Below are 132,569 nucleotides of genomic sequence, written 5' to 3'. Positions count from 1 at the left end.
CACATCACACCTATTACGCACAACTCCATGTATCACAAACACAGCACACACACTACACACACCACACAAACACTACACACATGCACCCCACACACACTACACACACACCACACATACTACATCCATGCACAAACCATATACCGCACACCACACATCACACACACACTTTACTCACATACCACATATACACACACACCACACATACTAACACACCACACAGAAACCATATGCTGCATACCATACACATCACACACACCACACACACACACACACTACACACTACATGCCACACATACACAGCATGCACACTGTACACACCACACACACATCTCACACACCCCACACACTCCACACACACACACAACACACTATACAAATCACACACATCACACACACCACTACACACACACCACACACACACTACACACTTGCCACACTCTACACATATCCCAAACACTGTGCACATACTACACACACACACTACACAAAACCACACACACACACTACACACCACACATACCACACACAAACCATATACTACATACCACACACCACATATATACACACCACACACACAAACAGCATATATCATATCACACACACACACCACACACATTACACACAAACTCCACATCTCACAAATACAGCACACAGACCACAGACACACTACACATATACCACACATACCAAACCCACACACAAACCATACACTACACACCACACACCACATATCACATACACACTTTACATGCATATCACATAGACACACACTAACACACCACACGGAAACCATACACTACATACCATACACATCACACACACCACACACTACACACACCACACATCACACATACCCTACACACACACACACCACACCACACACCACACATCACACCCACCCTACACACACACACACACCACACACGCTACACTCATTGCACACACCACACACACACTATACACATCAGCCACACCCCACACACATATACATCACACACTCAAGTACCACGTGCATCCCTACACTGCTCCTGGCTGAGGATCCAGTGACCATATGTGTGCACACACCTGTGCCCTATGAAACACAGGGCAACTGGTCATGTCACCCCATCCCACTCACCTTGGCTGTGCCAAACCACACTCAGTAAAATGAACACAAAGTGCTGGCCTGGATGCCAAGTTCTTGGAGGGCTGGGATGCAGCTTCTCGTAGCACCCGAGCTGTTTGGTGTGAAGACGGAATATTGCCCTTTAGCAACAACACAGCAAGCTCATTGCCAAAGCAGGATTGGGTTCAGACATGGACTGCGCGCCCAGAGAGCCTGGGCTTGCTAGAGCCTCTCATCAGCAAGTGCAGGCTCCTACTGCTCACTGCAAGACAGGTCAATGAAGGAGAGATGAGGTGTTGGGGCAAAGAAAGTGACTGTCTTCAGAAAGCCATTAGGCTGGGACGATGGTGGACTCATGTTCCAAAGAGCCATCTTGCCTGAGTTAGAATTCGGGCTCCCTTAATATTATTAATGAAAGGGGAGGCAGTCAAGTCAGACGCTGTCTGGTGCCCTCAGCCTCCGCAAGGCACGCGTTCATTTCTTCCTCCCTGCTGTCATTCACAGATGGGCTTGGTCAGGCTGTTTCCTATGAGCTAAACCATGCATTTCAGCTTAATGACCACTCCCTGGGGGCAGGGTTCCCAGAGATGGGTCGGTATGTATAATGTGAGCTTCTAGGCAACATCCCTACAGTGATGAACTTGGAATTTCCTAGACGTCTAGTGGTTGGGACTCGGTGCTTTCACTGCTCGCGCCTGGGGTTCAGTCCCTGCTCTGGGCACTAAAATCGCTGAAGCTTAGTGGTGTGGCCAGAAATAAAAAACCTTGTCATAGAATGCAAAGTTTATTTCCTATCACTCTCTGAGTGTTCCTCGGTAAAATGGGTATGACGGTAACACACTGGAAGCCTGTGAGGTTAAATAAGTTAATGCATAGACAGTACTTGGAAGAGCGCTTAATGAGCTTACAGTATTAAAAATCATACCAGCATTATCATCACAGAAGATCTGAAACATCAAAGTAAGCAACACCAGGGACTTCCCTGGTAGTCCAGGGGTTAAGAATCTGCCTTGCAATGCAAGGGGCACCAATCCGATCTCTGGTCAGGACACTAGGTCCCACATGTCCCAGCTAGGACCTAGCACAGCCAAATTAATGAATTAACTTTTTAAAAAAGTAAGCAATACCACACAAAATATTAAAATCCCCCCTAATCTATATGCAAGCAATAAACATCTTGCAGGAGATAGGAATTTGTTTATAATGCAGAGTTAGAGGTTGCAAAAAAAGCCAATTATCGAACAACGTACATACCATGAATTCTCTATTTTGGCTAGAAAAAATACACAGAGTTACATATACGCACATGAACATATTGGAGAAGGGCATGGCAACCCACTCCAGTATTCTTGCCTGAAGAATCCCATGGACAGAGGAGCCTGGCGGGCTGCAGTCCATGGGGTCACACAGAGATGGACACAACTGAATCGACCTCACAGCACAGCACAGGCCTATATGCATAGAAACACTCCAGAAGACCGTGCAGCCATTGTTAACGGGTTCTCTCTCAGATTATTCACGATGTTAACTTTTCTCTGCTTATTCGAATTTTCTGATTCATCTGAACATTTATTACTACTGTAAGTATTTTTTAAATAAGGAAAGAAAGTGAAATAGCAACTACCAACACCAGAGATGGGAACTCTTAGTATTTGAATGTGTGTCTTTCCAGGCTTCTAAAAACTACAAGTGTACTTTTCATTAAAAAAAGAAAACAAGATTTATTTATTTACTTATTAAAAAAAAATTATGGTCACACCTTGTGGCATGTGGAATCTTAGTTCCCCGATGATGAAATCCACATTGGCTGCTTTGGAAGGTGACGTTTGAACCACTGGGCGGCTGGGGAAGTCCCAGGTGTACCTTTCTTTTAAAAATATATCTAATGCCTTCAAGCTGTTGACAGCCTACTTTCCCTTTAGATATTTGGTTTGAAAATTTTCAAATCTACGGAAAAGCTGAAGAAGAAGAGAATATTCCAGTGAACATTCAGAGATGCCTCATTTGTATTCACCAATTGTTAACATTTTAACCCATGGATTTCTGTATAGATGACAGATAATTAGATAGAGAGAAAGAGATATTAGATACATGGATAATAGATAAACAATGTACACACACACGATGCTGAATCATTTGAAAGTAAATTACCAACATCATGATTTTTTCACCCTTAAATAAATAAGCACAAGGACTTTCTCTGTCGTAACTACAAGACCATTATCACTCCCAAGATGGTTACCATTGGTATGATATAATATGCAGTCCATATTCAAATCTCCTCAATTGTCCCAATAATGTCTTTTATAGCTGATTTTCCTCTCATCCAAGATTCAATCAATAATCATACGGAGTCCTTAATTGTCATGATAACCTACTTCTTTAAACTTAAATGAGCATGAACAACTTTTCATGTTAAAAGAAAAAAAAGCTCATATGATTTAAACACTCACTGAGGAATGAGGCTCTCTGGTTCCTAGCACTTCACTGATAGAGTACTAACATTTGTTTTCCAGTTTGAAAGGCAAAAAGTACAATCTCTTAGTCTGTCTGCATTTTACCAGTATTGGGGTTGACCTTTTTTATGCTTAATAACAAATTGCATTTTGTTGTTGTTTACCCTAGCATACGGGCTTTCCTGGCGGCTCAGTGGATGGTAAAGAATCTGCCTGCCAATGAAAGAGATACAAGTTTGATTCCTGGGTTGGAAAGATCCCCTGGAGAAGGAAATGGCAACTTGCTCCAGTATTCTTGCCTGGAAAATCCCAAGGACAGAGGAGCCTGGCAGGCTACGCTCCATGGGGTCACAAAAGTTGGACACAACTCAGTGACTAAACAGCAACACACTCTTGCACATACTTACTTCACTCACTTTTCTTTGGCGTATTTACCTTTTCCTCAATGGTGTGTAAACTTAGAGGACATTAGCCCTTTACATAGCATGTTTACAGTTTTTTCTCATTGTTTCTTTTCCAATTTTATCATTTACTTAATGTACAGAATTTTAACACTTAGGTCTACAACTCAGTCTTTACTTTTGTGGTTCTTACCCTTAGTGTGATGCATAGGAAATCCTTCCTCACCCCAGTTATGCAAAAGTCAATTTCTCTTGTGGTACAGTTCTATCATATAATAGTATTTTATTACATTTAAGCTTTGCATTCATCTTCCATTTGTAAAAATTTTATCTTTTCCAAATGGCTTGCTAATTGTACCAATTCCATGTATAAAACAATAGGATGGAAGATTTTTTAACATATGACACCTAAATTATGGGATAGCCATATAATAGAATAATAGTAGCCATTAAAAAGAAAAAAGCAGACCTATATTCTGTGACCTGAGACCCTGGTGACTCAGATGGTAAAGAATTTGCCTACAATGCAGGAGAACGGTGTTCAATCCCTGGCTTGGAAAGATCCCCCTGGAGAAGGGAATGGCAACCCACTTCAGTATTCTTCTCTGGAGAATCCCATGGACAGAGAAGCCTGGCAGGCTATAGTTCATCGGGTTGCAAAGAGTCGGACACGACTGAGCAACTGACACTCTCACTTCATATGCAGTGAAGTGAGAAGGTGACTATGATATACTGTTAATAAGAAGTCAAGTTGCAGGACTTCCCTGGTGGCCAGTGGTTAAGAATCCTCATGCCAATGTGGAGAACACAGGTTCAATCCCTGGTCCAGGAAGATTCCAGGACATGCTGCAGGGCCAGTAAGCCCATGTGCCACAACTACCAACGCCCTGGGACCCTAGACCCCAGGCCCCCCAACAAGAGAAGCCACCGCAATGAGAAGCCCATGCTCTGCAACTAGAGAGAGCCCACACCCAGCAATGGAGACCCAAGGTGGCCAAAAATAAATAAAGAAAGTAAAATAAATGTTTAAAAGTCAGATTGCAGAGCAGTCCATAGACACGTAGCACGTGACCCCCAAACCAAAGGTCCTACTCGTACATGTGTGTGTACACACATGCACACACCCCACCACACTCTGTGGCCCTGCCTGGTCTGCTCTGCTGGCTGCTCCACCCCTTTTTAGATTCCCAAATGCCAGATGTCCCAGGACTTGATCTTTGACCTACTGTCTTCTTTATCACAATCTCATCAGGGCCCAGGGTTTTCAATATGTGTCCTTGACTTCCAAATTTATATTTCTTACTTTGTCTCTACCCTGAGTTCTAGATTCTTATATCCATGGCTGAGTAAGTATTTGGATGTTGTACAGTTATGAATGCTTTAGCTTATAGATGATGGAATACTCAAGTAACAGAGGCTTAAGCATGATAGATATTTAACTGTATCACATAACAAAGTATTTAGAAGCAGATAGTCCAGGCCTTGTGCTGTGGCTCAGTGGTATTTTGGTTTGTTTTTTTAATGTAGTTTCTTTCATGCTGTTTCACTAACTTAGCCAGCTACCTCACAGTCAAAAGATGGCTGCCATAGTGCCATACATTGTGTTCATGTCCATGGGAGAAAGTGATGGAACTAGCCACATCTATCTTTTTTTTTAATCAACAAAGCAAAAGCATTCCCAGATTTTCCACCATCCTCCAGCAAATTTTCCCTTTACAACTGTCTCATTGGGCAGGACTTAGTCATATAAAACAAGTATCTCTCCTTTCTGGCCTCTGTTCTGTGGGTGGAAAAGCAGAAAAGGAGGCTGGGGATAGGTGTTTTGGTAGCCAATTAATAATGCCTTTGAAATCTGTCATCCCAAGCACATTGTTTTCAAAGCAGAAATTAACTTTTCCCTCCCCAGTAAGCCCCACGTTAGTAAACATCAGCTTGCCCTTGCCAGATGCTTGTCCAAATGTGCAGGCATTGGCCAGGACTTCTTATCACCTGTCCACTCCAAAAACACCTCCCAGAGCTGACCATGTTTCACTCCCTCCAGCACAGCACCCAGATCCAGGGGCTGGAGGCCTCTGATAGCAGGCTGCCTTCCCTGCTTTCTCTGCTGCTCCTCTTCTTTAATGTCCACCAGGAAGCCAGAGCACTGTAGCTCAGTCACGCCCAACCCTTTGCAACCCCATAGACTGCAGCATGCCAGGCCTCCCTGTCCATCACCAACTGAGATTCCTCAGACTCATGTCCATTGAGTCGGTGATGCCATCCAACCATCTCATCCTCTGTTGTCCCCTTCTCCTCCCACCTTCAGTCTTTTCCAATGAGTCAGTTCTTCACATCAGGTGGCCAAAGTATTGGAGTTTCAGCTTCAGCATCAGTCCTTCCAATGAATATTCAGGACTGATTTCCTCTAAGATTGACTGGTTGGATCTCCTTGCAGTCCAAGGGACTCTCAAGAGTCTTCTCCAGCACCACAGTTCAAAAGCATCAGTTCTTCAGTGCTCAGCTTTCTTCATAGTCCAATTCTCACATCTGCACATGACTACTGGAAAAACCATAGCTTTGACAAGACAGACCTTTGTTGGCAAAGTAATGTCTCTGCTTTTTAATATGCTGTCTAGGTTGATCATAGCTTTTCTTCCAAGGAGAAAGTGTCTTTTAATCTCATGGCTGCAGTCACCATCTGCAGTGATTTTGGAGGCTAGAAATTAAAGTCTGTCACTGTTTCCATTGTATCCCAGTCTATTTGCCATGGAGTGATGGGACCAGATGCCATGATCTTAGTTCTCTGAATATTGACTTTTAAGCCAACTCTTTCACTCTCCTCTTTGCATAGAATAAGTGCTTATAAATGTATTGAGTAAATCCGTTTGACCTCTCCACATTGCTTAGGAAATTCATTCACTGCCTGGAGCTCGCCACATGTAGTTGCCCAGTTGGGCAGTGAGATGGGCCCCCAGTGCCTGACGTCTTAACGGCTGGAGGAGGAATGAATACACTCCATTTTCCCTTTATTTATGTAGCTCACTCATTCCCACTTTTAGCTGTTCACTGGAATTACTAGGAGATTTTAGAGAATACGAACCCTGATCTCATCCCTGAAGATTCCAACTTCATGGTTGGTGGTGGGCCCCGGGCACCACCCACAGTCCCCAACTAGTATAGGATGGCAGCGAGAACCAGGGTGGGGTGGGGAAGCCTTCATGGACACACTGGGTTGGGTAGATTTCAGATGGTGCCAGAAACAGAAAGCCCCAAATCAGCAGTGGTGGTTCCAACAAGACAGAAAGTTTAGAGTCAAGTTCCATCAGGGATCAAGTAAAATTCTCGAGCCCTGCCAAGGAGGGCGGAGTCCTTGGGGACACAGACTCCAGTGAGCTCTGCACTCGACTCTCAGCAGGGTGACCCTCCTTCTTATGGCCCCAGGCAGCGGCTGTGAGCCGGGCTGCACACTGGAGAAGAGACCCAGAGGCGGGAAGGGCACTTTCCCAGAAAGCTTCCAGCTCGGTCTGTCCAGAACCCCGTCACGTGGCCATGTCCCATAGCAAGTGAGGCGGGGGTGTCGTCTCCACTCTGGTTGGCATTGTCCCAGCAGAACGTGTATTATTACTAGGGGCGGTTATAGTCTTGCTCACAGAGATGTCCTTCCGGACAGCCACAATCCAGCGCCCAAGGTCCAGAGCAGAATGTGGGTTGGCCCATCAGTCCATTCAGTGAAAGGTCCATTCAGAACATGGGTTGGCCCATTCATTCAGTGACACACGGAGCCCTCGTGGGGCACCTAGAAAGAAAACCCTAGACCTTCCCTTGCTCCCCGCTGCCTCCCCCCATCTCCCATGCACTGACCTTCCTTCTCTGCACACCAGCTGTGCCTGCACATGAAGTCCTCCTCACGGACCCCAAGCTCTGCTGAAAGCACCCACCGAGCCCCTCCTCCCCTGACTCTCCCACTCAGCAGCCCCAGGCATCGGGTCCTCGGCCTCCTGATGGGGTCTCCTTGCTCTCAAGAATTTATTCCCTGAGGAGCCCCATGGAGCTGGCTCCTGAGATGTGGCCTTGGCTGACACTCTCAGAGCATCTGGGCCTGTGTAGACCGCAGGTCTGCCTTGGTCCCCCAGAGCTGACACAGTCATGTAGGAGCCCTGATGTCAGGCCCGGACCCCACAGGAACAGTGGCAAACCAGCTCAGCCCTGAGGCTGGGGCCTCTGCCACCACCCCAGGCACCTAGTCAGCTCAGTTCAGTTCAGTTCAGTTGCTCAGTCGTGTCCGACTCTTCGCAACCCCATGGACTGCAGCATGCCAGGCTTCCCTGTCCATCACCAACTCCTGGTGTTTACCCAGACTCATGTCCACTGAGTCAGTGACGCCATCCAACCATCTCATCCTCTGTCGTCCCTTTCTCCTCCTGCCTTCAATCTTTCCCAGCATCAGGGTCTTTTCCAATGAGTCAGTTCTTCACTGAGTCCAAACAAAAACCACCGAGAGGCACTGTCTGGGTGGGGTGGGGGTGAAAACGGGAGTGCCCAGCCAGTCTGCACCTGGTCTCCTGGTGAGACCTCAGGAGAGAGCAGCCTGGAGGGGGCACAGATGGGCACTCGAGTCCAGAAGACAGCTGTGCCAGCCACACAAACCCCACAAACGATAAATACTGGAAAGGGTGTGGAGAAAAGGGAACCCTCTTGTACTCTTGGTGGGAATGTAAATTGATACAGCCACTATGCAAAATAGCCTGAAGTTTCCTTGAAGTGAAGTGAAGTGAAAGTTCCTCAGTCGTGTCCGAATCTTCGCGGCCCCATGGACTATAGTCCATGTAATTCTCCAGGCCAGAACACCAAAGTGGGTAGCCTTTCCCTGCTCCAGGGGATCTTCCCAACCCAGGGATCGAACCCAGGTCTCCTGCATTGCAGGCAGATTCTTTACCAGCTGAGCCACAGGGGAAGCCCTGGAGGTTCCTTAAGAAACTGAAAATAAGGACTTCGCTGGTGGCTCAGAGGTTAAGAATCCACCTTTCAACTCAGGGGATGTAGTTTCGACCCCTGGTCGGGAAGATCCCACGTGCTTTGGGGCAGCTAAGTTTGAGTGCTACAGCTAGAGAGACTGTGGGCAACAAAAGACCCCGCATGATGCAGCTAAGACCCGGCGCAGCCAAACAGATAAACACTTAAAAAGAGAGACCTGAAAGCAGGGCTACTGCATGAGCCAGCAATGCCCCTACTGGGCGTGTACCCAGAGGAAACCACAGTTCAAAAGACACAGGCACACCAGCGCCCGCTGCAGCGCTGTTTACAGCAGCCGGGGCATGGCAGAGCCACAAGGCGGCGGCGTAGAAGGACGCGTGCTCACCTTCTCCTGCGAGAACTCCAAAATCACAACTCGCTGCTGAACAGCCAGCGACAGGAGAATGTCGGATCCCTCCCAAAGAAGACACCCTACATCCAAGGGCAAAGGAGAAGCCCCAGCATGATGGCAGGAGGGGCGAAATGCATTTAGGATCAAACCCCATACCCGCCAGAGATACTCAGAGGGCTCAAACAAAACCGTGGGCACACCAGGAGACCCACAGAGACTGAGCCAGACCTGACTGAGTGTTTGAGTGTCTCCTGCGGAGGTACGGGTCAGCAGGGGACTGCCGCAGAGGAAGAGGCTCTGGGTGCAGCAAACCTGGATATGAATAAGCCCTCTTGGAGGAGGTCACCATTAACCCCCCACAGAGCTGCCAGAACTTGCACAGGACTGGGCAAACGGACTCTGGGAGGGCTCAAACAGAACCTCGTGCGCCAGGACCCAGGAGAAAGGAGCAGAGACCCCACAAGAGACTGACCCAGGCTTGCCTGGGAGTGTCTAGGGGTCTCTAGTGGAGGTGGGGTTGGTGGCGGCCTGGTGCAGGGTCAGGGGCACTGACAGACCATGGCAGGCCATGCATAAGACCTTTTGAAGGAGGTCGCCATTATCTTCATCACCTCCACCATAGTTTGGTCTCAGATCAAACAACAGGGAGGAAACACAGCCCCGCCCATCGACAGAAAAGTGGATTAAAGATTTACTGAGCATGATCCTGCCCATCAGAACAAGACCCAGTTTCCCCACAGTCAGTCTCTCCCATCAGGAAGCTTCCATAAGCCTCTTATCATTATCCCTCAGAAGGAAGACAGAATGAAAACCACCATCACAGAAAACTAATCAAGCTGATCACATGGACCACAGCCTTGTCTAACTCAGTGAAACTAAGCCATGCCATGTGGGGCCACCCAAGACGGACGGGTCATGATGGAGAGGTCTGACAAAACGTGGTCCACTGGAGAAGGGAATGGCAAACCACTTCAGTATTCTTGCCTTGAGAACCCAATGAACAGTATGAAAAGGCAAAAAGATTATGACACTGAAAGATGAACTCCCCAGGTCGGTAGGTGCCCAAAATGCTATTGGAGATCAGTGGAGAAATAACTCCAGAAAGAATGAAGAGACGGAACCAAAGCAAAAACAATGCCCAGTTGTGGATGTGACTGGTGATGGAAGTAAAGTCCGATGATGTAAAGAACAATATTGCATAGGAACCTGGAATGTTAGGTCCATGAATCAAGGCAAATTGGAAGTGGTCAAACAGATCGCAAGAGCGAACATCAACATTTTAAGTATCAGTGAACTAAAATGGACTGGGATGGACAAATTTAACTCAGATGACTATTATATCTACGACTGTGGGCAAGAATTTCTTAGAAGAAATGGAGTAGCCCTCATAATAAACAAAAGAGTCCGAAATGCAGTACTTGGATGCAATCTCAAAAACAACAGAATGATCTCTGTTCGTTTCCAAGGCAAACCATTCACTATCACAGTGATCCAAGTCTATGCCTGAAGCAATAATGCTGAAGAACCTGAAGTTGAGCAGTTCTATGAAGACCTACAGTACCTTCTAGAACCAATACCCCCAAAAGATGTCCTTTTCATTATAGGGGAGTAGAATGCAAAAGTAGGAAGTCAAGAGACACCCAGAGTAACAGGCAAATTTGGCCTTAGAGTACAGAACGAAGCAGGGCAAAGGCTAATAGAGTTTTGCCAAGAGAACACACTGGTCATAGCAAACAACTTCTTCCAGCAACACAATAAACGACCCTACACATGGACATCACCAGATGGCCAACACTGAAATAAGATTGATTATGTTCTTTGCAGCTGAAGATGGAAAAGCTTTATACAGTCCGCAAAAAAAAGACCAGGAGCTGACTGTGGCTCAGATGATGAACTCTTTATTGCCAAATTCAGACTTAAACTGAAGAAAGTAGGGAAAACCACAAGACCATATTCAGGTAAGACCTATAATTATAGGTCAAATCCCTTACAATTATACGGTGGAAGTGACAAATAGATTCAAGGGATTAGATCTGATAGACAGAGTGCCTGAAGAACTATAGACTGAGGTTCATGACATTGTACAGGAGGCAAGGATCAAGACCATCCCCAAGAAAAAGAAATGCAAAAAGCCAAAATGGTTGTCTGAGGAGGCATTACAAATAACTGAGAAAAAAAGAGAAGCAAAAGGCAAAGGAGAAAATGAAAGATATACCCATTTGAATGCAGAGTTCTAAAGAATAGCAAGGAGAGATAAGAAAGCCTTCCTCGGTGATCAGTGCAAAGAAATAGAGGGAAACAATAAAATGGGAAAGACTAGAGATCTCTTCAAGAAAATTAAAGATACCAAGGGAACATTTCATGCAAAGATGGGCACAAAAAAAGGACAGAAATGATATGGACCTAACAAGCAGAAGTCATTAAGAAGAGGCGGCAAGAATACACAGAACTATGCAAAAAAGATCTTCATGACCCAGATAACCATGATGGTGTGATCACCCACCTAGCTAGAGCCAGACATCCTGGAATGCAAAGTCAAGTGGACCTTAGGAAGCATCAATATGAACAAAGCTAGTGGAGGTGATGGAATTCCAGTTGACCTATTTCAAATCCTGAAAGATGATGCTGTGAAAGTGCTGCACTCAATATGCCAGCAAATTTAGAAAACTCAGCAGTGGCCACAGGACTGGAAAAGGTCAGTTTTCATTCCAATCCCAAAGAAAGGCAATGCCAAAGAATGCTCAAATTACCGCACAATTGCACTCATCTCACATGCTAGTAAAGTAATGCTCAAAATTCTCCATACCAGGCTTCAATAGTATATAAACTGTGAACTTTCAGATGTTCAAGCTGGATTTAGAAAAGGCAGAGGAACCAGAGATCAAATTGCCAACATCTTCTGGATCATGGAAAAAGCAAGAGAGTTCCAGAAAACCATCTACTCCTGCTTTATTGACTATGCCAAAGCCTTTGATTGTGTGGATCACAACAAACTGTGGAAAATTCTGAAAGAGATGGGAATACCAGACCACCTGACCTGCCTCTTGGGAAATCTGCATACAAGTCAAGAAGCAACAGTTAGAACTGGACAGGGAACAAGACTGGCTGCAAATCGGGAAAGGAGTATATCAAGGCTGTATATTGTCACCTTGCTTGTTTAACTTGTACACAGAGTACATCATGTGAAATGGCAGGCTGGATGAAGCACAAGCTGGCATCAAGATTGCTGGAAGAAACATTAATAACCTCAGATATGCAGATGACACCACCCTTATGGTAAAAACCGAAGAACTAAAGAACTTTTTGATGAAAGTGAAAGAGGAGAGTGAAAAAGTTGGCTTACAATTCAACATTCAGAAAACGAAGATCATGGCATCAGGTCCCATCAGTTCATGGCATATAGATGGGGAAACAATGGATACAGTTATTTTTGTTTGCTCTCCAAAATCTCTGCAGATGGTGACTGCAGCCATGAAATTAAAAGAGGCTTGCTCCTTGGAAGAAAAACCATGACAAACCTAGATGGCATGTTAAAAAGCAAACACATTACTTTGCCAACAAAGGTCCGTCTAGTCAAGGGTATGGTTTTTCCAGTAGTCATGTATGGATGTGAGAGTTGGACCATAAAGAAGTTTGGAGTGCCAAAAATTTGATGCTTTTGAACTGCGGTGTTGGAGAAGACTCTTGAGAGTCCCTTGAATTGCAAGGAGATCCAACCAGTTCATCCTAAAGAAAATCAGTCCTGAATATTCATTGGAAGGACCGATGCTGAAGCTGAAACTCCAATACTTTGGCCTCCTGATGTGAAGAACTGAGTCCTTGGAAAAGACCCTGATGCTGGGAAAGACTGAAGGCAGGAGGAGAAGGGGATGACAGAGGATGGATAGTTGGATGGCCTCACTGACTTGATGGACATGAGTTTGAGCAAGCTCCAGGAGTTGGTGATAGGAAGCCTGGTGTGCTGTGGTCCATGGGGTCACAAAGAGTTGGACATGACTGAGTGACCGAACTGAACTGAGGCTTTTTGATGATGGCCATTCTGACTGGAGTGAGGTAATACTTCATTGTAGTTTTGATTTGCGTTTCTCTAACCATTAGTGATGTTAAGGGTGTTTTCATATGCCTGTTGGCCATCCGTATGTCTTCTTTGAAGCGTGTCTCTTTGGGTCTTCTGCCCATTTTGTATTAGACTGATTGGGTTTTTATATACTGAGCTACATGAGCTGTCTGTATTTTTGGAAATTACTTCTATTGTTGGTTACTTCATTTGCAAGTGTTTTCTCCTGTTCTGTAGGTTGTCTTTTCATTCTGGAACCATGGTGGCTGTTCAACTGCCATTTATTGAATGGATGTACTTCCACAAGCCACGAATGAGTATCCACCTCCCTACACCATATCAGTGTCTGGCTTTACAAATTGTTTTGTATTCTAAATTCTTAGGGGCTTCCCAGGTGGCGCTAGAGGAATAATATAAATTCTTAGGTTATTTTTACATTATAAACTTTGCTGATTTGAAGAATTACCTTTCTACTTCACTTTGGCTTTTAACTGTTATCTCTTTGGACAGTTTTATATATCTATTTGCCATTAAAGGAAAAGTACACACTCTGTTATTCTAACCCCTTCAGTGTCCTCCTGTATCAGTTGAAATAAAATCCAGGTCCTTCACAGAGCCTCTGAAGCTCCCACGGGCGAGTGTCTGGCTACTTGTGTGGCCCCACGCTCCCATTGCCCTCCTCCTTGCCAGTTTGCTCCGGAGGCATCAGCCCCATTGCAGCCCCTCTGCCTGGGATGCTCTGCCCCAGACCCGTGCCCTTCTTGTTCCTTTGCTTCTTTCTGGGAGGTACCCAACTGCCGCCTTATCAGCAAGCTGGTCCCTGACCCTCCATCTAAAATAGCCCCTCCCACTCCCCATCTCCTTACTCTGCCTGTACTGCTTCCTGTCCCATGCCTGTTGTCATGACACCTGGCATTAGGTCACATTCATTTATTGGTGTGGTTCATGTCAGTCTCACCCCACAGAAGGCAAGTTCCTTCTCAAGACCAAAAGAGGGACTTGTAAGGAACATGCGCTCTACAAACGTTTGTGGAATCAATCAGTTTGCTTTTTCCTTTCCACGAATTGTCCTTCTGTGCTCTTCCCCAGTTTCCTTTCCCTTATATTCTAGTTCTTTACATGGAAACGTGTTAATCCATCTTGTCATGTTTCTGACAAGTGTTTTTCCCAGTTGTTCCTTATACTTTTAATTGTTTTATGATCTTTTTAATGAACAAGAGCTCCAGTGTTTTTATGTAGATGGCTTTGCTCTTCTTTCCTGGTGTCCTCCCCACTCGGCAGATAATTATTTACCTAATCCTCTTTTCTAGGTCTTGGAGGTTTCCTTTTTTGCATTGAACTCTTTAATCCATCTGTAATTGACCTGCGGTAAAGGTGGGAGGTGAAGATGTCTCTTCCCCTAATTGGCCAGTTTTTCCAAATACCACGATGCAGCTAATCTTCCTTTTCCACAAACTTGTGAAGCTTTCCTTATCATAGATCACATTTTCATATATTCTAGAGTCTAATTCTGAGTAATCTGTCAGCTACATCTTATCATCTTACGAGCACTAACCCTGAACCCAGCTTGTCTGGGTGTAAATCCTGGATCTACCAGTTGCTAGCTGTGTGACCTAAGCACAGTACTTAACCTCTCTGTGCCCTGGTTTTTTTGATAGGCAAAATGTGGATGACAATAATACAAAATTGCCACTTGCAGATAAAAAAACTCTAGCAAGCACCAGCAGTTTTCTATGGTTAAATGCAACACATAACTCAGAGAGCTGTTGTAAAGATTCAATTAATTGATAAATGTAAGGGCTCAGAAGAGGGTCCATCCTTCACAGCCATTAGATGTGTGCTTTTATCAATGTGCCCTCCTCATTACGCTTCTCTTTAAAAATTCCCCTGCTACAGAGGACCTCCATAGACATTTCTCCAAAGAGGACACACGTGTGCCAAAAGGCACATGAAACGATGCTCAACATTGCTAATTATGAGAGAAATGCAAATCAAAACTACAATGAGGTATCACCTCGCTCTGGTCAGAATGGCTTAACAGTATGGAGGCTCTTTTAAAAGCTAAAAGTAGAGCTGCCATATGATCCGGCAATCCCACTCCTGGGCATACATCCGGAGAAGAGGAAAACTCTAATTTGAAAAGACACATGTATCACAATGTTCATTGCAGCACTATTTACAATAGCCAAGACACAGAAGCGACCTAAACACCTATTGACAAATGAATGCATAGAGAAGATGTGCTGTGTATATACACACATGCACTTGTATGTACATACATATATACATATACATGCACACATATGTATATAAATGTGTATATGTATATAAGTGTATGTGTATATATGTATATAAACGTATGTGTATATATGTATATAAATATATGTGTATATATACACACACATATATACATGCATATATATATACACACATATATATTGGAGAAGGGAATGGCAACCCACTCCAGTATTCCTGCCTGGAGAATTCCATGGACAGAGAAGGCTGGTGGGCTCCAGTCCATGGGGTTGCAAATAGTCAAACACAACTTAGTGACCAAACAACAATGCACAATGGACTATTCAGTTCAGTTCAGTCGCTCAGTTGTGTCTGACTCTTTGCGACCCCATGAATCACAGCACACCAGGCCTCCCTGTCCATTACCAACTCCTGGAGTTCACTCAGACTCACGTCCATGGCTGGTGATGCCATCCAGCCATCTCATCCTCTGACGTCCCCTTCTCCTCCTGCCCACAATCCCTCCCAACATCAGGGTCTTTTTCAATGAGTCAATTCTTCACATGAGGTGGCCAAAGTACTGGAGTTTCAGCTTTAGCATCAGTCCCTCCAATGAATACCCAGGACTGATCTCCTTTAGGATGGACTGATTGGATCTCCTTGCAGTCAAAGGGACTCTCAAGAGTCTTCTCCAACACCACAGTTCAAAAGCATCAATTCTTCGGTGCTCAGCTTTCTTCACAGTCCAACTCTCACATCCATACATGACCACTGGAAAAACCATAGTCTTGACTAGACGGACCTTTGTTGGCAAAGTAATGTCTCTGTTTTTGAATATGCTATCTAGGTTGGTCATAACTTTTCTTCCAAGGAGTAAGCGTCTTTTAATTTCATGGCTGCAATCACCATCTGCAGTGATTTTGGAGCCCCAAAAAATAAAGTCTGAGACTGTTTCCACTGTTTCCCCATCTATTTCCCACAAAGTGATGGGACCAGATGCCATGATCTTCGTTTTCTGAATGTTGAGCTTTAAGCCAACTTTTTCACTCTCCTCTTTCACTTTCATCAAGAGGCTTTTAAAGAAAGCCTTTGAAAAAATTCAATATCCATTTATGATAAAAACTCTCCAGAAAAAAGGAATGGAAGGAACATACCTCAACATAATAAAAGCTATATATGACAAACCCACAGCAAACATTATCCTCAATAGTGAAAAATTGAAAGCATTTCCCCTAAAGTCAGGAACAAGACAAGGGTGCCCACTTTCACCACTACTATTCAACATAGTTCTGGAAGTTTTGGTCACAGCAATTGGAGCAGAAAAAGAAATAAAAGGAATCCAAATTGGAAAAGAAGAAGTAAAACTCTCACTGTTTGCAGATGACATGATCCTCTACATAGAAAACCCTAAAGACGCCACCAGAAAACTACTAGAGCTAATCAATGAATATAGTAAAGTTGCAGGATATAAAATCAACACACAGAAATCCCTTGCGTTCCTATACACTAATGAGAAAGTAGAAAAAGAAATGAAGGAAACAATTCCATTCACCATTGCAATGAAAAGAATAAAATACTTAAGAATATGTCTACCTAAAGAAACTAAAGATCTGTACATAGAAAACAATAAAACATTGGTGAAAGAAATCAAAGAGGACACTAATAGATGGATAAATATACCATGTTCATGGATTGGAAGAATCAATATAGTGAAAATGAGTATACTACCCAAAGCAATCTACAGATTCAATGCAATCCCTATCAAGCTACTAGCAGTATTTTTCACAGAGCTAGAACAAATAATTTCACAATTTGTATGGAAATACAAAAAACCTTGAATAGCCAAAGCAATCTTGAGAAAAAAGAATCTAAATGGAGGAATCAACCTGCCTGACTTCAGGCTCTACTACAAAGCCACAGTCATTAAGACAGTATGGTACTGGCACAAAGACAGAAATATAGATCCATGGAACAAAATAGAAAGCCCAGAGATAAATCCATGCACCTATGGACACCTTTTCTTTGACAAAGGAGGCAAGAATATACAATGGATTAAAGACAATCTGTTTAACAAGTGGTGCTGGGAAAACTGGTCAACCACTTATAAAAGAATGAAACTAGAACACTTTCTAATACCATACACAAAAATAAACTCAAAATGGATTAAAGATCTAAACGTAAGACCAGAAACTATAAAATTCCTAAAGGAGGACATAGGCAAAACACTCTCTGACATAAATCACAGCAGGATCTTCTATGACCCACCTCCAAGAATACTGCAAAAATAAACAAATAAAAGCAAAAATAAACAAATGGGATCTAATTAAAATTAAAATCTTCTACACAACAAAGGAAACTACAAGCAAGGTGAAAAGACAGCCTTCGGAATGAGAGAAAATAATAGCAAATGAAGCAACTGACAAACAACTAATCTCAAAAATATACAAGCAACTCCTGCAGCTCAATTCCAGAAAAATAAACAACCCAATCAAAAAATGGGCCAAAGAACTAAATAGATGTTTCTTCAAAGAAGACATACAGATGGCTAACAAACACATGAAAAGATGCTCAAATCACTCATTATCAGAGAAATGCAAATCAAAACAACAATGAGGTACCATTTCACACCAGTCAGAATGGCTGTGATCCAAAAGTCTACAAGCAATAAATGCTGGAGAGGGTGTGGAGAAAAGGGAACCCTCTTACACTGTTGGTGGGAATGCAAACTAGTACAACCACTATGGAGAACAGTGTGGAGATTCCTTAAAAAACTGGAAACAGAACTGCCTTATGACCCAGCAATCCCACTGCTGGGCATACACACCGAGGAAACCAGAATTAAAAGGGACACATGTACCTCAATGTTCATTGCAGCACTGTTTATAATAGCCAGGACATGGAAGCAACCTAGATGTCCCATCAGCAGATGAATGGATAAGAAAGCTGTGGTACATATACACAATGGAGTATTACTCAGCCATTGAAAAGAATACATTTGAATCAGTTCTAATGAGGTGGATGAAACTGGAGCCTATTATACAGAGTGAAGTAAGCCAGAAAGAAAAACACCAATACGGTATACTAACACATATATATGGAATTTATAAAGATGGTAACGATAACCCTGTATGCAAGACAGCAAAAGAGACACAGATGTATAGAACAGTCTTTTGGACTCTGTGGGAGAGGGAGAGGGTGGGATGATTTGGGAGAATGGCACTGAAACATGTATAATATCACATAAGAAACAAATCGCCAGTCTAGGCTCAATGCAGGATAGAGGATGCTTGGGGCTGGTGCACTGGGTTGACCCAGAGAGATGGCATGGGGAGGGAGGTGGGAAGGGGGTTCAGGATTGGGAGCACGTGTACACCCATGGTGGATTCATGTTGATGTATGGCAAAACCAAAGTAAAACAAAAATAAATAAATAAAATTCACATATTAAAAAAAAAGAGGCCTTTTAGTTCCCCTTCACTTTCTGCCATAAGGGTGGTGTCATCTGCATATCTGAGGTTATTGATATTTCTCCTGGCAATCTTGATTCCAGCTTGTGCTTCTTCCAGCCCAGCATTTCTCATGGTGTACTCTGCATATAAGTTAAATAAGCAGCGTGACAACATACAGCCTTGACGTACTCCTTTTCCTATTTGGAACCAGTCTGTTGTTCCATGTCCAGTTCTAACTGTTGCTTCCTGATAGGCATATAGGTTTCTCAAGAGGCAGGTCAGGTGGTCTGGTATTCCCATCTCTTTCAGAATTTTCCACAGTTTATTGTGATCCACACAGTCAAAGGCTTTGGCATAGTCAATAAAGCAGAAATAGATGTTTTTCTGGAACTCTCTTGTTTTTTCGATGATCTAGCAGATGTTGGCAATTTGATCTGTGGTTCCTCTGCCTTTTCTAAAACCAGCTTGAACATCTGAAAGTTCACAGTTCACGTATTGCTAAAGCCTGGCTTGCAAAATTTTGAGCATTACTTTACTAGCGTGTGAGATGAGTGTAATTGTGCAGTAGTTTGAGCATTCTTTGGCATTGCCTTTCTTTGGGATTGGAATGAAAACTGACCTTTTCCAGTCCTGTGGCCACTGCTGAATTTTCCAAATTTGCTTCCAAATTTTAAAGGGTAGGATCTGCTAAAATCCATATATGACACTGTTGTTTTTCTAAGCTAACCTGATTCTAAATTCTATCTAACTAATCTGCTATGTCTTCATTTCTTCTCACTTTCTATACATACACTAAATGCCGTAGCAACTTTACCTTTAAAAATGCAGCTAATACTGCATTAATAAACATTCAGGCAATAAGTTCTGACAAAGTTGCAGTTTATTTCTATATTTCAATAAATAAATAAAATGACCAAAAGTAACTCCCTAGCCACATCCATCTGTGTATCCATCTTCCAGAGGTACTCTAGAATCATTTGATAAGTTTTCAGATCATCCTTCTGGGATTCTGATTGGGATTGCCTTGATGTCAGCAGTTAATCTGGAAGGCATGGACATCTTTAGCATCCCTGTCCTCTCCCCAGCCACACGCTGGCCTCCCATGGACTCCAGTCCCCTCTGACATCTCTCAGCAGAGTTATAAGGAGAGGGAGGAGCTGAAACTCTCCCCATCTGGGCTGGAGGGTCTGACCCGGGGGCTGGAGGGGACATTAGCTCATCTTACTAAATCATCATTTCAAGACCAAGACGGTCCAGCCAAGAAGAGACAGTGTCGATGAGAACAGTGCTGGAGGATCACTGAATCCCTTCAGCTGAAGCCGTGGCAGCACTGAGGTGCTGGCAGACGGTGGGCTCCAAGGACTGAAAGATAAGGAAATTGTAGTCTCTGGTCTCACCAAGGGCTTCACTAAATATCTCCAATTTCATCTGCAAACCCCTCCATTTCTTTGGTGACTGGGTAGTATCAGGGGAAAAGAATGATTATTAATAATTATTGTTATCATTCATTCATTCATTTTGAGGAAGCATTGGAAAATCCCAAGAGGGGAGTAAGGTCGGCAGAGACCCCTCAAGAGCTCTGGGCTGCCAGAGTGGACCCCCGTGAAGGTCTTGTGCCCCCAAGATACCTAGAGCCCAAGGGATGGGACCCGGCACCACGGAAGTGCCAGGCAACCTCTGCAGCAGGAAGGTGAATTGGGAAGAGAAAACTCCCATGCGTGGAACTGCCCACGTTCACTGTCAGTGCTCAGCCCGGGTGCCTGGAGCACTGAGATCCCGTGTGGCTGTCCCCACCTGCGCTCAGCTGTAACTGCTGCATGCAAGTGACCAGCATCACTCTCACAGCTGCAGAAGCAGACCCTGGAGCCCAGGGCACCCGAGCAGTGGAGGAACCAGGTGAGCCCTCAGGGCACTGAGCTGTAGGCAGTTGGTGATGCAAGCAGCTCTGGGGGCTGGAAGCAGCTCCACTGCAGGCCCTGGTCAATGTCTGCTCATGGGGCAGCCTCCACCCAGGTTCCTCTGCCCCGTGTGCCTTTCTTGCCCACACCAGCTGGGGACGAGGGTCTTGCCAGGGCACACTGGTCTCCCACACTGAAACAAGCTGTCTTCCCCTTCGGCACTGAGTGCCCAAGGGTGGGTGTTTCATCCAGGTGCCTGTCAGGTCCCCTGCCTAGGAGAAGTGTTCCTAACTAGGGACAGCTCCAGTCTCCTGGAGGGCACCTTTGGCTGTCATTTAACTGGGTCGCATCACTGACATTCATGGGACGGTCCATACCACGAAGAACTATCCTATAGCGGTACCAACACCCCCGGATAGAGATGCTCTGGCCTGTAGGTGGCGCTGGGTAAGGAGATGACAGCGTTCAGAGATGCTCTTGGGAACTCAGGGTACCACTCTGGTCCGCTCATGTTGATCCTGGGGGGCCACCACTGGACTGCAGAACTGCCTCCTGGAGGGAAAGCGTAATTAGAGGGAAGAATGAAAACCTCCTGACTTTACAAATGTGACTTTGCAAAATGAGGCAGGAAGACAAATTTGTCTTCACTATTATTCATGAAGGAAAGTCCTTTGTAAATCCCAAATTAACAATTTCTTATTTAAAGATAGGCGATTATCATTCTTTTCTCCCAATTTATAGCTTTCAAAATCCTGAAGTATGAAAATTATTGGGGGAAAAAATTCCAGCCATGGTCATGGAAAATGAAAATCCACTTCAAAACTACTGATAAACATTTTTCAATGATCTGTAGTCTAAAGCCCAAAAGTGATCATCATATATGTGTACATGAAGTGACAGCTTTGGTAACACAAATATTCTAAATGATCACATGAAGGTCTATGATATTTCTGCATGTGGGTGGCCGAGTGCCCCCAAGTTACTAGAAAATCAAATGTTAAGTGAGGCTGGATTTCACCCAACTTGGAGATTCTCTGATTAAAGAGGGCAACAACAATGTGTTTAAAAGCTTATCTTAGCTTTTACAGGGCTGGGGCTCCTGGCAGCTTTCTTAATCATCCTACCAGGCCCCTCTGGAGGGAGATGAGCATCTGTGCCGAGGAGGAATTGTGCAAATATGAGGCACGATGAAGCCCCTTCTGAAACAAGACTTCACATTATTCGTAATCGACACAGCTGCTGAGACCTCCGAGGTCGGGCTTTGTGGACTCCTGCCTCCTCCCCAGGCCCACCCCAGGGACCCCCGACTTCGGGTCTAAGTTGTCACTTAGCTGCCATTGCAGCAGAGCCCATCAGCTAGCACGTGCGGATCACTGAAGCCATCTGGATTCACGGAGGAATTCTGAGTTGAGATGGTCTTCGTGGTTGAAGAGGCACTTCCTGCCTCGGGTGGTCCCCAGCCCAGGCAGCTCTCTCCCACCATGGACTTTGGGCTCCCTGAGGGCAGAAGGTGCCTATGCAGGACCTAAACCTGTTTTGTCAAGTGAGTGAAGACAGAGCTGCTGATTCCAGGCCATCTCCACAAAGGACAGGATTGAACAGTGAATGGCCCTGCCGTGGTGGGACTAGCCCGGGTTGGGCAGGTGAAGGGGGCTCACTGAGGCGCTTGAGGTCACCCAGCAGAGGGGCAGCTGCAGAGGCAGATGTGTCCACGCACGTTCTGGCTGGTTCTGCCTGGCCTTCAGCTGGGGAGCCTGCTTCTGTCCCAATAAAAATGGAAACAGTGGCTCATTGTGGCCAACCAAGTACCCCACGCTGCCCAGAGCCCTGAGCCCGCATCAGGCCCTTGGATCAGCCCTGTTGCTGACGGGAAACCAAGGCTGGAGAGTTAAACCTCCAAGGGTGGGAACCCAGGTGGTCTGAGTTCAACCTGTGCACTGAGGCCCCGGGCGGGCTGCTGCAGTGGCCCTGGTGTTACCATGCACATCATCTGGGCTTTATCATTAACCTCCCCAATCAAGACATCCTGAAGTCTGGAACCTTGTGCGAGGTCATCAGGTGAAGACACAATGGTTCAGATGTAGGGGTAGAGGGGGCGTGGGGGGCGTGGGGAGAGTGGGGGAAGGGGGGAGTAGGGGGTGGGAGGGTAGAGGGCAGGGGGTGGGGCGCACTGTTTTGGTCAGGTTAGCTAGCGAAAGAAAGTGAAAGTCACTCAGTCATGTCTGACTCTTTGTGACCCCATGGACTACACAGTCCATGGGATTCTCCAGGCCAGAATACTGGAGTGGGTAGCCTTTCCCTTCTCCAGGGGATCTTCCCGACCCAGGAGTTGAACCTGTGTGTCCTGCATTGCAGGCGCATTCTTAACCAACTGAGCCATCAGGGACGCCCAGGTTAGCTAAGGGGGTTACCATTAAGATCTGACTCCCCTCCAGTGTTCTCTGTGCTGCTCTGCACCCCCTCTCTGGAAGACCTACCCAACTTCATCCTTGTCAGATGATGGACTCTTTACTTGAAGAAAAAGGGAAACTCAAAAAGGGGGTCAGGCATCTCCAGCCCCACCCCCCAATCACCCCTTGTCCACCAACAAGAGTGCTGGAAGCTTTGCCTCCCGACACTTGCCCATCACCAGCTTTCCCCAAAAGGCCAGTCCTCGCTCCCTGGCCTCTGACCCCTGACCCAGGAGGCTGGCTGTGTGAGCCAGTGGCTTTGGCCTCAGGGTCCAAAGCTTTTGGAGAAAGGGATCAGGTTTTTGAGTGATCCAGGCCCCACTGCAAGTGCCTCCCTGATGGGCCGTTAAGGCTACAGACCGGGAGGGTCCCCTGTGGTCCCCCAGGGCGGTGGGATGAGTGGGTGGGTGAAGCCCTGGGTACAGGGGTGTGTCCTTCTTGTTCCGGGCGGGCGCCCTAGGCCCTAGCTACCCTGCTGGCCCCGTGGGAGAGATGCTCGGGGAAACTTCCATCCAGACTACCAGGCCCTGGTTTCTGACAGCCTGGCTGCACACCCCCACCCTCACTGGGCCGCAGGGAGGCCCCTCCAAGCTGTGCCGGGGCAGCCGCTCTGGGTTTCCTTCCTCAGGGTGGCCGGGCCGCGCTTTGTCATTCAGAGCCAGGCTGCGCTCCCTCCCTGGGGTTAGGCGGCCACTTCCAAACCTCCAAGGCGCTCAGGGGGCTTCAGGGTCCCCGCGGAGCCAGGTGCACGAGGGCGGAAGTCGGGCTTGGAAGAGGGAGAGGGGAACGTGCTGGGGTGAGGCCGCCCGAGCGCGGCCGGGGTGGCGGGGGCAGGCTGCATGGGATCAGGTCGGTGTAATCCCATTTCGGCCTTTGTCATTCAGGCGGCCGCGGAGCCCGAGCCAGGGGGCCGGGCCCTTTAAGAGGGCGCGCGGCCACACCAGAGCCGGACAGCCTGACAAAGGCGCGGGTCCAGAGGCGGGAAGTAGATGAGGGGGCGGGGGCGCCCAGCGTGACATCTGCCTCCCGGGCGGACTCTGCCTCAGCCTTTGGCCAGGGACCCTAGGCTGCTCTCCAGCCGTGGCTGCGCTTTGGGCGGGCGGCAACCCCCCAATTTCGAGCTCGGACCGGGAGCGCGTCCCCGCCAAGGTCGCTCGTGGGCCGGGGGGCGGCATCCTCGACCCCCCGCCCGCCTCCCTGCCTCCTCGGGTCTATCCCGGCCTCCTTCCTCTCTCCCTCGAGGCCCAGGTCCTCCTCGCAGCCCTGGCCCCCGCCTCCGTTTTCCTGTGCCTGGCTCAGGGGGCGGCTGGGCTCCAGGCGGTGGAAGGAGGGTAGGCCAGGCCCCGAATTTGTACTGGGGGGAGCTCCTGGCTGTAGGGGCGATGGGGGTGGACCTGCGGGTAGGGAGGGGAGCAGCCCAGACCCCAGACCCGGGAGGGGGGGGGGCGGGGGGGGGGGCCCCAGAGGTGGAGTGGGGGTGGGGGAAGGGTGACTTGCGGAGACCAGAAAGTGGGGCACAGCACTGGGCAGGTTGGCGGGAGATTGCTGGAAGTGGGGAACCCAGACCAGCTCCAGGGGCCTCCACGGTGGGACAGGAGTCCGGCAGAGCTCCGGGGCGCAGGCCTGGCTTCTCGAGGTGGAAGATGCTATGTGCCAGGTGCCTGGGACCGGCTCCTCCATGGGTGTCTGGCTCTTGGATACCTGAGATCAGGAAAACCAAGAGACCCCGCCAGGCGGAGTTAGACGTGAGAGGGAAACCACACACCTGCACACATATTAACACGCTTCCACGCTCACAGCCGCCTGCACACACACCCTGCCCATCACGCTGCTAACTCCGTGGGGAGGGCAGCCCTCGGCAGGGACCTCTGCATCTGAGTTGGCAGTCTGAGCGGGCAGCACCGTGTGCAGGCTGGAAGGGCGGCATTCCTTGGTCTGGTGGAGCAGCCAGACTGGCCCTTGATCCCTGTGGGCACCGAGCCCCCGAGGGCTTCCAGAGTTTCAGGCCTGTCCTCTCTTGGCAGCGCACAGCTGGTGGTCCGCACCCCCGTCTCCATGGAAGCAGACCGGTCCACAGGGCTGGCAGCAGACCCTGGGCCTAGGTACCCTGGTCGGAAGCCAATCGAGCGACCTGTGCTCCCTGACCTTGCCCCAAAGCCAGAGAGGGCGGAAGTCTGCTCAGGTCTTTCACTTCTAAACTGTTCAAATAGGCAATCAATTTTTATGATGTGATTTATAATTTATGCAGGTTGTCTTCATACATATGGTGTTGCTTTTGTGTGTCGGAGTTTCGAGCGCTTTATTACTCTGACGGTGTGATTTGCATTCACGTTCGGTTACCAAGATCATATTTCTCCTGTTTACACCATAAGGGCCCGAAATGAAGATTAATGCCACCCCCTTTGCCCAGGCACCTCCTTCCTGGTAGACCCCATACCTCAGCTCCCCGCAAGACCCCAGAGCCTGGCATTTAGCTTTGGCAGAACAAGGTCCCGCTGTGCCCTGCCTGTCTGGGAAGGGCTGGCACATCAGAGGGTCCAAGCAGACCGCCTGCTCCAGTCGTGAGTGCCTGGGCAGAGGCCTGGGGTCAGAAATAGGGGTGTGTACACAGGAGCATCCTCTCCAGGGAGGCCACAGCTGTGCCAGCAGGGGTGTCAACAGGCCACTAGGCTGTGTGGGCCACCCAAGATTGACATTGCCACCAAGGCCATGGAATGCACGGTGCTCCAACCACTTAGGACTCCCCCCTACCCGCTTCCCCGCCCCCCCCCGCCCCGTCCTGCTCCGCCCCACTCAGGACTTCCACGAGAAGCTGCGAAGGCCCTGAGGCAAGAATCAGGTGGCGACCAGATTCCAAGGCTGCCAGAGTGTCCCTGATGGCTTCTTACTCACCAAAGTCTTCTGCCACGGGGGGACAGAGAGCATCTCCGCGTGGGACAGGCCTGGGGACAGAGGGAGCAGCCGCAGAAGCCTGTGCTAGGCTTGCCAGACACAGTTGAAATGATTAAGCCAATTAAGCTCGAACAAACAGAGGCAAGAAGGAGCAGGTGCTAACCCCAAGAGAAAGGGCTCCTTGGAATGCAGGTACTTGGGGCAGCTACACGCCTAGTGCGGCCAGGCCAGCACCTGGACAGTCATGGCGTCTGGATGGTCCAGCCAGGCAAACATGGTCTCCAGAGGCCTAGGAGGCCTCTGCACCCCACCCCAGCTCATCCCCTTTAGCTGAAAAGGCCCTGCCAAAGAACCACCCTGGGACTGAGGACTGGAGGGTCAAACTGGGCACGGAAGCCTGTGCTGAGTCTCCAAAATTCCAGCAAGGGCTGGGGTTGGGAAAATCCAAGCACTGGTGGCCCAAGGCGCTGACTCCCCAGGCCCTGCGGGGAGCATGGGGGAGGAGGTTATTTGAGTCCGGAGACCAATCTAAGAGGGCCCTGTGACTTCAGGTTTTCAAAGTACCCTCGGTTCTCCAAAGGCCAGGGGTACCCAGTTCTCTGAGGGACTAGGGCTGGGGTTTATCCCATTTGGTGTCTCTTCCTGCAGCGCCCCCCAACCCTCACTTCAGACCCCTGCCCCGGCTGGTGGACCCAGGGTGCAGACAGCCCCCAGGAGCCTTAGCGCAGGGAGGGGTGGGGTGGGGGGCGCAGGTCCGCGGCGCTCCCAAGCGTAATTATTTGATCTGCAGATGTAAGTGGAATTTATTGTAACAACAAATATAGTGATGTCAAAACCCAACCTTGGATTAAAGCCGGCAGCCAAAGGGGAAGTGTATTAATTTCCAACAGCATCTCAGGCCAGAGCCTATTAGAACAAGCTATTCTTCAGGCCCCCCATCAGAATTAATCATTGGGAGTTAATTTGAAGCTCAGACAAGTTGCTGTTAATTTAGTGCAGGGAGGACGGGATGGAATAAAAAGCGGAGGTGCTGGCCGAGCCTCGTGGGTCTCATTAATCAGCCAGCTGAGACGGCCTGGCTTGATTACAATTTGCAAAAAAATTCATTAGGGCCCGGGCGATTGACAATTTTTCTCTCTGCCTGTGATGTGACTCATTAGGCAGCCAAATGAAAGCATGATGACGGCCATCATGACAGCGGCCATCAAGCCCTGCTTGTTTATCTTCCTCCCACGGCCTGTCTCAGGGGCCTGGGCCTCCTCTGGCTGGGCTCTCAGGGGGTACCCAGCGTCCTGGGGTCGGGGAGGGGGGGCACCCAGCCCAGAGAGGGCAGAGGGCAACCGGGCAGTGGTGCAGCGTCCGCAAAGCTGGGGCACCCCCAGGCCCTCCACTCCTCCAGCTTCCAAAGGCCAAGGACCAGCACAGCTGGGGGTGGGCCTGGGAGCTTGAGCCTCTTTGTTTGTGGGGCTCCCTCAAGGTGCCCCCCTAGTTCCTAGGGAACTTCACTTCCCCCTCAGGTGTGTGAAGCCAAGGCCAGTGGCTCGCTCCCCTCTGCATCTCCCATCCCGACCCTGAGTTTTTGGGAAAGGTAGACAGGAGTGTCACACCTGTTATGGAGGAAAGGAGTATGGAGGGTAGCGCCTTGCTCTCAACACCCAGCGTCTCTTCCCCAGAGTGCCACGGGGAGTATCCCTGCCCGAAGGCCGCAGCTCCCCTGGCCCTCAGGGCCGGGAATCTAGGCCATTGCCACAGTTGGTCCAGGGGCGCCTATGCGCCCCGGAAGGGACCGCCCGGGTGCGCGGGGTGGGGCCGGCGTGTCTCCAGAGGCCTCCGTTGCAGCGGCAGCGGCCTGGGGCCTGGAGGGCCTCTCCAAAGAGGTGACGCCAACGGGCCCCCGGGCGGGCGCGCTCACTGGCGGGCGACCGACCGGCGGGGTCGGTGGGAGCGGCCGGGCTGGCGGACCCCACGCGGGGCGGGGAGCGGCCGGGGCGCTCCCCTCCACCATAGGCCCAGGGTGCGGGCTACGGGCAGCAGGCGCCCCCACGCCTCTGCGAGCCTCGAAGAGCGGACTGAGGCCCTCGGAGAATGGCCACTCCACATCACTGCGCTCAAAATCCATGCCGGGGCCATTTTCTGTCCCTGGAAATCTTGGGGACGCGGAGGGAATCGGGGTCTTGCCCTGCGCCTGAACTTCGGCCTGACACTGGGGTCCCCAGTGCCCCTCCGCCGCGGAAAGGTGATGGGTTGAAGGCCGTAAAAATTAAGTCAATATTCTTATTGATCCACGGCTATAGGTTTCGCCTCTTGGGCTGAGAACCGCGGTGAGCGCGGCGCCCGGCGGCTTCTCAAACCCGCTCCCCGGCCTCCGCTCGGGAGGCTGAGGCTGGCGAAGCCACGGCTTCTCTTCCCCTGGCGGCTCGTTCGGCGGCCGCGAGGGCTCGGTGACCGCGCTCGCCCGCTCCGCGCCCCTGGGTCACCCCTGGCCTGTCCGCGGCCTTCTCCAGAGGGGCCCGGCCGCTCGCATCCGGGCTGGCGCTTCGGGTCGGGAAAGGGGCCGCGCGGTCCGCGGTGCGGCCGTGGGCCCAGGGTTCCCGCCCGCCCCTCCCGCGGCCTGCGGGCCGCATCCCACCCTCGAGGCAGGGAGGTGCCCAGGGCTCACCCCCCACCGCGGACCGCTCCCCCCCCATCTACCCCCGCAACTGGCCGGCGTTCCTCGGGGTGGGGCGGTGGTCGGGTCCCGCCCCCCTCCGACCCCGCCCGGAGAGGGAGGCGCCGGCCCGCGGGTGCCCGCAGCCCGCCTCTGCCTCCCAGCCCGGCGCTGCCCGGAAGCCGGCTCCGCTAGCTGGGTTTCTGCCCCTGTCGGGAAGATCGCGCCCAGAACCCGATCTGTGGACGCTCCGCTTCTTTTCAGGTCGGGGGATGCTTGGAGGGAAACGCGTCCCCTCCCCCGGTGGTCGTCGATTTAGGAAATGAAGACTTTATGCAAAGCCACCCATACCCGCACTCACTGACCCTCCTACGGCGCCCCTCTCCTCCTCTGGCCAAAGTTTGCCAGCTTCCCAGATACTGGTTAGGCTGAAGAGAAGGGAAGAGGTTAGATGTCTAAGGTGGAAATTAGGTTTTCTCGAATTGGTAACCCAATTGGAGCTATTGCTCTGTTTAAAACCTGGTGAGCTGCTGGATGGCTCTGGTCCTTCCAGCTTGAGGAGGCCCTGGAGAGGGAGTGGTGCTGGTCTCAGACCAGCTGCTCGGCCACTGCGGGCAGGAGGGTCCCTCTATAAACAGTCAAATCTGGACATACTTATGAGACCTCAGAATTGGTCTTTTTTCTCTTTTTCTCGCTCCTTCTTTTTATTATTCACAAGACTGAGATTGTTTTAATGTCATAACTTATAGGAAAAATAAACTACATTGAAATAAATTAAACACAACGGAGACGTGCTTCAGACAGGGCTCATAGGATATGCAACCCCAGGAAAGAAAGCCAGGCAAAAACCAAAGCAAAGCAAATTTCCAGGCTGCCCCCCAAAAAACGTCTGCTTCTCAGTCAACTAAAAAAGCCAAAATAGAAACAAAAATAAGTGGTGACCGTGTTTGTTCTTGCACGTGATGTTTACCTTTGGAAAAGTGTGGAAAGGTGGCTGCTGTGCATGGCAAGTTGCAGCGGAGGCTTTGTTTTCTTCGGGGAATGTAGGTGGAGGAGGTTACTGGGCAGTTTGGTCCTATAACTTTCAAAATACGGCAGCTGAGATCCAATCTATATAGATATCTATGTACAAAGTAGGATAGTATAATAAATATTTAGTGTGTCTTCCAGGTGTAGCAGTAGCTCCTTCAAAAGCAGTCTTTCAAGCTCGTTAATGGATATACTCTCAATTTGCTTGGGATGTCCAAAGTTGGGGGGTGACTCTGAGTTTTGCTGCAGACATGGTGGAGCCCACCATGGGTTCCCTCCCCAAAGCTGTGGCTTCTCCACCGTGGTCCAGGCCGCGGCTGGCCCTGGGCCCTCAGGGCCGGGCCTGCTCCAGCTGCTGATGCTGACTTCTGATGGCGAACCTGCTGACATGGACGGGTATGGGGACGACGATCTTGGGATTCCTGGAGGGCTCCCCTGTCTTGGAATTGGCATTGCCGGCCTTCACCCGTTTCCACTTGGCCCGGCGGTTCTGGAACCAGATTTTCACCTGCACCTCGCTGAGTTTGAGGGCGTGCGCGATCTGCGAGCGCTCGGTCAGCGAGAGGTACTTTTTGCAGTGGAACTCCTTCTCCAGCTCCAGGAGCTGCTCGCTGGTGAAGGCAGTCCGCCGCCGCCGGTTCTTGCCCGTGGACGTGGTGCTGCCCGCGGCGCCGCCGCTCGGCGGGGTTTCCTCCAGCGCGTGGCCGGGGTCCTCCTCCTTGTGAGCCGCCTGGCCAGGCAGATTGTCATCCGAGCTGTAGTCCAGATCGCTCTCCAGCGAGAAGCTCTCCTCCTTGCCCTTCGGGTCGTCTTCCACCTTTGACTCGTCTTTCCCTTGCCCTCTGACAGCCCCGACTGAAAGCAAAACCAAACGGCGTTTTATTACATTTCGCACACTGGCCTTCCTTCCCCGTTCCCACCGTCACTCGGGCATTCTCCCCCTGCTCCACAACTCCCCCCTTAGCGGATTGTCTTTCTATGACATTAACACATTGTGATTTCCTGGCCTTTGAGGGGTAGAGAGGGGAGGGGAGGCGTGAGAAAGCTCAGGGGAGAGGAGGCGACAGTACAGGCGACGGCCCTTTGCCCAGAACCATCACTCAAGGGGCCGCCGGGCCTCCTCCGCACCCTCCCAGTCTCCCGCAGCTTAAGGCAGAAGTTAGCAGGCGGCGTGAGGCCCGTGAGAGCGTCCTCTTTGTCCCCGGGGAGGGGGCTGGGTGAGGGCTGAGGGGGAGTTCACCATTTATCCTGCCTCTCCCCTCTCCACCCACTCCTCACCCAGCCTGAAAATTCTGTGAACTTCAATTTCATCGCACCCAGAGCCCGGGGGAGCAGGGAGGTGCAGACCCCAGACAGTGTCGGGTCTGGGGTCAAAGGGAAGTTTCGTAGCCTCAGGAGAAGTTCCCACCAGACACCCCAGCAAACTCACGCCGTTCCCCCAGGCAAGCGACAAGCCCGGTAAAGGGGGTTAATAGGTCTGGGCGCCCTCAGGCACACGCACTGCAGAGATGCGCAGCCCAATTCTCTTGCCCTCGAGGCTGAAACCTACCCGAGACCCCAGGTCACAGCGCCGGGGGCCGTGCAAAACTCCGCCAAACTCGCCGGCGGAGAGATTTGCGGCTCCGCGCAGAAGCTGGCCACGGGGCGCTAAATGCACGCCCCCCTTACCCCCCCAATCTCCCCACTTATTGCGTGGCTCTAAAAGACCATCCCCCGTCCCCGCGGAGACCCCTCTGGCGCAGCTCGGCCGCATCTTCTAGCTCCTCTGGCTGGGGGAGCCGGGGGCGGGGGTCCCACAGGGGCATGGCCCCATCCCCTCGGTCCCCCGAGGGAACCCGGAGCTAGCGCGCCCCCGCGCCCGGGTCGCGCGCGCTGCCGACTCACCGAGCGACGCCTGCACAGCCTCGGCCGCGGAGAAGGCCAGCAGCGAGCCCTCCTTGGCCAAGAAGCCTTTGCCGTCCTCCGAGTCGGCTTGCAGCGCCTCCGCCTTGTCGAAGTTGCCGCCGCCGCCGGGCAGCTGCTGCGGCGCGAACTTCCGGGCGGCGGCCGCCTCCTGGTGCTGGGGGGACGCCGAGAAGCCGCCGGGCAGCGTGGCCATGAGCGTGGAGGTGAGCGCCATGCCCTGGGCCAAGCTGGAGCAGAAGCCGGTGGGCAGGCTGGGGATCTGGTGGTGCGGGTGCGCGGGCGGCAGCGCCGGCTGCAGCGCGGCCTGGGGGAGCGCGGGCGGCGGCGGCGGCGGCGGCGGCAGCACCACCGGCCGGTAGGGCATGAACATTGGGTAGCCGGTGTAGACGAAATGGCCGGGGCTGGGCTGCGGCGGGCTGCCGATCAGCGAGTCTATGCTGAAGGCGGTGCTACTCCCCAGCGGGCGCTGCATCATCATCAGCGACGGCGGGAACGCTGCGCTCATAGACGCGCTCGGGGGAGGCTCGCGAGAGGCGAAATGTCCCCGCGCTGCGCCGCCGCCTGGAAGCCCCCCGGGCGCCGGGAGCGCAGCTTGGAGTCACGGGCAGGGGCCGAGCGGGACCCAGAGAGCAGGTGCCCACCTCCCCCGTCAGTCCTGGGCCCGCTGCATGCCGCTGGCAGGCCCGAGTTGGGGCGGTGAGCGGGGGTGAGGCCGTGCGCCCTGGAGTGGAGCGGGCGCCCGGGCCCTCCCCGCGAGGGCTTTCTCCGGAGCTGCTGCCCGCCGTGGGCCCCGCGTCCGGAGCCCTGGCGCGTAGCTCCTGCGGCCCTCGGCCCGGGCCCGCAGCCGTCGGCGCGTCCGTCTGTCTGGCCGGCTGTCGGTCGCCTCCGGCTAGCCGCTAGGGGAGCGCGCGCGAAGCCGGCGCACTTGTCCTCCGCGGGCGCCGCCAGCACCTTTAAATCGCGCTCTTCTTTCTCATTCACATTTTGCCTGCTGCCGGGCCCGGCTCCGCTCACGTGGGGCCTGGAGCCGCCGCCGATTGGCTGTCACCAGGAGTGGGCGGGGCGAAGACGGGACTCCGCCCCTTCCACCGGGACTGGCCGCGAGCTGGCTGTGGGCGCAGCCAGCGCAGCGCGCGGGCCCGCGAACCAGAGCGTGTGCGCCCGGCCCGCTCCGCGCAAACTTGAAAGGGGCGGTTGGCAGCTCCGAGGCTTGAAACTCGGGTCTCGGCGGCATCATCGGAGGGGGGGTGGGCCTCCGAGGGTAGCATTCGGGGCTAAACCGCGGGTTATTTTCTTTCTTTTATACATGCAAGGGAAGGAAACGCGCTGGGTGCTGCTGCTGCTGCTGTGCCCGGGGTTCCGGCGAGGTTCCCGGAGTTGGGGGCGAGGCCCTTGCCCTTTCAGATCCGCCCCCTAGGGCTCCTGCCCCAGAGTTGGCAACCGTTTGCCCGCTGCGGGGAACCCTCCAGGTTGCTCACGGCGCCCCGGCATCCCCAGCGGCGCGGGGAGGTGGCCGGTTCCCCCATCCCGAGCCGGGCCCGCCCGCGAGCGATCCCTTCTCATTTTTCATGACATTCTTAATCATCGCACCTATTTACACACTTTGCCGGCGCGCACCAAAATAACAGCCACGATAATTATGATAATAAAGCGAGTCCTTTATCTGCTCCATCCTCGGGGAGGAAGGGGGGAGTTGCTGCGCCGCCGGATTGTATAACGTGAGATTATCTTGATGAAAGCTTTATGATGTTTGCCCAAATAAAAGCTGCGTTTTGTAAATAGGCGCTAATTAAGCACGTTGAGAACGGAGGGAGCGCTCACCCCGGCGCCACCGCCCGGTTTCCAGCGCGAGGACTCGAGGGCGCGCGGGTTCCCTCTGCTTACTGCAGATTGGAGCCCGTTCCCTCAGGATGGTCTCCCTGTCTCAACGATGGTAAAAAACAAACAAACCAAAACCCAGAATTTGGGCGTAAGGGAATTGGCGGAGAGGGAGTGGGTGCCAGGAAAGTTCTTATTCCCTTCAGAATGGTAAAAACACAAACTTTCAGCTCTTGTGTTCCGTCTTAAAATGTAATCGTTTCGTGGCAAGGGCAGAAGGTGCAAAGCGCGCCAGCGCGCACGGGGCTTCCACGCGCCTCCAGGGCCTCAGCTCCTACTTCCCGGGTCTAAACGTTTGCCCGAAACGGCCGACAGGCCCCGGACCCCGGGAGGAGAGGAGAGAAGGGCATTGTTACGCCGGTCATTAAAAATCAGCTCACGCCAAGGAGCTAGTGGTTGGGGAGTTGGCCGGTGTTGGACGTGTGTTATGTATCACTTACAAGCACATTTAATTGGGAGATAAAGATAAATCGATCTTTATGAATTTATCGACCCGATTCTTTGACTCTCTCTTTTTCGCTCTTCTTTCTCCGGCTTTAACCTGAAGGCCCCTCAGGGGGACGTCTTAATTCCCGGCCAGCATCTCAGCCGGGAGTCTGGTCGGGGACCCGCTGCCCACCCAAGGGGCCCTGAAGGACCGAGGGGAGGGTGCCTCCTCAGCGCCCCGGAGTGCTGAGAAAACTCGCTGGCCCCTTTGCCTGCCGCCCTCCTCCTCGCCCCCGCCCCCCGCCCCACCACCACCCGGACAAAGACGTCTCCGGCGCGTTTCCCCACTCCAGGCCGCAGTAATAGATGGCTCCGGCAGCAGGCGGCTTGAAAGGAATTCATTAGGACGCTCGCTGCCTGTATTGCCTCCACTCCCTTCACGCCCAGACCCCGAGGTGGCTTAGGCGGAGCGAGGGAAAATGAATTCCCGTTGGGATGGAGGCACGGGGAAGGAGGCGTGTGTAGGCTCTGTAAGCACGTCCTTTCTTCACTCCTGCAAAAAAAGAACCAGAAGAAAAGAAAAAAAGAAAAAATCGAAGCCCAGGGCAAAAGGCTGCTTTCTTTATGAGCATAATAAATACTGCCTCTCATTATGAGATACTTAACAGATACACCGTCTTGGGAACAGTTACCTTGTTTTTTGAATACTAAGGGGAAAAAACGCGCGGACTGCTTGCTTGTTTTAGGTTGATACAGCCGGGTCGCTTCGCTGCTTGACACTGGCATGTCTGTATAAGCTGTTGCTCATTTTAACAAATTTGCCATCCACTTTCCTCTTTTGGCATAAAAACCTTGTTCTATGGACTTCCGTCTTTTGATTACCCTCTGAGAGACAGAGGTGCCTTTGATTATTTTGGTAATCATTCTGCCTTTAAAGTTCAGCAAGAAGATTTAGGTCCGTTGAATTATAAGTCCACTTGAAACAATTTGATGGTATATTATTTGCCTCCATAAATTGCCGTGGAAAGTATTGACTATAGGGGTTATAATACTAATCTCCTTTTATTAGTGAATTCAGAGAAGTCTCATCGATATGAATTTTTATTTACTAGTGTGCTTTTTCTGGAATGCAATGCAGCCATATTTTCTCATCTAATGTTTAACTGCTTAGAAAACGACTGTTGGCGTCATAAAAGGATCCCTGTGTTTCACCGTGATTAACAAGATTCATTCGGGGCACCTCAGCAACCTGCAAAGCGTTCAGAGCGCGGGGACAGTGGATAATAAAAGCCTTTAGAGTTTTTCCTCCGCTCCGTGGAGAGATTTATGGGCAGCGAGAGACAGGTACATGGCTTAGCCATTCTTCGGATTCCGATCTGCCTAGCTGGCGACTGCCTCAAACTGCAGCGCCCTCGGTAATTCAGCGGCCCAGGCTGCGCGGGAAAAACGTCCGGCACACCATCTTTGCAACTTTCCTGTAAGAGTCCTTCCCTTGCCCCTGCCCCACTTTCTCCTAGGAGGAAGACCCAGAGATGCAGCCGTAGGGCGATCCGGGTCCTCCAACTCCAGTGAACTTCGGCGAACTTCTTTTCCCGGGGAACCTCCCGCCCGCCGGGATGAAGCTGGACCAGCCCCTGGACACTTTCCTCGGCCGGTGCCAAGCTGGTGTCAAGACCGTATTAGGCCACTTAAAACATCAGACGTCAGTAAATGTGATGGTAATTAAGCTGTCGCCACGCTTCGGGGCTGGCCCAGTCAGCTTTTGCACGCAGGTGTATGGATGGAGCCTGAGTATAACAAGCTCAGTGCACAAGTAAATGAATATTCATACCGCTGACTTGCGGTGGCCTGCCGAGTCCAGCCCGGAGGAGGAAGCGGCGCGAACCGCCGCGCTGCCACGCTGCCGCCGGGGTCGAGGTCGCGGGTGGTCGTGGAGAGAAGGTAGTGGGAGCCCCGGGTCTCCGAGGGAGCAGAGAAGCCCGCGGGCCTGGCGGGCAGGGCGCTCCCGCCCGGCGCCCAGTCCCAGGCTTCAGGCCAGTTTCTCGGGCAACCACGTTGTTTTTATTTATAGGGACTTTGAGTGGCCTGATCGTTTGGTCATTGCCGCAGCCCTTGCTCCTGGCAATAGTTGGGAAATAGCTTGGGATGGGTTTTATTTATGGAAGGGCAATTGGGATTCACACCCAGCTAACCCAGAACAGTCCCTCCCAAGCCCAAGACGAACTTACAAAGGGGTGCTTGTGTAAAATTCCCCATCAGACACACCAATTTGCAAGTAGCAGAAAGCATTGAAGCCTCATCTTTTTAAACTATTTTATTCAGCCTTTTTTTTTTTTTTTAAATCTGAAAGCCCAAAATAGACTCCATGTGGTTCTAAGTGAAGTCAGCCCTTGGCTGGCTTTGAAATAGCTCCTGCAATTATGTAAAAGAGCCATTCACCAACAGGACGGAATTAAAAGGGATCTCGCCCGCTTCCCTTTCATTGCCAACCTCTCATGTTTGGCTTTTCAAAGCACTTCCAACACGATGTCTTTCTCCAGGACAAAAGGCAGAACAAAAAAAGTCCCCAAACTTGTAAATTGAACGTCAAGGGAACTTTAAACAATTTAAAGCCCATAAATAATGATAAAGGGGACTGGCAAAAAAGGCAAACCCATTCAATTAATAGAGTTTCCCAAGCAAAGATCAAGTGGTTTATAAAATAAAAGTCTTTGGTTTCATTATTCTGCTCCTTGGCCCTGCAGAAAGCAGGACGGATTTTTTTTTTTTCTTCCTAAAGCGCCCTGAAGAAGAAACACTTTACAGGACCGTGTGTGCAGCGGCATTCTTAGGTAGAAAGTTTTGCTTTGTGTCCCCCACCTTCAAAATAGCAGAAACAAAACCACCAACCAGAAACGTGAAGACTTTTTTTTTTTTGCATATCCTTGGAAGAGTTGGAAATTGTTCTCCGTGGCCCTGCAGGCGGGGAAACCTGACCCTCACACCTGCGCCGCCCTCCCCACCCCAGCGCGGAGAAACGCGCGGAGCCACGGCCGCGTGGCCCTCGAGCCGCGCCCTGGTGGGATCTGGGGACCAGGGTTGGGTGGGCTGGGGGCTCCTGCGCCGCCGGGGAGCTCCGGGGCTGCTGGCGCGGACGCGCCGACGGCGCACCCGGGCGCAGGCTGCGAACGCATGGAGACCCAGGTTTCTCGCACTCCAAGTTGGCCTAGGCTCCTGAGCCAGGGTCTCGGCGTCCAAGGGCGCAGGCAGGGGTCCGGGTTCCTTTTCGGAAGAGCCCTGACGGTTGGAGTGGGAATCTCATGACCACCGAGGGGGTAATGGATTGCCTGCCACGCTGTCCCTGGAAGCCCCGCGCCGGCGCCTCTCCGTGGAAGCACCCACGCCGGCGCAAAGGGGCTCCTCAGCGGGCACTGAGCCCGGCCGCCCTGGGGTTCCAGGCTCTGAGGACGAAGCATCGGGCGGAGGCCCGCTCGGGAGCCGGCCCGAGGGCAGTAGTTTCGGGACAGAGCCTGGGGAGCGGGCCCAGTTGTGCGGGTGGGTGGGGCCAGGGGAGTAGACGTCGCTTGGGTTCCCCGGGGGCTGGCTCCCGCCGAGGCCGCCCTGAACCCCAGGCCTGGGATCGCCGCGAAAGCAGGCGCAGGCCGCGCGGCACTTCTCACCTGCCTTCATCTCCACGCAGCCGCCCCCTCGGATCCGTGCGGTCCCACCTTTCGGGGACTTCAAACGCGCCCCGGCACCCGGCGCTGAATTTTTCATCTCCCCGCACAGGGGGGGGCATTGTTTGCGGGGACTTCACAGAGATGCTAATCCCTCGGTCGCAGAACCGGCGGCCCGGGGAGGTGGGCAGAGGGCACCGAGGGGTGAGAAGGTGCGCCAGCCTGGGTTGGGAGCCGCCGGACGGGCACCCCTCCCGGAACGCCGGGGTCAGCTGCTGTCCGCCTTCCGTCCCATTCCCTCCCAGCCCTCCCGCCTTGTCCTGGCGGCGGCGGACACACAGTGACAGGCCTGGGCCAGCCGCAGCCAGCGTCCTGTTGATGCTCAAGTGGGAAGCGACCGATGGCCAGCGTGCCCTCTGCTTCCAGCGCCCTGGGGGAGACCCAGTCCAGGGACTCCAGACTGGAGTCTCTGGGGCCTCCCGGGCCTCCCAAACCGGGGCCTCAGCTGCCACCCCTCGAGGGCCCCGACCCCCTGCTGGGGTGTTGTCTTTTAAAGGGAAGGAGGTTTACCTAGAGTTCATCCATTTAACCCTTTGGAAACCGCATTGGAGGGAGCAAGGGAGTGTTTGGATCAACCGCCAACCACATCAAGGGCACCGCTCCAACTTCAGCTCTACAGGGACCGAAGGAGAACCGGGGACGCTCCCAGGTGGAACTGGTCTCTCCTTTTCTGCAGAGATATTTGCAAATCAGGGCTGTGTTTCCTGCGCTTGCCGCCCCCTTCGATTAAGGAACTGTGACCCAGAAAGGATGTCACAGGACAGGGCAGGGCACTGGCTGTAAACAGAGGGGAGGGATGTTGGCTTAATGGGGAGGGAGACTCAGCACGGCCTCTGCCCCTCCCAGTGAATCCCTCGCGTGGATTTCCGGGGTGGAGTGAGAGGTCATTGTAAAAAGTTTGCTTATCGATAAGCTCCTCTTGGAACCTCAAGGGTAGGTACTTCTGTAACTGACCCACCCAGCTCCACTGAGGTTTTCCCGAAGGACAGCTCTGACTCTCCAAGGTCTGTCTTATATGACAGAGGTTTCCCGTAGGAGGACAGGAGAGGGTGTGGGCTGATGGGGGGTCGGGGGAGAGCTGTTTGATTATAATCAACCATTAGATGCAGATAACACAGTAGGTGCAGAAGCCCTCTGAAGAGGTAAGCAGGAGCACCTCACTCACAGTAGGGCACCTGACTCACAGGGCCAGGAAGCAAGAGGGCATAGCTCCCCGTGTCGTTGGAGGAGAAGCCCAGTGTGGACCCTGGTCTCAAGAGGGAGGGAGGGCCTTGGAAGCCACCAAGAACCAGCGCCCACGAGGAGGACAGTCCGTGGAGGCGGGCCACAGGACTCATCCCCACCCCCGCCCCACCCCCACCCCTCAGACTCTGAACCCTCACTTTCCTGGGCTCCTTTGCTCATCGACCTGAGGGTGGGTGTAAGTCATGGGCCCCAGGAGGGTGAGCCAATTTCCTGGTCATCTGCGTTTGTCAGGCTGGGACACGCCTGCACTGTTTCCTGGTTCAAACACACACACACACACACACTGTCCTCATGGTGCACATACACACACAAGCCTACACTGTTTCCTGGTTCACACACACACACCGACACACACACACATACACAGTGTCCTCATCGCCCCGAGCCACTGCCTGAGAAGGCTGGAGTGGTACTGGAAGGAGGCAATCCTTGTTTGCAGGTCTCTAAACAAACCTCTCCAACCTGCCACCTCACACCCCCCAATATGCAACCCCTCCTTGGTGGGGATCGACGAGAGAACTGCAGATGCTGATCTCCCGGCCTCTGAGACAGAAGCATCTCTTTGCGTTTCCACCATTGATCATTTGAAAACAGAGTGCTCAATTTGCATAAGTTTGCTACCAGCAATTATATTTTCCTTCGGGGTGCAGTCTGCAGTCGCCAAACTTTAGAGCGAGAAGGAACCAAGAGGCAGGGTAGAGAGCAGACCCGCTCCCCCCACCCGAGTGCCCGTGCCCACCTCAGCCTGTGTTTTCATTTCGGGAGAACACCAGACAGGAAAGGAGGGGAAGAGGAGAGTGGTTCTTTGAGACCCGGTGGGAAAAACCCAGGAAACTTCAGAAGGCTGTCCCCCTCAATTCCCTAGGGGACATTTCTGCGTTTTGCAGGAAATGAGAGTATTTTTCATGGGGTGTGTTGCTCCTTGCATATGTGGGTTTGTTGAAAGAATGTTTTGTTTTTGAACGATGAACAGGGTGTTAAAGACAGGCTGTTCATACCTCCCTAAGTTGTTTATCCTGCACACCACCCCCCTCCTCGGGGGTAATTTATTCTTGTAGCTCCTTCTCACCCAGGTACTGAGCGGGGGCCATCCTGAGGCTACTGCCCCTTGCAGGGGATGCGAAGGCTGCTTCTGGGCGCTTCTGTCCATGTCCCTTGCCTGTTCTGATCAGGCCACAGCAGAGCAGCCATGGACAGTCACCGACCCCATAGCCCAGCAGAGGTGAAGGCTGGGCAGATGGGCCCCCTTCCAGCCGTCTGTCTCCTCCTGGACACTTGGGGCCACCTTATCTCCTGGTTGTTACCATTTTCCCTGTCCCCAAGTTTCTCTCCCACCCACTTAAACTGCAACCAAAATGAAACAAGAAAACCCCAGAAAACTTAGGAGATGGCCCAAGCCCTTGAAATTCAATGCGCTCAGCATATTGTAACTTGTTTGGAAATTTATGCTTTAACATGTAAAGAAGTGAGTAATTTATTGTGGAAGCAAATTTTGCGTTGACAATTTAATTCTAATAACCTAACAAGGTTATTTCATATCTGCAAACAGAAGTCAAAGAAGTACCACATATTTAATAAATTCACCAGGAAAAGGCAGGAACCAGTTTTACTTAAGGCTTCAAAATTTCAAACGTATTAGTCCGCAAAGCACCACGAGTGTACAGAGCGCTCAGGGATCTAGAGCGCCGCCTACGGTCCATGCGGATAATGACATCTCTTTAGGGCTTTGGGCTCTGAGATTTCAAGGGAATTGAAGCCAGCTCCCCTTTTGCAGGATTAGAAGGTCTGAGAAGTCTGTATTTTTCATGTCTACAGTTGCACAAGAAAAAGTCTCAATTTCTTTCCATTTCAGACGTCTAGGCTACAAGAGAAGGCTTTGTCACAAATGAGGGTGGTAAAAATCAGACCTTCGTGATTACACAAGGCATTAAGAAATACCATCAGATTTTGGACGTGATCATAGAAAACCCACGTCGGCTCTCTTTAAAGTCCATGTAAAGTTCTCCTGGTTCTTTGACTCACCCTGAGCAGGGCCTAGAAGCGGAAAGGATAAGAGACCCTCTGACATCTGGGCCTAAAGGATCTGGGTGCACCTCTGAGCCGACCCCGGCCTCTGCTTTTCCATCTGCGTAATGGGCGGGAACGCCTGCTCTGCTCACCAGCGGTCTGACTGAGTCCCTAAAGCGCAGATAATTAATAGATTGCTTTTGTCACGGGTCGTCGTAGGGCCCCAGCTAGATCACTTAGCCATGGTGGCAGGGCGCCTGGCCCGCACAGGATGGTGGGGGGATAGGGTGGGACGGTGTCTCCAAATTGCAAGCACGGCCCGCCAGCCTCCGGAGTGATGTAGATGTTGGGTGCACGCCAGCCTGTGCGCTCAGAGTGACAGTCTCAACTTGGGGCAGTCTCCGATCTCGAGACTCTGGAGCATTTAAAAACAAAGCACAGGCCACCAGTGGGTCAGGACGCAGGTTGTACGGAAGGACCCAGGACGCCTGCCCGGTGTGGAGAGAGGTTCCGAAGCGCCGCCCCTGAGGGGCTCGGCAGGCCGTCCTCCTCTTTACCCAAGCAGAGACGCAGGCGCCGACAGCCCCGGCCCTCGGAGGGTCCCTCTGCAGGGCGCGCTCATCACCAAATTCAGCGTTAGGAGGGCGCGCTGGGCACCGCCTTCCCAGGGAGACGAGTTCTCGTCGTTTCATATTATTTCATTTTAAATAAAAGATCTGTAAACTCTGTGAGTTAAACGAACAACGCTCAAACACATTCCTCTTTGGGGGAGGGGGACGGCAACCTGCGAGAGACTCAGGTTCGATCCCTGGGTCGGGAAGATCCCCTGGAAGAAAGCCTGGCTACCCGCTCCAGTCTTCTAGCCTGGAGAAACCCATGGACAGAGGAGCCTGGAAGGCTACAGTCCATAGGGCCGCAAGAGAGTCACGACTGGGCCACTAACGCAGAGGCGAGCCGAGTATTTTGGACTCTTACTTCCACCCAAACGCCTCTCCCCAGAGCCCCCATCCTGAGCCCACCAGTAGGGACACTGAGGTGGACGAAGCTGGAGGGCGGGACGGAGCCGCCCGCCGAGGCCGGAGGGCTGACCCGCGCTCTGCGTCTGCTCTCGCCGCGGGAACCTGGCTCTAGCGCGCTCCCTGCGGGCGGAGGCCGGGATTGGCCCCGGAGCCAGGGAGCCGGGCTGCCCAGGCTCCGGCGCGAGGGGCGCCGCGTCAGGTCCGCATCCGCACGGGGACCAGCCCCTCGCACTTCCAGACTTCCGTTCTCTGAGCAGCGGGAGCCTGATCGCCTCATTTCAGGTGCGTGTGTGTAGGGGGGCGATTTTTACCGCCCCGCACCAACTTGATTTTTTTGGGGGGGAGGGTGGAGAAAGGAGCAAACATCTCCAGTTTTAATGTGGCCCAATTATCTCGTTTGCACGACTTAAAGTGTTTCTCTTTAATTCATTTCAATCTAGTAAATATGCTTCGGCAAGTAGCTAATTTCTTAGGGATGGCTTCGCGTCGTCATTTGCATATAAAGCGCGTCGGAGGCCGCCCCCATTTCCTAGTGCGCGTGGGTCGCAGCCAGCTGGGCCACCTCCTCGGGGAGGGACGCCTGGGTTTGGCCAGGGAAGTCTCGCAGGCTGTGGTCAGTGACAGGGCCCGAGGCTTGGGGGTGGGGGGTGGAGAGCGACTGGGCACGGGGGCCAGGAAGGGAACAGGCCCCTCCCTGGAAGCCCCCATCCGCTGGCGCGCCACGGCACCACCTTAAAAGCCCCTCCACTCTTATCTCGGGATGGGGCGCCCTCGGTGGCCACGTGAGTGCGAGGGTCGGGGGCCGCATTTATCCCCGAGTGCGGTTATTAAATCGCGTCTGGAGATAGATGGACGTGGATACCGCGGCGGGTATCGCAGCGCTCAGTTGAGCGATCTTCTGGCTTTAAATTCCGAATAAAAGTCTCAAATATTCCCGGGTCAGGGGGGCACTGTCTCATTAAAACCACTCTCGTCCTGGAACTGCAATGCAGACATTAAAGTGCAGTATTTTTCAATTAGAGCTGACGAATTCAATCAAAATTCCATAGATTAGGATGCAATGAGGCATGGGTCATTTACAGGGGAATTTAATTGCCGAGCCATTAGACAAATAGTATATTTGCCATTCCCGCGTTATCCATCATTTTCGACATCAATACCGGGGCCGCGTCTCCCCGTCCCGCAGCCGCCCGGCGTCGGCTGTAAACACTCCCTTCCCTGTATCTTCTGATTATATCTGATTTCATTTAGGGCCATGGGGGATTATAAATGTTCACGCAATCAAGTTCATTAGGACTTCAAATCGCATTTCTGATTGGGATCGCTCTGCCGCTGTCCTCGGAGCGCCTTTCAAACCCCAGGACGAGGCTTTCGAAAACATCTTTTTTTGAATTTAAAGCTTCACAGCCTTTTGTCTTCCGACGCCCCCTCCCGCCTCCCTCCGGGCGGCCTCGCGCTCCTCCGGCCTCCCTTGCGGGGCAGCAGCCCTGAACCCAGATATCCCGGGGCGGGGGCCCCACGCCCCTAGGCTCTCCTGGCGGGGCTGGGTGGTGGGGGGCACTGCGAGCTGCCCAGGCAGGTTTCCCCTTACCCAGACACCCCTGCCCGCCCCGCTAGGCTAAGAACCTCCCGCGCGGCCGGCCGCTGGGCACTGATCATCCGGAGACGTGGCCCACCGGGCGCAAGGGGGGAGGACCCGCCCCGCGTGTTCGAGGATCGCGGGTGGGCGCGGGGTTCTGGGCACCCTTCACCGCCGGCCCCGCGCTGCGGGTTCTAAGTGGTGCTCCGCGCATACTGGAGTCATGCGGCCGCAGGCCTGTGGTCAGTATCGGGCCGACCCTGGCACCCTGGGGACGGACAGCCGGGACCCCTATCGGGTTGGGCCCTTTCGCTCCAGAGATCTGGGTTGGGGGCGGGGCGGGGGGGGGCGAAGCCAGCGAAGCAATCCTCTCTTCTTATTAACAAACCCAGGAAACAAAGGAGCAGCCTCTTCCAGGGAGAGCTCGACAAGAAAGGGTCGAGATATCCCTTCCAGCGCAGCTGAAAAATAATAGCTTAATATTAACTGCCTCTCATAAAAATATACTTCCACAGAGATAGTTACAAGAAGAAAACCTTCATTTTACCCCCGTACTCTGTGCTCATCGCTGTTAGCTGCCTCAGTAATTTAATTGGAATGAAACGTGAGAAATGTGTCATTTTTGAAGAATTTATGCATCACTTCCTAGAAATCTCATTGTGTTAACTAGGAGCCCACTGCGTTCTGTTTAGAACCCATAATCACATTTTTATGTGTCTGTACGAGGAGTTAATGTGACCTCCTGTTTTTAGCAGATAAAAGAAAAATGCCTTTTCCTGTAACATCTGTATCAAACTCTTGCTTGCCCAAAGTGGGAGAAAGTCCTGTTGCCCCGATGTTTTCCCAACTTCCAACTTTTTCCAGATCCGGGAAAAGATATGTGAATGGGAAAAGTGCTACCGAATGAATAATTACACACCGAATTAAAACCCTGCATTAAACATAGTCGACAGCGAATACTGCATTCTCAATCATGTTTATTGCTTACAAATTGCATTACAAAGAAATCTACTCTTTTTATTGGAGTGATTAAGCAGAGTGTTAGGACTGAAGAAATACCATTCTGGAAGATGAGATGAAGGCTGAAAACCCAGCTAGTTACATCGCAGTGGTGAATGTATAATTTTGTTAAAGTACACGTTGAACACACAAATGAGGATTGGGCTGTCATTATGGCATCATAAAAGAGTCAACTTAAAATTATATTTACTTAGAAACACATTGCCTATAAAATGCGCATATTTAATACAAAGGAAGTAGGCAATGTCATAATCAATATTTTAATTACGGATTTTTAAAAATTATAGCAGCATAACTCTATATGATATGCACGATTCTATAGTTTTCCTACACCCTCCTCCCCTTTATCCTATGAGTCAAAATCTTGTTTTCTTCTCTTTTTAATTCTGGGGAGAGCCGGTGGGTGGGCAGGGTAAGACCGTTTGCTTATGGCGCCACCTACAGGACTTCACGAAAATAAGTTTCAAGACTGGAATCCTTCCGCCTGACCCTAGAAACTGACCTCAGGCTTATTTTAGCAATTTAATGAGATTAATTTTTGTTTTAAAATAGAAAGATGCTGACAATTTCAAGACAAGCCCCGGGGTTTGAAATGCCTACTGAAAGCCAAAAATAAGATGCAGTATTGATCCTAGTGGAAACTTTGGGACTTTTGAATATCCAAAGTGCACATAGAAAATTTGACTAAGGAATAATTTATTCTTGAAATAATGGAATAAAAGATGCAATATTCCGGGTTTATCACTTGGTCCTTGGGCAGCCCTTAAGAGATGAAAAGCACTTGGCAAGCTAATAACATCCACAATTGCAGTGATTAAGCTCTCACAGACCTCCGCATCAGGACCGGTCACGAGCAGACAGGCTCATTCTCTAAGCCTGTATTTTACGCTGTTTTTGTAGAGGGTTAAGTGTCCTTTGCCAAAGTTCAACAGCCTGCCCCATCAACATGAAAACATAAGGTTTATTTCGAAGATGGAAACCGTGGTGCTTATATACAGTTACTGGGATCAAAGAGTCGTTTCGATTTTCTTCAACACATGCAGAATTGATGATTATTATGTAACTTAAAATTAAATGGATTTTGAGTACACTAGAAAGAGAGGCCCAGGGCAGTGTTCAGAATTTTAAGCATGGCACGCCGCGTGTGCCCTGCCTGCCTGTGGGTTGTGTCTGTGACTCTCCTGCTGTCCAGGTGATGGGCGTGCTGGAGGCGGGCAAATCTTCTCAGGACCATTGTTGACAGAGAACCTCACATGTGCATTTTGTATTTTCACCCCTGCTACAATTTTTTCAGTTATTTTATTTTTTGCTTAATTAAGAAAATTGCTAGCAGGAATTAAAGTCTGAAAAACTATCCATGAATTCCATCCCATCTGATGATTAAGATAACCCCCAAACCACCACCGTTTTTGTCCCATACACTCATGGCCATACATCAGGGATCGTTTTCAGCACATCTGGAGTCACTAGAACCGGGGTGACTCTCTGGTCAGATGGCAGTTGTATGAAAGTGAAGTCGCTCAGTCGTATCTGACTCTTTGCGACCCCATGGACTGTAGCCCACCAGGCTCCTCTGTCCATGGGATTCTCCAGGCAAGGATACTGGAGTGGGTTGCCATTTCCTTCTCCAGGGGATCTTCCCGACCCAGCGATTGAGCCCGGGTCTCCTCTGAGCTCCTAGGGAAGCCCTGGCAGTTGTATAGCCAGTGATAATAAAGTTGGAAAGAAAATATGCCTCTGCTATCTTTTTCCTTTTTAGTAGTAAGAGCATCTGCTCTTTTATTACCTTCTGAATTTTGAACCATGTGAATGCGTCATTAAACACTACATTTAAAATTAAAGAAAGTTTAGGTCTTATGGAACTGAGTTTATGTAATATACTCAGAGGTAAAGGTAATGATGTTTTATGTGAACTGTTTAAGAATGGAAAACATTTTTACTCTTTAATAAAAGAAACACCAGGCTATGTTTTTTTCCCTGCAAAAGAAGATAGCCAAGATAATTCTAGCTTTAAAGCAGAAGGTGGTTGCAGATGTTTTCTCAGCTAACTTACTTCTCTCCCCCAATATCTTTTCTCTCTCCCTCCTTCCTCTCTTTCTTCTCTTAGTCTCGTCCTTCTCCTCCCCTCTTTTCTTTCTCTTATCTGTGTGGAATTATGCAAGTCCCCTTCATTTCAGAACTTCCTCCCACATGGAGCATAGGGCAGGGCTAGACACAGTCGTCATATCACAAATTTTTCAGTTACTTTATTTTTTGCTTTGTTGTTGTTCAGTCGCTCAGTCCAGTCTGGCTGTTTGCAACCCCATGGGCTGCAGCATGCCAGGCTTCCCTGTCCTTCACTATCTCTAGGAGTTTGCTCAAACTCAGGTCTGTTGAGTCAGTGATGCCATCCAACCATCTCATCCTCTGTCACCCCCTTCTCCTCCCGCCTTCAATCTTTCCCAGCAACAGGGTCTTTTCCAGTGGGTCAGTTCTTGGCATCAGGTGGCCAAAGTTTTGGAGCTTCAGCTTCAGCATCAGTCCTTCCAATGAATATTTAAGGTTGATTTCCTTTAGGATGGACTGGTTTGATCTCCTTGCTGTCCAATAAAATTCTTGGGGATGAAATAGTGAAGACGAATTCTTTGGCAGTGGAGGAATTTCAGGCAGTTACAGGGAGCTGTCTGGGGTTCACTGTGAGAATCTGGTTGTTTTAAGCAGTAATTTTGGGGGGGGAGAGTTTGTTTTTGAAATGTAATAATTGGTCATTATTTGTCAGAGTTTTAGAAACGTGAAGTCAATGTGGGGAACTCCCTGGCAGTCCAGTGGTTTGGGACTCCATGGTTTCATTGCTGAGGGTGCAGGTTCGATCTCTGGTCAGGGAACCAAGGTCCTGAAAGCTATATGGTGGTTTTAAAAGAGTTCTACTTTGTGGCGGGACTCCAAAACGTATTTAAAATTTAGTACATTTCAGAAGTACAACCAAAGTGTTCTCTGAGGAGGATGAGATGGAGAGGGGAGCTTGAAGAATAGGCTGTGTCAGGCTGGCAGGTTCACTCAGATTCTCATTTGCAACATCCCGGGGGCACAGGGCTCCTCAGTGGCTCTGGGGCTGTATTTCTTACTGTTTGCCTTCCTCATTTGTTCTCATAAATAACGTCGCTTTGCTTTTCCGTTTCTACAGTCTTTATTCCAGCGTAAGGCTATTTCCTTCTAACAATGAGACAATCATAATAATAGAAGGATCCGTTTATTATGGCATTCCTCCTCCTGACCACTTCTGGCTCTGAGGCTTTGCACCGTGCACTCCTACTCCAAGCACGGGCAGGGGCGTCACCCAAGCTCGTTAGCGATGTTAAAGTTCCCAGACCCGCAGCATCCAGGCCCCACTCTGGATGCCAGTGTCAGAATCCGCATTTTAACAAGATCCCTTTGGAGCAGAGAAGCCTGCTGCTGTCTCGCATGATCTCGCTGAGTCCTACCCCAGTGCGAGAGGTGTGCATGCATTCACTTCCCAGCTGAGCAAACTGCAGCCGATTTTGGTTAAGGAACAGTTCCTCTTGCTCGGTGGAGCAGTCTGGATCTGAAGCCCTACGTCTGGGGTGTCACCGTGGACTCCTCCAGTGTATTGCATCCCTTTCCAGGACAAAGAAACTTCCCAGTGTCTCCCTGGGGCTTCCCCATGGCTCAGCAGGTGAAAAATCCGCCTGCAATGCAGGAGATGCAAGGGGCTTGGGTTCGATCCCTGGGTTGGGAAGACCCCCTGGAGGAGGGAATGGCAGCCCTTGCCAGTATTCTCACCTAGAGAATCCCATGGACAGAGGAGCCTGGCAGGCTACAGTCCATGGGGTCACAAGAGTCAGACAGGACTGAAGTCACTTAGCATACACACACACAGTGTCTCACTAGGACCATCTTCTCACCTGCTTCATGGCTCCTCACAGCCTGTACAGTGAAGTTCAGAATCCTCGAGGTCCTCCTGATTTGCCTCCCAGCTCCTCCAGCCCTGCCTCCCTCCAGTTGTGAAAGCCTGGGGCCCGTCCCCTCAGGACCAATCACTGTCCCTCCATAGTGCATGCACCTTCCTGCACCCCAGCTTTTGTTCAACTTTTCCTTTTGACCCAGTGGTGGCTCCTGAATGTCTATGTGGAAGAGGCTTGGGGAGAGGTCTTGAGCTGTGCTTATGTAGGTTGGGTGAACTGGCTGTCTCAAAGGGCAGGGTGTGGGAGGGTGAGCTGTCCTATGCCTCCCTTGGCTGGACCTGCTGTGTTGAAACCTGACCATCCCTCAAGACCCAGCCTGGCTCCTCCTTTTGTGACATCCGCCCTCACTGGGTGGCCCTGCCAGGTCCCCTCTTCAGCGCCACAGTGGGCTTCACTCATGGCACAGACAACATCCCACCTTAGACAGCAGTCATCTGCTGGCATGTGAAGCACCCTTCCAGACTGCCACAGTGGGATGGTGTCCCCGCCAGCCTGAGGTCCATCCCAGTTGCACTGTGTGCTGGCTCAAACTGGAAAAAAAAAAAAATGGAGCCACTGCTTATCCTCAGAGGATGCTCACAGAGTCCTTGTTGTAAAATATGGGGTTTAACTTTTGAGGTCTGGTAAGGCCAACAGAGGGCTTCCCTGGTGGCTCAGTAAAGAATCTGCCTGCAATGAAGGAGACACAGATTTGATCCCTGCATCAGAAAGATCCCCTGGAGGAGGAAATGGCAACCCACTCCAGTATTCTTCCCCGGAAAAATCCCATGGACAGAGGAGCCTGGCCAGCTATGTAGCCCATAGGGTTGCAAAGAGTTGGACACAACTGAAGTGACCTAGCATGCATGTATGCAAGGCCAACAGATGAGAAGAGCGATCTTCAGACCAGTGAAGAGATAATTTATTCCTCACAGTTCCCAAGAGAAGGGCCACACCACATGGGGTAGCACCAGGGTTGGTCAGGAGGTGGGGGCGGGGGGGAGGAGATGTGGGCAGGAGCCTTGCTTGCAGTTTCTATGGGGATGGATACATGGGCACAGGAGTGGCTAATCTCAATAACTGCAGTGGGCTCAGAGGCAGAGGGGTTGCCCCCAGGTGTCTGGGTGGCCCTGGTTGGGGCAGTGGGTGGGAAGATAAGGACAGGAGATCCAGGGAGGTGGTAGGGGTGTGAGCCCTGGGCTCGTTGAGTTGTATTTGAAAAGGATGCTTGGGGGCACATTGTTTATTGTCTTTAAGAACTGGCTAACCCTGGGCGGGGGGGGGGGCAGTCCCGGTCCAAAAGGCCCCAGGTGTCAAAGCACCAGAATATAAAAAATATAAAAACACGGTTAATCCAGTCCTAGGCTTTAGAGCTTCCTCCTGTTACGGATGCTCAGGCCGAGCTGAGGGCAGCCTCCACGAGCCTGCGTCTGATTCTGGCATCCTAGACTGTCCCCCCACAGCTGGCTCAGCTGGGTCTGCTGGGGCCATCGGACAGAAGACTCACACAAGATCAAAGTGTCTGCTCACCACCCCTCCAGCGTCCTCTGAGGGGCTCTGGGTGGTGACACGCTCAGAAGCACCAGCGGGCTCCTGGGCAGGGGCTCTCGTTACGGAAGCACGTGTCCTCCTCTCTGCATGTGGACATCTGTCACGTTTAGGGGGGCAGGGTCTTCCCAGGGCGCTGAGCTCTAGGAGGGGTGTGATGTTTTCCTATCCTAAGTCAGAGGGTCTGAAGTTTGGGGATGGGGCCGGCAGGACTGTGGCTGAACAATCGTGGGCAGGGAGACCAATTCTGGGAAAAATACATACACCTTTTAGATCAACCTCTGTGGAAAGGTAGTCCATGTGGTCATGTATGGATGTGAGAGCTGGACTGTGAAGAAAGCTGAGCGCCGAAGAACTGATGCTTTTGAACTGCGGTGTTGGAGAAGACTCTTGAGAGTCCCTTGGACTGCAAGGAGATCCAACCAGTCCATCCTAAAGGAGATCAACCTGGGTATTCATTGGAAGGACTGATGTTGAAGCTGAAACTCCAATACTTTGGCCACCTGATGAGAAGTGCTGACTCATATGGAAAGACCCTGATGCTGGGAAAGATTGAGGGCAGGAGGAGAAGGGAACGACAGAGGATTGAGATGGTTGGATGGCATCATTGACTCGATGGACATGAGTCTGGGTAAACTCCGGGAGTTGGTGATGGACAGGGAGGCCTGGCGTGCTGCAGTCCATGGGGTCACACGACTGAGCGACTGAACTGAACTGAACTGAACTGTGGAAAGGTACTTTGTGATACATGTACTATGACATTCACAGTTTCAATTCTCAGAAGCAACCCTGAGAGAGGCAGAAAGGGCTTTTATTACCATCTCCATGCCCAGGTGGAACCTGAAGCGGGGTGAGGTCTGTGCACTGGGTGGGTGGGAGGTCCCATCCAAGGCCCATCAGAAGAGCACAGTGTCCTGGGCCATACTGCTGGGTTTCAGTGCAGAACCCCCTCTGCCTCCAGAAGCAGGTAGTTTTGCAGGGACTCCGGCAAGGGCAACAGAGGCACGAGGGAAAAGCACTTTCTGCCAAACGATTTCCGGATGGCGCAGCGGCAGAGATGCTGCAGACAGCGGGGTGTGTGGGCCAAGGCAAAGAGGGACTGGTAGAAAGCCTGGTGCACCTGAAAGGAGGTGGGGAGTGTCAGTCTGGGCACGTGGGACCGGCACGCTTCCTTCTGCTTCCCAGAGAGAAGAGGCCTGATGACACGGGAATCCTCTCATGGCTGCTGATGAGGGAGAGAGTGTGCGTGTAAGTCACTGTGTGTTTGTGTGTAAGTCACTGTGTGTGTGTGTGTGTGCGCGTGTAAGTCGCTGTGTGTAAGTCGCTGTGTGTGTGTGTGTAAGGTGCTGTGTGTGTGTGTGTAAGGCGCTGTGTATGTGTGTAAGTCGCTGTGTGTGTGTGTGTAAGGCGCTGTGTGTGTGTATGTGTGTAAGGCGCTGCGTGTGTGTCACTGTGTGTAAGTAGCTCTGTGTGTATGTGTGCATGTGTAAGTCACTGTGTGTAAGTCGCTGTGTGTGTCACTGTGTGTGTAAGTAGCTGTGTGTAAGTCGCTGTGTGTGTGTCACTGTGTGTGTGTAAGTCGCTGTGTGTAAGTCGCTGTGTGTGTATGTGTGTAAGGCGCTGCATGTGTCACTGTGTGTGTGTAAGTAGCTCTGTGTGTATGTGTGCATGTGTAAGTCGCTGTGTGTGTGTGTATGTAAGTCGCTGTGTGTGTGTGTGTGTGTGTGTGTGTGTGTGTAAGGTGCTGTGTGTGTGTGTTAGTTGCTTCAGTCATGTCTGATTCTTTTCAACCCCCATGGACTGTGGCCCACCAGGCTCCTCTGTCCATGGGTTTCTCCAGGCAAGGATACTGGAGTGGGCTGCCGTGCCCTCCTCCAGAGGATCTTCCCGATCCAGGGATCGAACCTGGGTCTCCTGCACTGCGGGCAGATTCTTTACCATCTGAGCCACCAGATCCTACCCAAAGCGGGTCTGGGCACTTTTCTGTAGGGTGGCTCCTACCCAGTCAGAGGGAAGTCTGTTTTGGGTGATCTCAGATAATACGGGGCATCTCCTCGAATCCCTAATCTGCACAGGGGCTTCCCGGGCGGCGCCAGTCGTAAAGAATGTGCTAAACGACCCGCCCGCAGTGCAGGAGACCTGAGAGATGCAAGTTTGACCCCTGGGTCGCGAAGATCCCCTGGAGGAGGGCACGGCCACCCACTCCAGTATTCTTGCTTGGAGAATCCCATGGACAGAGGAGCTTGGAGGGCTACAGTCTGTAGGGATGCACCGAGTCAGACACGGCTGAAGCAAATTAGCATGCGTGTGTATAATCTGCACAGGACTCAAGTCAATAAAACGTGAGGGCCCATTTTCTAGAGGCTTCTACACACAAAAAGTTTCTTTCTTAATCAGCAGTCACCTGTGGACTTTGTCGTGTATGAATGCAGTGCCTGCAGCTGCCTCAGTCGTATCCTGAGATGTCAGAAGGTGAAGCGGACACACAGGAGTCTGGATCTCCATGGCCCACCCTCCCTTGGACACTGGTTATGGAGCCCTGACCTTCCTAAACCAGGGTGGTCCTTACAGCCCACAGCACCCCAACCAGACCCATGGGCTTAGTCAGTACTGAGCCTCCAGAAGAAAAAACAGAAACACTCAGACATGCCCCTAATTTGCCCTTCTCTTTCCTTCCCCAGATGTTTCATCCTTTCCCGGATATGAGTGCAAAACCCCACATAGGAGAACAGAAGTAAGACAACAGTCTATACTAACGGAGGAAGAAGGGGCCACCCTCTCACCTGAAACACTTCTTCGGGGATCACCTCCTTCCAGGACTCGGAGACGCGGAGCTGAGGGTAGGAGTTGAAAAGAACCTCGATGACAGCGGGGACTGCTGCGCAGCTCTTCAGCACCTGGTCGGAAATGGTGGGAGACACATTTTGGGTGGGCTGGGTTTTGGGGCCAGGTGGAAAAGGCTGGGGAGGTGGGAGGGGGTGCCTGCATCATGCGTCAGCCACTTCCTGGCTGTGTGACCTTTCGACCCTCCCAGGGAACAATAGCATCCCAGTATCAAGAGTCCCTTGGACTGCAAGGAGATCCAACCAGTCCATCCTAAAGGAGATCAGTCTTGGATGTTCATTGGAAGGACTGATGCTGAAGCTGAAACTCCAATACTTTGGCCACCTCATGCGAAGAGCTGACTCATTGGAAAAGACCCTGATGCTGGGAGGGATTGTGGGCAGGAGGAGAAGGGGTCGACAGAGGATGAGATGGCTGGATGGCATCACCGATTCGATGGACATGGGTTTGAGTGAACTCTGGGAGTTGGTGATGGACAGGAAGGCCTGGAGTGCTGCAATTCATGGGGTTGCAAAGGGTTGGACATGACTGAGCGACTGAACTAACTAACTAACTATACAATAGGGTCCTGGTCAGGCCCCAGGTGTCTGGGCCAAGGAGTTCCCAGTAGGGATATGCTGACGCTCTCTGAGTCTGGAGAGCTGCTCAGAGAAAAGAAATCAGAACGTCTGGGTGGGGGGAGGGGTGCAGTGGGGGGCTGGGGTGGGGTGGGGGAGGAGTCTGCACAAGGGGGGCGTCCCCAATTTCTGGCTTCAGTTTTCTAGTGTGTCAGGAAGTTGGGGGAGAAGAGTTGCTTTGCTGTTGGACTTTTTTTCTCCCCTTGGCCTTTCTGGTTTATTTTCGTAGTCCCTACTGGCCAAGGGTGCTTGTTTTCTAACTGGCAAATTCTGCAATTCAGGTCCATTGGCTTCATCATAAAGATGGAAAGTGTTTGCTTTTTAAAAGTGGAAATCTTTCGTTGTCGTCATGGAGAAGTTTGAAAATCCACAAAAGCAGACTGGACAGAGGGGTGAACGCTCGCGTGCTCACCATCAGCTCACGGCCCATCCTGCCCTCGCCACACTTCCAGCCCCCCCACCCCCATGTTATTTGAAAGCAAATTCAACGTAGCCGGTCATGTCATCTATAAATATTCGTGTGTCTCTTAAAGGACGTTTAGAAGAAACACAAATGCAGAATCATTGTAACAGCTGAGAAATTAACCATAGTTCCCCACTGTGTGCATGCTAAGTCACTTCAGTCATGTCTGACTGTCGACTCTATGGACTACAGCCCGCCAGGCTCCTCTGTCCATGGGATTCTCCAGGCAAGAATACTGGAGTGGGTTGCCGTGCCCTCCTCCAGGGGATCTTCCCGACCCAGGGATCCAACCTGTATCCATCTATCCTGCATTGACAGATGGATTCTTTACCACTAGCACCATGTGGGAAGCTGGTTTCTTAGTATCATCTAACGTATACTCTATATTTAAATTCACAAATTTCTCTTAAATGCCATTATATCAAAACAATCATTTGTTTGCTTGAATAAGAATTCAGATAAGCCCAACAGCTTTACATTGGTTGGTACGATGTATTTTCAGATCTCTCTTTTTTGTTTTGTGTGATTTATTTGTTGAAGAAACTGGGTTATTCATCCTGTGGAGTTTCTCACTGTTGGGATTTTGCTGATTGTATCCCTGTGGGATGCCTCTTTTTCTCTGCTTTTTGTAAATTAGTAGTTGGATTTAGAAGCTTGATGGAATTCAGATTTGATTTTGGGGAAATCCCATGGACAGAGGAGCCTGGTGGGCTATAGTCCGTGGAGTTGCAAAAGAGTCACGACATGGCTTAGCGACTAAATAACAACAGGGCAACTTCATTATTCTCTGTTTTTGAGGTTTAGGATTTACCAAGTGCTGTGAAACGGTTTTGTTTATATCTCGGTTGAAAAACTGAGGTTAAGCCATTTTTTTTCTGAGGTCAGGCACCAAACAGCCGCAGTAGACAACAGTCAGAGCCAGTTGCAAGCCTGGCCAGCGTCCTGCTCACGGGCTCCTGAACGCACTCAAGGCAGCTGCCCCCTTTACAACCTGCCTGCTTCTTTCTGGGCTTCCCTGGTGGCTCATTCAGTGAAGAATCTGCCTCCAGTACAGTAGAACCAGGTTCGATCCCTGGGTGGGGAAGATCCCCTGGAGGAGGAAATGGAAACCCACTCCAGTATTCTTGCCTGGGAAATCCCACTGACAGGAGCCTGGAGGGGTATAGTCCAGGGGTGGCAAAAGTCAGACACTTATTGACTAAACCACTACCTAGCTTCTTGCAGATGTAACACCCCTTTAAGTTACAGAAAGGGAAAGTGTCAGTCGCTCAATCACATCCTGCTCTTTACAACCCCATGGACTGTAGTCCGCCAGGCTCCTCTGTCGATGGGATTCTCCAGGCAAAAATACTGGAGTGCGTTGCCAGGGGATCTTCCCAACCCAGGGATCGAACGTAGGCCTCCCACATTGCGGGCAGATTCTTTACCATCTAAGCCACAGGGAAGCGTAAGCAAGATTTTAAAATTTCAGATTTCTCTTTTTCAGAGATAACACCTATCAACATTTTGTATATACTAAGGTTTTATGTATTTAGAAAGGAATTAGTATAAAAGACAAAAACGAGCTAGTGATTTGCATACTATTTTGAAACTTGACTTTTCATCAAAATAGATTGTGAACAATTCAAAAATTACAAATGAGCATTTAGATATTATTTTTAGTGGCCATATAATATTGTATGAATGTATCATAATGAACTGAAAGAGCTAACTATTTTAAGTTGTATAATATTTTTTTATCTTATCAACAATGAATACCTTGAATATAGTTTCTCTGTGTCCAACCTTTCTTATTTAGATTGCTTATACTGAATCGCTGGAAGGAGAACTGCAAGTCAATGGGTGTGTATACTTTTTTCCCCCCTTTTTAATGTTTATTATTTTTCTCCATAGTTTTTATTTATTTATTGTAATTGGAGGCTAATTACTTTACAATATTGTGGTGGTTTTTGCCATATATTGACATGACTCAGCCACGGGCATACATGTGTTCCCCATCCTGACCCCCCTCCCACCTCCCTCCCCATCGCATCCCTCAGGGCCATCCCAGTGCACCAGCCCTGAGCACCCTGTCTCATGCATCGAACCTGGACTGGCAATCTATTTCACATATGGTAATATACATGTTTCAGTGCTATTCTCTGAAATCATCCCATCCTCCCCTTCTCCCACAGAGTCCCAAAATCTGTTCTTTATATCTGTGTCTCTTTTGCTTCCTTGCATATAGGGTCATCATTACCATCTTTCTAAATTCCATATATATATGTTAATATACTATGTTGGTGGTTTTCTTTCTGACTTACTTCACTCTGTATAATAGGCTCCAGTTTCATCCACCTCATTAGAACTGACTCAAAAGTGTTCTTTTTAATAGCCAAGTAATATTCCATTGTTTCTATGTATCACAGCTTCCTTATCCACTCCTCTGCCAATGGACATAGGTTGCTTCCACGCCCTAGCGATTGTGCTGTGAGAATACTGGGGTACACGTGTCTCTTTTAACTCTGGTTTCCAATGAGAGTGTATACTTTAAAGGTCTTAAAACATACTGTCAAACTGTAAGTGTATAAGTTGTTACCCTTTTTGAAGAACTGAGTATGAGAGGACCTCTTTCTTCCTACCCAGATCATCTCATTAATCATTTAAATTTATAGGGACAAGTTGAAATATTTACTGTTGGTTGACATTTGTCTTTTTTTCTTTATGAATTGCTAGATTATGTCTTTTGCTCATTTTCTCTATACTGCGTTCTTTTTTACCATCGTGAAAGTCACTCAGTCATGTCCGACTCTCTGCAACCCCATGGACTAAAGAGTCCATGAAATTCTCTAGGCCAGAATACTGGAGTGGGTAGCCTTTCCCTTCTCCAGGGGATCTTCCCAACCCAGGGATTGAACCCGGGTCTCCCACATTGCAGGCAGATTCTTTACCAGCTGAGCCACAGGGGAAGCCTCGCTGATTTATAAATATACTTTATTTATTAAGGTTATTTTTTAGATAGAAAATCATTTTTGAAAATAATATTTTATCCTCCTCAATATTAATATTTATTTTCCTTGTCTTATTACATTGACTAGAGCTTTAAAATTCAATGTTAAATGACAGTAATTGATAAGAGGCATCATCTAAATTTAATAGGACTGTCTCTAATCTTTCACCATAATCTTGGATAGTAGTTTCACATAAATTTGTGAATTTATTGACAAAATTTATTCACAAAAAATAAATTTTGTGAATTCACATAAATTTGTTGTTTTTCAGTTGCTAAGTTGTGTCTGACTCTTTGCAACCCCATGGATTGCAGCATGTCAGGCTTCCCTGTCCTTCACTATCGCCCAGAGTTTGCTCAAATTCAAGTCCACTGAGTCGTGATGCTATCTAACTATCTCATCCTCTGCTGTCTCCTTCTCATTTTGTCTTTAATCTTTCCCAGCATCAGAGTTTTTTCCAGTGAGTCCGTTCTTCCCATCAGGTGGCCAAAGGATTGGAGCTTCAGCTTCAGCATCAGTCCTTCCAATGAATATTCAGGGTTGATTTTCTTTAGGATTGACTGGTTTGATCTTCTTGCAGTCCAGGGGACTCTCAAGCACCACAATTCAGAAGCATCAATTATTTGGTGCTCAGCCTTCTTTATGGTTCAACTCTCACATCCATACATGATGACTGGAAAAAACATAGGTTTGATTATATGGACCTTTGTCAGCAAACTGGTTTCTCTGCTTATTAATATGCTGTCTAGGTTTGCCATAGCCTTCCTGCCAAGGAGCAAGCATCTTTTAATTTCATGGCTGCAGTCACCATCCAGTGATTTTTGGAGCTCAAGAAAATAAAGTCTCTCACTGCTTCCACGTTTCTGTTTCTATTTGCCATGAAATGATGGGCTTTAGTGTAGTCAATGAAGCAGATGTTTTTCTGGAACTCCCTTGCTTTCTCCATGATCCAACGAATGTTGGCAATTTGATCTTTGGTTCCTCTGCCTTTTCTAAACCCAGATTGAATATCAGGAAGTTCTCAGTTCACATACTGCTGAAGCCGAGCTTGAAGGATTTTGAGCATAAACTTTCTAGCATGTGAAATGAGCACAGTTCTATAGTAGTTGGAATATTCTTTGACTTCTTTGGGTTTGGAATGAAAACTGACCTTTTCCAGCCCTGTGGCCTCTGCTGAGTTTTCCAAATTTGCTGACATGTTGAGTGCAGTACTTTAACAGCATCATCTTTTAGGATTTTAAATAGCTCAGCTAGAATTCCATCACCTCCACTAGCTTTGTTTGTAATAATACTTCCTGAGGCCCAGCTGACTTCATACTCCAGGATGTCTGGCTCTAGGTGAGTGACTGCACCACTGTGGTGATTCAGGTCATTAAGACCATTTTGTATAATTCTTCTGTGTATTCTTGCCATCTCTTCTCAATCTCCTCTGCTTCTTTTAGGTCCTTACAGTTTCTGTCCAGTAGCCAAGTACTGGATTTTGAACTCTTTTATTGACTATAAGCAACATAGTTCCTTATAGTTCCATTTCTTCTAAGGAATTCTGGCCCACTGTAATAGATACAATGGTCATCTGAATTAAGTCTGCCCATTCCCGTCCATTTTAGTTCACTGATTTCTAAGACGTCAATGTTCAGTCTTGCCATCTCCAGCTTGACCATGTCTAATCGACCTTGATTTGTGGACCTAACATTCCAGGTTCTTATGCAATATTGTTCTTTACAGCACTGGACTTTATTTTCACCACCAGACCCATCCAAAACTGAGCATCATTTCTGCTTTGGCCCAGTGTCTTCATTCTTTCTGGAGCTATTCGTAACTGCCCTCCGCTCTTCCCCAGTAGCACACTGGACACCTTCCCACCTTGGGGCTCACCTTCTGGTGTCATACCTTTTTGCCTTTTCATGCTGTTCATGGGGCTCTCCAGGCAAGAATACTGGAGTGGGTTCCCTCCTCTAGCGGACCACGTTTTGTCAGAACTCTCCACTACCTGTCTCCACGACCTGTCTGTCCTGGGTATGCCTGCACGGGATAGCACAGAGCTTCCTCGACTTATGCAAGCCCTTTGCCATGGCAAGGCTGTGATCCGTGAAGGGGATAAGTACTTTGTTCTAAGTTAAGGAAATGTCTTTGTATTACTAGATTCATGATTTAAGTTTTTAATGTTTTCTAGCCAAATTGCTACAAAAAGATTATCCAATACTGACCTATTTTGCCTTTCATAAGACAGTCTCTATTTGGCTAGTCTTCTAAATAGAATGGTAGATTCAATTTGTTAAGATATTTTTCATCTTTTAATAAATAAATTTGCTTTACAGTTTTAGTTTTTTGAGCTATTAACATTACTGTCAAGTTTTAATGTCACTCAGTGTTAACTTAGTAAAACTGTCTGAGATGATGTCTATCTTTTTAATACTCTGGGAGATTTTGAAAAGTAGATAATTATAGGAAATAAGAAAGCATGATGGACTTTGCATTTGAACCTTTAGCTGCAGGTGATAATATTTTCTATTTTTTCAGTTACTGGCATATTTTATTTTGATTTATTCTTGGCTTAATTTTGTTCATCTATATTTTCCTGGAAAAAAAAAAAAGAAATTCAGCATTGCAGGTGTACTGGTCAGGGTGGTAACAGGAAACAGAGGGCACATTTGAGATTATTCCAGGAGGGTTCTTGATCCAGGGCTTGTTTAGCCAGGTGTGTGTGCAGAATAACGGCGAGGAGCAGTGCTTTGACACAGAGCGGGCAGTGGAGCTGATTCCCACTCCTGGGCCTGCAGGGTGAGGGGACGGAGTGGGTTGTCTCACCAGGAGCGGAGGGACACTCACACCAACCTCAAGCTGAGAGGGTACCTAGTGAACACACCCTCTCACTTCACTCTCCTTCCTCCCTGGCTTCTGGGACTCTTCCCTGATGAAGCCCAGGGAGCAGAGAGCCAGGAGACGTGCAGATGGGTCCATGCAGGTGGAGAACAAATTTGGATGGGGACGGTTATCTGCACTGTATCTAGGAATAAGCACCCTTTCTCATCTGGAACTCACTGTGATTGTCTCCGGAGAAGGCAATGGCAACGCACTCCAGTGTTCTTGCCTGAAGAATCCCAGGGACGGGGGAGCCTGGTGAGCTGCCGTCTGTGGGGTTGCACGGAGTCGGACACGACTGGAGCGACTCAGCAGCAGCAGCAGCAGCAGGGATTGTCTCTGCACTGTGTTTTGCATATTTAATGTCTTGCTGGAATTCTATTTTAATTTTTTTTTTTGGTCAGGAAATCAGCTATTGAATTTCTTTGATCAATTCTCTTTAAAAATATTCCAATCCACTAATTTTTGCCTTCATCTTATTAATTCTTTTCTCCTTTTTTCTTCCCAGCTCCTTGGATTGACCACTCAGTTAACTTGGCAATATGTCTTTCCTTCAGTTCAGTTCAGTCGCTCAGTAATGTCTGACTCTTTGCGACCCTATGGACTGCAACATGCCAGGCTTCCCTGTCCATCACCAACTTCCTGAGCTTGCTCAAACTCATGTCCATCAAGTTGGTGATGCCATCCAACCATCTCATCCTCCGTCATCCCCTTCTCCTCCTGCCTTTAATCTTTTGCAGAATCAGGGTCTTTTCCATGGAGTCAGTGCTTCACTTCAGGTGGCCAAAGTACTGGAGTTTCAGCTTCAGCATCAGTCTTTCCAATGAACACTCAGGACTGATCTCCTTCAGAATGGACTTGCTGGACCTCCTTGCAGTCCAAGGGACTCTCAAGAATCTTCTCCAACACCACATTTCAAAAGCATCAGTTCTTCAGCGCTCAGCTTTCTTTATAGTCCAACTCTCACATCCATACATGACCACTGGAAAATCCATAGCCTTGACTAGACAGACCTTTGTTGGCAAAGTAATGTCTCTGCTTTTTAATATGCTATCTAGGTTGGTCATAACTTTCCTTCCAAGGAGTAAGCAAATGGCTGCAATCACCATCTGCAGTGATTTTGGAGCCCAGAAAAATAAAGTCAGCCACTGTTTCCCCATCTATTTCCCATGAAGTGATGGGACCAGATGCCATGATCTTCATTTTCTGAATGTTGAGCTTTAAGCCAACTTTTTTCACTCTCCTCTTTCACTTTCATCAAGAGGCTTTTTAGCTCCTCTTCACTTTCTGCCATAAGGGTGGTGTCATCTGCATATCTGAGGTTATTGATATTTCTCCTGGCAATCTTGATTCCAGCTCGTGCTTCCTCCAGCCCAGCGTTTCTCATGATGCTAGTAGTAATAATGAACATGTAGGTGCCATAGTACTCTGGTGGAGGAATCACCAGGTGCTAGAAAGGACAGCTGAGTCAGACCTAGATTTGCAATGGTGTGGTGAGTTGGTCAAGGAAAGATTTCTGCAGGAAGTGACATTCAAGCTAAGACATGGGACAGCAGTTCCAAAAGATGTGGAGAGTTCTGAGGACTAGGATGGTCAAGGTATAGAAAGGAATTATCAGACATGGGAGGTGAGAAGGAACAGAAAGTACTGACTGTGGGACTTCCTTGGAGGGCAGTAGATGAAGGTTTGCCTGCCAACGCAGGAGACACGGGTTCCATCCCTGGTCCAGGGAGATCCCATGTGCCATGGAGCAACGAAGCCCGTGCATCAAAACGCTGAAGCTCACGCTCCCTAGAGCTTGTGCCCCCAACAAAAGAAGCCACTGCAATGTGAAGCCCACGCATCCCAATGAAGAGTAGCTCCCGACCGCTGCAACTAGAGAAATTCTCACAAAGCAGCAAAGACCCAACACAGCCAAATATAAGTAAATAAATAAAATTATACATATGTAAACAATATTGACTGCGATGTGAGGTTTGACATGGGGGGTGGGGTGGGTAGTGAGAATTGAGACTGGAGAGGACAGCAGGTCAGAGCCGGAAGCGTGCTGTCGGCCACGATAAGAAGCTGGGCTTTATCTTCAGGGCACCGGAAAGCCCTTGAAGGGTGATGAGTGGAGAAGTGACAGGGTCAGATTTTAATTTTAGAAGTATCACCATGGCTACAGTGTTGAGAAGAGTTCCACGAGGCCATATTGGAGGCAGAGAGTTGAGTTACGAGGATATTTTTGCAATCTAGGGGAGAGATTTGTGCATGTTCAGTTGCTCAGTCGTGTCTGACTCTTTGTGACCCCCTGGACTGTAGCCCGCCATGCTCCTCTGTCCACGGAATTCTCCAGGCAAGAGTACTGGAGTGGGTAGCCATTTCCTCTTCTAGGGGATCTTCCCAACCCAGGGATCAAAACAGGGGCTCTTACGTCCTCTGCACTGACAGGTGCCTTCTTTACCACTGAGATGATGGTGGCCTAAACTGAGCTGGTGGCAGCCAGGATGGAAAAAGAAGAAAGACTTTGAGAGATATTTAAGAGGTGGAGTTGAGGGACTCTGCAGACTGAGTTTCCCATTTCTGAGATGGTTTTACCCATCATCTCTTGGGCAGCTGGAGTACCCTCATTCCCTTTGGCCTTCAGCCTCCCCTACCCCACCCAATCAGCCCTTGCCAAGAGCAGCCCTGAGCTGGCTGCACCCGGTGGTCAGGGCTCTGCCTCCCCTCGGGCCGCATCCACCTCTGACACAGCTGACCGCATCTTCCACTTGGATATGTCCTTCTCTTGGCTTCCAGAAGCCACACGCTCATTCCTTCGCCACCCACGCTGCTGCTTCTACTCGGCTGCCTCTGCTGCTCTCCCGCCTGCGCGTCTTCTTGTGCTGGGATGGCCTTGGAGTCAGTCCTCATTCCTCGTCTCTGCTCTCCCTCCCTGGTGATCTCATTCCATTTTCTGGCTTTAGACACCATCCAAATGCCACCAACTCTCTAAAGTCTATCTCCAGGTTGGTCAAACCTCCCTCCCAACCTCCAGGTTTGAATATCCAATTGCTTACTTGATTAGCTCCTCGTGGCTGGCTCTATCTTACACTTAAGGCATCAAAAACAGAACACCCGAGACTCCTCCCAGCCCCAGACGTCCTTTCTCCCTAAGCTTCCCCTTACCTTTCGATGGCACACCCATCCTTCCAACATCTCAGGCTAAAAGCCTTGGAGTCATCTTTAAAGCCTTGGAGTCATCTTTAACTCCTCTCCTCACATATCCCGCATCCTGTATCCAGTCTGTCAAGAAATCCTGCTGGCTCTACCTTCATGAGATATCCAGAATCCATAATTTCTTTTCCTTTTTGGCTGTGCTGCACAGCTTGTGGGATCTCAGTTGCCCCACTAGGGACTGAACCTGGACTGTGATCGCGAGAGCCTGGAATCCTAGCCACTAGGCCACCAGGTGTTCCCCGTTTTCAGACTACCGCCCTCGTCCACGCCAGCATGATCCCTCAGGTGGACTGTGGCCACAACCTCCTAAGCCATCTCTCCACTTCTATTCTGCTCCTCCTAAAGTAGATTCTCAACACGGAGACCACAAGGAGCCTCAGAGAACGTCAGTCAAGGTATACCACTCCAGTGCTCAAACCAATCCAGTGGCCAACGTCACTGCAGTGGCCTCGGGGACCCCACGGCCTGTCCCCTCCTCCAGTTCTCTCACCTCCTGATGCTGTCCCACGGCTTCTCTCCACCTTCAGCCCCACTGGTTCCCTTGTTGTCCCCCACGTGGGTCAGGCTCACTCCAGCCTTGGAGTCGTGGACTTCGTCTTATCTACTGGGCTATTCTTTCCCCAGACACCTGCTTAGCTGATTCCCTCATCTCTCTCAAGTCTACTCAAAACCATCCATCCTAATACCCTCTTTAAAACATGCTGCCTCCTCCCTCGGCTCCTCTCTCCCAGTCCTTATCACTTTATTGGCCCATTATTATGCTCATTGTTTAATGCTCATCTCCCTCATTAGGATGTAAGCTTCATGAGGGCAGCAATACTTTCCCCCCAGTATAGTCACTCATTAGGTATCCTAAGCACCTAGTATGACTCTGGCAAATGGCTGGTGCTCAATAAACATCTGTTGAATAAATAATGGATAAAAAGAAATATTTCTTTTTAAAAAGCACTCAGAAGGCATGTCTTATGAACCTTTGATATCTAAATGTGTCTTTCTTTTGCCAGTAAAATACGAGCTATCTTGGTTGAATATAGAATTCTAGCATCTAAGCCTTTTCTTTAAAAATCTGTAGATGGCAGCCTGGTGCTCTGTGATGAACTAGAGGGGTGGGATGGGGGGTGCGGTGGGAGGGAGGCTGCAGAGGAAGGGGATATATAAATATATATAGTTGTACACACACACACACACACACACATACATATATATATATATATATATATATATATATATATATATATAGAGAGAGAGAGAGAGAGAGAGAGAGAGAGAAAGAGAGAGCTATGACTGATTTGGTCATGTGAGTGAAATTCACCCATTCCAGTCCATTTTAGTTTGCTGATTGCTAGAATGTCGACTTTCACTCTTGCCATCTCCTGTTTGACCACTTCCAATTTGCCTTGCTTCATGGACCTAACATTCCAGGTTCCTATGCAATATTGCTCTTTACAGCATCGGACCTTGCTTCTATCACCAGTCACACCCACAACTGGGTATTGTTTTTGCTTTGGCTCCATCCCTTCATTCTTTCTGGAGTTATTTCTCCACTGATCTCCGGTAGCATATTGGGCACCTACCGACCTGGGGAGTTCCTCTTTCAGTATCATTCTGCCTTTTCATACTGTTCATGGGATTCTCAAGGCAAGAATACTGAAGTGGTTGGCCATTCCCTTCTCCAGCGGACCACATTGTGTCAGACTATTCTTAGAAGAAATGCAGTAGCCATCATGGTCAACAGAAGAGTCCGAAATGCAGTACTTGGACGCAGTCTAAAAAATGACAGAATGATCTCTGGTCATTTCCAAGGCAAACCATTCAGTATCACAGTAATCCAAGCCTATGCCCCAACCAGTAATGCTGAAGAAGCTGAAGTTGAGTGGTTCTATGAAGACCGCTAAGATCTTTTAGAACTAACACCCAAAAAAGATGTCCTTTTCATTATAGGGGACTGGAGTGCAAACATAGGAAGTCAAGAAACACCTTGGGTAACAGGCAAATTTGGCCTTGGAATACAGAATGAAGCAGGGCAAAGGCTAATAGAGTTTTGCCAGGAGAACGCACTGGTCATAGCAAGCACCCTCTTCCAACAACACAAGAGAAGACTCTACACATGGACATCACCAGATGGTCAACACCAAAATCAGATTGATTATATTCTCTGCAGCCAAAGATGGAGAAGCTCTATACACTCAGCAAAAACAAGGCCAGGAGCTGACTGTGGCTCAGATCATGAACTCCTTATTCCAAATTCAGACTTAAATTGAAGAAAGTAGGAAAACCACTAGACCATTCAGGTATGACCTAAATCAAATCCCTTAGGATTATACAGTGGAAGTGAGAAATAGATTTAAGGGACTAGATCTGATAGATAGAATGCCTGATGAACTATGGATGGAGGTTTCTGACATTGTACAGGAGACAGGGATCAAGACCATCCCCATGGAAAAGAAATGCAAAAAAGCAAAATGGCTGTCTGGGGAGGCCTTACAAATAGCTGTGAAAAGAAGAGAAGCGAAAAGCAAAGGAGAAAAGGAAAGATAATAAGCATCTGAATGCAGAGTTCCAAAGAATAGCAAGGAGAGATAAGAAAGCCTTCCTCAGCGATCAATGCAAAGAGATAGAGGAAAACAATAAATGGGAAAAACTAGAGATCTCTTCAAGAAAATTAGAGATACCAAGGCAATATTTCATGCAAAGATGAGCTCAATAAAGGACAGAAATGGTATGGACCTAATAGAAGCAGAAGATATTGAGAAGAGGTGGCAAGAATACACAGAAAATGAAAGTGAAGTTGCTCAGTCGTGTCCGACTCTTTGCAACTCCATGGACTGTAGCATATCAGGCTTCTCCATCCATGGGATTTTCCAGGCAAGAGTACTGGAGTGGGTTGCCATTTCCTTCTCCAGGGGATCTTCCCGACCCAGGGATTGAACCCAGGTCTCCTGCCTTGTAGGCAGATGCTTTACCTCTGAGCCACCAGGGAATACACAGAACTGTACAAAAAAGAGCTTCACGACCAAGATAATCACGATGGTGTGATCACTCACTTAGAGCCAGACATCCTGGAATGTAAAGTCAAGTGGGCCTTAGAGAGCATCACTACGAACAAAGCTAGTGGAGGTGATGGAATTCCAGTTGACCTATTTCAAATCCTGAAAGACGATGCTGTGAAAGTGCTGCACTCCAATATGCCAGCAAATTTGGGAAACTCAGCAGTGGCCACAGGACTGGAAAAGGTCAGTTTTCATTCCAATCCCAAAGAAAGGCAATGCCAAAGAATGCTCAAACTACTGCACAATTGCACTCATCTCACACACTACTAAAGTAATGCTCAAAATTCTCCAAGCCAGGCTTCAGCAATACGTGAACCGTGAACTTCCAGATGTTCAAGCTGGTTTTAGAAAAGGCAGAGGAACCAGAGATCAAATTGCCAACATCCACTGGATCATGGAAAAAGCAAGAGAGTTCCAGAAAAACATCTATTTCTGCTTTATTGACTATGCCAAAGACTTTGACTGTGTGGATCACAATAAACTGTGGAAAATTCTGAAAGAGATGGGAATACCAGACCACCTGACCTGCCTCTTGAGAAACCTATATGCAGGTCAGGAAGCAACAGTTAGAACTGGACATGGAACAACAGACTGGTTCCAAATAGGAAAAGGAGTACATCAAGGCTGTATATTGTCACCCTGCTTATTTAACTTCTATGCAGAATCCATCATGAGAAACGCTGGGCTGGAAGAAGCACAAGCTGGAATCAAGATTGCCAGGAGAAATATCAATAACCTCAGATACGCAGATGACACCACCCTTATGGCAGAAAGTGAAGAGGAACTAAAGAGCCTCTTGATGAAAGTGAAAGAGGAGAGTGAAAAAGTTGGCTTAAAGCTCAACATTCAGAAAACAAAGATCATGGCATCTGGTCCCATCACTTCATGGGAAATAGATGGGGAAACAGTGGTAACAGTGTCAGACTTTATTTTTGGGGCTCCAAAATCACTGCAGATGGTGATTGCAGCCATGAAATTAAAAGGCACTTACTCCTTGGAAGGAAAGTCATAACCAACCTAGACAGCATATTAAAAAGTAGAAACATTACTTTGCCAACAAAGGTCCATCTAGTCAAGGCTATGGTTTTTCCAGCGGTCATGTATGGATGTGAGATTTGGACTGTGAAGAAAGCTGAGCACCGAAGAATTGATGCTTTTGAACTGTGGTGTTGGAGAAGACTCTTGAGAGTCCCTTGGACTACAAGAAGATCCAACTAGTCCATTCTGGAGATCAGTCCTGGGTGTTCATTGGAAGGACTGATGCTAAAGCTGAAGCTCCAATACTTTGGCCACCTCATGCGATGAGTTGACTCATTGGAAAAGACTCTGATGCTGGGAGGGATTGTGGGCAGGAGGAGAAGGGGACAACAGAGGATGAGATGGCTGGATGGCATCACCGATTCCATGGGCATGAGTTTGAGTGAACTCCGGGAGTTGGTGATGGACAGGGAAGCCTGGCGTGCTCCAATTCATGGGGTCGCAAAGAGTCGGACACAACTGAGTGACTGAACTGATGACTGATTCAAGTTGTTGTATGACAGAAACCAACAATAACATTGTAAAGCAATTATCCTTCAATTAAAATATAAAAAATCTGTAGATGGGGAGTTCTCTGGTGGTGCAGTAGTTAGGATATGGTGCTTTCATTGCCATGACCTGGGTTCAATCCCTGGTTGGAGAACTTGGATCCAGCAAGCCACGTGGCATGGTCAAAATAAAAAATCTGTAAATGATATTTAATTGTCCTATGATAATAGTGCATAGAACTCAGAGTCCAGTCTGATTTTTACTCCTTTAGGAACCTGTTTTTTACTTGGATGCTTTGCTAGGTTTTTCTGTGCCTTTTAAGAATGGTTTTGCTAGACTGTATATAGGTGTGTGTCTCTCATCACTGATTTGCAGAGAACATCCATTGAAGTCCTATACTTTAAGACTTTTCAGTGCAGCTACGTTTTCTTCTATTACGTCTTTGATGATTATTTCTGATCCATTTGTTGTGGGTTCTTCAATAATATCATTTATCTGTGAGTTGGCTCTCTGCCCTTTATGACTATCACTTTGTCTTTTAATTTCTTGACTTTTTTTTTGTTTGCAATTAAGAAGATTTTTTAACATTAGTCCTTTGTAGTGAACATTGTGGTTGACTTCCAAACACTCCAGACAATTAGATTAATTGAATCATGATCATTCTATTCTCATTACCACTTAATGGTTTGGGGAAGGGCGGGTTTAAGCCAACCGGGGTCAATAAAACACAGAAAAGGACTTCCTCAGGGTTTCTAGAGAAAAGTGGCTGAATCTGAACAGGAAGCTGGTTGGAACAGTTGCTGGAAGCCATTTAGGGACCAAGAAAAGGACCATTTTGAGGGCCAGGTTGACTTACTGAGCTTAGAAGGCATATGGTTCTTTGATGATGTCACTGAGACTTAGAAATAACCAATTGTGAAGCCTGTGCTTCTTGTTATGAGAGATTCAAGGGGGGTTGGAACCAAGTCAGGCAGGGGCTGCCTGGCAGAGGCTGTGACTTTGAGAAGGAGCTGTCTGGGGATACTGGAGCCATGGAGAGGGACGTGTTGCTGTAGAAGCTACTCAGGACAGAGGAAGAGGATGAGAAACACCTTGGCTTTATTTCTCCCTCCACCTCCAATTTCCAATGGTGTCTCCCCTGGCGGAACCCAGCCAGAAGCCAGCTATACGGGGCTGCGTGTTAGCTTGAAGGGGCTAGCCACAATGCGCACACCTTGTCAGGATGCAGAGTAGAACAGAGAGACAGCAGGGACTGGATCTGGGGGCACACAGAGAAATAGCAGAGCACCCTCACTCACATCCTTGGTTTGATTCTCTTTATGAATCAGTTCTGCCTTTTATTTCCTTTAATGTAATCTAAGAAAGCTGAGTAGATGATGCTTTTTAACTGTGGTGTTGGAGAAGACTCTTGAGAGTCCCTTGGACTGCAAGGAGATCAAACCAGTCAATCCCAAAGAAAATCAGTCCTGAATATTCATTGGAAGGACTGATGCTGAAGCTTCCAATATTCATTGGAAGGACTGATGCTGAAGATGAAACTCCAATACTTTGGCCACCTGATGCAAAGAACTGACTCATTTGAAAAGACCCTGATGCTGGGAAAGATTGAAGGCAGGAGGAGAAGGGAATGACAGAGGATGAGACGGTTGGATGGCATCACCGACTTGATGGACATGAGTTTGAGCAACCTCCAGGAGTTGGTGTTGGACAGGGAAGCCTGGTGTGCTGCCGTCGATGGGGTCACAAAGAGTCAGACGTGACTGAGCGATTGAACTGAACTGAATGTAATCTAATCTACCATTGTGTTCTTGCTTTCTTGGTGTAAATTTATCTCCTCCATCTTCCTTTTCATGTCATTCAGTTCACTTCTCATCTTGTTTGGTTTTATGGATGTAAAGGCTGTATCATCTTGCATTCCATACAGGATGGCACACGGGCATACAATTTCTCAGATTTTCTTCTGGATCTTTTGATGAGAGGAACAGATTTCCTCTTTATTCTCAGGAAGGTATCTCATTCTTTTTTTCCTGCCCCTCCATGAATCCATTTATTTTTCTCTATATTCATCTCTGGTTAAGGTTAGATCCAGACACGAAGTCTGTGGACACGCAGGGGAAGTCCATGGTCCTTTTCTCTGTTAGCCTTTGAGATGGTGGAGGGGCAAAGTGGAGGAAGGCTGGTAAGGGAGATGCCCAGCCCGGGTCCTAGTCTGTACACCCTCCTGGTCACCTGTGCTCCATCAGGAGGCCTCTTCCTCCCACCCTCCCCCTAGCAGAGTCAGCAGGTTGCTATGCAACCTCGGTTCCTCAGTTTCCACCGCTGCACTTTGTACTGCATCTCCCACAATGCACTGCACCACCACCAGCATCCGCTGCTACTTCGTGGGCTTAAACGTTTGCCTTAATGTCTACTTGACCGCCTGAAAACTTAGGGCCATGCAGCAGAGGCGTGCTGGCCCTTCCTGACTCAGACGTGAGGTCTTTCTGTTGGTGCACGGATTTTCTTTCTCTCCCTCTCCCCCTTCCTTCCATCCTTCCCTCCGCTTGTGTATGTCTTCAGAGATACTTTAACATGAAGACAGGAGCAGATGCTCTTTGAACCTGATAATCATATTACCATTATCATCTCTAGTCCCCTTCCTACCCAAAGTTTGTTTTTTTCCCTAATCCATGATGGTCACAAGGCTGGGCTTAAATGGGCTTTAGAGAGGAGAGAGACAGAATGACCACAGGAGGCTGGGGTGCAAGGGGAGAGCCAGGCGGGTGTGCAGTCTCCCGGCCTCGCACCCCATGGTGGGCTCTTGATGAGCTGGTATTTCTGGCTTACGCGAGCCACCGATAACAGGCATCTCCCTGGAGCACAACAGCCCCTGAACCCAACTGGCCCCTTTTCCACGTTGGGAGGAAACGCCCTTTTAAAGAGAGGTCACACTGGACCTCTGCACATCTAGCCTGTTTGTCTTTTGAGGTATTTTAGGCAGTTCCTGCGTCTTCAGACCTTCCTCAGGCCAACCTGGAGCCTCCAGCTACCCTCCCATCAGTCCTCTCACTTCTCAGCAAAATAGTCAATGGCTCCCAGTGACTGCATGCAACCTGGACCTCCCCACCTCCCCACCCCCATTCTCTCAAGAGCTACCCGCCTCCAGACCCCTCCTCCCGGGGTCACGGACTGTGACAAAGTCTTATTGCCTGTCTCTGGGAATTCATTTCCTGTCTCTCCTCTGTTCCACCTCTCTGGGGCTCCAGACCCTCCCCACCCCCTGACCAGCCCCCACCCCTGCGTTCCTTCATGTTTGCCAGGCAGCTGGCCGCCTTCATTATTTCTACGCCAACGCGGTTTAAAAATCTCCGCTGCCTCCTTGCTGTCTGCCGAGACTCAGCAGCCGCATCACTCTGACAACGCTGATGTCATTAGGGTCCGCGCACGCTCTCTCCGGCTAATGAGGCGGCAGAAAGAAAATTAAGGGGGGAAAAAATCACACGGGCACATTGCTTTCTGTGTAGATGGATAAATAAAACAAGAGCAAGGGAGACGGAGGCGCGCTGTTGCTGAGAGCTCACCCCTCCTAACACGGTGGGGGGCAGCGTGTGTACACACTGCTGTGTGAAGGCAGGGAGAGGAGCCCTGGGTTTTGACTACTGCTCCCTCCAGGCTCCCCTCACGGAAAACTGGAGTGTGAAGTCCCCTTGCCGAATTCCGTAATTAGGTAAAAAAGAAAATATGAAAACTTCAGGTCCATATTGGCAGCGTGGTCAATGACCAGAAGGAGAGGCAAGACGTGAGACTGGCAGATATTTCTAGAACCCTAGTCATTCTTGCCCTCCACCTCCATTTCCCCTTGTTCCAGCTGCCTACATCCCTCACCTGGTGTGCAAGACTGTCTGTGGTTTCCAGCGGCCCTCTAGGCCAGCATGTTCTCTACCCCTGAGCAGAGAAGTCACCCTCCCCTCCATCCCCATCTCCGGTTCCCATTAGATTATGTCACTTCCCTGGTGGCTCAGATGGTAAAGAATCTGCCTGCAATGCAGGAGACCCGGTTTGATCCCTGGGTTGGGAAGATCCCCTGGAGAAGGGAATGGAAACCCACTCCAGTATTCTTGCCTAGAAAATTCCACCAGCAGAGGAGCCTGGCTGGCTAGTCCATGGGATTGCCAAGAGTCAGACACGACTGAGTGACAAACACATTCACTTTCTTGATGGCTTAAGATGATGTAATAGACTCCCACTGTTCTTAAGACAAAGGCTGCAACCCTTAAGGAGGGCTCTGCCTAGTGCCCCAGCTCAGCTGCTTCCTTTTGCTGTTTCCCCTCCAGTTACTGCATTACCCTCCCCTCCCTGCCCCACATATGTTGCTGTGTTCCTCCTGCCCCAGGACCTTTGCACCTGCTGTTCCTTCTGCCTGGAATGGTTTCCCCTCCCCTCTCCACAGAGCTGTGTCTTCAGCCTTCATATCTGGGATTGCACTATAAGAGCTTGAAGGAGCCTTGGACCCCCACCCAGCCAGGTTTGGTCCCCGCACCTCCCCCCACCCCAAGTTTGGCACTTCCAAGGGTTGCAGGGCCTTCACACCACAGCAACTTCATAGTGGTGTATGTGGTTGTCTGAGTTAAGGCCATCTCACCCAGGTGACTGGCAGCTCTATGTGTCAATTAAACACCAACTCCAGCCTGGAGCACAGCTGCTCCTAGCAATGTTTGTTGAACAAGGGCTTAAGGGATGCCTGGGGGGGTGGGGGGAGCTTTCATCACTGGCGTGGTCCAGGCATGCCTCCAACTCGGGGGCAGGTCTGTGTGTGTGTACTCAGTCACTTTAGTTGTGTCTGATTCTTTGCAACCCTATGGACTGTAGCCCGCCAGGCTCCTCTGTCCATGGGATTTTCCAGGCAAGGATATTGAAGCGCGTTGCCATTGCCTCCTCCAGGGGATGTTCCAAACCCAGCCTCCTGCATCAGCAGGCAGATTCTTTACTGCTGAGCCACCTGGGAAGCCTTACATGCTGTGCTTAGTTGCTCAGTCATGTCCAACTCTTTGTGACCCCATGGACTATAGCCTGCCAGGTTCCTCTGTCCTTGGGATTCTCCAGGCAGGAATACTGGAGTGGGTTGCCATTCTCCTCTCCAGGGGATCTTCCCAACCCATGGATGGAATACAGGTCTCCTGCATTGCAGGTGGATTCTTTACCATCTGAGCCACCAAGGAAGCCCATGAATATTGGAGTGGGTAGCCTATCCCTTCTCCAGGGGATCTTCCCGATCCAGGAATCGAACCTGGGTCTCCTGCATTGCAGGCGCATTCTTGACCAGCTGAGCTACCAGGGAAGGCTGGGGAGCCCTCTAAGCGGAAATTATGTATGACTGCTCAGGTGAGGAGCAGAAGGCCAACAGAAGGTGAGCAGTCGTTATTCTAGACCAAGCATCCAACCTGCAAAGTCAACTAGTCGCAACCAGTGCAGACCCACCCTCCTGTGCGTTTCTCCGCCCTCCTGCCGGAGGCTCTCCTCCAGGCGGCTCTCCTCCAGGCGGGGGACCCTTCAGTCCCAACAACTTCCAGGATTCAAACCTGGCTGCAGCCTAACACCGTGCCTGCACCTGCCCTTGCGCCCCGACCCGACTCTGGTGTTAACTAGCGGTCAGCCGGGCAGAAAGGCCTGGCATTGTCAACACGCCAGCATCCCCAGCCGTGACACCGCTTTGATGTCGGCGGCCGCGCAGTGCGCGCGGCTCCGACGGCTGCTCTGAGTCCGCCCGCCGTGGTGCTGGCGCCTTTGTCTGGGCGTGGGGGGAAACTGTGATTTATGTCATGAGCTCGCTGTGAAACCTTTTGCCTCAGTAATTCTGAGCTCCGTGGGTGTCTCTTTACATCTATTTACAGCGCGGCGGCTGCCCACGGCCGGCCTGCTCTGTGACATTCCCCGGTGCTTCTGTGTACGCCTCGCCATGGCGCTGAGTCCCGCCTGCCGGGCGTCTTTGTGGCTCGTTTCAGCCTGTTTGCTGCGCGCTCCACGGGGCTGCTGAGCGAGTCGGGGCTGCCCTTTTATGTCCCGCGGGGTGATTAGACCCCTTCCCCGGTGGAGCACGCGCAGGGGGCCTTGGTGGAGGAAGACGCTCCTGCCTGATTTCTAGAGTGTTCGCTTTGGTTGAAGGGCGGGGAGTGGGGAGGGTGGTGGGGGCGAGGCCAGAGTCTCACATTGGCTCGGAGGATGCCCAGGACTGGTAAACGCGCTCTTGTCCACAACTTGTTCCTAGCGCTGGTGCCAGGGGCCTGGGCTGTGGACATCCTTAGCACTCATGCGGGGATACCCTCTGGAGATGTGGGGATCTTCAGAATAAAGAGGTGGGATGCCCATTTCCAAAGAGTCCATGCAGCCCCAGGGGTGGTGAAGTTGCTGGAATACTCTTTTCTCATTCAACAAACTGAGGGAAGATCCGCAGGTGCCTGCACGGTGCTCTGTTCAGGGCAGGCCATACTGCTATTCTGTGAAAGCCGGCTGGAGATTAAGATTTCTCAAAGAAACTCCAGTGCCTTCCACGGTGGTGTGCACTTGCTGGGAGATGCGCATCATCATTTCCAGGAGCCAAGCACCGCTCCTGGCCCCTGGGTCTGCACTGCAACTAGCTGGTCCCAGATGCAAACCTCATCCAGCCTGCACCCCACTGACCCAGCTGCATTCCTGAGTGGCTGGCAAAGGATTCCCCAAGGGGATCCCAGGACAGGGCCCCAGGAGGCCCGGAGGGGAGGCACTGGGTCTTGCCCTGCATCTCTGGATCGAGTCGGGGCCATTCTTCCAGCCCTGGAGACAAGAGTTCACGGGCTGCCATCCTGTCCCCAGAATGTTGCCTGTGCTGCTGCACCTCAGACAAGGACACCTGGATGGAGATCAGTTTGCCCCAGGTAGTTTTCACTGTGGCTCATCAAGCAAAGTCTTTCTTTCTTGTTTTCTTATTCATTCTTTTTTTAAAAAATAATTTTATATATTTTTGACTGTGCTGGGTCTTCATGCGGCATGGGCTTTTCACTAGTCGTGGCAGCGGGAGCTACTCTCTAGTTGCAGGGCGTGGGATTCTCACTGCAGTGGCCTCCCTTGTTGCAGAGCACAGGACCTAGGGCACACGGGCTTCAGCAGTTGCAGCACGTGGGCTCAGCAGTTGCGGCTCCTGGGCTCCAGAGCACAGGTGCAGTTAGCTGCAGCACACAGGCTGAGTTGCTCCTCAGCATGTGGGATCTTCCTGGATCAGGGATCGAACCCGTTCCTCCTGTACTGGCATGCGGATTCTTTACCACTGAGCTACCAGGGAAGCCCTCTTATTCATTCTTTATGCAGTTTCACAACAAAAGGCTGTTGGTTCATGGTGTGAACTGGAGGGGTGGGAGGTTTCCATTTGTTTCCATTTTATCAGTTGATGGACTAAGCCTGCTAGTATTGGGAAATGTTGAAATGTAAATTATGAATATATTACAAAAGTCTGTAATATAAATATTACAGACTATAAAAATGCTGGCATGTCTTCCCTTTCAAGAGCCCAGGAAATTGAAATCACTGCATTAGCAGAGTGCCTCAAGAAAACTACTTGAAGACAGTGCAAGAGTTGGCATAAGAAATTGTCATACTGTTTGTCAAATAAGGAAATGCCCAAGGACTTGTCTGGGTGGATTTTCCATGTCTCACCTATCGTTTGATAGACAAGAACTGTATTCTGTATACCCCCACAAAGCAAAGTTGGCATCTGAGAACTGTGTGAATCTCACTATTTCAGATCATCTAGAATATTGTCCTTTTTGGATAACAGCTTTTAAGCTCTTTGTTTAAGACCAATCAGGCCAAAACATGTCTCTTGCATATGACTGGCAAGTCTGGGATAAATATTAAATTAAGCACAGCCAATTTTACATCTAATGGAATGGCTTCCCTTCAATGACGTCTTTAGGGAGGACAACCTCTTAACCAGTATTTTGAGAACTTTTCTTTTGGAAACATTTTGTATCTGATTATTTTCTGACGATAAAGCTTTTTTTTTTTTCCTTCAAAATTTATGTTAGATTTTATTTTTTATTTTTGCTGTGCCTGACAGCATGCAGGATCTTAATTCTCCCACCAGAGATCAAACCCCTGCCCCCTGCAGTGGAGGCATGGCGTTTTAACGACAGGACTATCAGGGAAGTCCATCTGATAAGAAATTTTTATTCTTCATCTGTCTCATTTCAGTGTAGATCTGACATATGGAAAAACGACGAGCTGCTCTGAGTCAAGTCTACAAAGTAGTTCCCGCACAAGCTTGACCCTGGACGGGACGCTTCACCTGACAGACACCCAGCTGGGGAATGTCCTGTCTGAAGGATTTCACAGGAGTGTGGTGAGGTCATCAGGCAAATGACCACATAGGGTATTTAATTTCAAGTCAGATACCAGATGTGAGAAGAGGCTGATTTCCATTGTTCACCAATTACACCCAAAGATATCTTGGCCAAAATATTTTGAGCCATCACAGCATCATAGAACCAAGACCCTGGGACCTCCAGGTGACACCTTTGCAAGGTCACACTCGAGTATGTTTGTCAACACCCCAACGTTTTAATCTCCTAGGAACTCTAGAAAAGGCTTCCCAGCCCTTGCTCCTCAACATGTGACTTCACTGAGAGCTTGGTAGAAACCCAGACTCTGCCACCCGCCTCCTGCGGATTCAGAATCTGCATCCGCACCTGTCTCCAGGGGGTTCCCCGGCCCCTGGAAGTCTGACAAGCGTGGCATGGCACCGGGCTGCAGGCCGGGTCCCTGCGCTGCGAGTCGTCGCGGCCTGTCCCGGGCCCCCTCTTACCTTGGGGAAGGCGTCGGGCCACACGGTGGGGGAGCCGTGGTTGAGCAGCTCCTGCACCGTGAGCTGCGGCTCGGCCTCGGGCGCGCAGGCGGCCGTCTGCAGCACGCGGGCCAGCGGCGACGCACCCCCGTAGTCTAGCGCGCGCGCATCGGCGCCGTGCCGCAGCAGCAGGCGCGCCAGGCCGGGGCGCGCGTGGCCGCAGGCCTTGTGCAGCGGGCTGCGCTCGTCCTCGTCGCGTGTGTCTGCCGCCGCGCCGTGCCTCAGCAGCAGCGCGCACAGGCGCAGGCAGCGCGCGTGCTCATCGGGCCGCCAGGCTGCACCACACGCCGCGCTCAGGGCCGTCTCGCCGCGGCCATTCCTTGCGTCCACGCGCGCCCCGCGGTTCAGGTAGAGGCGCGCGTGCTCATCCAGGCCGCGCTGCGCCGCCACGTGCAGGGGCGTGTCCCGGCTGGCGCCGCCCTCGAGTTGCACCGAGGCGCCGTGCTCCAGCAGCGCCTGCGCGCACCTGCGGGAGGTCAAGGTCTGTCACCCGGATGGGGCTGCAAGCCGGCATCCGCGCCCTGCTTGCCCCAGCCCCACATGCCCTGCCTGCTGGTTCTGGGCCTTTGGACCCATTGCCCTTCTCCCCTGGGGAGTTGATCCTCAAATGGCAAGGGCAGGAATCCAGATCTCCACGTGCCCAGGTTATACAGGAGTCCACACTGGGCCTCAAAAGAAATGCGATGATGGCAAAGCCGGGGGCGGGGGCGGGGAAGGCTTCAAGGCTCACCAGTTACTAAACGGTGGAAACAGCTAGGAATTTTTTCCTCCACGTGCGTTAAAACTTTGTAATTTGTGACTACTGAGAGACCTGGGTTCCATCTGTGTCAGGAAGATACCCTGGAGAAGGGCATGGTAACCTACTTCAGTATTTTTGCCTGAAGAATTCCCATGGACAGAGGGGCCTGGAGAGCTACAGTCTATGGCGTTGAAAGAGTTGGACATGGCTGCCCGGCTAAGCACAGCACACACCTTCCAAAGTAGCACCGTATGCCTGCGTGTTAAGTCGCTTCAGTTGTGTCCTGCTCTGTGACCCCAGGACTATAGCCTGCCAGCCTCCTCTGTCCATGGCATTCTCCAGGCAACAATACTGGAGTGGGTTGTCATTCACTGCTCCAGGGGATCTTCCTGACCCAGGGATCCAACCCAGGTCTCCTGTATTGCAGGCAGATTCTTTTACCATCTGAGTCACCATGGAAAAGGCAATATGGTTCAAATGCTGGAAACATGAATAACCTGGGCTCTTTGTCACAGGTGGCAGTTGAGGACCTGGGAGTCACGGTTGTAAGGAGGGCCCCTTAAACTGTTGGGCTGTTTATCAGCCGACATGTTCCCCTGCTTGTGGTGATGGTGTGAGGCAAGGCTTGCCCTATTCCTAGGGAGGACATCTATCAGTCCCTCAGGACACGGCGGCGGATTGGCCCTGGGGTGTCCTCAGACAGGACTGGAAGTGTGCGCAAAACAGGCAACCGTACCTAACTGTAGGACCATCAGTGTTTCAACTGGACTCTCCCGGAACGGCCTCTGGATTTTGGCAGTAGCTAAGCCCCCCCCGTGCTTCTGGGGCTTCCTCGGCTCGCAGGGGAAGCCAGTCTTCCCCAGAGGTGGGTGTCTCCTGCCCCCTCAGGTCCCTCAGGTCGGTGCCAAGGCTGCTCTCGCAAGAGGGCAGTGTTCTTAGAGCTTCTTATACACCCGGGAGGACTTCGAGCATCTCAACCTAAGCCCAGGTGGCAGCTGCTGACAGGCCCACTGGGCCGGGGCCCTGGACACTGGTGGGGAACTAACCCAATCTGGCCCAGCCTGAGAGCAGGACAGTCTCACAGACCCTCCCGAGCCCCTCCTTCATTCTGCTGGCCCTTGGCGTTCGTGGGCACTGACGGGACACCAGCATCACTTCAGCCCCTACTCCTGGGTCTCCTCCTGGGATGTTTCTGCCCTGGTGTTTGCTCCACCTTTGGAGTCTGATGGGCCTGCATGCTGGCTGCAGAGGGTAAGACCCTGGTCCCTGTAGCTCCCCCTCCTGTTGGTGCCCTCCTCATCTCTGCTCTGTTGAGTCTTGGCCAATTGGCCCCTGGCCCACTCAGCCCTTCCTGGCTTCACTCCTTCCCTGGGCAGCTCTCTCACTCTCTCTCTTCTCAGCATCCTCGGTTCCCTTGAGTGGAGGGGACATGGCCGTCCCCTGCATCAGCTGGCCGCATTATGGGCAGCCATCCGCCCTCCGCCCTCTCTTCCCCACTTGGCCCCTGGAGGAAACCCCAGTCTCAGAGATTGGCCCCTGCATTCCACGGGTCCTCAGCGCCCTTTGGTCTACAGTTCCTGGGACTGAAGGCCGGCTCCTCAGTCCTTGCCCATTAGTGACTGTTCCACACGTTGATCACCATTCCCAAGAAATCCTATTTCTTTTTTTTTTTTTTAAGATGATTTAGGTGGTGGCGAATCTTATTTGCGACCTGAGGGACCTTCAGCCTTCACTGTGGCATGCAGGATCTTTAGTTGTCGGCACAGGAACTCTTAGTTGCTGCATGTGGGATCTAGTTCCCTGACTAGGGATCGAACCCGGGCCCCCTGCATGGGGAGTGTGAAGTCCTAGTCACTGGACCCCCAGGGAAGTCCCCAGAGGTCTTGTTTCTAGTCTTGTCCTTCTCAGCAGTCTGCCCCTACTGTACTCAGTGAGTGCAAATTTCCCCAGCAACAGCCGTCCTTCGTGCCTTGTGCCGGTGAGGCGGCCGTGACCCCTGGCAGAGTCTGTTTCTGCATGACCGCCCTCTGCTACTTCCATGTGTCTAAGGAAGGGACTGCCTCTCCATCCTGTTGCCCGGTGTAGTCCTTTCCTGCTTGCTTCCGGGCACAGCCTTTGTCACACCAGTGTTTCAAGTGTTCTCTGGCACGTCTGACTTCTTTCTTAGATGGTTGGCTCTTTGGGTATAGAAATGGACGTGTCTTTATTTCTGCTTCTTGGCACCTAGGGCAGGGCTGGCCCACTACTGGTATTCTCTAAAAGCATGTTGAACAAATGCATTTCCTTAATGAACGTCTTTCAGTTTTCCTTTGTGTGGCCGCTGTTTTTCCTGTTATTTACCTGACTGGGACTCTGCACCGGATCCTTTGAGGGTTTCCAGGCTGGAAGCCGCTGGTGTTAAATCTGTTTACATTTCTACCCAGGGACCTGCAATATTTTAAATCCTCTCTCCATATTCCTCTATCCTCCATGTCAGCAGTATCTTGAGAAGTGGTCTGTCTTGGGTGAAAGATCTTTACAAACAAGTATGATTTGATGTGAAGCGTCTTTTGGGACAATAAGCAGCTAAGAGAGGATGCAAATTTGACAATCAGAGTGCTTCAGTTTGCTTCCTCCGTGCCTCTCTGGGAGGAATTTTGAACAGTGCAGCAGGAGGTTAGAAATCAAAGGTTCCGTCTCATTTTGCCACTGAGCCTGTGTGTGCTCACAAACAATCACCAAACATTTTCTCCTGCTCTGCTTTTTTTTTTTTTTTTTAAAGCAGTCCAGCCTCTCTGAAGAAGTCCACCGGGAAATACGAGTGGGTCTCTTTTCCACGTCCACAGCCTAACAGGCTGATGGCCAGGTTGCTCTTTGTAACAAAGATACCTTTCAGAAGAATGAGGACACTGGCCCAGCCTCTGGAGGACCAAGGATACTCTTTTCATTTTTAATGAAGAGCTTCTAATTGGCTAAATCTTGGCACTTCCTTAGAGCAGGTCATGATGTAAGTTGCAGACCACAGGCACAAGAGAAAAACAACACAACGAATTGACTGGGGCACATCTCTGCTGGCACGCAGTGGGCAGTCATTAAAAATGAAGGCGTGGGAGCCTGTTGAATGACATGGAAAGCTGTCTGCAGTGGTCATGTGTAAAGACCAGGTTTGAAACAGCATCGAACGCTCCTATGAAAAAAAAGAGTAAACATGTATATGCGTGGGAAGAAAGCCTGGAAACATACAAGCCAACGTGTTCACCTCTGGATGGTGGGGTGAAGGGTGATTTTATTTCCTTTTTGCCTGCCGGTATTTTCAAATTCACTTTCCAAAGTGACTCAGAGTTGCAGTTTGACAGCGGAACAACAGCAGAGGTTATTAATAACAGAACCATCCCCCGCCAGCCACAGCATTAGCTCATGGATTCTAAGAAAGTCAGCTCAGCGTTCCAGGTTTCCAGAATGCGCTCAGATTTTCCACTGATCTGTCCAGGTGTAGGCAGAGGTCTTGGGAAGGCTGTAGGGCAGCACCTCTGAGGAGGTGAGAGGAGAGGCGAGGGAGGGGGGTGGGTGGAGGGTCCTCAGTGACAAGCAAAGCAGTGTTAACGGTCTCGGGGACCTGAAAGACCTGACCTTGTGTTTGTCAGCATCTCCAGTCAAGGAAGAAATGGCCCAGCAGGAAGGTGTACCCCAAGCCTCTGCAGGACTGTGTGGGAAGCTCTGCTTTGGCTGAGTTCTTTCCTCCAAGCGAGGTTTTCTCGAGCAGATGTCCTGCTGTGCTGGGAGACACAATACGGAAGGCCTGGAGACAGTCTGGGCTTCCCTGGTGGCAGACAGTGTAGGACCGTCACTGTCAGGAATCAAGGGTGCGTTCTCATCCGACCATGTCAAAACGGCTTGTCTCTATCTTATGAGATGAAGGAGACACTGTTGTCTGAACTACCTCTGATACGAAGCAACTTGGGCAAACACTTCCCCTACCCCCCACCATCCTTCATCGCCATCTTTGATGATGATCATGGTGACAAGCTGTTATGGGGCCCAAAGTTGACAGTACACAGAAAAAGTGGCTTGAGCCAAAAGGCAGGAGTTAATAGAGATGAACCCATCAAGGGCAGTTGAATTAATGTCATTTTGACTTATTTGTAAAGAAAGTAGGCCTCCCAGCCCTCGTCTGGCACACAGCTCCCAGGCACCTCCAGCATCTTTCCGAAGCACAGCTTTCCCCCTCACCTGGCAGGTGCAGATGGTGCCGAGCGCCTCAGCCTGGCTTCCTCAGTGCTCACCTCTTCCTTACCCGCTCACACCATCTGCCAAACTGCCCTGCACCCCACGAGACAGAGCCTGCTCAGGCTTTCCTTCTCCAGCTTCCCTCCTCCCCACCCCTCCAGTGGCACAAAACCCTCAAAAGTAGTATTTCATAGCCTCTGGTTCTGAGCTGGGACTTCAGTGCATTCCCCAGCATGTGACCTTTTAATTTATTTCTAGAAGAATGTTATCTTTAGGCTTTGTGACAAGTCTGCACTGTAGGTGGAGTTTGTATGTGGGGAAACTGAGGCTCAGGAGAAGACCAGTGACTCAGATAGGGCCATCCAGCCAGGGGGTGGCAGAGCCGAGGCTGGCCTGCTGTGTCTGGCTTAGTCCTTTGTCATCCCGCCTTGCTGCTCCTCCCATAGGTACTGTTTGTTAAGCACCTTCTGAGAGCCAGGCAAGGCACTAGGCATTTCCCAGAAGTTCTCTCTAAACCTTTCATTCACTGGTCCATTCAGTAAGTGGAGAGCATCCTCCATGCTCTGTACCCCAGGTCAAGGCAGGGGGCAGGGTCTCCTCTCTGAGCGCTCCGCAGGGCTCCTGGACATGCCTTCAGACAGGACGCTGAAGGCACAGAAGGTTGGGGACATCGCCTGGCTGGAGGACCTTGTGCTAGCGGGCAAGGAACAGGAGCCTGCTTCTCGCCCAGTTCTCTGGGCAAGTCTGCACTGGAGATTTCATTTTCTCTGGTTTTCCATGAGGATGTGGTTTTTGAGGCTTGAAGCAGTGATCTCAAGGGTAGAGACCTGGGAGAGGACGGTGACCCCATAGTCAAGTCAGAACCTCCTGATTGAGATGTGAACCCAGCTACTGCTGGAGACGAGAATGACTCGACAGTCGTCAGAGGATGATGGTTTCCAAGGATCAATGCAACAACAAGGACAAAGAACTATCAAAAACAGGGAGAAATTCACAAAAGTCAGTTGCATGTTTTTGGAGGGAAAACAGACCTTCCTTTCAAGCCCTCTCAGGTGGGTTCAGCATCTATCTCCAGAGCAACAGCTTCACTTGCTGGAAATCCTTGGACACTCCAGCTGCCCTTCACTGTCCTCCTGTGCTTGCGCTGGAACCCCTTGTGGCCAGTGTGTTTGCTGAGAGTAACGGGTGTCATGAAGCAGTCTTGTCGAATCATCATTAAGCTACTGTTCCTCCTTGGAGTTGACATGGAGGCGAATGGGCTGGAGACATGTCCCTGGGGCAGGGTGGCTGGGGCCAAGTCTGGGTCCATCCATGAGGGCAGGCAGTGTGGCAGGATGCTGAGCAAGGCAGGACTGCAGGGCGGGGCGGTGGGGGGGTTAGGTTGGTGCACAGGGGATGTGGGGGAGAGACTCGGGAGGACAATACAGCCATGCTTTCTAATGAAGCCATCTCAAGGAGACTGCCTCTGTGCATGGACTCCCCTGCTGTTCCAGGTGAAGGATGGGGAAGCTGCTGCCCTGACTTTGATGGAGGAGCAGCTTCCACTTGGTTTGTTTGGACCTTCTGCCTCTCCTCTCCTCTGGGGCCCTGCCTCCCGCCCCTCTCTGCTCTGTATTTTCTTCTCCCCCCTTTCTCCCAGGATGCTCAGCTGTGAGACTATCAAGCATAGATGTCCACAATTGAAATAGCTGATACGAATGGACAAATCCTGAAGGGTAGCAGGGAGCATGGAGAGGGAAGCTGCCGGCCATGTCTATTCTTACGGTTTCCCGTGGAGCAATGGCTGCCATTTAATTTGCTTCTGAAGCATTCAATGGTTGTGGCTGCTAACGACACTTTAGGCAAATTCCCCGTGTCTCCCCCCACCACCCTGCAAACTGAAAGCGAAATTCTGCATTTGGGTGGACGGAGGAATGACTGAAGGAACTAGCTTTGATAATTCAGTTCCACTGTTTGCCCTGCTTTCCACTGAAGGAGTGTCTGACTTTCTGGAAGCTTCACTAGTATCCCCTCCTCAACAAGAAATGGGCAACCTTCCTCTCCTGCCCTGGCGCCAGCATTGGATGAAGGGGGAAACCCAGAGGCATCAGAGTGAGGGGAGGAGAAGTGGGAGAGAAGTTAAATACAAGACTCTGCTCTCTTTTTCACATCAGCTGGCCGAAGTATTGGAGCTTCAGCTTCATCAGTCCTTCCAGTGAATATTCAGGGTTGGTTTCCTTTAGGATTGACTGGTTTGATCTCCCTGAAGTCCAAGGGACTCTCAAGAGTATTCTCCAGTGAGCCGACTCATTGGAAAAGACCCCGATGTTGGGAGAGATTGAAGGCCAAAGGAGAAGGGGGCAGCAGAGGATGCGATGGTTGGATGGCATCACTGACTCAGTGGACATGAGTTTGAACAAACTCTGGAAGATAGTGAAGGACAGGAAAGGCTGAAATGCTGCAGTCCATGGGATCACAAGGAATCGGACACAGCTTAGCGACTGAACAACAACAACTCTCTTTTTAGGTTGTGATGTGAACCCCAGCTACCTCTGGAGAAGAGAATGACTAAATAGTCACCAAAAAGATGGGGGGTGGGGGAACTTTGATTTGTATGCGATAAAAGCTTTTTTTTTCTGATTTATTTTAATTGGAGGCTGATTACTTTATAATATTGTGGTGGTTTTGGCCATACATTGACATGAATCAGCCATGGGTGTACATGTGTTCCCCATCCTGAACCCCCCTCCCACCTCTCTCCCCATCCCATCCCTCTGGGTCGTCCCACTGCACCAGCCCTGAGCGCCCTGTCTCATGCACTGAACCTGGACTGGCGATCTGTTTCACATATGGCAATATACATGTTTCAATGCTATTCTCTCGAATCATCCCACCCTCGCCTTCTCCCAGAGTCCAAAAGTCTGTTCTTTACATCTGTGTCTCTTGTATGAGAGAAAAGTTTTATATACATGTTTTTATCTATTTTTTAGGTGAAGTAAAGTTTGTATACAGAAATGCACAGGTCTGAAGAGTACAGCTGTACAAATTTTGGCAAAGGATGTGTGTAATCAACGTAGTATACTGACATCCGCTATGACATTTGCATAAAGACAGAGCATATGAAACAAATCTTTTCTGGCCATACCTCACAGCAGGTGGGATCTTAGTTCTCTGACCAGGGACTGAACCCGCATCCCCTGCGCTGGAAGGCCGAATCTTAACCCCTGAACCCCCATCCCCTGCGCTGGAAGGCCGAATGTTAACCCCTGGACCATGGGGGATGTCCAAGATGTAGCATATTTTCATCTCCAAAAAGCTCCTTTGTGTTTGCCACTGGTCAGTCACCACGGGCAGCCATGATTCTGGTTTCTCCCCCATGTTTGTCTTTTCTATAATTTTCTACCTTTTTTTTGGGTCTGGCTTCTTTAGTGTAACATGTCTTTGATATTAATCCATATTGTTGTGTTCACAAGCAACTCATTCTATTTTATTTATGAGTCACATGTAGTTGTATAGCTATACCACAGTTTTAAAATTCATTCTCTTTTTGATACTGATGGGCATTTTCACTTTTTGGCTATTATGAATAAAGCTGCTATGAACATCTTCATGTAAATCTTCATGTGGGCATATGTTCTTATTTCTTTTGGATAAATATTTAGAAGCAGAATTGCTGGTAGGTATATATTTAACTTTAAAAGAAATGGTTAAGCAGTTTACCAAGGTGATTATATCATTATACACTCCCAACAACAATGTATGAGAGTTCCAGTTGCTCCACATTCCTGTCAACATTTGGTGGTGTCTGTCTTTTTGCCTTTAGCCATCCTAAAGAGTGTGACATAAAGAATATTTCCTCACGGCTTTAATTTGCTTTTCCCTGATGACTAATGATGTTGAGGACATTTCACGTGTTTATTTGTCATCTGTATATCTTTCTTGAGGTGTCTAATCAAGGATTTTGCCCAGAGGGTAAAGTTTGGATTTGGCCTGGATTACCTGTTTTAATTCCTAATAATGAGTTGTATGTATTCAAACAGAACTTGGCAAGCAACCAGAAAGGTGAGGAATCTGCCTGAGATCCTAGAAGTGGCAAGGAAACAGGATAAACCTATGACAGAACATGTTTGAAAGTTCGTGATGAGAGATGAGCAGAGCTACTTTCTGACAATTAGTGGTTTTTGAAAAAGATTAGGTTAACAAGGGAGAAGTTATCTTTCAACATCCATCTCTCTTATGACGTTGGCTTTCTGTTTTTTAACTCAAAAAAAAAAAAGATTCATTGTCTTACTGTGCTGGGTCTTGGTTGCAGCATGTGGGATACTTAGTTGCTGCATGTGGACCCTTAGTTGTGGCATGTGGGGTCTAGTTCCCTGACAGGGATCGAAGCTGGGCCCCCTGCATTGTGAATGGGGGGGGTCTTAGCCACTAGATCACCAGGGAAGAGCCGATACTGGCTTTTGAACCTGGCTCTGATGGGTTCCACTTGGTAATGTTTTACCAAGAGCCCATGTTTTTCCATTTTACTGATTAAACATAGGCTCTTGGTAAGCCTCAGCTTTCTAATCTGTAAACTGGGAATAACCATGCCTTGCAAGCCTGTGGGGAAGATCATAGCAAGTCAGACACTTGCAGGTATTCAGAATGTGAAGTTCTTGTACAAATATCAAATTATCCAATGGGGGCAGCCCCTAACTGACAGCTTGTTCTTTAGTATTCCTCAAGATGCCTCAAAGTCCTGTTGGACCAGATCGTGTTTTCTCCTCTCCACATGAATAATGAGTCAATCACTCATCTGGATTGTAGAAAGTGGACTGTTTTCTGGGTTGTGCATCAGTGCCCATGAGCTAGAGCTCATGCAACTAAACCTCTTGTTATTAGGCAGAAGCTTTGGGACTGGGGTGAGGACTCAGAATAATTGTTCCTGCTCAAATCCTGCCCAGAAAGTACCTTTCTTGCCTCAGGGAAAGGCATACTTCATTTTTCTCTGCCCAGATTTCATCCTGCCAGGTTTGAGTTAGAGAAAAATTGCCCAATGATTTTCTTCAACAATCTTTTCCTCCTAAGATAATTAGCTGCTTCCACAAGTCCAATTCTGGCTTAAAATGAACTTTTATTTAGTTGAATTGACACAGCTGGGACAAAGAAGTAAATGTGCATGCTTTTTACTAACATGCTCATGAAGGAAGCAAATTCCCCTCACTTTTGTATAAATTGAGACAGCATTAGATGAGAAAAAGAATCAGGACTCTGCTAATTCTTCTCTCATTTTAATTATCTCAGAATTTTAAAAAGGGTCAAGGAGAGGAATCTGGTAATAAATAGGGCGAGACTGGCATGCAGGCTACTAACGTGAAGAGAGTAACTTTACTGGAACTTTTCTTTTTGGGAAAATCTCTTCAAAAGGTTCCTAGATTAAAGCTCTGATATCCCTTTTTGTGTGTTGAATTCTGAATTCTGAAGCTTGCAGGTTGGAAGGAAGCACAGATAATTTTTTTTTTTTTTTAATCCCAGGAACTCAGAGACTCAAAGGTTTTAAAGTCCTGCACCCATGGAGAATTGCTGACTAAAAGGGGTTGGAACAGAACTGGGTCCCTAGGTGTGGAGACCATTGTCATCAAGAGTTAGAAAATGAAATGGCTCTGTATGTAGGTCAACGACCCCCTCTCTACTGAAAGGTAAAAAAATTAAGGATGACCTAAAATCTACTATGTATAAAAAGATTCTGGAAAAAGTAGCTCTTTCCTGTCAAAGTGATAATGTTTATACTACCTGAAGCCAGACCTCCTCGGAGTCTGACTTTAGGGGGACTCTTCAGAGCTGAAAAGCCGCAGTCTAAACCTCAGTCCCTCTCTGACATCTGTTAACTTTCATCCTTCAAGGGAGTTGGCTATGTTATTGTAGAGGTGTTCAGTGGGACCCGCCACCATCTTCCATCAAATCATTGATACTGAAGGGATTCTGAGTCAGCTGTTGCAGAGTTCTGCCTGAACTTATGCTGTGTTCCTCACTTATCTTAAACTTTTCCTCAATAACTTGGATTTAAATAAGTCAAGACTGTCAAATGAAATCACCAGGGAGAAAGACTCATGTAGAGAGACACATGGAGACAGAAGGGAAAATGAGAAGAAAAAGAAGAAAGAGGAGGAAGAGAAAGACAAAAGAAAAGGGGTTTTACAAAGCCCCGTCTTAATACAAAGGCATTTTAGAAGTCTTTATTAAGCAATGTGCTGGATTTGAATGATTTCTGCAAAACCGACTGAAGTCAGGAAATTAGTTTCTGTCACACAGTGTGTAAGCTGAGTAGCTCTGCATATGCCTCAGCTCCTTATCACAACCAAATGTAAGCCTGTTGGCTTGTCTTAAGGGCTACTGCTGGGGTTCACGATACCTTGTGATCTGAGTAGGTGATACATTCTTATTTCTTAGTAAAAAGCCACATTTTTTCCTAAGACTATAAGGTGGAAGATAGATTTGAGTCCAAGGTATGAAGCAAACTTGGTTTTTAAAATTCTTTCTATTTAAAAATTACTACATATTTACAGAAGAATTGAAAAGATAGTACAGAGAATTTGCAAATGTCCTTTACCCAGTTTCCTGTAAAGTTCACATCATATATTATCATGGTGCCTTTGTCAAAATTAAGAAATTAACATCAATCCAATACTACTAACAGAACTGTGGACTTTATTTGGATTTCACCACTTTCCCCACTAATGTTCATGTTCTGCTCCAGGATCCAATCCAGGATACCACGCTACATTTATAGAACTTAATTTTGAACAAAACTGAATATAGACATGACTTTTGAGGAGGGTGGGAAGCATGGTGTGTTCCTAGACATGGAATACCATCAAAGGGGTTATATTTTCCATAGGAACATGTTGAAATTGGGAGTATGCTCTTGACTAGGGATATTACTGTAAATAAATCATAGATGACCAACAAATATGGAGACAAAGAAACCACAAAACCCCATATTAATTAAAATTAGTGAAATATTGTTTCAATTCCCATGAGATAGCACAGAGATTATACAAGAGACCTCAACAATTGTGGTCAGCACCTACATAATTCTTAACTACATGCCAGGTGCTCTTCTAAACGTTTTCCATACACTAGCTCATTTAATTCCCCTAGTCACCCTATGTACGAGGCTCAAATATTATCTTTGTTTTACAGATGAGAACACCAAGACACAGATAAATAACTTGCCCAGGCTTGCACTGCTAGAGTTCAACCTAGACCTCAAATGTAGCAATATATGTACTTCTAACAGATAAAATTGTAAGGTATAAAAATATCAAAACTGAATAAAATCAATGTAAAACTGCCTAATAATTTGCCCATTTTCTTTTGCTTTGATTTGGTTGGTTTATGTCCTTTAATACAATTGATGCCTCTTTGTCTCCTAGAAAATTTCCTGTTGAAATATGCCAGCCCACACCTCGACTTCCATGCACACAGTGTATTCTGCGTACCCTTGGCCCAGAGTCTAGCACGCTGATGTAAACTACCTTCGTCTCCCTTGAAATTGAAAGCATCTTGAGGAAATAGACTATAATGGAACATAAGTCCAGCACCTCTTAGAGTTCAACAATTGGCTGTTGAATGCTTGTCAGAATGGTTCACTCAATAATGAAACTTAGAGCTGTACTTTTCGAAAGTAGATGGGGTTTCTATAATTCTGTCATCAGATGGCAACCTTGTACAGCAGCAAATCACCTACCAAATGTCTCAAGGATAGAAACTGTAAGTTAAAATGAGGCATAGGTTAATCTCCATTTAGTATCCCTGCAGAATGGCTATCTACTTATAGCTTTTAAAAAATCATTGAGAAATGTATTCATAAGCATTTCTACTTTTGAATTTTATATCTGTATATCTTATCGCTCACAAATTATGCCTAGGTGAATCTGAAATTTACAAAAGGAACAGAGTTAAAATAAAGAAAATGTTATTCATACCCAGATGATAGAATTGATAGATGGGAACATTAAAATAGTTATTTTAATTATATTCTGTATGTTTGAGAAACTAGAGGAAAGACTAAACATGTTAAGTAAAGACAAGAAAGGTATTTTAAAAAGACCTAACACTGGGCTTCTATAGTTGAAAATTATAGTGTCTGAGATGAAAAATACATTACATGGGATTAATGGCAGATCAGGGATTTCAGAACAAATGATAAATCAATTACATAAGAGAAGAGTGAACAGAGTAGTAATCAACTGTGGGACAACTCCAAGTGGTATAACATACATGCACCTGGACTCCCTGAGGCCGGGGAGGGGTCATACAGAAAACAATGTGAAGAGATAATTGCCAACAATCTTTCAAATTTGATGAAAAGTATAAGCCTACAGAAATCAGATTGATTATATTCTTTGCAGCCAAAGATGGAGAAGCTCTATACAGCCAACAAAAACAAGACCAGGAGCTGACTGTGGCTCAGATCATGAACTCCTTATTGCCAAATTCAGACTTAAATTGAAGAAAGTAGGGAAAACCACTAGACCATTCAGGTATGACCTAAATCAAATCCCTTAGGATTATGCAGTGGAAGTGAGAAATAGATTTAAGGGACTAGATCTGATAGACAGAGTGCCTGATGAACTATGGACGGAGGTTTCTGACATTGTACAGGAGACAAGGATCAAGACCATCCCCATGGAAAAGAAATGCCAAAAAGCAAAACGGCTGTCTGGGGAGGCCTTACAAATAGCTGTGAAAAGAAGAGAAGCGAAAAGCAAAGGAGAAAAGGAAAGATAATAAGCATCTGAATGCAGAGTTCCAAAGAATAGCAAGGAGAGATAAGAAAGCCTTCCTCAGCGATCAATGCAAAGAGATAGAGGAAAACAGTAAATGGGAAAGACTAGAGATCTCAAGAAAATTAGAGATACCAAGGCAACATTTCATGCAAAGATGGGCTCGACAAAGGACAGAAATGGTATGGACCTAACAGAAGCAGAAGATATGAAGAAGAGGTGGCAAGAATACACACAAGAACTGTACAAAAAAGATCTTCAAGACCAAGATAATCACGATGGTGTGATTCACCTAGAGCCAGACATCCTGGAATGTGAAGTCAAGTGGGCCTTAGAAAGCATCACTACGAACAAAGCTAGTGGAGGTGATGGAATTCCAGTTAAGCTATTTCAAATCCTGAAAGATGATGCTGTGAAAGTGCCGCACTCAATATGCCAGCAAATTTGGAAAACTCAGCAGTGGCCACAGGACTGGAAAAGGTCAGTTTTCATTCCAATCCCAAAGAAAGGCAATGCCAAAGAATTCTCAAACTACCGCACAATTGCACTCATCTCTCACGCTAGTAAAGTAATGCTCAAAATTCTCCAAGCCAGGCTTCAGCAATACATGAACCATGAACTTCCATATGTTCAAGCTGGTTTTAGAAAAGGCAGAGGAACCAGAAATCAAATTGCCAACATCTGCTGGATCATGGAAAAAGCAAAAGAGTTCCAGAAAAACATCTATTTCTGCTTTATTGACTATGCCAAAGCCTTTGGCTGTGTGGATCACAATAAACTGTGGAAAATTCTGAAAGAGATGGGAATAGCAGACCACCTGACCTGCCTCTTGAGAAATTTGTATGCAGGTCAGGAAGCAACAGTTAGAACTGGACATAGAACAACAGACTGGTTCCAAATAGGAAAAGGAGTACATCAAGGCTGTATATTGTCACCCTGCTTATTTAACTTCTATGCAGAGTCCATCATGAGAAACGCTGGGCTGGAAGAAACACAAGCTGGAATCAAGATTGCCAGGAGAAATATCAATAACCTCAGATATGCAGATGACACCACCCTTATGGCAGAAAGTGAAGAGGAACTAAAGAGCCTCTTGATGAAAGTGAAAGAGGAGAGTGAAAACTTTGGCTTAAAGCTCAACATTCAGAAAACGAAGGTCATGGCATCTGGTCCCATCACTTCATGGGAAATAGATGGGGAAACAGTGGAAACAGTGTCAGACTTTATATTTTTGGGCTCCAAAATTATTGCAGATGGTGACTGCAGCCACGTAATTAAAAGATGCTTGGAAGAAAAGTTATGACCAACCTAGAGAGCATGTTGAAGAGCACAGACACTACTTTGCCAACAAAGGTCCATCTAGTCAAGACTATGGTTTTTCCATTGGTCATGTATGGATGTGAGAGTTGGACTGTGAAGAAAGCTGAGTGCCAAAGAATTGATACTTTTGAAGTGTGGTATTGGAGAAGACTCTTGAGAGTCCCTTGGACTGCAAGGAGATCCAACCAGTCCATTCTGAAGATCAGCCCTGGGATTTCTGTGGAAGGAATGATGATAAAGCTGAAACTCCAGTACTTTGGCCACCTCGTGCGAAGGGTTGACTCATTGGAAAAGACTCTGATGCTGGGAGGGATTGGGGGCAGGAGGAGAAGGGGACGACCGAGGATGAGATGGCTGGATGGCATCACGGACTCAATGGATGTGAGTCTGGGTGAACTCTGGGAGTTGGTGATGGACAGGGAGGCCTGGCATGCTGCGATTCATGGCGTTGCAAAGAGTCGGACACGACTGAGCGACTGAACTGAACTGAACTGATAAGCCTACAGAGTCAAGAAATTGATGACTCTCAAGGACAAGAAAGATGAAGAAAACAACATCAAAATACATCATGATCAACTGCTTAAAGCCAGTGATAAGGAGAATATATTAAATCAGAATAAAGGATACTATATCCAAAAGAACAAAGAACAGATGGATAGAAGACTTCCCATTATAAATGTAAGTTAGAAGACAGTGGAGTCCTGTGTCTAAAACACTGAAAGGAAAAAGGAGCCTGTCAACCCAGAATTCCCTACACAACAAAAGTGCCTTGCAAACACTCAAATGAAACAAAGACTTTTCCAAACATACACACACTGAAAGGACTTATCTCTAGCAGACCTTCACTGTAAGAAATATTAAAGAAAGTTCTCTAAGAAGGAGGAGGATGATCTCCGATGGAATTTTCAATCAATACAAAGGAATGAAGGGAGCCGAAAATGGGAACTACATGGGTAAACATACAAACTTTTTTCTCATTACTTCAATAAAAGATAATTGACTGTTTGAACAAAAATATTAACAATGTACTCTGGGACTTATATACAGAAGTAAAATATATGATACCAATAGCACAAAGGTCAGGAGGAGAGAAATGGAAGAATAGTCATATTTTTTTTGATATTATACATAAAATAGTATAACATTACTTGAGGGCATACTGTGATAAAATAAAGATGTAGACTATGAACCCTAAAGCAACTACTAAAATAATGGAACAAAAAGTTATATGTAACAAATCAAAAAAGGACATAAAGTGGAATCATGAAAAATACTTGATTCAGAAGAAGGTAGAAAAAGAGGAAAAGGGAACAAAGAATGAATGAAATGAATAGAAAAAATAACAGGCTGTTTGATTTGAACATAAGCATATTAAAATCTTATTAAACTTCAATGATCTAAACACTCAATTAAAAGGCAAAGACTCCCAGATTGGATTAAAAAAGACTCAGGTATACCCTGACTACAAGAGATCCATTTGAAAAATAAAGACACAAATTTGAGCACTGCCTTTAATCAACAGTCAGCCAGGAACTGAGACCCTCAGTCCAATAGTCCCAAAGAACTGAATTCTGCCTATACCTAGATGAATCCAGTAGCAGATTCTTCCCTAGCTGACCCTTCAAGTGAGACCCTAACCCTTGTTGACACCCTGATTGCAGTCTTGTGAGAGATTCTGCAGTTGAGGGCTCAGTGAAGCCATGCGCAAACTCTACTCATAGAAACTGTGAAGCAATAAATGTGTGCTGGAGTAGGTCTCTAAGTGTGTTGTAATCTGTTACCCAGCAATAGATCACTATTGCAGATGGAAAAGAGTATACTGTGCTGCTGCTGCTGCTGCTGCTGAGTCGCTTCAGTCGTGTCCGACTCTGTGCGACCCCATAGACGGCAGCCCACCAGGCTCCCCCGTCCCTGGGATTCTCCAGGCGAGAACACTGGAGTGGGTTGCCATTTCCTTCTCCAATGCACGAAAGGAAGTTGCTCAGTCGTGTTCGACCCTCAGTGACTCCATGGACTGCAGCCTTCCAGGCTCCTCCATCCATGGGATTTTCCAAGCAAGAGTACTGGAGTGGGGTGCCAGTGCCTTCTCCAATACAATGCTTACACCAGTCAAAAGAAATATGTATTAATGTCAGACTAGGTATTTTAATATCAGACAAAGTAGACTTTAGAGCAAAGAATATTTCTTTAAATAATGATGCCAGTTATTCAAGAGGCCATGATGATGCTAAACATCTATGTACTGATAACCAATAATAGAGCTTTGAAATATTATACAACTGCAAAGAGAAATAGACAAATCCATGATTACAGTCAAAGATTCAACACCCCTCTTTCAAGAACATGTAAAATAAGTAGGCAGAAAATCAGGAAGGATATGGGAGGATATAGACAACTTGACTTAATTGACCTTTATAGAACGCGCCACCCAACAACTGTAGAACATGCATTCTTTTCTGGTATGCACAGAAATTTTTTACCAAGATAGAATATATTTTGGATCATAAAAATAGACTCAGTAAATTTAAAAGGAGCAAAGTGATACAAAGTAAATTATCTAACTATAATGGAATTACATTAGAAATAAATAATGGAAAGATATCCGAAAAATACCCAAATATTTGGAAAGTAAGTCAGTTTTATATAGCCTATTTTTCAAAAAAAAAAAAAAAACTCAAAAGAAACAAATGAAAAGACAAATCAGAAAATATTTTAAACTGATTGAGAATGAAATGTTAACCCATTAAAACATGTGGGATTCAGCTAAACTAGTGCATAGTGGGTACAGGTGTAACACTGAAATACTGTGGACTGTGGCCCATCAGACTCCTCTGCCCATGGGATTTCCCAGCAAGAACACTGGAGTGGGCTGCCATTCCCTTCTCCAGGGGATGTTCCCCACCCAGGGATTGAACCCAGGTCTCCTGCACCACAGACAGATTCTTCATCAACTGAGCCACCGGGAAGTCATATTAGAACATAAAAAGCCATCAGATCAAAGACATTAGCTGCCATCTTACAAACCAGAAAGACAAGAACAAATGGAATTCAATGTAAGCAAAGGAAAGAGGAAATGAAGATCTGTCAGAAATCAGTGGAAAATGAAACAGTAAAACAGAAAAGAAAATCAGTAAAACCCAAAATAGACTGATCAGGGCAGAAAGAATAAAAACCACAAATTCCATTATTGTGAATGAAAGTGGTGATTGTACAGATTCTGCAGCTATTAAAAGGATAATAGAAAACAACTTTATGACAATAAATTTAACAACTTAGATGAAAGAGGTAAATCTCTTGAACGATACAAGCTATCAAAGCTCACTCAGGAAAGAAATAACCTGAAAGCCACTATAGCCATTAAATAAATTGAATTCATAGCTGAAAACCTGCTTAAAAACGAAACTCCATGCCAAGACAGCTCCACTGATGATTTCTACAAAACACTTAAGGAAGAAATAAAAATAATTTTACACAAACACCTCTCAGCTCATTTTTGAGGCCAGCGTAAACTCAGATATCAAAACCAGACAAAAACATTACCAGAAAAAACTGCAGATCAATACCTCTCACAAACATAGATGCAGATGTTTTAAAAATTCCAGCAAATCCAACCCAGGAATTTATAAATTGTGGTCTGAAGAATGCAAGGTTGGTTTAACATCTGAAAATCAACCAGTGTAAATAATTATATTAACAGACTGAAAATACACACATAGGATCAACTCCTATGTCCATGGGATTTCCCCTGTCCATGGGATTTCCCAGCAAGAATACTGGAGTGGGTTGCCATTTCCTTCTCCAGGGGATCTTTCCAACCCAGGGATTGAACCCGTGTCTCTTACATCTCCTGCATTGGCAGGGGGTTCTTTACCACTAGCACCACCTGGGAAGCCTCGGGAACAACTCAATATATGCAGAGAAAGCATCTGAGAAAATCCAACGTCCGTTCATAGAAAAAACTCTCTGAAAACCAGGGATAGAAGGGCATTCTCTCAATCTGAAAAAACTTATCTACAAAATACCTACACACAATATCATGCTCAACAGTGAAAGATTTAAGTCCTCTAAGATTAGAAATAAGGAAAGTTGTCTTCTCTCACTGCTTCTATTCAGCATAGCACTGGAGGTTCTGTCTAGTGCAATAAAGCAAGAACAAGGCATCCAGACTGGAAAAGAAGTAAGACTGTTTATTGAAGATGACACGATTGTCTACATAGAAATCTTTTGGAATTCATGATGGGCTACGACTGCAGCCATGAAATTAAAAGATGCTTACTCCTTGGAAGGAAAGTTATGACCAACCTAGATAGTATATTCAAAAGCAGAGACATTACTTTGTCGACTAAGGTCCGTCTAGTCAAGGCTATGGTTTTTCCTGTGGTCACGTATGGATGTCAGAGTTGGACTGTGAAGAAAGCTGAGCACCGTAGAATTGATGCTTTTGAACTGTGGTGTTGGAGAAGACTCTTGAGAGTCCCTTGGACTGCAAGGAGATCCAACCAGTCCATTCTGAAGGAGATCAACCCTTTGGCCACCATATGCGAAGAGCTGACTCATTGGAAAAGACTCTGATGCTGGGAGGGATTGGGGGCAGGAGGAGAAGCGGACGACCCAGGATGAGATGGCTGGATGGCATCACGGACTCGATGGACGTGAGTCTGGGTGAGCTCCGGGAGATGGTGATGGACAGGGAGGCCTGGTGTGCTGCAGCTCATGGGGTCGCAACGAGTCGGACACGACTGAGCGGCTGAACTAAACTAGAACAAATACTGAGCTTAGCAAGGTTGCAGGTTGCAAATTAATACACAAAAATAAATTCTTATCAATTTATATAGTAGCTACCACCACAGAAATTTAAATAAAAATACCACTTACAAAAGCACCAGAAATTAAAAACTTAGGGATAAATCTGAAAAATGTATGCAAGCATTGTACACTAAAAACTATCAAATGAAGTTAAAACAAACTAGGAGCTAAATAAATGGAGAGATTTATTGTGTTCCTGGGTTGAAAGATTCAATATTTTTATGTCAAGTCTCCCCAGATTGATCTATAGATTCACATCAACCCCAGTCAAAACACAGCAGTCTTTTTTTTTTTTTTTTGTAGAAACTGACAAACTGATTTTAAAATTTATGTGGAAATGTGAAGAGGCTAGAAAAGCCAAAACAACTCTGAATGATGCTGGAGAATTTATGCGACCTGACTTTAAGATTTCTTACAGAGCCACAGCATTCAGTACAAGGTGGTACTGGTGTCAAAAAAGACCAATAGAGCAAGGTATAACAGGACAGAGGCATAGAGCAACAGCTCTGCAATGGAGCTCTGGGGGCCTTGCCTGAACCCACAATGGCCGCACAAACAAAAGTTTGAGCCACTGCTGGTCTAAGCCTTGGCAGAGCACCCTGCGATCCTCCAGAACTTGTTAAGGGGCTGCTATAAGACCCTTGTCCACTCGCCTCCCTGTGTCCCCTGAGAGGCTGTCCTGAGCTGTTTCTTCTCACTTCCTGGGATCTGGTGAGGTTTTGGACTTCCTGCCTGCCCCGCTCAGAACAGAGCTGTGGACTATAAAGCTGCTCACCTGACACCTAGATTCAGGTGTGCTACAGCAGGGTGTCCTGCAAGTCACATTGCCATGATGTATCTCCTTTTGTATGGGTGTTGTCCTTTGTGGTGTGTAGGGCAAGGACCATGAAGAATTGGAACCTTTGGCTGTTTTTCTTCTCACTGTGTATGTAAGTGTTAAAAGTGTCTGAATCTAGGAGTGGCTCCTTGGGTCTTTATTGAATCAGTCAGGCCTTGCCCTCTCTTGTGTGTACTTGACAAGAGAGCCAGAAATAAACCCATACATATGTTCTTATGGAGAAGGAAATGGCAACCCACTCCAGTACTCTTGCCTGGAAACTCCCATGGACGGAGGAGCCTGGTGGGCTGCAGTCCAAGGGGTCGCTAAGGATCAGACACGACTGAGCGACTTCACTTTCACTTTTCACTTTCATGCATTAGAGAAGGAAATGGCAACTTGCTCCAGTGTTCTTGCCTGGAGAATCCCAGGGACGGGGGAGCCTGGTGGGCTGCCATCTATGGGGTCGCACAGAGTCGGACACGACTGAAGCGACTTAGCAGCAGCAGCAGCAGTGTATGTCCTTAAGTTGACTTTCAACTGACGTGCCAAGGCAAACCCGAGAAAGAAAAGGCTCCTTGACAGATAGTGCTGGAACTACTGCAGAACCACATGCAGAGCAAAAAAGAAAAAAAGAAAGCCTTAATTCCTACCTCACACCATATTCAGACATTAACTCAAAATGGGTCATAGACTTAAATGTAACATATAAAGTTATTAAAAGTTTCAGAGGGAAACATAGGAGGAAATGTTTGTGGCCATGGTTGGGCAAAGTTGTTTTATTTTAGAGAAAATAACCCAACATGATTCCTAAAATTAAAAAAAATTGATCAGTTGTAAGGGTTAGTCACTCAGTCGTAGCTGACTCTTTGCAATCCCATGGACTGTAACTGTAATCCCCAGGCTCCTCTGTCTATGGAATTTTCCAGGCAAGAATACTGGAGTGGGTTGCCATTCCCTTCTCCAGGGGATCTTCCCAACCCAGGGCTGGAACCTGGGTCTCTTGCATTGCAGGCAGATTCTTCACCATCTGAGCCACCAGTTAGACTCCACCAAAAGTAAGAACTTCTGTTCTCCAAAGGACACTTTTAAGGAAAGAAACTATAACCCAGAGACTGGAAGATAATATTTATCAACCACATAGCTGATAAGGGACTTTTACCCAGAATATATAAAGAAATCTCAAACCAACCCAGTATTTTTAAAAGGCACAAAATTTGAACAAGCACTTCACCAAAGAAAATAAATGTAGGCTAAATAAGTACATGAGAAGATGCCCAACATCACTTGTTTTTAGGGAGATGCAAATCAAAACTGCAGTGGAATAGTTCTGAATCCCTATAGAATGTCTAACAGCTAAAGAGTGACTGTACCAAGTGTCAGTGAGGATGGGAAGCAGCAGGAACAATCATATATAACTGGTGGGAATGTAAAACGGTAGTTCCAACTTGGAACGCAGCTTGGTCATTTCCTAATCATATCACGTGACACAGCTATGCCTAGGTATTTATCCAGGAGGAATGAAACGATATACTCAGACAAAGGCTGGTACATGAATGTTCACAGCAGCTTTACTTGGAATAGCCTCAGGTCGGAAATGATCAAGTGTCTTTTAACATATGAGTGGATAGACACACTGTGTTATTCTGTACCAAGGAATATCATTCACTAATGAAAAGGAGTGAATTATGGATATACAAAACAGTATGATAAATATGCAAAGTATGGGGATTGACATGTACACAGTTATATTTATAATAGACCAACAAGGACCTAATGTACAGCACAGGGTTCTCTGCTCTAACCTAAATGGGAAAAGAATTTGAAAAATAATAGATATATGTATCTACCTACTCATTGGGTCCCAAAGAGTCCAACACAACATAGTGACTGAACCACAGAAAGACACTTGTATAACTGAATCACTTCACTGTACACCTGAGACTAACCCAACATTGTTAATCAAACTATACTCCAATATAAAAATAAAAAATGATTCAAGAAAAAAAAGCTGAAAGTAATATTTTTTGCATGAAAGGTGTCAGACAAAAGAGATTATGTTCCATTTACACTGAGTTCTAGCAAATTAAGACTAAGCTACAGTGACAGAAAAACAGGTCAGTGGGAAACTGGAGAAGGGGGAGGGAGAGGTTCCAGTGGGACATGGGAACATTTTGCTGGTGATGGCTGGGTTCACAATCTCAGATATAGGGATGGTTTCACCTGCATCCCTGTGTCCAAATTTATCAGATTGCATACTTAAAGCATGTGCACCTTACTACATGCAATTACAGCTCAGTAATGCTGCTTTTGGATATTATATTGTTTCCAGTCACCTTCCTTCAGTCATGTTCAAGCCTCCTGGTGGTCCACGTGGCTTCCTGAGTCCCTGCTCTGAACAAGGTGACATTGGTAGGTGGTGCCCCCGTCTTGATCCCTGAGAGCCCAGCAGTCCTGCCTGCCTGCACTTAACGTGATGCTTTTATTTAATCCTCACCATAGAGACAGAAGGCCATGAAAACTGAAACCCAAGAACAGGGACTAGAACATTCTGACTAAAAGAAACGTCAAGATGGACACAAGGCAAGCTGGGAACCCGGGAAGAGAAGGCCCTTGCGATGACATGGGGCCCCCGCCGCCTCTCTCGGGACCTACTGGACCCCAAGTGGACAGACCTCCGCAAGGACAGCCGCGGGGCTGGACCCGGAACCGGCGGAACTTCTAGAACCCCCGGCACCTGGGCCTGGGGTGGGGGTGGTGCTAGAATATGCGGGCACAGCTCGACTGGCTTGTGGGGCTCCGAAGCCCCGCCCGAGGAGCTAACCATTTATGTCACACTGTGACAATTATTCTGCATAAAATTATCGTTAAAACCCCTAATTTTTCAGCCTCCAACCCCGCCAGTGGCCTTTTAGCATTCTCCAGCGCGGGCGTCTGCGGCCGGTGATCACCGGCTCATTACCTCCGTGTGGCGCCGCCCCCCCCGCGCTCGCAATCAAGCACTAATTAAACCGGCGCGGGCCAGGCTGGGGCCCGAGGCTGGGCGGGGGGCGCGGGCGGAGCGGGCCTGGTGGCCGCCGCGGGCCTGCGACGGACTGCGGGGACCGTGGCGAGGTCCGCGGGCTCCGGGCTTTGGGACCGGGACGGCGGTGGGCGGGGCCGGATCTGAGGGCGGGGCCTACGGGGCGGGGCCTGGGGGCACTTAGCGAGGCCGCGCAGGGCAGGGCGTCCGGGGTCCGGGTCGGGGTCGGGGTCCGGGTCGGGATCGGGGTCCGGGTCGGGGTCGGGGTCTGGGTCGGTGCGCGGGGCCCGGCTCTGGGGGCGGGGACACGGGGCCCGTGGGCGGGCCCAACAGGGGGCGGGGCCTGGGGCCCTTATCTAGGCCATGCAGGGCAGGGCGTCCGGGGACGGGGGCGGAGGCGGGGGCCGGGGCGTCGGGGGTCGGGGGTCAGGGTCAGGGTCGGGTTCGGGGCCCTGGGTCCTTACCCGAGCGAGGCGGCCGTGCGGCAGAGGTGCAGGGGCGCCAGGCCCTCGGCGCTGAGCAGGTCGGGGTCGGCGCGGTGCTGCAGCAGCAGCCGGGCGCAGGCCGTGTGGCCCCCCAGGCAGGCCTCGTGCAGGGCGCAGCGGCCGCCGGGGCTGGCGTCGGGGTCTGCGCCGCGGCCGAGCAGGTGGCGCACGCAGGCCGTGTGGCCCTGGGCCGCGGCGATGCACAGGGGCGTGGTGAGCTCGCGCTTGTACTCCAGGGTCCAGAGGCCTGGGGAGCGGGTGGGGAGAAGGAAGGTGAGAGGGGGCCGCTCGTGGGGGACGGTGTCCGTTATGACTGAAATAGGGGGAAACCATCTGTTAGGAGGAGGGGCCAGGTGGGCATGTGGAGAGCTACGCGAGGATGCTCGGGCCTTAGGGACAGAGAAAAGGGTGAGTTCCGACTGGACCACAGACGAGGGATGGAGGGAGGTCTCGGGGGTGAACCCTAACAGAGAGGGGCAGAGAGAGCGACCTGGAGAGGGCAGAGATGAAGACCTGGGGGAGAGAAGCAACAGAAAGGAGAGGCTGAAACCGAGCGGAGAGATTGGGGCAGTGGCGGGCAGAGGGGTGTTACTGAGAAGCAAGAGGGTTTCGCCAAATGTGAGGGGGACTGGGGACTCAGGTAAGATGTGAGGAGTTAAAAGCTGAACAAGCAGGAGCATTTAGGGTGGAATTCACACTTTGCAGGCTCTGAATTAGGGCAGCTGGAGGGCGGAAAGTGAGCTGTGGATTTTTCTGGAATCCAAGCCCTCTCTTTTTGAGTCCCTGATTTTATCCTCTTTATCATTAAGAGGAGAAGACAACAGACAAAACAAACTGACCCACATCAGCAAGGCTGCTCAAGAAAAGGACTCGGAAAGTTTAGTTGTCTTGGAAGTGGCCGGTTTTCAGAAGCACCCTTTGATGTGGTGGTCTGCATTGAGCACAATCCTGGTTTGTTTCTTTGCGCTTTTTAGGGTTTTGTGTGTGCACGCATGTGTGTGTCTGTGTGTGTGTAAGGTTGCTCTTTCTTGAAGGATGAATGGAGCAGGAGCTATACATTTCACTTCTCTGAAAACTTTGGGCTTTCAAAAGGCCCGTGGAAGGTTGTTAGCGGCCACGAGCGCTCCTGGAAATGGGGAGAGCTGTCCCTGGTGAATACACTTCAAGGGACAGGATTTCACATGGCAGGGATGCCTTCTGATAATGATGGAAGAATCGATACCGTGGCTGTAATGAGCTGTGGAGGAGACCCTTTTCATAGGCCACCTCCTTCATGGGACCCATGCTGAGCAGTTTTGAAAGACCACTCATAATTACCTACCTCAATGTAGTGCAGGGTTCTAGCCTGACCCCGGGTCCCCAAGGCCCAGCCTGGAGGTTGTGCACTGCTGGAAGAAGAGGGGCCTGTCATCCTGGTGGTAGGTGATGGTGGCCGGAGGCCCCAGGGATGTGGTCCTACATGGACCCCTGTCTTCACTGGGTCTGATTTGATGGAGGCATTGATCTGGCCCTTGATGATAACAGTGACCTACATTCGCATCCGACTCTCTGTAACCCCATGGACTGTAGCCTGCCAGGCTCCTCTGTCCATGGAATTCTCCAGGCGAGAATACATTCTTGTAGGGCCCAGCTCCTCCTCCTTGATTCTACTCATTTCCCCTAGATAGGAAGTTGACATACTGAGGGGCCAGGAAGCAGGTACTCCGTTTTCTAGGGCATGCTAAGTTCCCAGCTCTACTCTATCCACCATCAGCAGCTCTGTTCACCCAGCCAAGATGCCAAAGTCTTCCCATGGACTCATAGGAAGAGGCAGTGGAGGGCCATTTAGCTCTGCCGTAGCTTAGGGCCAGCCCCCATCTCCAGGTCCCTGCAGGCTTCTCTCCCTGTGGTATGTGAAAAGTGTGTGGGTGAAAGTGTTAGACTCTCAGTCATGTCTGATTCTTTGGGACCCCGTGGACTGTAGCCCACCAGGCTCCTCTGTCCACGGGATTCTCCAGGCAAAAGTACTGGAGTGGGTTGCCATTTCCTTCTCCAGGGGATCTTCCCCACCCAGGGATAGAACCTGGGCCTTCTGCATTGCAGACAGATTCTTTACCATCTGAGCTACCCCTTAGCATCATCCTCTGTGGGAATGGTTTCCTGGGACCACAAGCTCCAGGGGGCCAGCATTCCATCATGGGTGTGGCACCCAGAGGCTGGCCACCATGAACCTGTGTCTTCCCTTCCCCATTGCTCCCTTCGAGAGGTGCTGAATTGGCTGCAGGAAGCATGGGGACCCCTGTCTCAGCCTGGGCTGGATCGTCTCTGCTACTGGACCAGCGTGAGCTGGTCAGGTGGCTGAGCTGAAATAGCGCAAAGGCCAGCAGCATCCATCCTGTCTTCCCAGCTCGCGCTGAGGCCACGGGCCAGCACCAATGCTCAGGGTTGCCCTTTGCTCGGTAATAACTCAACATCCCTTCCCTGCCAGGGTGCTCTGATTTCCTGTCGTACAGTTGTGTCACAGAAAAACAGCACACTTAGGGGTGGAAAGATTAAGGTGGTAAAGAGGAAGGAAACTTTCATTCAGACCACGAGCTGACATTAATATCTATTTGAAATTACATCATTTCAGCATGTTGCGAGTGTGTCCAGGGCTGTGAGGCATGTGATTAAAAAATACATTAATCAGACATTCAGGCAGTTGGCATTCTTAATTGGATCGTCCCACAGCCCTTTGGAGGAAGATGCACGCCCCATCTGGGACAGGTGAGGGAGAGGAGACCCGGAAAGGTGCTGCAGTGCCTTTGGTTGGGAGGGATTTCGGCCCAGATGACCTGTGCTTGCTTCCCCGCAGCCCCTGCCGCCTCGCTGGCTGCTCTGAGCTGCTTAGCCCTTTGGCAGGGTCTGGGTTTATTCCCTTCTCCCCGTGTGAGGTGTAGGCAGACTGTGTCAGTGCCCTGGAAACCACACTTCCTCATTCTTGGTCTGCCAGAGCTCACGAGTCAGGAGCACAGGGCCCTGGCCCTTGGCCCGCTGATCACAGAGACTTGCATCCTCACGATTCCAACATGTGAGCCCTCTTGGTAAACGTAGCATTGGGAGGCAGGGGTGGAAGGGTGCCCAGTGCAGAGCTCCAGCCGAGGAAGCTGCACTGCAGCCTGGTGGTCAGCTAGTCCATCCATCCCAGATGGGGGCAAGGGGGCTTCTCTCTACTTGGGAGCATGTTTGCCTGCCTGGCACGAAGCAACAGTGTCCCAGCGACAAGAATGCAGGCGTATACGACCTAAGGACCTCCGGTTTCTCCCCTCTCCTCCCTCTTCCCGGGCTGCCCTGGCATCCAGGAGGAGCGTCTCCTGAGGGTTCGCCCTGCCCAGTGCTGGCTCTGTGCCTGTTTCTGCCTTGGAGCCCTGGAGTTCACGGATTCAGAGAGGAAATGCGCAGCACTGCCCGCCGGGGACCGCTCCAGGAGGGGTGTGCTTTATCTCCCAACCCCCTGGCTGCCAGATCCAGGCTCTGGCGGATCAACAGCCAAACCGGATCTCTTCTGAAAGACAAGAGGCCACTTCTAGCATTGCACGGGCACTCCTCACCCACTGTTTGGCTTTTCCAGTGTGATCACTCCTATCCGATCACCTAAAAGCTACGTCTGAAAAATCGTGCACGCAGAGTTTTGCTTGTCAATGTCTTTGGCTCGAGCTTGTTAAATGCAGCACCGCCGTGAGCAGTCTACCCGCTGCAGCTATATGTTCAGACATGTGTTAGTAGCTCCTTAACAATGACGGGAAGAGCAAAGGTACCTGACAGTCCAAACGTGGCTGGGGATTTCACCTGCCACACCATCTCGTCCTTGTTGATCTCAAACACCACGTTGGCATCCTGGAAGAACTTGTCCATGAGGGGCTTCAGATGCTCCAGGTCTCCTGTGACCAAGGCAGCGTGGTACTCGAGGACCGGCGACCCATCTCTCGCCTGAGGCTCCTTTTCCATCTTCTGAAAGATCTGAAGTCTCCCTCTAGCTGGCTCTGGCCGTCTGTCCATCGCAATGCTGATCTCAGAAAAGCTCTCCAGGAAGGGGAAAGATGGTCTTTTGGAGTGTGAGCTATTTCTATTGTCATTACTCAATTGTCAGCCAGCCGGGGCTGGGTGGTGGTGTATTTATAACTCCTGTGGGCTCTGATGTGATAACCGTCACTCGGTATGACCAGCATCATGTGACCACCGAGACGCCAAAGAGCTTGGCCACCCCCTTGCGATTGTATACGTGTGAACTCTAGAGCCAGGCCCATCTGTGTGTCTCCCAAACAGCTCGGCACACCACGCGGGCAGACGGCCTGAAACAAGCAGGCTTCTTTTTCCTGCTGTGTAGGATGGCTTCTTTCATTTCCTCCTCTTCCTTAGCTGCTGTGGCCAGTGGTGAGCAGATGTGTGTTCTGAGGGCTGTGTCGGCCCCGAGGCTGTGTCAGGGAGATCCAGACGGACACTGCAAATGGCCAGGCTCTGCACAAGCATCCTGGGCCGAGGCCCCATAGTAGGACAGACCAGGGATTCCCAAAGGCATCGTCATCTGGGGCCTGTGGGTTTCTTCCAGCTGTTGAGAACTGATCCCAAAATGTGCATCCCTTGCTGAAGATGAGAGAGGCCACAATTTTTTTTTTAATGAATGGTAACAGCTCTTTGTTAGTAACTTACTAGATACTGGCTACCAGTTCAGGGCTTATTTTATTGTCTAAACATTAATAAGGTTTAAAAATGGAGTTACCGTATGACCCAGCAATTCCACTCCTGGGCATTTATTCAGAAAAGATGAAAACTCTTAATTAAAAAAGATACATACACTGCAGTGTTCATAGCTGCACTATTTACATACAACAGCCGAGACGTGGAGCAACCTAAATGTTCATTAACAGATGAATGGGTAAAGAAGATGTGTGTGTACACACACACACACACACACACACACACACATACACACGCGCGAGTGTATAATAAGAATATTAGCCATAAAAAGACTGAATGCCATTTGCTGCAACATGGATGGAACTAGACATTATTATACTAAGTGAAGTGGGTCAGACAGAGAAAGTGAAACATGATATCACTTATATGTGGAATCCAAAAAAATGATACAAATTGACTTATTTATAAGAAAAGAAGTAGACTCACAGATGTAAAAACACAAGCTTATGGTTACCAAAGGTGAAAGTAGGGACAGGGATAAATTAGGAATAAACTAGGAATTTGGGATGAATGGCTCAGTGGTAAAGAATACATCTGCAGTGCAGGAGTCACAGAAGAGATGGGTTTGATCCCTGGGTCGGGAAGATGCCCTGGAGCAGGGCATGGCAACCCAGGCCAGTATTCTTGCCTGGAGAATCCCATGGACAGAGGAGCCTGGCAGAGTCGGACATGATCAGCAACTAACACTCACTTTTGTGATGTAATAAGGGGACTTCCCTGATGGCTCTGTGGTAAAGAATCCACCTACAATGTAGGAGACATAGGTTTGATCTCTGGGTAGGGAAGATCCACTGGAGAAAGAAATGGCAACTTACGGCAATGACTTAATAAAGATGTATTTTACCCTCATCACAGACCTGACTTCCAGGCATAAATGCATTCCACAGGCTGACCGAAGGCCTGGAGCTTGTTCCAACGGTAAAGCCCACATCTACTCTGCAACAGGGGACTGCAGGGTGCCGGACAGGAGAGGTGTGGCTGTCTGTCTGCGTGTCTGTGGTGCCTTTGTGCAGGCGCGTAGATTGAGCTGACTGTGTCTTGAAGGCTGAAGAGCTCATGCGGATGGCAGACAGCGTAGGGAATGGGGGTTGCTGAGAACACTGCTGGGTACTGTGGAAAATGCAATGGTAAAGTATACAGATCGTGTTTGCCAGGAACATACAGGCTTCTTTGGACACAAGAGACAAGAGTATACAGAGGATGGTACACAGCATCACTGTGAAGACCATTTCCCTTCTAGAATGTTCACTAAATAAAATTGTTGACTCTTCCCTTTTCATTTCCCGATTATGTCATTGCCCTATTCATTTCAATAGCAATATTAATTCTTCGGATATCTCATTTCTTTAAACATAGCCATTTGCCCTGTTATATCCTCAGACTGATAGTTTGTAAATAGATGCATTTCTGAAAGACTCTTCAGGTACAACTGTAATCCAGGATCCAGCTGGAGCCTGTGCTTTAAACTGGAGCATTCCTTTGTACCTGATGCATGTTGTCATGGGTTATTTTTAAAAGGGGTGGAAGCCTGGAGGTGAGTTCAGTGGTAACAGCCATTCTGCCCTGTGTTCTGCGCTAAATTTAGCTTTCCAAGTGTTATATTTGTCAACAGTGCCCTGAATACCCAAGCTTGATTTCAGTGGGTAGGGAGTAGTAGTCCAGAAACAGACTTTGTTCTTTGTGAGAGCTTTTTAAAAATAGCTCACGGTAGACGGAATTGGTTTCACAAGGAGGACATGGAGATTATCAGGAGCATAGCAGGGTGGTTGTTGTTTAAAGAAAAAAGAGCTGTATGTGTGACCAGGACATCAAAAAAGTCAAAGTAAACAAACAAAAAAGCCAATGGCCCGAAGTCCACCCATTCATTCCCCCTTTCATTCGGTAATCATTTGTGTAATATTATGTTCTAGGGTGTGTTGCTGGGTTTGGGGGATTCAGAGACAAAAAGGTATTACACATTTACCCTCAAGGAACACGTAGAGTCCTGGCTGCACCAATTAGGCAAGAAAAAGAAATGAAAGGCATTTAAATGGAAAGAAAGAAGTCAAACTGTTACTATTGGCAGATGGCGTAAAATTATATATCGGAAACTCCAAAGATTTTTACCGAAAAAGTAGTAGTAGTAAATGAATTCAGTAAAGTTGCAGGATGCAAAATTAATATACAGAAACCTGTTGCATCTCTATTCACTAATAATGAACTATCAGAAGGAGAAATGAAGAAAACAATCCCATTTACAATTGTATCAGAAAGAATGAAATACCTAGGGATAAGCTTACCTAAGGAGGTAAAAGATCTGTACTCAGAAAATGGAAAGGCATTGAGGAAAGAAATTGAAGGTGACGCAAACAAATAGAAAGATTTTTGGTGCTTATGGATTGGAAGAATCAATATGTTAAAATGTTCATACGACCCAAAGCAATATACAGACTCAATGCAATCCCTATCAAAATATCAATGGCATTTTCCACAGAACTAGAAAAAATAATCTTAAAATTTGTATAGAGCCACAAAAGGCTTCAAAGAATCAAAGCAACCTTTTAATTTTTCTAAATTTTATTTTCTTTCCTGCACCTAGAGGGTCACAGGGTCTTCATTCCCCAACCTAGGCCTGAACCCTGGCCCCAGTGTGAGCACCAAATCCTAACCACTGGACACGTGGGAATTCCCAATCAAAGCAATCTCGAGGAGGAAGAGTGAAGCTGGGGGTGTCATCCTCTCAGACTTCAGTCACTACAGCTTTAGCTACAAAGCTACAGCAATTCAAACAGTATGGTACCGGCACAGTAACAGACACATAGATCCATGGAAAGGATAGACAGCCCAGAAGTAAACCCACGCACATGTGGTCAGTGAATCTACAACAAGGGATGCAAGGGTATGTGACGTGGAAACGTCTCTTCAATAAATGGCTTTGGGAAAACTGAACAGCTACATGGAGAAGGATGAAACTGGACCACTCCCTTATATCATATACAAAAATAAACTCAAAAAGAATTAAACTCTTAAATATAAGATCTCAAGCCATAAAATTTCTAGAAGAAAATGTAGGCAGTAACTTCTCTGACATCAGTCTAACCAATATTTCCTTGGATATGCCTCCTATGGCAAGGGCAACAAAAGCAAAAACAAACAAATGGGACCTATTCAAATTAGAGAACTTTTGCACATCAAACCCATCAGCAAAACAGAAAGGCAACCTGCAGGATGAAAGAAGATATGATATATATGTCCGGCAAGATATCCAAAATATATAAAGAATTCATAAAACTCAGTATCAAAAAAGAAATAATTCTATTAAATTATAGGCAGAGGAGTGTTTGTGTCTCATTTTCATCATCCTCACCCTTCTCAGCTTCCTTTAAAGGCAACATATAGCCTTCAAGATGTGAGTCACCACTAATCTTCTCTGCCTGCTTTAGTTGATATGAAAACTCAGTTTTTTTCAAGAGTGAATTTACCTACAAAGTTGCTTAGCAGTTGTCAAAATCTTTGAGGAACTGAATAAAACAGAAGAAGGACCAGGAGATGAGAATTTTAGTTTTCAAATAGGAAGAGAACTTGATTCCTCAAAGCCTGAACTGGCATCAGTCTTGGGCAGGGTCCTTAAATGGCTCATGAAAAGGTTGGATCAGGAGTATTTAGAAAAGAAGTGGGGGCACTTGGAGCTCTGGGGTCACTAGGAGGAAGTCAGGGTTGACTCAGAGAATTTTATTTTGTGACATGGTTATCTCATTAAAATGCAGTGAGATGTAGGCATAGATATGGTAGGCATAGATAAGGTTGAAAATCTTTCAGAGAAGATGGAAAAAATACAGGTCATTCTTTAGGAAAATCTTGCTAAAAAACTCGAACTGGAGAAATAATATACATGGTACATGTAAAGTATTGCTGAATTCCAGAATCACTGGAGCTTTAGAAACACTGATGCCTGGATCCAGCCTGAGAGATTCTGATGTAATTGGTTGGAGAGTACAGCTTGAGCATCAGGGAAGTAAGAAACTTTCCAGATGCCTCTAACATGCAGCCATTGCCCAAAAGGGAGGCCCAGAATCCAAACAGACTAAATCTTTCTAGGAGCTGGCCAGGTAGTTCACTGGATGTGAAGATGGCTTTGTAAAGAATATGTTAGGGACTTACAAGTGTAATGTTTTGTCCATGAGAGACGCAAAAACTGTTCTCCCTACCAAGGCTTGTAGCACTGGTAGCTAACAAGACGGGATTTTTTCTTCTCAATCAAATGAGATGAAAAAAAAAAATCCACCTTGCAATGATAATGTGATAAACAAAAGCTAGTGTTCAAACGGTAATTATGATTTTCATGTGATATCAGGATCTTTGCATCCTGCCACTGAATTGATGAGCGATTGATTTTCTTTTCATCAGAAGCATCAGAGGATGAGCTCTGATGAGATTCTGTGGAAAACCCAGCTGAGCCTGACATGTGAAGCTAGTGGGTTTGTTACAGGGTTAGCCTGCTTATTTGGGGCCTCGACACTCCACGTGTTTGTGCCACGAGGCACGTGCTCTTGGAAAAGGACTACTGTGTGGATTTTTTCCCAGGCCATTAGGCCAAGGTCTGGCTTCCTTCTGGGGTCAAGTGTCCGAGTGAATGGACACACTGGGGCAAGAAGCCATTCCCCCTTGGGGACATCATGAAAGTCTGAGCACTGTTTCAAATATGCCAATGTATCATCCCGTTATCCTGGTCACTTTTCTGCTTCCTACATGAATCGTTTCTGAAAATGTCCAGAGACTAAATCCAACATTCGTACCACCTGGCTCGGGCTTCCCAGGTGGCACAGAGGCAAAGAATTTGCCTGCTAATGAGGGAGAGGAAGGTTCGATCCCTGGGTCAGGAAGATCCCTTGGAGGAGGAAATGGCAAGCACTCCAGTACAGAGGAGCCTGGTGGGCTACAATTTATGAGGTCAAAGTGAGGCAGATATAAGTGAGCAGCTGAGCACACACACACTGCCGGGCACAGCACCCCAAATCTTACTACGGATTTACTTTCACACATGTTTTGATCCTCACTCTCCTTTTTTTAATTTCCAAAGGCTGCTCCTCCTTCATCCTGCCTCCCTAAAGCTTTTTAAAATGTCAGCAATTTCCCCCTTGGGGTTACCAAGGGTTACCATGTAGAATAAATTAGGAATTTGGGATTAACATATGCACTACCATATATACAAGAGGCAAACAAGAACCTACTGTGAAGCACAGGGAGGTCTATATACTCACTATTTTGTGATAACCTAAAAGGGAACAGAATCTGCAAAAGAATGTATATGTTGATGTATAACTGACTCTCTTTGCTGTGCCTGTGAAACTAACACACCATTGCAAACCAGCTATACATCAGTTAAAAAATATGTAAGGGAAAGAAGCAAGTCCCCAAAAAGTTAAAAACATTTCTTAAAAATAATAAGCTGGGCAGGTATGTAAGGCTCTGCTTTTTTTGTGGACCATTTTTTAAAAAGTATTTATTGAATTTGCTACAACACTGCTTCTGTTTTATGTTTTTTGGTATGAGGTATGTGGGATGTTAGTTCTCAGCCTGGGGATGGAACCCTCAGCCCCTGCATCTTAAGGTGAGGCCTTAACCCCTGGACCTCCAGAGAAGTCCTGTAAGACTCTGCTTTTAAGAGCCTGGGACACATCCACGTCCGCTGAAGCCAGCCACACAGACATCAGAATCCAAAACATGGACGTGGCCTAACCTTCTCTCCAAATAACAGTGTTAGCACAGCACACCTCATTTAACAAAACATTAATGCATCGTACTCCCTCAGATCAAGTGTATCTATTAATAATGACTTAAATTGTCTGTACTGATTTCACATTATTAGGAAATCTCATTCCCATCAAGTGGAAGAATACAACAGGGGTGGGGGTGGAAGGGTGGGGACACCTTGCTAACTTATTTCCGAAGAGCATGACCCAGCTCGGGGCAGATCCTGCCAAGCCACACCGTCACTTCTCATCACGAATGCCGTCTCATCCAAAGGTCAAGAGCTGCTCTCATCCAGAGTCCAGGAGGGTTCTTCTGGATGCTCAGAAGCGAAGCTGCCCTTGAGCACTGCCACCCACGGTGGCTGAGGGGGAGACAGAGTAGCCTGATCCTTTGTGGGCACAACCACGGGTAAACAGCCCTGGAAGGACGTTTACAGACTCCGGGGAACCATGCAGGAGAGCAGCCCATTGACGCTCTCCCTGATAAAGGTGGTGGCGTTTCTTTACAACTGCCATGGGGATTTAATTACATGATAAAATTGCAGCTCCTGCCTCTTGAGACAAATTGCCTGTTCAGACTGATTGTTTTTTATGAATCTCACACAGGGAGCAAAATGCTTCTCTCCTGAAGTTGGCTTGCTCTGATGGCTATACCTCATCATCCTTTACATCCCTCCTAGAAATGAGGAGCTTACTGATCCTGCAGCTGAGGAGGGGGGCGCGCCCGGTGGTCTCTTGGTTGTTTTGCAACTCTGCACAGAGCAAAGCCAGCCCAGTGATGTCTGATGGATTGAAAGTTCATTGACCTTATTTTTCTGTTTGCAAAAAAAAAAAAAGAAGGGAGAACTTTGAATTTCCAACATAAAAATGAAAGGCATGATATGGAATAGAAATGACCGCTAAACATATACACAACATCCAATTTTACCAATGTGAAATGCAAGTTAGAAAAAGAGATCTTTTTCATCTAACCAGTTGTGAAAGGTTTTTTAATTTTTTGAAATTTTTTGGCTGTGCTGGGTCTTTGTTGTGGCACATGGGCCTTCTTTAGTTGTGGCCCAAAGGGGCTTCTTTAGTTGTGGAGTCAGGCTTCTCTTATTTCGGAGAGCTCACTGCAGAGCACGCTGGCTCAGTAGTTGCGGTGCGTGGGCTTAGCTGCCTGCAGTGTGTGAGATCTTAGTTCCCCAACTAGGGATCGAACCTGAGTCCCCTGCATTGGAAGGTGGATTCTTAATCACCGGCCCACCAGGAAATTCTCCTGAATGTTTTTTTTTTTTTTTTTAAATTAAGTTTTGGAAGAGTTTACTGAAACTGATATTTCAGAGTTTGCAGGTAGAAGGGTGAATTTCTACACCATTTGGAAATATTCTATATTGAGTGTACGTGTAAGGGGCATTTTTCAGGTACCAGAGGCCTACAGAGATTCAGAGTAGAAATCCTTGCTTTTAAAGAGGATTACACCTGACTTGCCTCTTGAGAAACCTATATGCAGATCAGGAAGCAATAGTTAGAACTGGACATGGAACAACAGACTTGTTCCAAATAGGAAAAGGAATATGTCAAGGCTGTATACTGTCACCTTGCTTATTTAACTTATATGCAGAGTACATCATGAGAAACGCTGGGCTGGAAGAAGCACAAGCTGGAATCAAGATTGCCGGGAGAAATATCAATAACCTCAGATATGCAGATGACACCACCCTTATGGCAGAAAGTGAAGAGGAGCTAAAAAGCCTCTTGATGAGAGTGAAAGAGGAGAGTGAAAAAGTTGGCTTAAAGCTCAACATTCAGAAAACTAATATCATGGCATCTGGTCCCATCAGTTCATGGGAAATAGATGGGGAAACAGTAGAAACAGTGTCAGACTTTATTTTTTTGGGCTCCAAAATCACTGCAGATGGTGATTGCAACTATTTAAAGACGCTTATTCCTTGGAAGGAAAGTTATGACCAATGTAGATAGCATATTCAAAAGCAGAGATATTACTTTGCCAACAAAGGTCCGTCTAGTCAAGGCTATGGTTTTTCCAGTAGTCATGTATGGATGTGAGAGTTGGGCTGTGAAGAAAGCTGAGCACCGAAGAATTGATGCTTTTGAAATGTGGTGTTGGAGAAGACTCTTGAGAGTCCCTTGGACTGCAAGGAGATACAACCAGTACATCCTAAAGAAGATCAACCCTGGGATTTCTTTGGAAGGAATGATGCTAAAGCTGAAACTCCAGTACTTTGGCCACCTCATGCGAAGAGTTGACTCATTGGAAAAGACTCTGATGCTGGAAGGGATTGGGGCAGGAGGAAAAGAGGATGACAGAGGATGAGATGGCTGGATGGCATCACGGACTCGATGGACATGGGTTTGAGTGAACTTCGGGAGTTGGTGATGGACAGGGAGGCCTGGTGTGCTGCGATTCATGGGGTTGCAAAGAGTCGGACATGACTGAGAGACTGAACTGAACTGAACACTTAGCAAGAGAGAGAAAGACTAGACAGCCGTTAGTTGGCAAGTGGAATGAGATCACTGATGGATAGGAGTCCAGGTGTGAAGACGAGAATGATCAGGGAAGTTATGAGAATGACAAAAAGCAGGGGTGGGACAGGCTTATTCTGAAGGTGGCATCTGAGCAAAGCACAGAGGGAATTGAAGGAAAAGATGGCTCATGATCCCCGAGGGTGTCTGTTTCCCTCTCTTGGCCTGTGCTGGGAGACCTGGTCCTGGGCTGAACAAGAGGCAAGCATCCTCAGCCTCAACGCTGTGTTGGTGGGGCCCAGGGTACAGTCTGGAGGGTGGGCGCTTAGGGGACCAGGCAGGCAGAGAGGAGACCTGGGAGAAAGCGAGCCACTGGCAGCAGGTCGGGATCAGAGTCGAGGGCTTAGACCTTGGTGGACACAGAGGTGTGCTGCCCGGATGCTGCTGTTTGGCAGGACTTGTTGCCCCGCTGTGAGCTCCTTCTGGGGAGAGAGCCACCTCCTTCCAGAAGGGACAGCCCCCAGTGGGGCAGATCTAGAGACCGAGGGAACTGGGAGACAAGTGCTGCCATGGGGACTTCATGTGGGGAAACCACGACATGGGTCACCTCTAGCGCTCCCCTGGCGTCTGGCCAATATATGGGGGGTCCTGGGTCGCAGGCCAACCTCCCCTCTGCCCACCCTGCCCTCTCCCCTCCCCTCACAGCTGTGGATGCCCAGCAAACACCCTGCAAGGCCACAGAAACTGACTGTGAACCTGGGCCACCTGGAAGGACGGGTGGGTGTGTCATCAGAGCAGATGAAGACGGGGGAGCAGAGACGGCCTGTCCCAAGGCCAGGAGGGGTGAGTGGGGTTGGGGGGATGTCACTGAGGCTGGTGCAGACCAGAATTTCTCAACCACCTCAGCTGAGGGACTAGGGATGTACAAATTTATTTTATTATTTTTAAATTTTTTGGCCATGTGGCATACAGGATCTTCCCTGACCAGAGATGCTCAAACTCCCACCCTGGACATTGGGAGCTCGGAATTTTAACCACTGGACCACCAGGGAAGTCCAAGGATGGTTTTTTTGGTCCCAATTTGTCATAGAGTGATGCTTTTTCAGAATACAATTAAAATTAATTAGGAAAAGAAAACCCCAAAATGGAGAAAAGGCAGAATTCCAAGTCCAGTAATCACACATGTGGGTGTTATGTTAATTGTCAAGTGGCTGTTGACGTTTCTAAATGTTTACTGACAATTTTCACAGCGAACCCTTTATGGAGCACCCTCTACCCTCAGTGGGCTGTGAGTAGCACCTTTATTGACCAGTCACTGGAGTACAGGGTGGGTGAAGAGATGCTGGGAGAGATGGTGGGGTGGGTTAGTTCACAGCGCATATTTTAAGCCCTCGGACACAGGCTATAAAATTGGGACTGTTCATTGTTGGACAGGGGTTGCTGGGCCTTTTTTGTAAAGCGTCAGATAATAAATATTTTAGGTTTTGTGCATCTTATGGTCTCTGTGGCAACTACTCAGCTCTGCCATTGTGGCATGAGAGCCACCACGAACAATATGTAAATTAACGGGCAGGGCCATGTTCTAATAAAACTTGATTTATAAAAACAGGGAGCAGTTTGCAAGCCTTTGTTGTATGCAGTAAGGAACGATTGTGGGCTTACAGGCAGGAGAGCCACATGCACCTCAAATAGGAAAGTTATTGCATCTTTTTCTCTGCATACCTTTTCTAGTCTTCACCTCAGTGAAATGTGCTCTTAATTCTAATGGCAAATTTGACTCAACAACAGTCAGCAGAGCATCTGGGGACCAGGCACATACCTGTCTCTTTCTTTTATGTCTATCCTGCTTTGGGTTTGCTAAACTTCTTTATTTAAAAAAATCACTTATTTATTTATTTTTGGCTGTGCTGGGTCTTCACTGCTCTATGGGCTCCTCTCTAGTTGTGGTGACTGGAGGCTACTCTTTGTTGCTTTGTGAGGGCTTCTCCTAACTCACTGCACATGGTGACTTCAGCCATGAAATTCAAAGACGCTCGCTCCTTGGAAGAAAAGTTATGACCAACCTAGACAGCATATTAAAAAGCAGACACATTACTTTGTCAACAAAGTTCTGTCTAGTCAAGGCTATGGTTTTTTCAGTAGTCATGTATGGATATGAGAGTTGGACTATAAAGAAAGCTGAGTGCCAAAGAATGGATGCTTTTGAACTGTGGTGCTGGAGAAGACTCTTGAGAGTCCCTGGGACTACAAGGAGATCCAACCAGTCCATTCTAAAGGAGATCAGTCCTGGGTGTTCATTGGAAGGACTGATGCTGAAGCTGAAACTCTTAATACTTTGGCCACCTGATGCGGAGAGCTGACTCATTTGAAAAGACCCTGATGCTGGGAAAGGTTGAGGGCAGGAGGAGAAGGGGATGACAGAGGATGAGATGGTTGGATGGCATCACCGACTCAATGGACATGAGTTTGAGTAAACTCCAGGAGGTGGTGATGGACAGGGGGGCCTGGCGTGCTGCAGTCCACGGGGTCACACGAGTCGGACACGGCTGAGCGACTGAGCTGAGCTGAGCTGAGGGCTTCTCACTGCGGCGGCTCCTCTTGTCGTGGAGCACAGGCTCTAGCACACGAGGGCTTCAGTAGCTACAACACGTGGGCCCAGTGGTTGCGGTTCGCTGGCTCTAAGCACAGGCTCAATAGCTGTGGCGCGTGGAGTTAGTTGCTCCGCAGTGTGTGGGATCTTCCCGGGTCAGAGCTGGAGCTGGCGTCTCTTGCATTCGCAGGCAGGGGTCTTTACCACTGAGCCGCCAGGGAAGCCCTTGCTAACCTTCTTGAATCTGTAAATCTATATCTTTCATCCAACTTGGGAGATGTTTGGCAATTGTTTCTTTAAATCCTTTTTCTGCCCCATTCTCTTTCTCGTCTCTGTCTTGGATTCTGCTCGAACATGTCAGGTCTGTGTTTTCCCCACAGCCCCTGTTCATTTTATTTTCAATCGTTTTCCTTTCTGATCTTCAGACTGGATACTTTCTTTTAATCTGTTTCAGACTCGCTGACTCTGTCTTCTGTCATCTTCGGTCTTCTGCTTGGCCCTTTATTGATGAGAATGAGGCCCCCTGGCTTCAAGGGAGGAGAGGTGTTGTCCTTCTCCAGCTGGGCCCCTTGTGTCGCCACAGGGACTCTGTTGGTAAAGGAGGAGGGAAGTGGGCATCTGCAGCTGCTCTCAGGGCACCAGTTTCTCCACCTCTATCCTTCCTGCCTATGCAAGAGTTCACTTTTTCAGATTAGATGATCTCATCCCATTGCTGAACGGCTCCTCATGCTTGCCGAATACATGTAAACGCCTATGTCTAGAATTTGTGGCCTCGCACAATATAATCCCAACTTACTCGCCCGGATAGTCAACCTTCCCCTCTGACTCCTTGTTTCCAGCCAGGCCCCACTTCTCTGCGTGAGGTGGGCTGTGCGCTCCACGTCTGCTCACTCCGCTCCCTCTGTCTCGGTCCCTTCCTTTCCATCACAGCCCATCAGATACACATGCTTCTTTCAAGGGACAGTCCAGCAGATTTTTGCTGTCTTCCATATGTTGTTTTGTCTATTAATATTTATTGTACTCTGTACAATGCCCAGCTGCTGGGCTTAGTACTTGGTACCAGGCTATAGGTAATGCATTTGCTATTTCCAGTTGGTTTCTTTGGAATATTTATCCTGAACAGGGTGTACCAACGCAGGAATCACTGCCCTCCTGGAAAGGCAGAAAAGCACCTCCCTCTTATCTTCCTTTCTTTTTGTTCTTTCGAACCCTCCAGTGTGCTGGGGAATGATGCTAATAGAAGTGTGTCATCAGCATACATTATGTCTTTATTAGCCTGTTTCTCAATTTTGATTCTGAAAATATCCTGATTTAGTCTAATTGCAATTTCACCGAGTTCCACAGGCAGTGAAGGTTCATACTGGGGGAAGCTGAGACGTGACCCTGCAGGATTTTTCTTCCTGCCCATATGCTTTGAAGCTGGACCATTAGCTCGAAGGCATACATCTCATCTCATCACAGCGATTCAACCTGCTTCTAGGAAAAAAAAGAGCTTAGGGTGTGTGTCTGGTGGAAAGCAAAGGAATATCTTCATTCTAGGTGGTGGGAGATATTTTTCTGAAGCTAAAGCAAGGGCTGCTGCTGGAACTATTTTATTCCTAAATAATTTAACTATATTCAAAGATAATCTGATGTTATTGTAGGAAAGTGTATTTCTAATAAATTCCACTTGATCTGGGTGAATCAATTCAGGCAGCGCATAATTGAGTCTGTTAGCAAGGACTTTAGCAAGAATTTTGCAATCAGTGTTAATTAAGAAGATGGGACAATAATTTGTGCATAATTCCGGATCTTTTCCTGGCTTGTGAATCAAAGTAATAAGAGCAATGCTCCGGCTGGTGGTGGGATAGTGTCATTAGGTGCTGATTTATAAGTACTTAGAAAGGTTTAATTTCATTTTGCTTCGAGCAGGGTCTCCCTGCCCCCACACGCTCTGATCAGGGCTGCAGCCAAGACAGCAGAGCCCATGTCTCCCCATTCTTCGCCGCCATCACTGACCTCCTGCTGCCCATTTGTGTCTTTATTCTGCAGCCGAGACACCTCTCTCATTCACCCAGGGTTTTTTTTCTTAATACTCTTATTATTTGTAGAGTATTTCTTAATACTATTTGAAAAGTGTTTCTTAATACTCTGAATTATTTGAAGTGATGGACTCCATGCTCTTGATGTCGTGTCTGCACGCTCGCGTGTGATGTAAATTCTCAGAGCTGTCACAGCCTCCATGGGGATGTTTTCCACGGATCTTCCAGCTACATGTCTTGGGGTGGGTCTGTGTCAAGAGCCCTCGACTGTAAGTCAGGGAACATACCTGGCTTGTGTGCTGCTCCTAACTGACTGTTGCCCAGTAAGGGAACACACGAGAACCCTGGTGTCTGGTCTGTAAATGCAGCCATAGGACAATTATAGGCATGACGGGGTAGCGGGAAGAGCTCTGGGTTTCCCCCTCCTGCAGCTGTGGGACCTGAGATGTGAAACTCAACCTCTCTGAGCCTCATTTTCCTCTGCTGGGAAAGTGGGAAAGACAGCAGTCCTTGGGAAACACAGACCAACTAGAATCCTCACTGCACTCAATTCCTCCCTCATTGTCTCCACTTGGGGCTCGTTATAGCACGGACAGGCTCTGGTCTGCAGACTTTTTGTCCTAATTGTTGGAACAAGGCTGTCTCTGGGCAAGGCTGCTGCTCTTTGGTGAGTCAAGCTGATAAATCCACCTCCCACCAGGAGACACCTTCCCTATCCATCTGACCTGGAGCCAATGGTTCCTGTGAAACTGGAGCCCATTCTACACACCCCATGAAGGCAACAGGGTTTTTGTCCATCTCCCAAAGCACCACATGTTGGTCTTAGAGCTCCAGTTCGTCCCATTTGGAAGCACCCTGGAGAGATGACCCCACTAATCCCATTATTTTTTTCTTTTTCTTTTTGGCTGTACTGTGTGGTTTGCGGGGTTAATTCCTTGACCAGAAATTGAATCCTGGGCCTCAGCCGTGAAAGCGCTGAGTCCTAACCACTGGACTGCATGGGAATTCCCAACAGTCCGATAGTTTTAAATGAGGAAATTAGATTCAGATGGAAGAACAGCCCATCCAGGTTAAGGACCACACAGATAGCGGGAGAGCCAGGCTTGAACCCAGGTCTCGTCGCTGCTAGACTCTTGTGGCCATTACACCGTCGAGGCACAAGCACTTGTCATTCGTCCAAATGTGAGTCCTCCAAGGTGGGAGGTGTGCTTATTTAACTTACATTCAACTGTTGAGCTTTCCGTGGGGGACCTTCCCCTCCATGCAGAAGGAGGTGGGTGTAGCCCTGACCGCAATGCACGCTACACATCGCGCTGACTGAAGGAACAGTCAGATTCCACAGCAGACTCCACTGGGCCCTTGTCCATCCCACGTTCACCCGCACGCATTCTGCACCTATATGTGCGGCGGCATGAGCTCTCTTAATAAAAACCCAATTAGTATTTCTTTAACTTGCCTCCAGATGCTTAAATACCATTACCCCAAACACAACATAATGCCTCTAGTTTTTCTATTTCAATCAAGAATTCAAGTAGCATCTTGACTTGTATATAATATATCAGCAGCAAAATCATGAAATGCTGACATCCTTAATAATAGCAATTAGTAATCAGTTGTTTCTTAAGTAGTTTGATTACGCCAGTTACCAAATTGTACAGTTGATGCATCTGGGGGGCAAGCAGGGTCTCTCCACCCCTCCCCCGCCATCCTTTCTCCTTTGCTGTGTTCTCTCAAGTCACTGAGCTGATAGGTGTTGCAAAGAGGTGAGGTCGAATAATTCCATTATTGCTAATACTGAACAGCACAGACTTGGCTTTAGCAGAAAGTAGAATCAAATATTTATTTGCTGAAAGACTCACTCCGATCGTGTCTGTGGAAACGCAGACTGTGTCCACCTGGGTAGATGTTAGCTAAGGAGTTTGGCCTGCCCATGCAGGCAGGCCACCAGAGTTTGAGCCTTTCTATAGGTCTCCCTGGCGGCTCAGAGGTTAAAGTGTCTGCCTGCAACGTGGGAGACCTGGGTTCAATCCCTGTGTCAGGAAGATCCCCTGGAGAAGGAAATGGCAACCCACTCCAGTATTCTTGCCTGAAGAATCCCATGGACGGAGGAGCCCGGTGGGCTACAGTCCATGGGGTCGCAAAGAGTCAGACATGACTGAACAATTTCATTTTCACTTTCACAGGTTTCCCAGATAGCTCAGTGATAAAGAATCTGCCTGCCAATGCAGAAGTTGCAGGAGACGCAAGTTCGATCCCTGGATCAGGAAGATACCCTGGAGAAGGAAATGGTAACCCACTCCAGTATTCTTGCCTGGAGAATCCCATGGACAGAGGAGCCTGGCAGGCTACAGTCCGTGGGGTCTCAAAGAGTTGGACACAACTGAATCACTGAGCACACACAGGGCTAAGGACTTCTGCCAGCCTCTGGATACCGGGCAAAGGTCTTGATCTCAAGGAGGTCATATTTGAGAATGAAACATTCAGTGGGTATAAAGATTAGCTCAGCAAGGTTTTGTGTTTCAGTAACGGATGGAGACTGAGGGCTTTGCACTCTTGTGCTGGGAGGAGGAGGGTCTGTGTGTTGGGTGAGCAGGGTGGGCTTTCTGGGGAAGTGGCCTTCTAAGGGATCTAGAAGAAGGGGTGATCTAAGTGAGCCTAGGTTTTGTCCTGGTGGGGAGGTTTTTGTTGAGAGGGGGTAGGTGGGAAAGATGAGGGAGCAGACTGTGGATGAACTGGAGCTCAGGCTTGTTCCCCTCATCTCTCTCTCTCTCTCTCACACACACACACACACACACACTGCCCAGCTCCAGAACAGCCTCCTTGGTTCCTCACAGGGGGCCAGTCTGGGTCTGACTGGGGTTGAATGCCCGCTAGAGACCTCCATGCACTTCCCAGCACCCTACGGGGCATCCCAGGTACATCTTTGCAGGACAGCAGGCGGCTTCCCAAGGGCACAGGTGGGTTGCATCTTTAAGGGAAAACCTGACTGAGGACCCCGATTCTGCTCCATGGCCAGGCAGGGCAGGTACGTTCGGCACTTGGCCCTGTTATCTGCCGAGGCTGAATTTTGAAGTTCCTTTGCCCTCTGCCCCCTGTAAGGGGCCCCATGTACACCTGAAGGGTTCTCCAGAACACGTCATTCCCGCCATTTTCCCGGCTGGTTCCTCTTTTCCCTATGCTTTTACTGAGATGCTGACACGGATCTGCAGAAATAAATAATAATTATTTTTTTCTGCTCTATTTTGCAAGAGTAATAAGCTCACACATGAGCATGGGGATCTCACTGAGCAAAACATGGTCCCTGGATATTTATGTTGACAAGCAGAAAGAACGGCTACTTATCTTACTGCTGCAAATTATTGTCCTGTAAACAGTACTCGGAGTTCTTTCAGCCAGGGCTGTCCTTGGGATGGACGATAGAGCCTCTGCTTTCCCTGAAATGCCGTTCAGCCTGATCTTCGGCCCTGTGTCTCTTGGTCTGGGGATGTCTTCAGAGCCCGCCCCTTGCTGGGTCCCTGCCCGTCTTCTCGCACATCATCCCTTCATCTTCACCTTCCTCCTTGGGAGAACTGAAATTCTTTCCTGTATCCATTTCCAATGTGCGAGGTATTTCAAGGTGTCGCCCCAAGTTCCGACCACTCACCACACATTCTAAAGCCCCCACGTGTAGGTCTGAATGCAGACGGCTCTTGTTCCTCTGGGGTGTGTTGCCCGAGGACTCACCATTACCCCTCCCCCGGGAAAGAGTCCGCTTACTCCCACACTCTGGAAAAAGGCAGCCTCATTCCATTTTAGACTGAGACAGTGAGATTTGGGGATCATGACTTGAGAGAAGCATGGAGCGGGACGGGGCCTCAACAGTGACCCAAGCCATACTTCCGCAAACCTCCAACCCCTCCCTCAAACCTGCCGACTCCCACCCCACCCCCCTGCTGGTGGTGAAACCACGCAAGCCTTTACCCTGCCCCCTAGCATCCGCTGACAGCGTGGGTCTCCAGGGACTGCATCCCAGGTGCGCTCCTCCATGGAGTTTTGCTCAGGGTCCTCTGCTTGGGAAGCGCTAATCAAACCTCACGCACTAGTTACAAGTAAAGGCACTGAGTCAGAGAGGGAACGTGACTTCTCTGAGGCCACACAGCTCATTGGTGGCTGAACCCAAGTTTCCCACTGGAGCGTTTCACTCCAGGGCTCCTTGAGGAGCCTGACAGGCTACCTCTGATGACACCGGCTGGGCTCTGCACTCCTGGGGGCCCATCCTGTGAGTTATTCTTGTTTCTAGTCTCCCCTCATTCTCCTGGGCTCACAGCAAAAGCTCAGACCTCGTCACAGTCCCAGATCCCTCTGATTTCTGTCTGGCTTGGTGTCCCTGTCCTCTCCTCTCCCCGAAGCCCTTCCCAGTGTTTCTCAGCGTTGTCACTTACCTCCGTCTCTCACTCATCTAGCCCGCTGTCTGGATTTAGACCCTGCCATCTCTTCCCTGGGCACCCTCCTTCCATCACCTCCTAACTAGATCTTGTTTCCTGACCTGTCACGCTTCCTTCAAATCCCGCTCTCACACGTTAGCTGGAGCGGCAGCCGCCTTGTGCCTCTCCACCCCAGGTTCAAGCCCAGGTTCACTGCCCCCCCTGCAATAAAACCACTGGTAACAGGATGTGCCCTAAGGCCACGCGCTTAATCATTTAGTTACCAGCATCCTGAAAGGAAAACAACCTGGAGCAAGCCCAGGTCCTGACAGCTTGTCAGCAGTGCTGACCTGTCCCTGCCCTTTTGAATTGCGCCGTTGGGCAGGGAGAAGTATATACGGATGTGATTTAGAACCTAAAGGTTCATCGTGGGACGGAACAGGCCCCCTTCACACAGATTTCATTGGTTTCAAGTGTGCAGTAAAAAGGTGGGGACAATAAAGATCGCGCAGGAAGTCAGCAATGTGAAAATAAACGATATTTCACTTTTTGTTGGAGAGGCTGGATTTTTATCTTGGATTAATAAAAACATGTTATTAATACTGAGAGGTTTAGCTATTTAAAATAGTCCGATGTTACCTGTAATTGATATTAACATGTAGCACTGACCGTGTGTCCTGTTGTGAAAACAGTTATGCTATTTAATAAATGAATCAAAAGAACAGACTGGACTTCCCTGGTGGTCTAGTGGTTACAAATCTGCCTACCAGTACAGGGGACACAGGTTCGATCCCTGGTCAGGGGAGATTCCAAGGGAATGACGGGAGGCCAAGGGGCAAAGAAGCCCGTGGCTCCAGAGCCGCCCTAGAGCAACTCCCGAGAGCCCGCCCTCCACAACCACAGGCGCCACCGCGGTGAGAAGCCTGTGCGCTGAAACGGGAGACACCCAGCGGTCAGCAGTGAAGACCCAGCGCACCCCAGCAAAAAGTGAATAAAGAACAAACCAAGGTTGCTGTTGGGCTTCCCTGGTAACGCAGGCGGCAAAAAGAATCTGCCTGTAAGGTAGGAGACCTGGGTTCGATCCCTGGGTTGGGAAGATCCCCTGGAGAAGGGAATGGCTACCCACTGCAGTGTTCTTGCCTGGGGAATTCTATGGACAGAGGAGCCTGGTGGGGTCCATGGGGTCGCAAAGAGTTGAACACAACTGAGCAACTAACACACACACACACACACACACACACACACACACACACAGAGCTGTTGTAAGAATAAGAAATGATATTTTAACTCAGGGACTTCAAATATACAAAGCCCTAACCCACTGGGATAGGTTTGTGAAAGAGGAGCAGGTACTCGCTCCAGCCAGAATCCCGGCAGAAAGCAGGTGGCGGGGATTCAGGGCATCTTGTAGGCACGCAGGGCTCAGGGAAGCGATGGGGTCTCCAGAGGCACTGGAGAAGCCCCACTCCCTGTGTCTCAAGGGGCAAGCAGGGAAGGTGACACCCGGGATCTGAGCCTTCAGCCCAACGTTGAAGCCAGATCACAAGGGTCGTCTGGGAGGGATGAGTTCCTGGAGCAAATACTCTGCCCTCTCTGCTCCTTGCAGCACCTGGCCTTAGCTGCACCAAATAAGGGGTCAGAGAGCTTGGGGCCAGGAGGATGAGATTCACCAAGTCACCCCAGGAGCAGGCAGTGGGCAGGCTGGCTCGGAAGGGCAAGTGCAGAACCTAGAGCTCAGCACTCCTGGGGGAGGCGCAGGGGAGGAGTTCACAGTCCCCTCCGCACCCCCGTGCAGGCTCCTGGGTTGATGCCTGTACCGTGTACATGCTCGGTGAGGACCCGGCCCATCCAGGCAGAGCTAAGGTCTGAACAGAGGCGGGGTGCTCTCTGGGCACACGGTTGCTGGGCCCTCACCCTGACTGGGGCCCAGGTATCAGAAAAACCAAGGAAAAGAAGAAGCGGGAGATGGTTTCTCCCTAAAGCCTTCTGCAGGTTGCTTTCACCCCCAGTGAAAGGCAGCACAGGGAACGTGGAGGTGGTTGAGGGGTGAGGAGGGTTGCGGGAGGCAGGAGCAGAGGGGTAGCCACTCCCTCGGAAGTGCCAAGCTCCGGTCTTGCCCAGAAATGCCAGGCTCTGATCTTGCCCTTCATCACATTACATCACCACTCGCCAGCACCAAAGGCCCAAGTGTGTTTCCTTTTGGTGACCTGCCTACGTGAGTGAGCACGTGTTTGTGTGTGTGTGTGTGTGAAGGTACATGTGTGTGTGATGGTACACATGTGTGTGTACTCACACATGTATGTTGGGAAAGAATTTGCCTTGTGTGGGGAGGGGAGCCTGCACATCCCTTAGGAGTCAAGAGAGGCTTGCGGAGGGCATATTTGAAGAGCTGGGAAGCAGCCTGTGCAATTAAAAGTTAATCTCAGGTCAGGGAAAATATTTTCAGCAAGCGTGACAATGGAATTATATCTATGTTATGTGGAGGAGACATACAAGGTGTCAAAAAAGATACGAAGACATGAGGAGATATTGCCCAAGGACCTGACTAGACAGGTCACATGTGAACAGGTCTGCAAAGAAAACCCAAACCCTGTGGATAAGACTTGATCCTGAGCAGTAAAGAGAGGGCGGGTGAGCAGGCATTAGAGAAGGGCCAGGGCACGCTGACTAAATTGGAGATTTAAATGTGAGTATTAATCACCCGTAATGTTCAGGGTGGGACGTGACACACACACTCACTGACGGAATAGAAATCCTTTCAGAGAACAATTTGGAGAATTTATTCTTGTCCCAGGAATTCTGCTCCTAAGGATTTATCCTAAGGACACAACCCTGAATAAGAAAAAAAGCATATGAATGCTAATAAAGACATTAATTACAGCATTATTGATAGTAGTAAAAATGTAAGTGCACAGTCCCTTCTTGTAGGAATTTGGTTTAAGTATTTCGTGGTTAATCACCTCAATAGGTGATTGAAATTAAGAAGACCAGGTAGCAACATGGAAAACACTTTAGGTATATTAACTCAGCAGAGCAGAGCACAAAATTGTATCCCCCCCATGACTGTAAGTCGAGGAAACTTACGCATGCAAACAGGCTAGCTCGGAAAAAGAGCAGAGAAATGAAAGGAGCCCTGTGTTGGGATGCGGGTGCCATAGTTTAATTTTTCTCTTAAAAATTTTTGGTATTGCCTTAATTACCGCCTGTGTAACACACAGATGTACACGGTGTGTGTGCACATGTATAGGGCTTCCCTGGCGGCTCAGAGGTTAAGAATTTGTCTGCAGTGTGAGAGACCCGGGTCTGAACCCTGGTTTGGGAAGATCCGCTGGAGAAGGGAATGGCAACTGCCTCCAGTATTCTTACCTAGAGAATTCCGTGGACAGAGGAGCCTGGCGGGCTACAGTCCTTGGGGCTGAAAAGAGTCGGACACGACTGAGTGGCTAACACACACATGTGTAAGTATGCACAGCATATATCAATATATATATTATATACACATGTATACTTCTAGGGTGTACATGGGCTTCCCTGGTGGCTCAGAGGTTAAAGCATCTGCCTCCAATGCGGGAGACCCGGGTTCGATCCCTGGGTCGGGAAGATCCCCTGGAGAAGGAAATGGTAACCCACTCCAGTGCTCTTACCTGGAGAATCCCATGGTCGGAGAAGCCTGGTGGGCTACAGTCCACAGGGTGGCAAAGAGTCGGCCACGACTGAGCGACCTCGCTTCCCTAGGGTGTGCATACACTACATACTATGGGCATACTATCTGTATGTATACACATGGCATCTACATATGTTATGCATTCCCTAGGGTGCTATGGAAAAACTTGAAGGAACTTTTTGGCCAACCTAGTATATGTATCCGGAGAAGGCAGTGGCACCCACTCCAGGACTCTTGCCTGGAAAATCCCATGGATGGAGGAGCCTGGTGGGCTGCAGTCCATGGGGTCGCTGAGGGTCGGACACGACTGAGCGACTTCACTTTCACTTTTCACTTTCATGCCTTGGAGAAGGAAATGGCAACCCACTCCAGTGTTCTTGCCTGGAGAATCCCAGGCGGGCTGCCGTCTCTGGGGTCACACAGAGTCGGACACGACTGAATCGACTTAGCAGCAGCAGCAGTATACGTATGTGAATACTGTGTATGTACGTAGTGAAGACTGCGTGAAAGTGAGGTCGCTCGGTCGTGTCCGACTCTTTGTGACCCCATGGACTGTAGCCAGCCAGGCTCCTCTGTCCATGGCGTTCTTCAGGCCAGAATACTGGAGTGGGTTGCCATTTCCTTCTCCAGGAGATCTTCCTGACCCAGGGATTGAACCCGGGTCTCCCACATTGTAGGTAGACGCTTTACCGTCTAAGCCACCAGGGAAGTCTCTGTATTAAATATGTGTATACATACTATGACATATGATATACTATATATAAACACAGGTATATGCTATGTACATATATGTATACACAATATAGGCAGCACGTACGTATGCTAATAAATAATAATCGCAGAGCTGGGCATGTATCATTCTCCATTTCAACCGTCTGCCCTCCACACTCAAAAGCCCACCCCTCGCGTGTGCACAGTGGGGAACCCAGCAGGTACGCGGCGGTTACCTGCGAGCACCCCGGGGGGCAGCTGGGCGCAGGGGTCCTTCATCCAGTCGTCGTTAGCCAATTCTATCACGGCGTCCACGTGCTGAACGTCAGCGCAGATCAAGTCCCTCAGTCTCGCCTCATCCCTGCCTTCCAGGGCTGACTTTAATTTCTTTACGAAATCTGAGTTGACCGGGTAATCGGGAAGGCGATCGGAGACCGACATTGTGCTCTCGCCTGTGTGTTCACCAAATCGCTCTTCTCAGCTGAGTCCAGAGTCAGCAGCTGTGAGGACAGGGCTGTGGGCGAGCCTATAAATAGAAGAAACGTGGTCAGTTACAGCCCCGGGGACTGGCCGCCTGCCGGCAGCCCGCCCTGCTCCCTTCCTCACGGAGACGGGACTTAATCTCCCCAAGGCCTCCATTAGGATCCTACAGAGGGGGCCAGTAAAGGCGTCTGTGAGTGGGAGAAGCAGAGAGCATAGGGTTGTAAAAAGTCAGGCTGTCCTGGGCACTGCCGACCAACGTGTTCTTTTGTCAAAGTAAGACTCTGTCCTGAATGTTTAAGATCCTTTTCCCCAAGATTGGGCCTGAAAATCTCTGTGCTGTTGAAAGGAATATTTTGTAACGTTCTATTAATACCACACTGTACCTCTTCACTTCATCTAAATAGAGAGTCTGGTTGACTATAAATTGGACCTGAGTTGAAACTGAGGAGAATGCAGGGACATCTTTGGTTTCTAAATTCAGAGATGGACTGGCCGGTCCCGAAAAGACAAGATTGGCACGTGAGTGAACACAGACAAGCATCCTAAGTGTGAGCGGCAGGCTCTGTACTTCTTAAGGATGAGAACCTCTGCTTAAAGCATCCAGTTCCACGCCCGGTGGACATGCAAGGCACTGATGTTGGTTTCTGCCCATTCCTTGGGGGCAGGGGGCTTCCCCCCCATAACCTGTCTCTAGTGGTCCTGTATCTCCTCCATCAACCTGGGCACAAAGCACAGTGGCTCCAGTGGCACCTGGGTGCTCTGATAATTTGAGGGGCCCAGGCTGGGCCATTTAGCTTCAAAGTTGGTTTTTGGATACGTTAAAAATTGAAATATATAACACTGTGCAAGTTCAAGGTGCAGGTCATGTTGATTTGATGCATTTATATATTGTGACACAATTGTCATCATAGTGTTAGCTGACACCTCTATCATGTTACAGAATGGCAAGTTTTTTTCTTTTTTTGTGGTATAGATACTTCAGTTTTTTGAGTCTCTTAGAAAGTTTGATGTTCATCCACAGCAGTGTTGTCTATTATCACCTTCTTGTGCGCTGGAGCCCCAGGACCTACGATAAGTAGGTTGTAAGTTTGTGCCCTTCAGTGCTATTTCTTCTCTGCCCCCACGTAGTTTGTTTCCTATATTTAAAATTTAAACAATTAGGCATAGCTTTACAATTGAAGCGTAGTTGGTTTATAATGTGGTGGTAGATTCTGGTGCGCACAGAGTGATTCAGTCATACATATATTGGTCTTGTGATCAGTCGTGTCCAACTCTGTGCTGACCCCATGGGCTGCAGCCCGCCAGGCTCCTCTGTCCATGGGACTCTCCAGGCGGGAATACTGGAGTGGGTTGCCATTTCCTCCTCCAGGGGATCTTCCCGACCCAGGGATTGAACCCGCATCTCCTGTGTCTCCTGCATTGGCAGGCGGGTTCTTTACCACTGCGCCACCTGGGAAGCCCACACATAAAATTTTGCGGAAAAATCTGAACGAATTCTTGGCCAACCCGATACGTATGTGTGTATTGATATGGCTTTTATAGAGTCCCCTTCAACTGTGTCTCAGTCTTGCCACCTCTTCCTTTTCTCACTGTCTCCCCATGCGATGGTTAATTTTATGTGTGAACCTGGCTGGGCCATGCTACCCCAGATACTTGGTCAAACATATTCTGGATGTTCCTGTGAAGTTTTTTCATAAGAGTAATGCTTAAGTTGGTGGACTTTGAGTAAAGCAGATGAGCCTTCATAGTCTGAGTGGGCTTCATCCAATCAGCTGCAGACCTTCAAAGAATAAAGACTGATGCTCCTCAAGCAAGAAGGCATTCTCCTAGCAGGGAGCGTTTGGACTAGACCTGCAGCTCCTCCTGGGTCTCCAGCCTGCTGACTTACACTTCAGGGTTTGGACTCACTGGTTGCTACAGTTACATGCGTTGATTTCTTAAAAAATAAATCATATGTATCTTTATTTTAAGACTATGCACACACACACACAAACACACACACACACACACACACACATACACACACACACACCCCTACCCTCTTGATTCTGTTTCTCTGGAGAACCTGAATAAAACACCCTTCTCCGCTCAGCTTCTCTGCATGTCTTTGCAGTTTCTGTTCCATATGCTGACGCTTTTTCCTGACACGTCTACATCTGCATTTGGGGAGCCAGCCCTGGACTTCCCATCCAATATTTGTTCTCCTTCCTCCTACATAGCAGAGCCTGGGTCTTCTTTGTTGCGACAATGTGCTTGGCCCCTGGTCATGAATTATGTTGATCTTAGTCAGCAATATCTGCCCTAGTCTCCTTTGCTAACTACCAGGCTTCTTAGCCTCCCTTGTAACACAGCTGTGGCCAGTGAGAGTGGGCAGGATCTGCTCTGGTGCATCTGGGAAGTTTTTTGCCTTCTTGATTGAAAGGGGAGGTAGTGGCTGGCACTTCTTTCATTTCTCTTTCTTCCCTCCTTGAACATGGATATGATGGGTGGAGCTGTGGCAGCCATATTGTAGCCATGAGGGGACAGACATGAGATGAAGTCTCAACATACTCAGGTGGGTGGAACAGAAAGAGGGGGCAAGACAGATGGTTCTTTGATGACATTTCTGAACCTTTGTCCCAGCCTCAGGCTGCCAATTCAGACTTCTTGTCTTTATTCCTTAAGTACTCTTCATGTGTTTTCTGTGACTTGCAGCTGAAAGTATTCCTGGTTGAAGTAGGTAGTGTGTTCACTCTACCTTTAAAATCATGAACACGTCCTGGTTTGGTTTAAAGAGGTGCAGCAGACACAGGACAAAGAATGTGAGTCAGCTGTCTAAGCCTTCCATTCTTTGGTAATTGAACTCCGGCTTTCTATGAGAAAATCTCGCTAATGTTAAAAGGAAAACAGCCGACCCCAGACTCCTCGAGTAGAGGAACAGTGGCATCACGGGTTAGGGTCATCAGAGAAGCCAGCCAGGACCACTTGAGGGGCTGCGATGGACCCTGATGGAGACATTGCTGGAATCTCTGGCAATGGGTCCCTGCCTAGAAAGGAGAAATGAACTCTGGGAATCTGTATGCAGACATCTGACTAACTTGCAGAGTCTGGTTCTTTCTCCAACCAAAGAACGATGGGTTTTGAAAGAGATTTTAAATCTGAACTTCCAAACACAAATGCCTTGTAGCATCAGATGCCTGACATTTGCAAAGAAACTTAACACCAGCTCATTTGTGTCAATACAAAGAGACGGAATGTAGTGATCACAGGAAGTTGATCGGATTTTGGGTAAGGTGACTTAAAGAAATAAAATCAGGATTATCAGAGATTCCTATCAAACTTCAAATCAGAAGGGAGGTAAAGATGAAGCACTTGTTAGGCAGATAATAAGATGACAAAGCCTCAAAATATGGCACTCACTGATCTTAATTATCAAGCTATCTGCTGGGTGTTTAATCAGCGGCACATATACTATGCTAATTATTCTGGCTAATTTTGTTGTAATGTAATTCTTTATCAACCCTGCTATGTATAAATTAGGAACTGAAATGTAACTAACACAAATTATATTTAAGGCAACATGAATTTCTTTATTTCATTGTGAAATCTTCTGACTTCTGTTTCTTTGTCTTTGCTTTTTTTGATTTGTTCATGGGATCCCCAACTGCCCACCATGCCTCAGTCCCCTACAGGTCGAGCCATCATTTGAAGAGGAAGGGACCAGGTACCAATATTTCTCCTTGAACTTCTTGGAAATCTTGTATTTGACTTTCTCCTTCACCAACTGTCCTTGAAAGAAAAGGAATATATTTAAGCAATCAATGGTAGAGAGATCCTGGCTTTCTCTGGATCAGATAAAGGTCGCTTCATTGTTCCACTTGGAGGTTTAAATAATCATCAGAGGGTACCATGATTCATGATCTTTCCCAGTATCAAGAAAAGACCCTGATGCTGGGAAAGATTGAAGGTGGGAGGAGAAGGGGATGACAGAGGATGAGATGGTTGGATGGCATCACCAACTCTATGGACATGAGTTTGAGCAAAGTCCAGGAGATGATGAAGGACAGGAAAGCCAGGTGTGCTGCGGTCCATGGGGTTGCAAAGAGTCGAACATTACTGAGCAACTGAAGAACCATGATTCATGGGTTTCAGTGATATATTGTATGCGACTTACATCGAGTTATGTGTACAAGTTTGGTTAGATGAAGACTAATAACGCAGATCCTCATAGAAGAGCATAAATGCTATCTAAAATTGTTTGCATCACGCAGCTTGCATCTGATGAGCTTGGTAGAACTTTGCAGAGAGACGATTAGCATGCCTTTGAGACCACCAGCCTTGGAAGTTTTTCTCTTTCAATACTCCTGGTCTTGAACTATTGTGCAGCAAGACAACAATGCCCGATGAATAAATGGAAACAGCGTGGGTCTAATTTAGTCTCAGCCCCGCTTAGGAGGAAAAGCAATAAGTTGGTTGCCAGCGGAGGGTCATGGTTTAGAAAAATGGTCAGTCGCGTATATGCAGACCCCATTGTGACCTCAGGTCAGGAACAAGCACCAGGCATATCCAGGTTAACTCAAAGTGGCTGCGGCATAATTCCACTGTGAAATGGGTCCACTTCTGAGACTGAGTGCTCCTTTGAGCTTGAAAGGCCCTTGTTAAACTCTTAGGTCCTGGAGAACTCCTTCCATACGCAGGTTCCCTGAGTGCCCTTGAGTGCTCTCAGCTCAAATCTCACTGTCTAACCCAGTGGAATCACCAGCCCGGGGCTGACCTGGACTGTAAAGAAGGCTGAGTGCTAAAGAATTGATGCTTTCAGATTGTGGTGCTGGAGAAGACTCTTGAGAGTTCCTTGGACTGCAAGGAGATAAAACCAGTCAATCCTAAAGGAAATCAACCCTCAGTATTCATTGGAAGGACTGATGCTGAAGTTGAAACTCTAATACTTTGACTGCCTGATGCAAAGAGCCAACTCATTGAAAAAGACCCTGATGCTGGGAAAAATTGAGGG

General features: G+C 48.6%; 2 protein-coding genes across 3 annotated transcripts; both read right to left on the bottom strand.

The window, feature by feature from the left end:
- GBX2 (gastrulation brain homeobox 2) lies at nt 29,604-32,404 on the bottom strand. Its single transcript, XM_018046554.1, has 2 exons — nt 31,847-32,404; nt 29,604-30,817 (listed from the first exon to the last, which is right to left on the bottom strand). The coding sequence occupies exons 1-2, from the start codon at nt 32,370-32,372 to the stop codon at nt 30,294-30,296; spliced, it is 1,050 nt and encodes a 349-aa protein (XP_017902043.1). The 5' UTR covers nt 32,373-32,404; the 3' UTR covers nt 29,604-30,293.
- ASB18 (ankyrin repeat and SOCS box containing 18) lies at nt 50,926-127,582 on the bottom strand. 2 transcript variants are annotated; one of them, XM_018040801.1, is made up of 6 exons: nt 127,333-127,582; nt 104,570-104,692; nt 100,773-101,040; nt 76,613-77,117; nt 53,030-53,143; nt 50,926-51,366 (listed from the first exon to the last, which is right to left on the bottom strand). In XM_018040801.1, the coding sequence occupies exons 1-6, from the start codon at nt 127,535-127,537 to the stop codon at nt 51,181-51,183; spliced, it is 1,401 nt and encodes a 466-aa protein (XP_017896290.1). In that variant the 5' UTR covers nt 127,538-127,582; the 3' UTR covers nt 50,926-51,180. The 2 variants fall into 2 exon arrangements, with proteins under 2 accessions (XP_017896290.1, XP_017896284.1); XM_018040795.1 differs by lacking the exon at nt 104,570-104,692.

This window comes from Capra hircus, chromosome 3 (assembly GCF_001704415.2).
Source record: "Capra hircus breed San Clemente chromosome 3, ASM170441v1, whole genome shotgun sequence".
NCBI classification, from domain to species: domain Eukaryota; kingdom Metazoa; phylum Chordata; class Mammalia; order Artiodactyla; family Bovidae; genus Capra; species Capra hircus.
Note: the sequence above shows the minus strand (reverse complement) of the source record. Positions and strands in the feature narration are given on the sequence as shown.

Bases quoted from the DNA above. Each gene is read 5' to 3' on its own strand.
- ASB18 (XM_018040801.1), bottom strand. From the start codon at position 127,537: ATGTCGGTCTCCGATCGCCTTCCCGATTACCCGGTCAACTCAGATTTC. The intron at 77,118-100,772 runs GTAAGGACCCAG...GACCTCCCGCAG, and splicing joins CGCACGGCCGCCTCGCTCGG to GTGCGCGCAGGCGCTGCTGG. The intron at 53,144-76,612 runs GTAAGAGGGGGC...ATTTCCGACCAG, and splicing joins GGCCCGACGCCTTCCCCAAG to GTGCTGAAGAGCTGCGCAGC.
- GBX2 (XM_018046554.1), bottom strand. From the start codon at position 32,372: ATGAGCGCAGCGTTCCCGCCGTCGCTGATGATGATGCAGCGCCCGCTG. The intron at 30,818-31,846 runs GTGAGTCGGCAG...TTTTGCTTTCAG, and splicing joins GGCTGTGCAGGCGTCGCTCG to TCGGGGCTGTCAGAGGGCAA.